This window comes from Moschus berezovskii, chromosome 14, assembly GCF_049115385.1.
Source record: "Moschus berezovskii isolate FMDL1 chromosome 14, NW_MosBer_1.0, whole genome shotgun sequence".
In the NCBI taxonomy this organism is placed as follows: domain Eukaryota; kingdom Metazoa; phylum Chordata; class Mammalia; order Artiodactyla; family Moschidae; genus Moschus; species Moschus berezovskii.
Window position 1 is genome coordinate 19670183 of NC_142473.1, and position 144179 is coordinate 19814361.

Sequence of the window (144179 nt, forward strand, 5' to 3'; positions counted from 1 at the left end):
CTTACTCCTTGGAAGGAAAGTTATGACCAACCTTGATAGCATATTAAAAAGCAGAGACATTACTTTGCCAACAAAGGTCCGTCTAGTCAAGGCTATGGTTTTTCCCGTGGTCATGTATGGATGTGAGAGTTGGACTGTGAAGAAAGCTGATTGCCGAAGAATTGATGCTTTTGAACTGTGGTGTTGGAGAAGACTCTTGAGAGTCCCTTATACTGCAAGGAGATCCAACCAGTCCATTCTAAAGGAGATCAATCCTGAGTGTTCATTGGAAGACTTATGCTAAAGCTGAAACTGCAATACTTTGGCCACCTCATGCGAGGAGTTGACTCACTGGAAAAGGCTCTGATGCTGGGAAAGGTTTGGGGTGGGAGGAGAAGGGGACGACAGAGAATGAGATGGCTGGATGGCATCACTGACTCTGTGGACTTGAGTTTGAGTGAACTCCGGGAATTGGTGATGGACAGGGAGGCCTGGCGTGCTGTGATTCATGGGGTCGCGGAGAGTCGGACGTGACTGAGCGACTGAACTGAACTGAACTGAATGGCCTAGCGGTTTTCCCTACTTTCTTTAAGTCTGAATTTTGCAATAAGGAAGTCATGATCAGAGCCACAGTCAGCTCCTGGTCTTGTTTTTGCTGACTGTTAGAGTTTCTCCATCTTTGGCTGAAATGAATATAATCAGTCTGATTTTTGTATTGATCACCTGGTAATGTCCATGTGTAATGTCTTCTCTTGTGTTGTTGAAAGAGGGTGCTTGCTATGACCAGTGTGTTCTCTTGGCAAAATTCTATAGCTTTTGCCCTGCTTCATTTCATACTCCAAGGCCAAACTTTCTTGTTACTTCAGGTATCACTTGACTTGCTACTTTTGCATCCAGTCCCCTATGATGAAAAGGACATCTTTTTTTTGATGTTAGTTCTAAAAGATCTTGTAAGTCTTCATGGATCCATTCAACTTCAGCTTCTTCAGCATTAGTGAATGGGGGATAGACTTGGATTACTGTGATATTGAATGGTTTGCCTTGGAAATGAACTGAGACCATTCTATCGATTTTGAGATTGTACCCAAGTACTGCATTTTGGACTCTTTTGTTGACTATGATGGCTACTCCATTTCTTCTAAGGGAAGAAGTTTCCCTACCCTAATATCTTTAAAATATTCACTATGTTTTCTTCTGGTTGTTATAATTTTTGTCTTTAATTGTTAGATTTTTAATCTACTTGAAATTTATTTTTGTTTTTCACATGAGATGAAAATCCACTTTTCTTAGTGTCAGAAGCCCATCCACCTGGTTCCTTTGATTGACTCCTTAATCCTTTCCTTTCAGAAGGGTAATGCCAGCTCCATTAAATAAACATGCATATATGTAGTGACTTGTTCTGGAATTTCTCATTTGCACAACTGACCTTTATCTATGACTCAACCAAAGCCATTCTGTTTTACTCATTTAGCTTCAAAATAAACTCCGATACAGGTGGAATAAGCATTCCTTTCTTGTTATTCTTTTTTAGAATTGTATTGGATATATGGGGGTTTTTATTCTGTCACATGAATTTTTAGATAACTTTACAAGTTTTATGGAAAACTACATCAGGATTTTTACTAGAATTCTATTAAAATTTTATATTTATTTGGAAAACAGTTGCCATCTTTATCATACTGAATCTTCTTAATCATGAGTACTGTTTATCTGTCTACTTTTTAAAATCTTTTTATATTTTTTTCAATACTGTTTTTGAAATTTTCTCAGCACAAATTTTTAACAAGTTTTTATTTTTTCTTAGGCATCAACTCACTTCGTTAAACCAGAATTTTTTCAGCTTCTTTGTGTAATGCTAGCCTGTGAAAATGCTATTTGTTTTTGAAAGTAGTTTTATATGACTTATCCTGTTGAATAATTTTATCAGTTCTGTAGAATTTCTTAGGTTTTCTAAATAGACAGTCATACCAAGAACAAATACCAATAGCTTTGTCTCTTTTAGATCCATGTATCTCCATTGCTTTACTGGCTAGAAATTTTAATGCAGTACTGCTAAATGCTATATTATTATTATATATTATATAACATATATATTCTGTTATATATATATGTATCTGTTATATATACATATATTATATGTTGGAAAAGACCCTGATGCTGGGAAAGACTGAGAGTGAGGGGGAGAAGGGGCTGACAGAGGATAAAATGACTGGATGACATTGCTGACTCAATGGACATGAGTTTGAGCAAACTCAGGGAGATCGTGAAGGATACGGAAGCCTGGAGTGCTGCAGTCCATAGGGTCCTAAAAAGTCAGAAATGACTTAGCAACTGAACAACAAGAATGTATATTATATAATAAATGATGATTATTGAGTATTATATACTGTATTTACACATTATATTAGGTGTTATATGTAACACAGTATTGATGTGGTAGTGGATATCTTTGTCTTGTTTTTGACTCTAATAGAAAAGCTTCTAAGCACTTATTTTATATGATAAAATTTATTATGATATGATATATGTTTTTGTTAGATGCCTTTTTCCAAGCCAAAGATATTCAAGTTTTCTTCTGTCTATACTTCATTAAGAATGCCTTTTAAAATCACAAATCAGTTCTAAATTTTCTTAAAAGCTTAGTGTGCACTTTTCAGTGATCACGTGGATTCTTTTTAACTTGCTAACGTAGTAAATGTCATGATAGATTTTCTTAAGTTAAAACTTCTGTACATTCTGGGATAAATTATGCTGGGTTATATTTTTAAAATGTATTCTACTCTGCTAACCTGAATCTGTTAATACTTTACTTAGACATTTTGCACTGATGTTTATAGTGAATTTGGTATGTAGTCTGCTTTTTTATACTGTCTTTGACTCACTTGGGAATGAAATTATATTGGCTCATAAAATAAACTGAATGGCTTCGTCTCTTTGTGTACCCTCTGGAACAGTTTGTATGAGATAGGAATTATCTGTTCTTTGACTATTGTAAAATTCAGCTGTAAATCTTTCTGGCTCTGTTTCCTTTTTAGGGAGGACAGTGTTGGCTATTAATAGTGAGCTCTTGTTATTTTGTCACTACCATATTAGCAGTGACATAATACTTATGCTGGAGAAGGAAATGACAGCCCACTCCATCATTCTTGCCTGGGAAATCCCATGGACAGAGGAGCCTGGCAGGCTACAGTCCATGGGGTTGCAAAGAGTAGGATATGACTTAGCTACTAAACAACAACAAATACTTACGTGGTGCCAGGCCCTTGTTCTAATCTAAGCATTTCAATAACAAATTTAATTGACACAACAGTCTTATGACCTAAGTACAGTCTTTGGGCTTTGGCAGGGAAGAGGCGGAGGGAAGGGGTTGGCTGTGTCCCTTGGCTTGTGGGATCTTAGTTCCCTGACTAGGGAACTCAGGCCCTCAGCAGTGAGAGGTCCTCCCTATCTCTGGTCCTAACTCTCTATCTCTGGAGTCCTAACCACTGGACCACCAAGGAAGTCCTGACCTTGTGTAGTTATTATTCCCATTTACATGTGAGGAAACTTAGACAAAAATAAGATTAGGTTATCTTGCTGAAGCTTACACAGTAACGGCAGAGCCAAAATCAAGCCCAAGCAATCTGGCTGCAAGATCTATGCTGTTAACCACCATACTATATTAAATTTTTCTATTTCTTTTGGAGTAAATTGTCTTACTTTTCATAGTTCTAGAAAATTATGCCTTTCTTTCAAATTTTCCAAAGTATTGGCATAAAGGTATTCAAATATTCATGATATTTAAAAAATCTATTGTGATTTTTATCCCTGCTGCTGCTAAGTTGCTTCAGTCGTGTCTGACTCTGTGCGATCCCAGAGACAGCTGCCCACCAAGCTCCCCCGTCCCTGGGATTCTCCAGGCAAGAACACTGTAGTGGGTTGCTATTTCCTTCTCCAATGCATGAAAGTGAAAAGTGAACGTGAAGTCGCTCGGTTGTGTCTGACTCTTAGCAACCCCATGGACGGCAGCCTACCAGGCTCCTCCATCCATGGGATTTTCCAGGCAAGAGTACTGGAGTGGGGTGCCATTGCCTTCTCCTTTTTATCCCTAATATTGCTTTATTTCTGTCTTCTCTTTTTGTCTATGAATCTAAAACTTTTGTTTATGACTAAAACTTCTTTCTACCAGTTTTTCCAGGCAAAGAGCCAGATTTTAATTGTAAGATGTCTTGATTTGCTTTAAAATATACAGTAAGTCGTGTAAGAGTGACTCAGTATTTTTGAAACAAGATTGAGAGTAGCATGATAATTGTAAAGTTTGAGCAATGAAGGCTCTTTATACCATTCTCTACTTTTATCCATTTCTGGAAATTTCTACAATAAAAAATAAAATAAGTTAAAGAATTAGATTTTGTTTTTCTCTAAAGAATTAGATTTAGTTTTTCTCATAATCCATTGAACTTTTAAATTTGTGCTATTTTTCATTAATACGTACTTGTATCTTTATTTCCTAATTCACTCTTTGGGTTTTCTCTGTTCTTTAGCTTTCTCCAGTTATATGCTTACTTAAGTAATTTTTAGTCTTGTTTTCTAGTATGCACGTTTAACCATACATTTCCTTATAAACATCAGTTTGACTTTGTCCTTCAGGTCTTTTATTATGTAGTACTCTTTTCTAATTAAAAATATTTTTCCAGTGTGATTTCCTTTAAACTCCAAACTGTTTAGAACAGTGTCCATAAATGATATCAGCCGTTTGAAATTTGTCCACATTTGCTTTGTGCCTATTGTTAAATCATATGTGTCAATTTTTTCAGTTAACCTATATAATTTCTAATGATTTTGTCTTTTTGATCAGTTTTTGAGAGACACAAGTTAGAGTCTCTTCATTTAGCTGAATAAAGAAATTGGTAAATTTCTTTCTGTAATTCTTTTAGTTTTATTTTTATATTTCAAAGTTACAGTAATCCATAGCTACTCATTCATGATAATATCTCCTTGGATATTTTATTTTGCTACTTTTATAAATATGTAACATCCCTACCTTTAACTTCAAATTCTGCTTTGTTTGATACCAATAGCTTTATTTTGGCTATTTAAACTAAAGTCATCTTTATTTTTTCACTTTCAAACTTTCTATGTTGATTCATTTTAGATCTACCTCTTATATATAATATATTGCTGGACTTTTTAGATCCAATCTCACATTCCCCAGTGATAAATAGTTTTAAGATATAGTATATTACATTTATTTTTGAGTGCTGCCGTCTGTGGGGTCGCACAAGAGTCGGACATGACTGAAGCGACTTAGCAGCAGCAGCAGCAGCACCATATTTAGTGCTTCTGTACCGTGTTCTTTTTTCTTTACTCTTCCTCTTTTCTCATCCTCTAGTGAACTGAAGTGTCCTCTTTTCTTCCCTTCTACTGATTCAAAGTAATGAACAGTATTTCTTTTCCCCTTCGGCCATGCCACACGGGATGGGACTATGGGATCCCCACCCCATAGTGTCACACAGCAGCCATATGTGTTTGGCTGCACCGGATCTTAGTTTCTGCAAGGACCTTAGTTTCTGCGACACATGGAACCTTTAGTTGCTGCCTTCAGTATCCACTTCCCTGCCAGAGATGACACTTGGGCCTCCTTCACGGGAGCATGGAGTCTCAACCACTGGACCACCAGGGAAGTTCCTTTGGATAGTATTTTTATTCTTTTAGAAGAAATCTACATGCATTTTAATGTTATTTTCTAATCATGTGTAAAGCTGTTGTCCCCCATCTCCTTCCTAATAAGATAAGGACTTGAGTAAAGCCTAACTTCCTTCTAAATATTTTCATCTCACTTGGGTTCTTGTTGCCTATAATGGATTCCAACTTTTATTAACAGGAAATAAAAAATGTGTTTTCATAGACAGCCAATATTAACTTAAATTTACAGCATGTTTTGCTAATATTCTTTACTCATCTTTGCTTTGCTCAATGGGTTTATTTTCTGTCATGCTGAGGTACATTCTTTAGTAGTTTTTCCAGCAAGGGTCTGTGGATCTATGAATTTTTTAATTCATCACCCATTCTTCAATGATCATTTAGCTGCACATAGAGTTCTAGCTTCATTAATCTTTTCTCTCAAGACTTTAAAGACACTATTCAGTTTTTTCTCATATATTCTTTCTTTTAATTAATTAATTTATTTTAACTGGAGGATAACTGCTTTACAATATTGTTATGATTTTCACCGTGCTCATCTATTCTTAAAATGTGAAGTCTACAGGAGGTGTCAGTCCTTCCTTGCAGGCAATTTGCAAGTGCATACCTCTTTTCAGGAATGGTTTAAGATCTTCCCTTTATATTTATAGTTGATGTTCTACAATTTCATACCACTGTATAAAGTAGGAACCTTTCTGATTATTTTTTTCTTTTACTCTAAGAATGTATATTTCAATTTTCGAACATCTGAAGGCATTATCTCTTGAAAATTGCCTCCACCTTCTACCTCCTACTTTGTATTTCCTGTCTCTGGAACTTCTACCAAATGTATGGTGAAGTATCTCATTTTACATTCCACAGCTGTCTGTCTGTACTGCATTTGAAGTGATTTCTCAAAGTCTGCTTTCCAATTGCTTCATCCTCTGTTCATCTATGTTTAGTCTACTGCTTAACAAATCTACCGATATTTTTGTTTCAATGCTTCTATTTTTCATTTTTAGGACTTCTATTTGGTTCTCTTTTAATCCATCAGTTCCTTTCCAGGTTTGGGCAAAAACAGTTTAGATCCTCACTTTACACTAAAATATAATCTAGATGGCTTTACAGCATTACAGAAAAAGAAATTAAAACAAAAATAGTCATATCCATCAAATCTCTAGATAGAGACAGATTTTCTAGGTTTCAAATCCCATTGTGCTTTCATAATCTTAAAAGAAAACAGTGGTAATTTGAATACATAAACCTTAAATCTCTGAAGCTAAAAAAAATGCATAAACAAAATTTAAAAGCACATAATAAATTAGGGGCATAGCTACAAAAGTATGACAAAGTATTGATATCTTTAAAATATAAAGCCTTATAGACATTAAGAAAAATATAAATGGAAAATATAAAAGGCTAATAATAAACATTTTCAAATTGCTTCAGTTCAGTTCAGTTGCTCAGTCGTGTCCGACTCTCCGCGACCCCATGAATCACAGCACGCCAGGCCTCCCTGTCCATCACCAACTCCCGGAGTACACTCAAACTCATGTCCACAGAGTCGGTGATGCCATCCAGCCATCTCATTCTCCGTCGTCCCCTTCTCCTCCCGCCCCCAACCTTTCCCAACATCAGAGTCTTTTCCAGTGAGTCAACTCGTCGCATGAGGTGGCCAAAGTATTGCAGTTTCAGCTTTAGCATCAGTCCTTCCAATGAACACCCAGGATTGATCTCCCTTAGAATGGACTGGTTGGATCTCCTTGCAGTCCAAGGGACTCTCAAGAGTCTTCTCCAACACCACAGTTCAAAAGCATCAATTCTTCGGCAATCAGCTTTCTTCACAGTCCAACTCTCACATCCATACATGACCATGGGAAAAACCATAGCCTTGACTAGACGGACCTTTGTTGGCAAAGTAATGTCTCTGCTTTTTAATATATTATCAAGGTTGGTCATAACTTTCCTTCCAAGGAGTAAGCTCAGACATTAAAAAGAATGCATTTGAATCAGTTTTAATGAGGTGGATGAAACTGGAGTCTATTATACAGAGTGAAGTAAGCCAGAAAAAAACCACCAATACAGTATACTAAGGCAATGGCAAGCCACTCCAGTACTCTTGCCTGGAAAATCCCATGGATGGTGGAGCCGGGTAGGCTGCAGTCCATGGGGTCGCTAGGAGTCAGACATGACTGAGCGACTTCACTTTCACTTTTCACTTTCACACATTGGAGAAGGAAATGGCAACCACTCCAGTCTTCTTGCCTGGAGAATCCCAGGGATGGGGGAGCCTGGTGGGCTGCCGTCTATGGGGTCACACAGAGTTGGACATGATTGAAGTGACTTAGCAGCAGCAGCAGCAGCAGCAACGCATACATATGGAATTTAGAAAGATGCAAATGATAACCCTGTATACGAGACAGCAAAAGAGACACAGATGTATAGAACAGTCTTTGGGACTCTGTGGGAGAGGGTGAGGGTGGGATGATTTGGGAGAATGGCATTGAAACATGTATATTATCATATGTGAAACGAATTGCCAGTTCAGGGTCAATGCATGATACAGGATGCTTGGTGCTGGTGTGCGGGGATGACCCAGAGGGAGGATAAGGAGAGGAGGGAGGTGGGAGTGGGGTTCAGGAAGGGGAACTCATGTACACCCGGGGCGGATTCATGTCAATGTATGGCAAAACCAACCAGTATAATATTGTAAAATAATTAGCCTCCAATAAAAAAATAAATAAATAAAAAAAACCATATCTCCGAAAAAAAAAAATATATTTTTTTAAAAAAGTAAAATAAGCCATATCTCCAAAAAAAAAGATTAGATGAAAAGCATATATCAAAGCGTTGACAGAATATACTTCTGAGTGGTAGCTGTATTGAAGATTTTTTCCACAACATTGTATTTTTTCCAACACAAATATTCCATAATGAACATTTATTATTTTTTATAATTTTAAAATTAATTAAGGATTTTTTTTAAAAAGCTTTTTCAAGGAACTTGATCTCATCTTTTGTTCTTCAGTCATCCTCACTCTCTCCTTCAAAAGGAGTCCTTTCCTCATCATTCTTGTCGGGACTGTAGAATTATCTTGGCTGGAGACAGTGGGTCAAACTGAAGTGAAAAGTACATTTTAATCCAAGGAACAAAACTCAGGCCTTTGACAGCACTTCTCAAAAGCAGTTTCTATTTCATGTCTGAGATGCTGAAGTTTTAACAGTAAACTGTGCCATGGAAAATCACTAACTTGAAATCCAATAATTTTAAAATATGACATCTCAAGGTACATAGTTTTCTTTTAAATTCCATGTTGTAGCCAGTGGATTCCTAACATTAAGAATCAACTTATTTTTATTAAAAACTTAAAAACAACATAATGTTCATGGAAGTTGTGTCAGTTTGTATCCTTCAAGAGACAGACACCAGGGCAGAGTTAGACTTCAGAGATTCATTGTGAGAAATCTGGAAAGGAGCACGTCAACGCTGCATACTGTCACTCTGCTTATTTAACTTATATGCAGAGTGCATCATGCGAAACGCCGGGCTGGATAAAGCACAAGCTGGAATCAAGATTGCCGGGAGAAATATCAATAACCTCAGACATGCAGATGACACCACCCTTATGGCAGAAAGCAAAGTGAAACAGAAGAGCCCTTTGATGAAAGTGAGAGAGGAGAGTGAAAAAGCTGGCTTAAAACCCAGCATTCAAAAAACGAAGATCATGGCATCTGGTCCCATCACCTCATGGCAAATAGATGGGGAAACAATGGAAACAGTGACAGACATTATTTTCTTGGGCTCCAAAATCAGGAGGATGGTGATTTTGTGGATGGTGGATGTGGACTGTGGATGGTGACTGCAGCCATGAAATTAAGCAACGCTTGCACCTTGGGAGAAAAGCTATGACCAACCTAGACAGCATATTAAAAAGAGTTATCACTTTGCTGACAAAGGTCTGAGTAGTAAAAGCTATGTTTTTTTCCAGTGGTCATGTATGGATGTGAGAGTTGGACCATAAAGAAGGCTGAGCACTGAAGAATTGATGCTTTTGAACTGTGGTGTTGGAAAAGACTCTTGAGAGTCCCTTGGACTGCAAGGACATCAAACCAGTCAATCCTAAAGGAAATCAACCATGAATATTCATTGGGAGGACTGATAGAAGCTGAATCTCCAATACTTTGGTCACCTGATGGAAAGATCATTGGAAAAGATCCTGATGCTGGGAAAGATTGAGGGCAAGAGAAGAAGGGGATGAGATGGTTGGATGGTTGGATGTCATCACCGCCTTGATGGACATGAGTTTGAGCAAGCTCCAGGAGACAGTGAAGGGCAGGGAAACCTGGTGTGCTGCAGTCCGTGGAGTCAGAGAGTTGGACACAACTTGTGAATAAACAGCAACAATTGTGAGAAAAGCCCATGAAGGACAAAGGTGAGAGGAGGTGGGACAAGTAGGGAGAGCATACAGACCAAGATGCCAATCGGGGTCCATGACAGGAGACAGGGAGGAGTAGGGGATGGGCAGGAAGAGCTCCAGACTACAGGGCGGTTCTGAGAAAGTCTTGGCCAAAAATTTCCATTGTTTGCCCATCTATTTGCTGAGAAGTGATATGACTGGATGCCATGATCTTCGTTTTCTGAATGTTGAGTTTTATGCCAGCTTTTTCACTCTCCTCTTTCACCTTCATTAAGAGTCTGTTAAGTTACTCTCCACTTTCTGTCATTAGGGTGGTATCGACTGCTCTGAGAGCAGTCAAAGAGGACTGCTTAGTAATAGAGTCCCATGTTGGGCAGAAAAGACCCAAATCTAGCACCTCCGTTGTTACAGTCAGTGGCAAGAAGCAGGCTGGGGAGAGCCGGCTCTCAAAGTCAGCACCGCGGTGGACCCTGAGTGTCGCAGCCGGAGGTCATCAGTCAGTTGTGGTTCGTGAAATTCATGGCTGTCGTAGAAATGTATTTCAAGTGTGCTTTCTTCCAGAGTCTCCTTTCCACTCCCCAAATAAAAGCGAAACCAGAACGCTTCTCCCTAAAACAGCAACTCATAGATTGATTGTGTCTAGAGAAAACATTAAGATTTCCTTAAGCAAGATTTCAGAAGAATTCAGAACTATAGCGTCTGGCACATTACACAGACCTTTGAGTACTTGTTGCCTAAATTATGTCCCTTGATCCCTTTCTCCTCATGAACTGTAATAACATGGCATTCTTGATTAAACCCAGATGCCCTAGATTGGACATTTCTAATCCTTACCACAACCTGACAACATGGACACTGTTAGATGTCTTTACAGGTAGACAAGTTGAGGCTTAGAGAGGTTAAGTAACTTGCCCAAAGTTGTAGAGCTAGTAAATGGTGTTTCTGGAATTCAGACCCAGTGCCCTAGACCCGGTCTTCTTCAACTCTGGGTAATCATCAGGATCCCACCTGATGAAGATCAGGCTTCACCTCAAACCAGTAAAATCACTATGTCTAGAGGTGGGCCCAGGTGTTTGCTTTTTTTCTTTTTTAATAAAGTCTTTAAATATAGGAAGTTCTGATGTTTCCGAGGTTTAGCACCCCTGGTTTAATCCAACATCTTCTCATATTGCAGATTGGGTAACTGAGTCTTAAAGAGGCAAAGTTATTATATCCCTCAGCTGAAAGAGTTGGAACCAAAGTTTCCTAATCCATGTTGCCCTCTGGGAGTTCACTTGAGGCTGGCTATTCTCAGAAAGCTGAGCACTGAAGAACTGATGCTTTCAAACTGTGGCACTAGAGAAGACTTTTGAGAGTCCCTTGGACAACAAGAAGATCAAACCAGTCAATCCTAAGGGAAATCAACCCTGAATATACATTGGAAGGACTGAAGCTGAAGCGGAAGCTCCATTACTTTGGCCACCTGATGTGAGGGGCCGACACATTGGAAAAGGCCCTGATGCTGGGAAAGACTGAGGGCAGGAGGAGAAGGGGATGACAGAGGATGAGGTGGTTGGATGGCATCACTGACTCAATGGACATGAGTCTGAGCAAACTCTGGAAGATGATAAAGGACAGGGAAGCCTGGCATGCTGCATTTCATGGAGTTGCAGAGTCAGACACTACTGAGCAACAGGGCAAAGTCAAAGGACTCAGCTCATCCAACAGTCCTTGTGTGCCCCCTGGTGGGTTAAAATGGTAAAGAGCCACCACCTTGGCCACTATTTAAGTGGGTAAAAGAATGAGGAGTTCTATAAACCTTAGCATTGCCTCATCAACATGCTACATGTAGGTTCATACATGTTGGCCGTTAGTTAGTGGCACTTTACATCATCATTGTACTTAGAAGGAAGAAAACCATGTTATCAACACAAAAACACAACCACTCTGGATTTGTGCAGTGCTTTCCCTCTGAAGTCTTGCTACATACAGTGCCAGCTTTAAAGTGTATAAGGTACTCCCTCATCTAAGAACTCTGGGAGAAGTTTTTTAGTCTTTTAGTACCTATTATTAAGGTGGTAGAGTCTTATGGTTCATCTCTCAGGCTTTGGAGTCAAACACACCTGAGGAAAATTCTCCCTTCACAATTAATTTTATAAATTTTGGTGAGCCAAATGGCATCTTTCATCTTCAGGTTTACCATCCGTAGAATGGTCATTATAATGCTTAATTTGTACAGTTGTCATGGAAGATTAATATGTATGTAAAGTCTCGGTACTGTGCCTGTAATGCATTAACCACCCCCTACCCCTTACACTCCAGCAAAGGTTTTCGTTACTAGAAAGGATCCCATGTTGGGTGCATTTGTGCCCAGCCTGGACAAATGCTCTCAATTAGGAAAAGCCTGTGCTTGGCGCCCTCTGATATGATCTGCATTAGTGTCTGCTCTCCCCTCCCTGCTTCTGCAGCCTTCTACACACTCTCTCCCCTGGGAGAAGAATTTGGACTCCAGTCTTCCCTGAATCAAACTATTTTTGCATGCCACCATATTTGCACCCCTGGGGCATTCACACACGAAAAGGATAGAAGATGAGGGAAAACCAGCAAAGGAAACGGAATGAGTGCTGGACGCAGCAGGAGAGAAACCAGGAGAGTGTAACTCTAGAGGCCACGTGGAGTGACGCAAGACGGAAGAAATGACCAACTGGGTCAAATACGGTGACAGGTCAGCGAAGACGAGGACGGAAAGCTGACCATCAGATTTAATTAACAGAAGTCACTGCCTCTTTGACCAAAGTGATTTTTGCTGTAATGGTTGTGGTGAAATTCTGAGTGGCATATGAAATTGGATACATCGGTCACGGATGACTCTTGAGAAGCTGAGAACTGGAATATTTCCTGTCATATCAATAAACAAGGATGCTACAGTCATCCAGATTCCAGCCCTCCAGGGCACTCAGGAAGGAGAAGAGTCCCTGCCATCAGAAGCAATCAGACCGCAGCCACTCCGTACAGGGAGGCCTGAGGAACTCAGTGTGAAAAACACAGGATACTGGCCCCAGAGAGCTGAGATGCCTATGAAAGGAATGACTTCAGTGAGTCCGACTCTTGCATCTTCTCATACATAGAAAAGCACCAAATACCTTGAGATATCTTATTTCTTGAAATCTTAAAAAATATTTTTGATGTTCAGACTACCTGCCCTTTGTTGCAAACCTATACAACCTGACTCCTCCACCCCTCTCCTCAGAGCAATTCTTTCGGGGTCACTTGAGATGCCGTCTCCCAGGTGTGAAGTCCTAAAAATTCCCAATGGATAAAACATACCTCCCAACTTTAGGATTGTGACTATTTTTTAAGTTGATATAGTTTTTCTGTAGTGAGGAGCAAAGAAACAAGGTAGGAGCTTGAGGACAAACGTTTCTTTTTTAATATGGAAGAAATAAGAATATATTTATAAAGCTGATGAGTGGGAAGAATCCAGTGTGAGAGGGAAATTGATGACACAGAAGGGAGAGGGATAAACAGTTAGAGCAGCATCCTGGATAGACCAGAGGGAACAGGAGTTAGTACACAGGTGGAGGGATTCCACAGGAGCACAGTTTGTTTACAGTAACAAGGGGAGGGCCAGGGTCTATGCGCACACATGCCCTCAGGTGGGCAGATGGATGGGAGCCTGTGCAAGTTCCCTTCTGATGGCACCTATTGTTTAGGAAGAAATAGGAGACAAGATCACGACGAGAGAAGCTACTACCAAGTGAAATAAAGTTCCATGAGAGAATAAGAAAATCTGAAAGAGAATACATATATTTGTGTGTATATATGGGCTTCCCAGGTGGTGCTAGTGGTAAAGAAACCTCCCGCCAATGCAGGAGACTAAGAGATGGGTTCGATCCCTGTATTGGGAAGATCCCCTGGAGGAGGGCATGGCAACCCACTCCACTGTTCTTGCCTGGAGAATCCCATGGAGAGAGGAGCCTGGCAGGCTACAGTCCACAGGATCGCAAAGAGTCAGGCATGACTGAAGTGGCTTAGCATGCATGCATGCATTTATGTGTAAATATACATGTACAACTGAATCACTTTGCTGTACACCTGAAACTAATACAACATTGTAAATTAACAGTATTTCAATTTTAAAAAAGAATAAGTGAAATGTTCACTTTTGGAAATATAACTCAAACAGTGATGTCGGGCTAAGAGTTTTTGCTGAAAACCCTTAAATAATGAAGTTCACATGAAATGTCAACTAAAATTCAAATAACAATAAACACGTATGTGATGCTCTCAATTTTCTTTATTTTCTAACAACTACTTAAACCACTCAACAAAACACTCTACAACATAATTTAAGAAAACTTCTGCAAATTTTAGGGTGGAAATTAGACCCTACCATTAAAACATCACGCAAGCACTTATTTTCTGAGAGGGTATTTAACTTTGTGGTATTCCTTACAGGTGATGGTACATTTTAATTCTATACACCACAATGAGAATTTACCCTGAGTACAAAGCTCTTTAAAATAAAACAACACATGTGTATACCATATGGCTGATTCATGTTGATGAAAGGCAGAGATAAGCATAATATTGTGGAGCAATCATCCTTCAATAAAAAAAATCAAAAACATAAAATAAAACATTTCTTCTGAACCATTTCAGATTCAGTTGCTGTGGCTTTTTTTTTTTTTCCCTCAGAAGTTAAAACTACACTCAATCTGCTTCCCGGAGGCACAGCCTCACTTGAGCTTATAGCAGATTTGTCCAGAGTACACCAAGGGCTCCTCAGAATCCTCCACCAGCGATGCCTCCCATTCATTTATCACAGGTAGAAGAGAGAATTGGCTAATTCCAAACTTGGTTCTTTATGAAGGCTTTGTGCCACCAGGAAGGTCAGTTTGCGTGCATACTGACAGGGAGCCGGAATACTGATTAGGCCCTAAGGAGGAAAATGTATTGATAGTAATTAAGAGGAAAACTTACTCTTCAAAGTGGTATTTTTTCCTGAGTTTTTTTTTCATCCACTAGTTACACATACGTTAGAATGTGTGTAAATCAGTAAGAACTCACAAACAAAGGGCCACCTTGCTCACTGAGAACTTAAATTCACTGGGCAGGATGCGGGAACCGCACACCGAGGCCTGACCTACATTTCCTACAAGTTGACGTTCTGAGGGGCTGCGAGCAAATCTTGGCTTTGGACCTTGACAGCAGCTCTGGAATGGAGTCATGCCTATTGCTTTCCCACCGGACACAATATCTGAGTTTCCTTCAACTGTCTCATCTGTAACTTGGAAATAGCAATACCCTGATTTCCTCTCAGACCGGTACAAAATAATATATATAGGAAAGTCTTTGAGAAATTATCAATGCTAACGCATTCTAATAGTTACTCGTATTTTATGTCTATGACAGAGTGGGTTTCATCCAGTGTGGACTAAGAAATCATCCATCCATCCATCCATTCATTCATCCCTCCTTTGTAGAAATTCAGGCATTGTGCCGAAGGTGAATTGGGTGACCACTGCCAGGTGGGCACCCCAAGTTCTACTCTGCAACTAAGTACAGAGCTGTCACTCACCATCCAGTTGTAGTACAGGTGACACAGTTTGAATGTGAGTCTCTGCATGTGGTCGGGCTTCAGGCCATTGGCATCATAGATGACGTTGTAGTGGGTGGGGTTAACGGTTCCCCGACAGGCCACCTGGCTGACCAAGTAAAAGTCATACCTGAGGGGAAAAGAAGGATTGTGAGAGAGAAGGCATGCGGAACAGGGCCAAACCTGACCACACAGGGTCAAAGCTTTTTTAAAAATAGATTTTCTAACAGACTTGCCATTCCGGCCGTGTTGCTTCGGAATCCACGACAGTGCCAAGTGGTGGGTTCTGCAGAGTTCGGCCAGTTTCCGCCAAAAATCGTGGCATGCCCTTCTTCCTGACCACAATCACTGACAGTTTGGGGCTTAAAACCAGAGAGGCAAAATAAAAAAAATAATAGTAATAATAAGAAGAAGACGGAGAGAACTAAAAGCAAGCCATGCAGCCTTTTTAATTTATTTATATATTTTTGGTAATTTTAAAATGAAATAAATTCATTCACAAAATGCTGCAAAACAAAATTAAAATTACCCCTAATCTCCCCTCCTCGCTGAAATATAAACAATCTTTAAATTAAGGATCGTCTTCATTTGTTGCAAAAGTGTGGTATGTCCAATCACTTGACCAATTTCCATCACTGAAAGGGGATGGGGAAGAAATTACAATTAGCACTTCTAAAGAAAGCATTTATAGAATTATACACAGAGACAAGATTCTTTTTTCTATTTGCAATCATCTCCCTGTTTTACCTTCACTCTTCTTCTCAATTTCTGAATAAAAAATGGAAAACTAGACGCTCTCCGTATCCTCCAGTCATTGCTTCTGAATCCTGCAAAACACATGCCTGGGAGGGTGGATGGACAGACCACATACACCTTGGGGCCAAATGCTGAATGACCAGGTGTTAAGTGTTAATAGATAAAATCCAAATATTTGCCCCTGGTAGCTCAGTGGTAAAGAATCCACCAGCAATGCAGGAAACTTAGATTCAATCCCTGCATCGGGAAGATTTCCTGGAGAAGGAAATGGCAACCGACTGCAGTATTTTTGCCTGCGAAATCCCAGAGACAGAGAAGCCTGGTGAGCTACAGCCCATGGAGTCTCAAAAGAGTCAGACATGACTGGGCGACTAAACAACAACAAATATTTGCCATTACGGGAGAAAGCTCCAGATCACTGAAAATTCACTTTAAGCACTTTATCTTATAAATATTTTATTAATGTTTTCAATCTCAAAACTTTTTAAAAGTTGATGTCATGGTTCAGGAGAACTAACTCTTTAACATTGTCAGCTGCTAAAATGTATCCTGCGATTCCCAAATTGCATGCTGGTGACTCTTGGGTCAGTTGGATTGACCCAACACAAACCACTTCGGTATTCTTGCCTTGAGAACCCCATGAACAGAACGGAAAGGCAAAAAGATAGGCACTGAAAGATGAACTCCCCAGGTTGGTAGGTGCCCAATATGCTACTGGAGAAGAGTGGAGAAATAACTCCAGAAAGAATGAAGAGACAGAGCCAAAGTAAAAACAATACCCAGTTGTGGATGTGACTGGTGGTGAAGGTAAAGTCCAGTACTGTAAAGAACAATATTGCATAGGAACCTGGAATGCTAGGTCCATGAATCAAGGTAAATTAGAAGTGGTCAAAGAGGAGATGGCAAGAGTGGACATTCACATTTTAGGAATCAGTGAACTAAAATGGACTGGGATGGTTGAATTTAATTCAGATGACCATTATATCTACTACTGTGGGCAAGAATCCCTTAGAAGAAATGGAGTAGCCTTCAGGGTCAACGAAAGAGTCCAAAATGCAGTACTTGGATGCAATCTCAAAAACGACAGAATGATCTCTGTTTCCAAGGTAAACCATTCAATATCACAGTAATCCAAATCTATGCCCCAAACACTAATGCCAAAGAAGCTGAAGCTGAATGGTTCTATGAAGACCTATAGGACCTTCTAGAACTAACCAAAAAAGCAACCAAAAAAAGATGTTCTTTTCATCATAGGGGACTGGAATGCAAACATAGGAAGTGAAGTAACAGGCAAGTTTGGCCTTGGAGTACAAAAACGAAGCACGGCAAAGGTTAACAGAGTTTTGCCAAGAGAACACACTGGTCATAGCAAATACCCTCTTCCAACAATACAAGAGAAGACTCTACACGTGGACATTACCAGATGGTCAATACTGAGATCAGATTGATTATATTCTTTGCAGCCGAAGATGGAGAAGCACTATATAATCAGCAAAAACATGGCCAGGAGCTGACTGTTGCTCATATCATGAACTTCCTATTGCCAAATTCAGACTTAACTTGCAGAAAGGTAGGGAAAACCACTAGACCATTCAGGCATGGCTAAAACCAACTCCCTTACAATGATATGGTGGAAGAGACAAATAGATTCAAGGGATTAGATCTCATGGAGTGGCTGAAGAACTATGGACAGAGGTTTGCAATGTTGTACAAGAGGCAGTGATCAAGACCATCCCCAAGAAAAAGAAACACAAAAAGGCAAAATGGTTGTCTGAAGAGGCCTTACAAATAGCTGAGAAAAGAAGAAATGCTGAAGTCAAGGAAGAAAAGGAAAGATATACCAATCTGAATGCAGAATTCCAAAGAATAGCTACTTGAGATAAGAAAGCCTTCCTCAGTGATAAAGGCAAAGAAATAGAGGAAAACAGTAGAATGAGAAAGACTAGAGATCTCTTCAAGAAAATTAGAGATACCAAGGGAACATTTCATGCAAAGATGGGCTCAATAAAGGACAAGAATGGTATGGACCTCACAGAAACAGAAGATATTAAAATGTGGCAAGAATACCCAAAGTGAAGTGAAGTTGCTCAGTCATGTCCAACTCTTTGTGACCCCATGGACTGTAGCCCACCAGGCTCTTCTGTCCATGGGATTCTCCAGGCAAGAATACTGGAGTGGGTTGTCATTTCCTTCTCCAGGGGATCTTCCCGACCCAGGGATCGAACCCAGGTCTTGTGCATTGCAAGCAGACACTTTAACCTCTGAGCCACCAAGGAAGCCCCAGTTGAGCTATTTCAAATCCTAAAAGACGATGCTGTGAAAGTGCTGCTACTCAACATGCCAGCAAATTTGGAAAACTCAGCAGTGGCCACAGGACTGGAAAAGGTCAGTTTTCATTCCAATCCCAAAGAAAAGCAATGCCAAAGAATGTTCAAACTACCACACAACTGCACTCATTTCACATACCAGGAAAGTAATGTTCAAAATTCTCCAAGCCAAGTTTCAACAGTACGTGAACCAAGAAATTCCAGATGTTTAAACTGGATTTAGAAAAGGCAGAGGAACCACAGATCAAATTGTCAACATCTGTTGGATCATAGAAAAGCAAGAGAGTTCCAGGAAAACATCTACTTCTGCTTCACTGACTTTGTTAAAACCTTTGAATGTGTGGGTCACAACAAACTGCAGAAAATTCTTCAAGAGATAGGAATGCTAGACCAGCTGACCTGCCTCCTGAGAAATGTGTATGCAGGTTAAGAAGCAACTGTTAGAACCAGACATGGACCAATGGACTGGTTCCAAATTGGGAAAGGAGTATGTCAAGGCTATGTATTGTCACCCTGCTTATCTAATTTATATGCAGAGTACATCATATGAAATGCTGGGCTGGATGAAGCACAAGCTCGAATCAAGATTGCTAGGAGAAATATCAACAACCTCTGATATGCAGATGACACCACCCTTATGGCAGAAAGTGAAGTGGAACTGAAGAGCCTCTTGATGAAAGTGAAAGAGGAGAGTGAAAACCTGGCTTAAAACTCAACATTCAAAAAATGAAGAGCATGGCATCTGGTCCCATCACTTCATAGCAAACGGATGGGGAAACAATGGAAACAGTGAGAGTCTTTATTTTCTTGAGCTCCAAAATCACTGCAGATGGTGACTGCAGCCATGATATTAAAATGCTTGCTCCTTGGAAGAAAAGCTATGATCAACCTAGACAGCATATTAAAAAGCAGAGGTTTCACTTTGCTGACAAAGGTCTATCTAGTCAAAGCCATGGTTTTTCCAGTAGTCACGTATGGATGTGAGAGTTGTACCACAGGAAGGCTGAGCGCTGAAGAACTGATGCTTTTGAACTGTGGTGTTGGAGAAGACTCTTGAGAGTCCCTTGGACTGCAAGGAGATCCAACCAGTCAATCCTATAAGGAAATCACTCCTGAATATTCATCGGAAGGACTGACGCTGAAGCTGAAGCTCCAATACTTAGGCCACCTGATGTGAAGAACTGATTCATTGGAAAAGACTCTGATGCTGGGAGGGATTGGGGGCGGGAGGAGAAGGGGACAACAGAGAATGACATGGCTGGATGGCATCACCGACTCGATGGACATGAGTTTGGGCAAGCTCCAGGAGTTGGTGATGGACAGGAAGGCCTGGCGTGCTCCAGACCATGGGATCACAAAGAGTTGCATGCAACTGAGTAACTGAACTGAACTGAAGTGACCCAAGGTCAGTGGGGAATGAGAAAGTTTGGCTCCGATAGTTTGAATGCAGCTAAAGGTGGTTTTGCCACTGAGCCATGATGCTCTCCCTCCTCTCTGATGGTCACTGATGAGGTCAAGGTTTGGCTCCTTTGAATCTCAACGGTAGTGCTGATGGTATAACTCTACAGAGGAGAGGGAGTGCTATGCACAACTTGGAATATAAGGCTTTCTGAGGATTTTAAGAAGCCATCTTAAGATCATAATCCTCCTCCATTTTTTCCAGTTCTAACATTTTCCTTGCACTTACCACTGGATATAATCATGGAGGAAAATGGACCGAGACACCGAATCCAGAAATCTGACAGTAGAGGAAGGTTCCTGGTGTTTAGCATGGTCTGATTTCCAAATGCAGCCTTGATTTCACAGCACTCACACTGCTCTCAGCATATTTCACACACCTGAGCTGCAGATCAGTGCCTGCATGTCAGAGCCTTCCACCCTGTGTGTTGCTGGGCCTCAAATTTGAAACCAGAGCTTGTTTATTTTCCCCAGCATGTTAATATGTACAAAGCATCTTTTGCTGCCAGCAGCCCTGCAGGCTTCCTGCTGAATCTCAGTGTCAGCTGCTCTGGAGATTCCTGCCTTCTCCTGGTACCCCTACCCACGGCCACCAAAAGCTCACAGCACCCAGACGATTTACATAAGACCATCCCAACCACCCTCCAATCTAAGGGTGGTTGTACTCGCATAAAGCAGAAATGGAGCAAAACTTAACTGCATGAAAAATAAAAGAGACAGATGCACATAATAATTTCAATAGTGACGATGCATGTGCTAGAATTGGAAGTGGGAAAAGAATACTCATTTGATACCTGGTATTTGAACTTGCTTCGGTCACACTGCTCAGCAGCTGTGGGACTTCATAGTCAACAAGTGTCTTGAGCTGACCATCACCGACACCGTCACGGTACACAATTATCCGTGCTGGCAAACCGTTGTTATGCCTGTACCACCTGTTCAGTGCCCCTGCAGGATTTGATGTTAGTAAGAAAAGGAGGACTTGTCTGATGCCAACAAAGAATAGCATTCCCATATATTTCAATGTTTAAATAGCTTGCTATTTCAGACCACAGTGAGATAGGGTAATTCCTAATTTGGGTTGTATTTGCAATAATATAAAATTGGATAACTTTCTGGAACATTGCTGCATTTCTGCTATTTAAAGAATCATAATGGCTTCTGTGGCATAATATATACTCAAACTCAGCATATCTCTTTAGGAAAATTTTAATATCTAAGCAATAAATTAAAATTTAATTCATGCCATAGACATACAAATTCCCCCAAACCAAATTAACATTAATTAATCTTTAAATCTTTAAATCCTCTCAATAAGGAAACACTGGATAATATTATGTAATTTTCTTCTCTAATGAGCATAAATATGAAAACATAAGGAAAAGACTTGGCTGCTCCTGTAAAAAAACATCTCTTCCCACTGACTCACCCATAAGTCTTGCTGACAACATGAATTCTGAAAAATGTCCACTCACTTTAAGAAACTGCCTAAAGAGCAGACTCCTACCCAACAGAAACTTTTCATAACTACTGCTAAAAAAATGACCAGGTTATGAAGTGAAGGGAAAGTAATATGATAAAATATTTCTTTTCCTGCACATATGGCACCATTGTATTAGGAGAGTTTATGGTCACAGAGATTCATTTTAGTTTGATAGATGACCATAAGTACAAGTCCACTACCAGTACATATCACCAAATGCACCTTTTTGGGAAACAAATATTTACAACCCCTTGAAGTTTATAGTTGTGATGGTGCAGGTTGGGGGCGGTGGGAGTTGTACAGGTCACATTGCTAGGCAGGGACCGAGCCAGCCTCGGACCTGGGTTGGAAAAGATATGGGCACCCCAGACCCCTCTTCCCACTGCATCCCTCTGTGAGGAGGGCACCCTCCCCATCTGCTGTCTTCCCCGTTTTCTCCTCCGATGCCATACCTGACCTGCCAGCAACCCCCACCCCAGTCCCCCAGGCTTCTCTCCTGTTTCTAGACCTGGTCTGTCATAATCCTTGTTCCTCCAGGCTAAGTTGTTTTTTGGCCTTCAAACTGCTGGCCAGAGTCACCAGCAGCTACAAACTTTCTTTCCTCCTGGCTTTCAGTTTTTCACACAGAGACACAAAGGTAAATTCCACAGAGCCTATCTGTCATCCTGAGTCAAGCTGCAGCTTTGGAGTCTCCAACTAGGTGCCAATTGGCTCAGGGAGACTTAAGGAGTCTGTTTCCACCTGTCTGATCTGCTAGAAGCTTATGGACTTTGGGTCTGAAGGAGCAGTCCTTGGAGCCCACCCCCATTGCTACGAGTTTAGTACCGCTCATGAACACTTTTAAGCAGTCTGCAACATGAGCTGTTGTTCTCTGAAGGATACAGCGGGAAAACCACCTAAAGGAAGCAAAGAACCAAAGTAAAGTTCACCTTTTAAAGTTCTGCTATAAACATGCATAAGTATTAAATTAAGAAGTAGACATTATAACTAAATCAATGTTCATAACTTTGTATACACTATATGATCACTATTATATTACAATGCTCTCCCTCACCCCCCTCCCACTCAATAGAATTTACTGATACTAGAAACTAAAGCACAGTGCTAGCATCAGATGTCTCTGGGTTCCAGTCCTGGCTGGTAAATTCACCAAGTGTGTGACTTTATTATATGAACCTAAGCCTCAGTTTCATCATTTGTGCCAAGGAAATTTACAAAATGGTAATGTAGTTAGTGGGCTCCCCAGGTAGCTCAGTGGTAAAGAATCTGCCTGCCAATGCTGGAGCCACAGAAGACTTGGGTTCAATCCCTGGATCAGAAGATACCCTGGAGGAAGAAATGGCAACCCACTCCAGTACTCCTATCTGGACAATCCCATGAGCAGAGGAGCTTGGCGGTCTATAGTCCACAGGGTTGCAAAGAGTCAGACGCGACTGAAGTGACTTAGTGTGCAAAGTAGTTAGTATCTCATAGGGTTGTTGTAAAAATTAGATAAAATATACAAAGTACTTGGTTCAGCACTTGGTGCATAATAAGCACTGATAAATACAGGCCACTACATTATTATAAGGAAATGTATTAGTTTAGCAGTAGACCTTCTACTTTCAAATTATTCAAAGATTTCTCAAGGATAAACTTCATTTCTATAGGTAAGCTTTGGGGAATTGAAATCTTAACATGATTAACTTAATCTAGACTTCAGAAGCAAGTTCGCTTGCTAAAATTATTAATTAAAAGCACTTGTAAAATGAAGATCATGACTTAGTGATACATAATATCTCCATTTCTCTAGTTCTCTAAAAATGTGCAATAATCATGATGTAATTAGAAATGTTGCTAAGAAGCCAGAAGTCCCTTGCTGCTGCTGCTGCTAAGTCGCTTCAGTTGTGTCCGACTCTGTGCGACCCCATAGACAGAAGCCCACAAGGCTCCCCCGTCCCTGGGATTCTCAAGGCAAGAACACTGGAGTGGGTTGCCATTTCCTTCTCCAATGCGTGAAAGTGAAAAGTGAAAGTGAGTTGCTCAGTCGTGTCCGACTCTTCGCGACCCCACGGACTGCAGCCTACCAGGCTCCTCCGTCCATGGGATTTTCCAGGCAAGAGTACTGGAGTGGGCTGCCATTGCCTTCTCCAAGAAGTCCCCTAGGTGTTTGATTAAGGAAGTGACACACAGAACAGGGATCTCATACAACCTGGAATGAAGCTGAAGGCGTGCAAACTGTTGCTTTGTCTGTTTCCCACAATCCCAAATATATACCTGATCACAAATTTAATGGAGTAAATCAAAGAGCTTAATTCCAGGAAGAAAACCTGTTGCAAACAGCCTCAAAACACATTGTTTAGTTATAAATATTGAAACAATTCTAAGAACTACAATTTAATATGTACTTGTGAAGAAAGCTGAGTGCCGAAGAATTGATGCTTTTGAACTGTGGTGCTGGAGAAGACTCTTGAGAGTCCCTTGGACTGCAAGGAGACCCAACCAGTCCATTCTAAAGGAGATCAGTCCTGGGTGTTCATTGGAAGGACTGATGCTACAGCTGAAACTCCAATACTTTGGCCACCTCATATGAAGAGCTGACTCACCGGAAAAGATTCTGATGCTGGGAGGGATTGTGGGCAGGAGGAGAAGGGGAAGACAGAGAATGAGATGGCTGGATGGCAACACTGACTCGATGGACATGAGTTTGAGTGAACTCCGGGAATTGGTGATGGATAGGGAGGCCTGGCGTGCTGTGATTCATGGGGTCTCAAAGAGTCGGACATGACTGAGTGACTCAACTGAACTGAACTGAACTGATGAGTCAATGTTCAGTGTGTTATCCCTCATTCTGCCTATGTTTGCTTTTTTTTAAAGATGATGTATTTTATTTCTTATTTATTTATTTATTTCTGGCTGTGTGTCTCAGCATATGGGACCTTAGTCCCCCAACAAGGGATCAAACCCGTGTCCCCTGCAGTGAAAGAGCAGAGTCTCAACTACTGGACCACCAGGGAAGTCCCCTGCCTATGTTTTTAAAAGCTGTGTAAATAAACAACCACCACATCAAGTTTCTCTATTAAAAATATTAACAAGCATGTCTTGAACATTTACACAGAATAGGTAAGTTGTAGATCAGGATATAAATCCAGGCAACCTGATTCTCAAATGCTTGACATCATGAACGCAAACTTTCTAGTACAGAGTATATAAGAAATATCCTGTCCTAATGTACATATAAAAATAATTTTTTATTGAAGCTAAATTTTAATCCAATATTACCCATCACATTTATATATGTGAATATAATTTGTGACCACAAGTGTTCATATTTTAAAAATGAGTAAAGAATATAAACTATACTGTATAGTATACTATACTGTATAGAATACAAACTTGCTGTATAGTCTAGTTAAATCAGAAGGAAAAGTCCAAACAGTTGAAGACTATGTTAGGGTAATTTTAAAAGTACCTGGTGATTCTGGGGTTAATATTGGCCACAAATCCAACCACCACCGTTCCCTGGCTGAATGCATCTTTACAGACATTGATACCAACCACCATCAGGGACTTTAACTGTAAAATTAGATTTTTCATGATTTAATGGAACAAGGTATTATTTTCCCAAGCAATGACTTAATATGCAGTTTTTAAAAGACTCTCCGTGGTTGTGAAATTATTTAAATTAAACTCTGCCAGGGAGATCAAGGTCCAGATGAGGCAGATTATTAAACCAGACACCAGAGAAAGACAGAGGGAAGAATATAGTACATACTTTGATTAAGAGACACACTGTAATCCAAAATGGCCACCAACCACTGTTGGGGTAGGCGAGGGCCATCAACGGCTTAAGAGTTCCAGTAAAGCGGTAGGTCCATCATTTATCCCTTGCCTCAGGGCTGAAGGAATCTGAAGGGAAATTCCATTCCCCATTCTTTAGCTCTCCAAGGAATCCTCACTTGTCTGCATGCCTCCAGGAGGATCAGCTGAGGCTAACCTCCTATATCCTGATTAAGGGAACAGGCAATGGGCTCTCATTCCTCAGGCTCCTCACTTCCTTCCATGGTGCCCATAGTTCAGGAAAGAGAATAGGATTTATTCAGTTCCCAACACAAACTGGAGGTTTACATCACAGGCTCTGCTGTTTCCTTAAGCGCTCGGGAGTGTGGGTGGAGGCGTTCCATCCAGGGTGCAAGGGTCCTCTGCAAGGAAGTGCCCTGCTAAAAGCAGGGCAAGGCAGGGGCCGTAGAACCCAGATGTTAAATGATGGCTCCAAATCAAGTCCCTCCAAGTCGATGCCAGACTAGATTCTCTTTCGTGAAATATTCTGTTACCAGCTTGACTAAAGCGCCACGAGAACAGGGGCCACAACCCACCCTCCAGACCTTCCCAGTGGCTGGTGTATAATGGAACTCAGAGCAGACAAACAGATAAACAACAAACCGACCCAATAAACAAACAGTGCAAATGTTTCTAGAAACACATGAAAATATCTCCTACTTTGATTCACTTTTTAAAATTCAAAACTGATTGGTGACTAAAAGGAAAAGAGAGGCAGTTCCTCACCGGAATCTCCACCGCCCAGAGCTCACCCCCGAGTTTACAGATCATCTGCATGGCAATCTTGGTGGTGACACTCAGCATCATCCCCTGCTTATTCAAAGTCTGAGCAAGCACACACTGGCTGGGGACTGGGCAGTCGGAGCTCAAATATTTTTTAATAGAATCATAATAGCTCGTCTGAATAGAAGGCAGAATACACATCACCTAAAAACAAAACAGACAGCAGCAACAACAAAAAGAAGAAAGTCAATTTACTTGTGTTGAGAGGATGCTTTAAAAAGCAATGAATATCCAAAACATCTTTCGCCCTTACCCTCCCAAGAAGCAAACAGCACACCTACGATTCTTCCCTTAAATGGTCTTTAAAGAGAAGACAATGAATCTAAGCCTTTTGAAATGCCTTCTCATCAGCCATCTGCTCTGCAAAGCCCCCTTCCAGTCCTACCACCTCCTTGGGCTCTTCCTTCCTCTCTGCTTCTCTCCTGATTTGGTTCTGTCAGTTTCCTCAAATTCACTTCCAACCTAGCTTTCTTTCCAGTTACCTTTCTTCTTTGCAGTGACCCTTCCCTGTGGCTCTCCAGCTTCTCACTCCCCACTCCCCAACTGCATCCACAGACAAGCAAAGTGGAGAATTAGCTTAAATTGTAGTCTTTTTCCCATTAGGCACTGGACACCCAAAATTAAAGAGAAGACAACACTTTTTTTTGTTTGTTTACTTGGACTTGCGTGTAGGGTATGACGGGAGGGAAAATAAGGAGAAAGAAGCTTCAGGTGCCCTGGTAAATTCCAGTCTTCGCTGTTACTGCCTACACTTGCTGCTGCTGCTAAGTCACTTCAGTCGTGTCCGACTCTGTGTGACCCCATAGACGGAAGCCCACCAGGCTCCCCCGTCCCTGGGGTTCTCCAGGCAAGAACACTGGAGTGGGTTGCCATTTCCTTCTCCAATGTATGAAAGTGAAGTCGCTCAGTCGTGTCCGACCCTTAGCGACCCCACGGACTGCAGCCTACCAGGCTCCTCCGTCCATGGGATTTTCTCCATCAGGTATTTCCCTCACAGAAGGACCTCTCCTGGCCTAACTCCATCTTCCATCTCCTTCCTATCTTTTTTTCTCTACTTTCAACCACCCCCCAATTATAGAAAAAATAGGTACTGTCATAATCAACAGAAAACAAATCTGGTGACTTTTTTCACCTATAGAATTGTTCCAAATCATAACATCAAAAGCTAAAATTATTTACACTTAATCATACAAAACAGAAGAAAATATTTTTAAAGTATCAGAAAAATTATCTCAGGGGCCTTCCTGCCTTGCATCCCGTGCATTTGGGGCTAAGCAAGGAGTGGCCCGGTAGGAACCAGAACCACAAGAAGGTGAGAGCCAAGTGAGACTGTTTACACACCAGGCATGAAGAAGTCAGCAAGCATGTGGAGAACAGTAAGGGCCATGTTTCTCACTCTCAGAGATAAGGGGCACAGATATGGAAAGGGACAGCCATCTCCTGTGGCCCTGGGCTGCAACTGGGGACCTGAACAATGTTTCATATTTAAAATTTTGATAAAATATTTCAATATATACATAGATACATACAGCAATAAGATAGATGCAAGTGTGTATATATATATATATATATATATATGCACACCCATGTGGTGGTGGTGGTTGAGTCGCTAAGTCATGTCCAACTCTTGTGACCCCACAGAGGAGCCCACCAGGTTCCTTTGTCCATTGGATTTCCCAGGCAAGAATACTGGAGTGGACTGCCATTTCCTTCTCCAGGGGATCTTCTCCACTCAGGGAGCGAACCCACATTTCCTGAACTGCAGGCAAACTTTTCGCCACTGAGCCAGCAGGGAAGCCCATGCACACACACACATATACATATTTCCTAGCTTTGCCCATTGGGAAAGCCTAGGGGCCATGACATCCCAGTAGCAAATAAGCACACCCAGTGCCCAGATCTTGGTTTGTGATACTGATCTCTTCCAAAAGGAGTCAGGGCTCGTTGGAGAAATATACAATTCCAGAGTTGGGCAGAAAAACTTAAATTAACCTGGAATATCTTACTGTGCCAGACAGCAAGGAAGTGTTCCAAGAAAGATACGAAAACATCAAAAAGACAGAAGCCATATTGAATGGAGTTCCCACTGGCAAAACCAAGGACAGTTTGGACACAGGGCCTCAAAGACTCAGACACGACTGAGCGACTGACCACATGCATATAGCCTGTAAGGAATGGACTCAGACAAGAATTACCAATGGATTCTAACACTAGTGGGTGCAGTTTGGTGGGGAACAGGGTATTTACACAGTCTCAAAGTATCTCCCTACCAAAAGAATCCTAATTACCAAAAAGTGTAACTTTATGAAGAAGAAGCTTGACAGAAACCACCCTTGTAATGGAGTACTCCCTGGTAAGAACACAGAATCGTTCCTGTGATATTGCTGCCCAAAGTGCATAAACTGAATTTAATGACAAAGAAACATTAGACAAACCCAAATTGAGAGACACTGTATAAAATAACTGGTCTATTATACTCTTAAAAACTGGAAGGTCATCCAAGTCAATGGAAACTATGGAACTGTTACAAACTGAAGGAGAGATTAACGAGACAAGGCAACCAAATACAATATATCAGATCTGTTCATTAGAGAAAACATTCTGGGGACAAATGGAGAAATGTGAATGGAGTTGGTAGGTTAGCTGGTTACACTGCTCCCTGATTTTGATGGTTGTTCTGTGGTTCCGCAGGAGAGTGACCCTGTTTGTAGGAAATGTGCAGAACTGTATTAAAGGGTAATGTGCATCATGCCTGTAACTTACTCTCAAATGTTCAGGAAAAATAAATAAGTAAGATAGGAAGGGAAGAAGGGACAGAGGGAGGGAGAAAGGGAGGAGAGGAAATGACAGAAAATGATAGTAAACATGATCAAAGGTCAACAATGGGGCAATCTGAGCGAATGGCATATTAGAGTTCTTTGTACTATTCTTGCAACTTTTCTGTAAGTTCAATGTTACATTTTAAAGTGAAAAATAAATGCTCTTAGAGTGAGAATTTCCTCGGTTTATTATAACATCCTTCTGGGCAAATTTTTGTGGAAAGAAAGAGATAGCTAACTAAACTGCTTTGTGTGAGATATGAATAGCAAGGTTGGGAGCTGGGATGAACCAGCCAGGGGAATAAGACAGGAGCTGGGGCAGAGAAGCACTGCAGTGCAGTGAGGGGCTGGGCGAACATTTCCAAGACACAGGAAGGGCTGAGAGGTCCTTCACGAAAATGTAAGTCAGTTCTAACTTGTCTGGAATGGTGGTAAGTGATGCAATCATGCCTCGGCCCCAAACCCTCAGCAAAGTCAGCTACATAACACACACACATACACACACTCACCATACACACACACCACACCACATACACACATACACACATTCACCACACACACACCACACCACACACACACTCACTACACACACACACCACACCACATACACACATACACACACTCACCACACAGACACATCCCCTACACACACACCCCACACACATACACTCACGACACCACATCACTATACACACACCACACAAACACACACTACACACACACCACACCACATACACACATACACACATTCACCACACACACACCACACCACACACATACACACATTCACCACACACACACCACACCACACACATACACACATTCACCACACACACACCACACCACACACACTCACTACACACACACACCACACCACATACACACATACACACACTCACCACACAGACACAACCCCTACACACACACCACACCACATACACACACACACTCACTACACACAGCCCCCACACACATATACACACTCACGACACCACATCACTATACACACACCACACAAACACACACTACACGCACACCACACCACACCACACACACACTCACCACACACACAATCTCTACACACACACACACCACACCCACATATACACACACTCACCACACACACCACACACACACCCACTACACATACACACCACACACACTCACCACACATACACACACACACACCACATGCACACACCACACACACACTCACCATACACACATACATTCACCACACACACACTCACCACACACACACTCACTACACACACACACCACACCACATACACACATACACACACTAACCACACAGACACATCCACTATACACACACCACACCACATACACACACACACTCACTACACACACACACCCCCACACACACATACACTCACGACACCACATCAGTATACACACACCACACAAACACACATACTACACACATACCACACCACACCCACACATACACACACACACAGTCACCACACACACTCTCTACACACACACACCACACCCACATATACACACACTCACCACACACACACCCACTACCCACACACCACACCACACACACACACTCACCACACACACACACACACACTCACCACATACACACCACACACATACATTCACCACACACACACACACACTCACACCACACACATACAGACATTCACCACACACACACACACCACACACCCACTATACAGACACACCACATCATACCCACACATACACACACTCACCACACACACACACACTCACCACACACACACCACACACATACATTCACCACACACACACACACACTCACACCACACACATACATTCACCACACACACACACACACACAAAACACACACCCACTATACAGACACACCACATCATACCCACACATACACACACTCACCACACACACACACACACTCACCACACACACACCACACACATACATTCACCACACACACACACACACTCACACCACACACATACAGACATTCACGACACACCACACACACCACACACCCACTATACAGACACTCCACATCATACCCACACACACACACACTTACCACACACACACACACCACACACACATAGCCACTACACACACACCACATACACCACACACACACACCACACACACTCACTACACACACCCACTGCACACACACACCACACCCACACACACACAAACTCACACCACACACACACATACACACACCACACACACTCACTACACACACATCACACCACACACACATTTACACACACTCACCACACACACACACTCTCTACACACACTACACACACACATCACACCACACACACATGCACACACTACACACACACCACACCACACACACACACACATTCACTACACACACACATTCACTACACATACACACCACACCACACACACACACACACACTCACCACACACACATTCACTACACACACACACAACACCACACACACACACACACACTCACCACACACAACATGCAATCTCACACACACGATACTTTGGGAAATGAAGCAATTGTGGGTATCCCTCACGGTGTCATAAAGCAGAAGGAAAGGGCACCCATGAAGGGGAACAAGAATTCAGAGGAAGAGGCACATGGGACCATAGATGACATGGAAAACTTACACCTTCCAAGAACCCCCGAAACACTGAGAAGGGTGCCCCAATACTTACGGGATAAGATGAGAGTCAATTTATCTTAAACTTTAAGTAAAAGATGACCCCCACCAACATGTTGAAAAATATGCAGATATCCAATAAGCTGATAAAGGGGTGGGTGCTCAGCCGTGTCCAAATCTTTTTGGTTCCCATGGACTGTAGCCCAACAGGCTCCTCTGTCCATGGGTTTCTCCAGGCAAGAATACTGGAGTGGGTTGCCATTCCCTTCTCCAGGGGATCTTCCCAACCCAGGGATCGAACCCACAACTCTTGTGTCTCCTGCATTCGCAGGCAGATTCTTTACCACTAGCGCCACCTGGGTTAAAAATTAATATTCGAAATATGAAAGGAAAATAAAATATCTTATTAAAATACCAAGATTAACACTTTATTGGGTGTTTGGGGAAATGCACAGCAATTTGAAAACATGTGGGAGAATATGTTCAAATTCCTTCTTTCAAAACTGTTATATATGAAGAAAAATAAAAATTATACCTCAAAACACAAAAAACTATCCTATACTTACCAACTGAACCTCATATTTAACATGTTTCTGTATAGCGTGAATAAATGCAGCTGGATTTTCTTGTACTTTTATGCTACATAAAAAGATTAATTTTGAAAATGTATAAATTTTAGTAGCACATAATCATATAACATTAAAAATAATAGCAGCCAATTTTTATAACAGACTATAATTTGAGTGGAAAAAAATCATTAAACTGAAACTTTTTGCGTCTAAAATTGCTTCTCCCAAACAAGATATGCCAGAAACATTTAATTACTATTTTTATTAACATAAAAAACAGATTAGTGAAAAGTAAAATTTTCTCCATTGTATAGAGTCCCCACAGATTCTATCTAAACAACAATTCTGTTGTTCAAAATGGAATTGAAAGCGTACTTTTGAAACCACAAGTCTCACTATCAAACGTTTGAAACAGAGTTCACGTTAAATTGGGACTAAAAATTCTGTAATCTGAATCTCCATGGGAACTCTAATGATTTTTTCATTAGATTACTGAGATCAAGATATCCAGTTAATCTGTATGATTCAAACTAAAAGATATTTTTTCCTTAGTGGCACCTTGCATGGAGCCTGGAATATCTAGCCTTAATTAATCAATCAATCAGTGGACAAGTACTTACCAATTATCTGTTCTGTGGCTACAGTATATTAGGGGCCAGAGGTTACAGAAAGTAATTCCACTCAGAGGAATTTATAGAGCTATTTTCTTGACATGGATTCAACCTCTCATATGTACACATGGTTGGAATGGTCCCAATGCCCACCAGGTGGCAGGACCACTATGTGCCTTGCGCTGGTTACAACAGGAGTGACCAGCAGTGCTGTTTCAGAGGGAGAAACTACGCATATACATCTAATAAGTAAATAGATACGTCATAGGACAGAAAAAGGATGGAATAAAATATGAGCTTTCAAATAAAACAGTCCAAGAACAGAACAAGAGCACAGACTTGTTGGAACTTGGGTGAAAAAGAGCCTGTGATGCCAGTCCAGGTCTGAGACTGTAGCTTCTTTCACTAATCTTTGCCTGTCTTCTTACCTCATGGGTTGAGAGAAATTAGAGCAGGTGAAACTCAAACCAAGCGATTTGTTAACAGATTTGATAAGAAGAGAATTCTAGAAGACAGTGTAAAATGAGACTTCGGGAACAGTTATGGTTTACAACAATTCTTGCGCTGATGATGTAATTAATTAGCAACCATGTATTTAAAGGATAACTCCCCACCCTGGCAATTAGGACATTTGCACCTCCACTTCAACAAAGAGAAAGAAGTATCTGTTGTTCTTTTTTTAAGCAATGAAGTAAGGCATGACAAACTTTGTGGCTTTTCTAAATTAAAACAGTATTCAGCTTTGAGTGTGACTGTATATGAATGGATCCCTTACTAAATTGAAAGCTTCAGATTTATCTCATCCCATGCAAACAGCATAGCATTTACTATGTAGCAGTAGATACTCAGTAAATGTTCAAAGGCTAAATGAATGACCTGGTTCTATCAGAAAACTATCTAGATGACACAGGAACAGAGAAAGAAAACTTGTTTCAGATCTATTTTTACATTAAATTTTAAATCATAAAATCTATCAAATAAGTCAGGAAATGCAACTTTTGTTAATATCCTGACTGCTGTTAAGTTTTATAAACAAGTGATATGGAGGAATTAAGAAAAAAGCTGAGAAGGCAATATATGGATTTCTTAAGAATTCATATCTCAACTAGTACTGGAAAGACATTGAGATAATGAGACTACTGACTAGGAAGAATTACGAAAATAGAGTTTTACAAAGACCAACATAAAATACATCTTAACTGGATAAAATTGTAATCATTGCCAACTCTACTTATAACTATTTTCTTGGCACTCTATAGTAGGAAATTTTACTGACATAAAGAAACAGTTGTAGCTCTTTCAGCCATTAACTCCTATTATCTTTCTAATCAAACCATATTAACATATGAAAAAAATGAGGAGGATTTTCAGCATCTCACATTTTGGGGCGATCCACATTAAATCCCATGGGACTTGCAACTCTTCTCAAGCAGTTCAGAAAGTTCTCTGTCACACTTTCAGCTCTGTTACTACATATAATCAACCATTTATTCAAAGACTGTGCACTTAAAACCTTGCAGGTTCGTATATCCTTGGACCAGTCAGCTGCAGATGCAGGTTGACACTGAGAAAAATAACAGCGAATAATTAAATAAAAAAGACCATGTGCAGATATTTCATATTTGTCATAACAGAACAATTCAGTACAGTTTGCTACTCGCAGACTTAAAACACAGACATAAGCACTTTACATCTGAACACAACACACACTTCTTGGGAGTGGAGGCAACTGAATCCCAGGTCAACCCTTCCTTGCCTGTAGATCATTGGCAAGTCCATTTACCTCACAGGGCTCTGCCATGGCAAAGGCAAGTGTCTGGTTCAAATCTCTAGGTTCCCAGGAATTCCCTAGTGGTCCAGTGGTTAGGACTCCAAGCTTTCACTGCTGAGGACACAGGTTCAATCCCTGGTGGGGGAACTAAGACCCCACAAGCTGCACAGTGTGACCAAGAGAAAAAAAAAACAACCCAAAAAGCAAACCCCACAAATCTCTAGGTTCCCTTCCAGCTCTAAAAGCATAAGGTCTTTACTACAAAGGCTCAAGTGAGTGACTGTCCAGTCTGGTCTCTCTGCTTTAGGCATCTAGAAGTTGTAAGTGGGAAATGCTGATGACTGACCTTCCAGGTCACCATACTGAAATGAACAAACCCTACAATTAAGACTACACATTATACTAGGAGTAGCTATATCCAGAAGCAAAGATGAAGCCAAGACACAGCCTCCTATCTTATTCTTGGACAGTTCCCCAGGTGACCAGGAAAAAAGCTCCCGACATTGAAGAGGGTAGACTTTAGACTAGTACCCAGCCTTCTGAAATCAAATCAAAAGTCCCTGGTGTGTGAGCCAGGAAGAACCACTGGTAGAATTTAAAAGGACACTATAAGCTAATCCCTTGCTACTCAGAGTGTCGTCTTGTAGCAGCGCTGTCTCCTGAGAGCTCGTTAGAAATGCAGTCCTGGGCCCCATCCCAGACCCACTGAACCAGACTCTGCATGTTAATGAGTTCCCCAGTGATTCATCTGCACAGTACTGTTTAAGAAGCATTGCAATCCCCTTGTTTCACAGACTGAAAAGCGATGGCTGGAAGCAGTTATGGAGCCAGCCGGTGGCAGTGGACTTGACTTTGCAGTCAGGGCATTTCCACCAAGCACTCTGACTACCAGGCCCCAGACATCCACCCAGTGCCACATCACAGGAGGCTGGGCAGGGGCTCAGCCTCAGGGGCTGGTTCACCTGAGAACCAAGGGGCAGGGTTCGGCCTCCAGAAGGGCTCTGTCTGGAGCCAGGATTCATTCTTTCCCGTTACAGCCAGTGTGAGGAGAACCACAGCCCTCTCACCTACACTCCCACCTTTACCGGCTGGCAGGTGACCCAGGACACACACCCAAGGCCACTCTGAGGCCTGTGAACCTTTTCTGTACTCAGTGTCTCAAAGTGAAAGTCTCTCAGTCATGTCCGACTTTTTGCAACCATCATAGTCAACAAAAGAGTCCAAAATGCAGTACTTGGATGCAATGTCAAAAACGAAAGAATGATCTCTGTTCATTTCCAAGGCAAACCATTCACTATCACAGTAATCCAACTCTATGCCCCAATCAGTAATGCTGAAGAAACTAAAGTCGAATGGTTCTATGAAGACCTACAAAACCTTCTAGAACTAACAGCAAAAAAAAGATGTCCTCGTCATTATAGGGGACTGGAATGCAAAAGTACGGAGTGAAGAGCTACCTGGGGTAACAGGCAAATTTGGCCTTGTAGTACAAAACAAAGCAGGGCAAAGGCGAATAGTTTTGCCAAGAGAATGCACTGGTCATAGCAAACACCCTCTTCCAACAACATAAGACTCTACACATGGACATCACCTGATGGTCAATACCGAAATCAGATTGATTATGTTCTTTGCAGCCAAAGATGAAGAGGCTCTATACAGTCAGCAAAAACAAGACCGGGAGCTGAGTCTGGCTCAGATCATCAACTCCTTATTGACAAATTCAGACTTAAATTGAAGAAAGTAGGGAAAACCACTAGACCATTCAGGTATGACCTAAATCAAATCCCTTACGATTATAAAGTGGAAGTGAGAAACAGATTCAAGGGATTAGATCTGATAGACAGAGAGATTGAAGAACTATGGATGGCAGTGATCAAGACAATCTCCAAGAAAAATACATGTAAAATGGCAAATGGTTGTCTGACGAGGGCTTACAAATAGCTGAGGAAAGGAAAGATATATCCATTTGAATGCAGAGTTCCAAAGAACAGCAAGGAGAGATAAGAAAGCCTTCCTCAGTGATCAGTGCAAAGAAATAGAGGAAAACAATAGAATGGGAAACACTAGAAATCTCTTCAAGAAAATCAGAGATACCAGGGGAACATTTCATGTAAAGATGGGCTCGATAAAGGACAGAAATCGTATGGATCTAACCACAGCAGAAGATATTAAGAAGAGCTGGCAAGAATACACAGAAGAACTATACAAAACAGATCTTTATGACCCAGATAACTGCGATGGTGTGATCACTCACCTAGAGCCAGACATCCTGAAATGTGAAGTCAAGTGGGCCTTAGAAAGCATCACTACAAACAAAGCTAGTGGAGGTGATGGAATCCCAGTTGAGCTATTTCAAATCCTGAAAGATGATGCTATGAAAGTGCTGCACTCAATATGGAAAACTCAGCAGTGGCCACAGGACTGGAAAAGGTTAGTTTTCATTCCAATTCCAAAAAAAGGCAATGCCAAAGAATGCTCAAACTACTACATGACTGCACTCATCTCACATGCTAGCAAAGTAATGCTCAAGATTCTCCAAGCCAGGCTTCAACAGTATGTGAACCATGAACTTCCAGATGTTCAAGCTGGATTTAGAAAAAGCAGAGGAACCAGAGATCAAATTGCGAACATCTGCTGGATCATGGAAAAAGCAAGAGAGTTCCAGAAAAACATCTACTTCTGCTGTATTGACTATGCCAAAGCCTTTGACTTTGTGGATCACAACAAACCATGGAAAAAATTCTGAAAGAGATGGGAATACCAGACCACCTTACCTGCCTCCTGAGAAACCTGTATGCAGGTCAGGAAGCAACAGTTAGAACTGGACATAGAACAAGGGACTGGTTCCAAATTGGGAAATGAGAATGTCAAGGCTGTATATTGTCACCCTGCTTATTTAACTTATAGGCAGAGTACATCATGAGAAATGCCAGGCTGAAGGAAGCACAAGCTGGAATCAAGATTACCAGGAGAAATATCAATAACCTTAGTAATGCGGATAATACCACTCTTATGGAAGAAAGTGAAATGGAACTGAAGAGCCTCTTGATGAAAGTGAAAGAGGAGAGTGAAAACCCAGCTTAAAACTCAACATTCAGAAAATTAAGATCATGGCATCTGGTCCCATCACTTCATGGGAAATAGATGGGGAAACAACGAAAACAGTGACAGACTTTATTTTGGGGGGCTCCGAAATCACTGCAGATGGTGACTGCAGCCATGATATTAAAAGACACTTGCTCCTTGGAAGAAAAGCTATGACCAACCTAGATAGCATATTAAAAAGCAGAGACATTACTTTGCCAACAAAGGTCTGTCTAGTCAAAGCTATGGTTTTTCCAATAGTCATGTATGGATGTGAGAGTTGGACTCTAAAGAAAGCTGAGCACCCAAGAATTGATGCTTTTGAACTGTGGTGTTGGAAAAGACTCTTGAGAGTCCCTTGGACTGCAAGGAGATCCAATCAGTCCACCCTAAAGGAGATCAGTCCTGAATCTTCATTGGAAGGACTGATGCTGAAGCTGAAACTCCAGTACTTTGGCCACCGGATGTGAAGAACTGACTCAGTATAAAAGACCCTGATGCTGGGAATGATGGAAGGCAGGAGGAGAAGGGGATGACAGAGGATGAGATGGTTGGATGGCATCACCGACTCAATGGACATGAGTCTGAACAAGCTCCGGGAGTTGGTGATGGACAGGGAAGACTGGCGTGCTGTAGTCCATGAGGTCACAAAGAGTCAGACAAGACTGAGTGACTGAACTGAACTGAACTGAACTATACTGTTTATGGAATTCTCCAGGCCAGAATACTGGAGTGGGTAGCCTTTCCCTTCTCCAGGGGTCTTCCCAACCCAGGGATCGAACCCAGGTCTCCTGCATTGCAGGCAGATTCTTTACCAACTGTGCTATCAGGGAAGCCCCAGTTCCTCAAATCCAATTTTAAAAAAGCAGGATCAGCTGAGAAGTCGCTGACACAGCCAGTTCTAACCTACCCAATACCAGCTCTAGGGGGCAGGTTCTCCACTTTAGTGTCCCCTCCGTGAAGGGGGGATTCTCAGGTGATGCTAGTGGTAAAGAATTCACCTGCCAATGCAAGAGATGGAGGAGATGTGGGTTTGATCCCTGGAGTAGGAGGATCCTCCTGAGTAGGAAATGGTAACTGACTCCAGTATTGTTGCCTGGGAAATCCCAGGGACAGAGGAGCCAGAGAAGCTAAAGTCCATGGGGCTGCAAAGAGTTGGACATGACTGAGCACACAGTACTCCTATGGAGATCTGATTCCGGGCCAAAATATGCAAACAAAACTCTAACAAGTATGATTACCTAGAGATGATGAAACAGACCATTCAAAATATTTCACATCTCACTTCACGTGTAGAACTAAAACTGAGCTTCTTTTTACTGACTCCTGACCAAGATCTTAATGGGGGTGTACATTTTAGGACTTGACAATGTGTGTTTAAAGTAGTTTTTCCTTAGCTTCTCCAACAAGGATTTTAGTTATTTGAATAGATTATCAAAAAGCAATAATGAAAAAAAAAAAGAATCCCCATCCTGCCAAAAAAAACATTTGCTGCTCAATCATTAATTTCAACATGCTGACTTACCCGCATCAAATAAGGGCAAGAAGAACACCTTTTAAAATGAAATGAAATGTAACTCACTTTAAAAACAGGCAAAGCAGAGGGGCAAAGTAGAGAATGTACACTTTTTGCATAAAATTGGTTCTTCTTTTTTTCAGTGGAAACCTCAGAGAGGCGATGATTTGTCTCCCCGGGTTTCTGAATGCCTCTCTGCCTAACTGCGATGGCTAGGTGAACGCTGGGAGAATTTCTTCATGTTTATGCCAACTGAGCAGCACTCTATTTTGGGGAAGAGAAAGAACTCTGGTATCAGGAAACACAGTCTACTGGAATTAACCTCCACCAGTTAAAACAATGTTTTCAGGTACCACAAAATTTTTAAGCGATACAAGAGTACACCACCACCCAAAATAGGTTACATGTTTGTTTGTTTTTTTTCTGGTTTAAAAGAGAATTTATTGATGTGGAAAAAGCATTTTTTTTTTCCAAATTATTTTACAATATTATATTGGTTGGTTTTGCCATACATTGACATGAATTCGCCCCGGGTTTACATAAGTTCCCCCTCCTGAATCCCCCTCCCACCTCTCTCCTCCCTTTATCCTCCCTCTGGGTCATCCCAGCATGCCAGCCCCGAGCATCCTATAACATGCATTGACCCTGAACTAGTGATTCGTTTCACATATGACAACATACGTGTTTCAATGCCATTCTCCCAAATCATCCCACCCTCACCCTCTCCCACAAAGTCCCAAAGACTGTTCTATACATCTGTGTCTCTTTTGCTGTCTCGTATACAGGGTTATCATTACCATCTTTCTAAATTCCATATATATGCGTTAGTATACTGTATTGGTGTTTTTCTTTCTGGCTTACTTCACTCTGTATAATAGGCTCCAGTTTCATCCACCTCATTAGAACTGATTCAAATGTATTCTTTTTAATGGCTGAGTAATACTCCATTGTGTATATGTACCACAGCTTTCTTATCCATTCGTCTGCAGATGGACATCTAGGTTGCTTCCATGTCCTGGCTATTATAAACAGTGCTGCAATGAACATTGGAGTACATGTGTCTCTTTCAATTCTGGTTTCCTCGGTGTGTATGCCCAGGAGTGCGATTGCTGGATCATATGGCAGTTCTATTTCCAGTTTTTTGAGGAATCTCCACACTGTTCTCCATAGTGGCTGTACTAGTTTGCATTCCCACCAACAGTGTAAGAGGGTTCCTTTCTCTCCACATCCTCTCCAGCATTTATTGCATGTAGACTTTTGGATAGCAGCCATTCTGACTGGTGTGAAATGGTATCTCATTGTGGTTTTGATTTGCATTTCTCTGATTATGAGGGATGTTGAGCATTTTTTCATGTGTTTGTTAGCCATTTTTATGTCTTCTCTGGAGAAATGTCTGTTTAGTTCTTTGGCCCATTTTTTGATTGGGTCATTTATTTTTCTGGAATTGAGCTGCAGGAGCTGCTTGTATATTTTGGAGATTAATCCTTTATCCGTTGCTTCATTTGCTATTATTTTCTCCCATTCTGAAGGCTGTCTTTTCACCTTACTTATAGTTTCCTTTGCTGTGCAGAACCTTTTGATTTTAATTAGGTCCCATTTGTTTATTTTTGGTTTTATTTCCAATATTCTGGGAGGTGGGTCATGGAGGATCCTGCTGTGATTTATGTCGGAGAGTGTTTTGCCTACGTTCTCCTCTAGGAGTTTTATAGTTTCTGGTCTTACATTTAGCTCTCTAATCCATTTTTAGTTTATTTTGGTGTATGGTGTTAGGAAGTGTTCTAGTTTCATTCTTTTACAGGTGGCTGACCAGTTTTCCCAGCACCACTTGTTAAAGAGACTGTCTTTTCTCCATTTTATATTCTTGCCTCCTTTGTCAAAGATGAGGTGTCCATAGGTGCGTGGATTTATCTCTGGGCTTTCTATTTTGTTCCATTGATCTATATTTCTGTCTGTATGCCAGTACCATACTGTCTTGATGACTGTGGCTTTGTAGTAGAGCCTGAAGTCCAGCAGGTTAATTCCCCCAGTTCCATTTTTCTTCCTCAAGATTGCTTTGGCTATTCGAGGTTACATGATCCTCTACACAGAAAACCCTAGAGACTCTACCAGAAAACTACTAGAGCTAATCAATGATTACAGTAACGTTGCAGGATATAAAATCAACACACAGAAATCCCTTGCATTCCTATTCACTAATAATGAGAAAATAGAAAGAGAAATTAAGGAAACTATTCCATTCACTGTTGCAACGAAAAGAATTAAATACTTAGGAATATATCTACCTAAGGAAACAAAAGACTTGTACATTGAAAACTATAAAACACTACTGAAAGCAATCAAAGAGGACACTAATAGATGGAGAAATATACCATGTTCATGGATTGGAAGAATAAATATTGTAAAAATGAGTATACTACCCAAAGTAATTTATACATTCAATGCAATCCCTATCAAGCTACCAACGATATTTTTCACAGAACTAGAACAAATAATCTCACAATTTATAAGGTTACATGTTTTGACTGCAATGGCATGAAGTACCATTTTCGAATGTGTCTTTTATTTATTTATTTTTGGCTGCACTGGGTCTTTGTTGCTGTGTGTGGATTTTCTCTCGTGGTGGCAAGTGGGGTCTACTCTTCATTGCAGTGTGGGGACTTCTCATTGAGGCAGCTTCTCTTGTTGCAGAGAACTGGCTCTACAGTGTGTGGGCTTCAGCAATTGCAGTATGTGGGCTTAGCTGCTTCATGGCATATGGAATCTCCCCGAACCAGTGATCAAACCTGTGTCCCCTGCCTTGGGAGGTGGATTCTTAACCAAAGGACAACCAGGGAAGTCTTCTAATGCATCTGTAAATGTGACACCATATCACACTAACCTAAATCTGCTGGGTCCCACTAAATCCTTGTGCACTCAGATTAAAAAGGAAAACAGATGGTCCTTGGGGTTTAGGACAAAGGGAGGGTGGGGAAATATACTGTGCTAAGTCAGTTCAGTCATGTCCAATGCTTTGCGACCCTATGGACTGTAGCCCGCCAGGCTCTTCTGTCCATGGGATTCTCCAGGCAAGAATACTGGGGGGGGTTTCCATGCCCTCCTCCAGGGGATCTTCCCAACCTAGGGATGGAACCCACATCTCTTAACGTCTCCTGCATTGGCAGGCGGGTTCTTTACTACCAGTACCACCTGGGAAGAGGCCGTGGAGAAACCAAATGAACATTATATTATAATCCCATTGTGACAAACTGACATACATTCAAGAAAGTACTTTTAAATGAAAATAAAATCACAGAACTTACTATGTGGTCTTGCATTATTATTTTTTCTGCAGGCGCAACGCGGCCAGTCAGAGACATCTGGCATCCAAAATGCAGCCCCCAGGTCTCCAGCTCAAAACGAGCATCCCTGTTTCTGTTGATAGAGTTGAGTCTTAAATCATTAAAAATGCTTACTATCTAAAAATTGTAATCATTAGAGATAAAATTATAATGTTAATTATTCAGAGGCTGATTTTTTAGGGTTCCTGACTTCTATTTCTACTCACCATTTTTTTCTCTGCTCCAAGGAATTACAGGAGGACTGTACCCATGCGGGGCTCAAAGGGATGGAAAGGCTCCCAGTGTGGCCTCTGGTAAACGAAACGGGCCATTGAGCCAAACAGTGTCTGCATGAGTACTCAGTCACTTCAGTCATGTCCGACTCTTTGTGACCCTATTGGCTATAGCCTGCCAGGCTCTCCAGGCAAGAATACTGGGTTGCCATGCCCTCCTCCAGGGGATCTTCCAGACCCAGGGATTGAACCTGAGTCTCCTGCATCTCCTGCATTGCAGGTGGATTCTTTACTACTGAGTCACTGAAGAAGCCCCTGAGCCAAATAGGTCAGGCTTCAAATACAAATTCTGACACTGAATAACATGGACCTTGAGCAAAGTCTGAAATCTTTTAAAGCCATGTTTTCCTGATTGACAAATGTAGGACTAACCTAGCTATTTCATAGGGGTGATGTAAAGGTTAAATATGACAATCCACAGCCAGTGCCACCACACTGCCCGGCACATGCTAGGTGCTCAGGATAGGTGAGATATTATTATTCCTGATAACAAACAACAATAAAGAGATTTTGTGGAGCATCTGGATGTGGAGATGTCCCCATACCTCTGGAAGTCATCCGCAAGCCTGGCCAGGTGCTGCTGCCTTACCAAAGGATCGAGACGAGTTTCTTCAGCCACAGCCTTCATCAGCTGGAAATCAGAGGTCGCCTGGCTAGGCATCCCTATACATTGTGAATGAAAACAAAGTGAAAAATGAACAGTCCTCAATGTAATCCAGCCCATCTTAGGCACAGAGTAATAAAACTCTGAACTTAACCTGAATCAGATTCACCATCTGACAGCAATGCAAGCCACCTTTTCATTTAAAATGTTTTCTAAGTAGTCACATTTAAAAAGAGCCAGAAAGAAACAGTTGCAATTATTCAAACAGTATATATTATTTAACTCAGTATATTCAAAATATTATAATTTCAACACGTAACCAATATAAAAAGTGAGTTAATGAGACAGTTTCTCTTTTTCTTCACACTGCATCTTAGATGTCTAATCTGTATTTTTACACTCACAGCACTGCTCCATCCAATCCCTCAGTCGCACTAATCATGCATCAAGTGCTCAGTGGCCACATGTGGCTAGAGGCCACCAAGAGAACTATGCAGATGCAAAATGCCAGAGTATCACTAAGAACGTTCATCCCACTCTGCAAGGATAGTATCCTTATTAACTTCTCTATTGCAGAATAAACACATGCACATCAAACTCATTCGAGCATCATAATGTAAAATGCAGAAAGTCCTCCTGTCTTAGTCTCACCCTGGTAATCAGATGAACGTGATTAAAAGAATCTTAGATAGTTTTTTTTTTTTTTGATTCTAGTATAGAGTGAAGATTACCTTCTGGAGCTCACGCAAAAAGAAAATAAACAGCATTTTGGTACCTCTCAAAGAATACACCTGAAGAAAATTAAATCACACGATTTCCTAGCCCGCATGCGTGCTAAGTCGCTTTAGTCATGTTCAACTCTTTGCGACCCCAGGGACCGAAGCCCTCCAGGCTCCTCTGTCCGTGGGACCCTATAAGCATGAATACTGGAGTGGGCCGCCATGCCCTCCTCCAGGAGAGCTTCCCAATCCAGGGACTGAACTTGTGTGTCTTACGTCTGCACTGGCAACACCTAGCCCAGTGAAGTTCAAAAACAGGGGGAAAATAGCTTGGTTTTAGGAAAACATCTGGCAACCAATTTAACGTCAAAGTAACAAATGGAATACACGAGATAAAGGAAATAGGTAACCTTCATGATGCCGACCAATTTCCAAAGGGCACTCTACCCTCCCACTTCCTCTGTGATCAAATAGATTACCTAAGAGTCATCCTCCCTGGGTTAAATTAGAGCTCTGGCACTCATCTAACTTAAAGAGGTTTTGCCCACTGCAAAGTGTCATGAGTCTGTGATCAAGAACTTGAGAGAGAATAAAATACAAACATTACCCGTTAGAAAGCAGAGCTCGGGAATCAGGTGGGCCATCCGAGCCTCAGAGTTGTAATTTTTCTTGTTTTTCAACAGACTAACAAGAACTGGCTGGTTCAGGTCAGATAAGGTAATATCATATTGCTACAGAATGCAAGATTAATGAGAGAAAAGTTAATATGGAAACACTATACAATGAGCATCCTTGCTTATAAGCAACAAATGAATAGATAAGAAAATCTTTTCAATAGAAGGGAAAAAAAGTCCCTACTAACCCCCACGGTAACCTACTCATTTCTACTTCCTTCCTGGGACCTATCTCTTACATCTCAGGGCCAGCTTCATGATTTTAATTATTACCTCTTATAATTCAATACCATTTTTTTTCTCAATCATTTTCTTGCTCTCTTCTGAGTTTCATCCAGAGTCGTAAGCTGGATGAAATAAATCCATAGGACCATGACCCCAGGTGCAGCACTGCCACTGGAGACTGAGGCCAACTGCCCCAGGTGCAGCTGGCTCTGAGCACCTGTGTTCATTATGAAAATATCATACACAAGTTGGAGGCAACGGTCATACTGAGTCAACCTCAGATTTCCCCAAAGAGCACAACTGTCCTTACTTTCTAAGACAGTATGATGTTACAGGGAAGTAGCTTTGACCTCTGACAAATGTAAATCTGGTCCACAGATATTCTATCTACTTGGACCGTGACACTGGGGAAGGGGCTTACCTTTCCTCCTCTATGAAATGAGGAGAACAGGAGCCCAGAGATGTCCCACGTAAACCACTAGCGCGGTGTCTGGTTTATAATAAGTCCTTGGCGATCGATAGTTCCTTCCCCACCCCCTTTCCCTTCATAAACTTGAATTTCAACCTTCTCACCTTGCCATGAGTTCATTCACCTTTCAAAGGCAAAGTTTCCATTAACACCAGTATAGCTTACTCAACACTGATGACAGAACAATTGGAATTATAATTTACAAAATGCCTGGGGACCATGTGACGCTGACATCAATAATTATAATGCAGAAAGCCAGCAGTGAGGGCTTCTCTCTTCAATAAAGACTTTAAGTCATTGAAATAAAAAACAATGCAGGAAACAGCAATTTAAAGTGGTGATTACAACAACGCTATGGCTGAAAAGCTTGGAGAAGCATTGGTAGAAAGAGTTTTTAAACATGATTTCATTAATTCACGTCTTGTACTTGCTATATTCCATGGACTGAAGGGAATACAAATAAAAAAGAGGCACAGTCCCTGCCTTTACACATAACTACATTATCTACAAAGCAAGGTATACCAGAAGCACAAATAATACATCTATGCCAAGCACTTATATTTTTCCTCAGTTTTTTTTTAATGGATGAGTACTGTGTTTTTTTTTTAAATTAAACTATAGTTGATTTACAAGGTCATGTTGTTGTAGAGCAAAGTGATGGAGTTTTAGATAGATATTCTTTCCAGATTCTTTTCCCATATCAGTTATTTAGTATAGCTTTTTAATACTAAATATAAAAAATATTTAGTATAGCCCCATGTGCTATACAGGAGGTCCTTGTTTGATATCTACTACATATATATTAATAGTGGTAGCATATATGCTAATCCCAAACTCCGGTTTTATCCCCTACTTCTCCTTTCATAACCATAAGTTTGTTTTCTATGTTTGTGAGTCTCTTTCTCTTTGGTAAATAAGACCCTTTCCTCACCTACTCTTAACAACAGAGTGTGACTGTTGTGTGCTCTGTCATGTCTGACTCTGCAACTCTATGGACTTCAGCCTGCCAGGCTCCTCTGTCCATGGGATTATCCAGGCAAGAATACCGGAGTGGGTTGTCATGCCCTCTCCAGAGGATCTTCCTGACCCAGGGATTGAACCTCCGACTCCTGCATTGGCAGGTGGACTTTTTTTTATCAGTTAGCCACCTGGGAAGCTCTTAACAATGGGACTGTGAGTCAAATACTATTATCGTCTTCTTCATTGATGAGGAAACATCATTAGAAATTAAATAACTTCCCAAGGCCCTGTAACTGAAAATTAGCACAATCAGGATTTATCACTTAAAGACTTGGGAGCCTCTTGCTTGTTACACCACTCGGGGCTGGGTCCCTCACAAGGAATAGGGAGCAAGGTAATGAAAACAATTTATGGCTGGTAAATCAGGGAAGGCTTCATGAAGGAGGCAGAATCCAAGATAGCACCTTGAAGAAACTGCAGGAGGATTATAAGTTCTGGGAACAGCTCAAGCAAAACTGGGACATAGTCCAAGAAGAGGGTATTCTATTTACCTGGAGCATGGTTAAGAATTCTACCCACTATGCTGTGCAATCAGGTGAATTTTACTGTCTCCCATGCCCCAATTTTCTTAGCTTTTGGCAATAGTTTTCATGATAAGATAAAATAGAGAAGTATAAAGGTCAATATCAAGATGTCTTCCAGTAAAATTACAGGCTATAAAATCAACACACAGACATCACTTGCATGCCTATACACTGACAATGAAAAACCAGAAAGAGACATTAAGGAAACAATCCCATTCACCACTGCAACAACAACCACGACAAAAGTACCCATGAACAAACCGACCTAAGGAGACAAAAAACCTGTCTGCAGAAAACTATAAGACACTGACGAAAGAAAACAAAGACAACACAAAGATGGAGAGATATACCATGCTCCTGGACTGGAAGAATTAATATCGTGCAAATGACCATACAACCCAAAGCAATCTACAGGGTCAGTGCAATCCCTATGAAACTACCAATGGCATTTTTCACAGAACTAGAACAAAAAATTGCACAGTTTGTATGGAAACACAAAAGACCCCAAACAGCCAAAGTAATCTAGAGAAAGAAAAATGGAACTGGAGGAATCAGTCTTCCAGACTTAAGACTATATGCAAAGCTACAGTCATCAAGACAGTATGGTACTGGCACAGAAACAGAAATACAGACCAATGAAACAAGGTAGAAAGCCCAGAGATAAACCTATGCACCTATGGGCACCTTATCTTTGACAAAGGAGGCAAGAATATACCATGGAGAAAAGACAGTGAGTGGTGCTGGGAAAGCTGGAAAGCTACATGTAAAAGAATGAAACTAACTTCCTAACACCATATACAAAAATAAACTCAAAATGGATTAAAGACTTAACTGTAAAGCCAGAAAACTCTTGGAGGAAAATATAGGCAGTATACTCTTTGACATACATCACAGCAAGATCCTCTTTGACCCACCTCCTAGAGCAATGGAAATAAAACAAATAGGACCTAATTAAACTTAAAAACCTTTGAACACCAAAGAAAACAATAAACAAGATTAAAAGACAACCCTCAGAATGGGAGAAATAATTTCAAATGATACAACTGACAAAGGAGTAATCTCCAAAATATATAAGCAGCCCATACAGCTCTATATCAAGAAAACAAACAGCCCAATCAAAAATGAGCAGAAGACCTAAACAGACATTTCTCCAAAGAATACATACAGATGGCAAATAAACACATAAAATGATGCTCAACATCACTAATTATTAGAGAAATGCAAATCAAAACTACAATGAGGTTATCACCTTATGCCAATCAGAATGGTCATCAAAAAATCTACAAATAAATGCTGGCAAAAAAAAAATTAAAACACAAAAGATAATAGAAAAAAAGAAAAAATTAAAACATTATGGCTGAAGTGAAAAAAAGGATGTCTTCCACTTTGAGAGTAGACTATATAGTAATTTATCATTCCTTTCCTGGGACAAAGAGGAAAGCATTCTAGAAACCGGTGCCATTTTCTTTCTTTTTCTCCCTAATTACAATAAATATTCAAGGAATCACAACTCATTATAAAGAAAGTGAGTGGGATTTTTATCATGATTCCCTTTTCAGAATGTCACAGGTTCTCAAACACATCAAAGAGAAATGAATTTAAACATGCAGGAAAAATCCCAAATGTTTAACAAACTCTGTGTTTAATAAACCCTAATTGAGAACATTTTTTGCACAAAATGCTTTGCCAAATGCCCAAAGCTATATGTGTTCTGTAAGGACAACTGAATAAGGCTGAGAGGGCGAAGAAGGATACAAAAGGATTTCTTGAGACGCAGAATTCCCAAGCAGAGACAGGCATGGGAAAGACAATGAATTCGGTTTGAATTTTGTTGGTTTGAGATGCCTGCAGGATATCCACACAAATGCAGCCTGAAAACGGAGAGGAGGATGTAATTTAGGAATGAGGGCAAGACAAAAACACTACTGGAAGCGATCTCAGAATATGAAGAAAAGATCTGCAAAGGGGCCATGGTGAGTCATAGAATTTCATGTTTGGGGGAAGTGAAGGGGGGAAATGTTGAAGGAGGCTGAGAAAGAACCATCTGAAACCCAGTGGGGAACCACCAGGCATGTGCTGTGGGGCCAAGGAAGAAGAGTTCAGCCCACCAGGAGCCGTCACTAGCGTCCAAAGCCACCAAAAGCCCCTTAGAATAAGGTCAGTAGCTGACTTTGTCCTTGGAGAGCTACTTCCGTAGAAGCAGAACTGGATACCAGATTGCTGAGGCTTCCTGAAGGAAGAATGTAAGAGGTGCTTGGAGCTAGTTTAGAGGACCTTCTAAAGAATAGCTAAGGAGGGAAAGGAGATCATTTTTCTTGAACGTGTAGAAAGGTCAACACATTTGCTTTCTCTTTTTGTTTGTAAAACAGTGGTGAGATTTTGGAGACAGAAATATGAAATAAAGAGAAGGTGCCTCTGAAAGGAACTGAAGTTGGACAGTGGGGATGGGGAAATTCTCATCACTATGAACCCAGCTCCCAGAGTCAGCAGGAGATTTCATCAATACGTGTTTGAGCATCTACTAGATGCTAGCCCTGGGTGTCCAGAAATCAAGAGCTCAAAGTTGAAGAGGGCGAGTCAGACCATTCATATCCTGCCTGTGAAAACTGCAAGAAGTTAAGTACAGAGAGGGGACCCGGGGGGGAAAGTCCTAGGGCTCCCTTGACTGCTAGGGGAATTTCCCCGGCATTCCAGTGGTTAAGACTTCGCCTGCCAAAGCAGGGAGTGCAGGTTGGATTCCTGGTCAGGGAGGTAAGATCCCACATGCTTCAGAGCCAAAAACTCAAAACATAGAACAGAAGCGATAGTGTAACGAATTCAATAAAGACTTTAACAATGGTCCACATTAAAAAAAAAATCTTATTAAAAAAAAGAGTTGACTGCTGAGCTGAGTCCTGAAGGGCGTTCAGTAACTGGCCGACTATGAATGGTGTCAGGGACAAGGAAGCGGGGTGTGAGAAAATGCGCAGGGGAGTGATGGACTTGAGGAACTAAGAACCATGAGCACAGTAGAACCTTCCAAGGAAACGGGATGGTATGCGGCTCAAGAGGCAGGGAGGAGTCAGACCACAGCCCTTCCCTCGAGCTGGGCAGGAGGGAGATGAGGCTGAAAGAAGAAACAAGAGCTACCTGCTTGTAGTAATCCACGTAGGTGGTCTCAGTGCCGTCACGCTTCCGGAAGGTGTGTGTGGGCTTCACCGACCAGTCGATGTCATCAATGCGATAGGTTTTATTATTGTATCTGGGAAATGCAAGAAATCTTTTAAGCTCCTCTCTGAAACCCTACAAGGTAAGTGGCTAGTTCACTACACTTTAATTCAAAGTATTATCCCGCAGAATTTCAGATATTAAGAAAGATAATAACTCAAGAACAGTCACTTAAAAAATGAAAAAGATAGCTCTTATCTCTTATCTGAGAAGCGCGTTGATGAACTCTTCTGTTCATGAAAGGACCCCTATATTCCAACAAAACCAAAGGAATAATCGCTGGCCCACCATCTGCTTTTCTCACTGAGAGACACTGTGTGTGTGAGTGTGTGTGTGAGTGTGTGCGTGTGTGAGTGAGTGTGTGTGTGAGTGTGTGCGTGTGTGTGAGTGTATGTGTGTGTGTGTGAGAGTGTGTGTGTGTGTGTGAGTGTGTGTGTGTGAGTGTGTGTGTGTGAGTGTGTGTGTGTGTGAGTGTGTGTGAGTGTGTGTGTGTGTGTGTGTGAGAGTGTGTGAGTGTGTGTGTGTGTGCATGTGCACTCAGTCCTGACTCTTTGTGACACCATAAACTGCAGCCCGCCAGGCTCCTCTGTCCATGGGATTTTCCAGGCAAGAATACTGGAGTGGGTTGCCATTTCCTTCTCCAGGGGATCTTCTCGACCCAGGGACCGAACTGGCATTTCCTATATCTCTTACATTGGCAGGCAGATTATTTTACCAGCTGAGCCACTAAGGCATGCCCAGGAGACACTGTAGCTTCAGGTAAATCATGCTTAAATATTCAAAGGCTGAAGTGTGGCTCCAAACCTTCCTGTCAGCTTCTGTTTTCACTCAGAATTTTTGAACTCCCAGCTAGTTTTTCTCATAAAAAAAACATCCTAAGGAGGCTGATGAACCATGCCATTCTGGCAGCCTGCCTCAACTTCCATCTAAGGCTGGCCCGGGCAAAACTGCAAAGCAGGTCAGCTAAGATCTTTCTAAGCTCTTTCTCCCCTTCATCAGGTACCATGTGGCCTGGAACACCCTCTCATGCCAACCCAGCCATGGGACAGAAACCTCATTGTCACTTTTCTCTTGGGCTCTCGGTACCTTGCAAGCTGACTTGGAAATAGTGTGGTAAGCTAATTCACAGAGCTCACAAGAGGATAAAGGGGCAGTGTGGAATCCAACCAGTGCCACCTCTCTGCTCTACAACCCAGAAAAACAACTTCAAGTGGAAATTCCAACCTAGACTAGGAGAAGGCGAGCGGGTCTTCTGTAAAAAGTGTCCATGGACTGGCAGCAGCGTGGAGTGGGCTTTTGTTCCTCAGGAAGTCACCTAACTGTCCATGTTCAATATGCACTGAGGGCAAATTATACATAGACACAGTGAGAGGCTTGAAAGTCCTCAGCCATAAGGACCTCATAACTTTATAGTGAAGATGAGACGCGGGCCTGATGCTCTGTCTTGTTGCTGCTGAACCAAAGTTGGGTTGGCTTGCCCAGCACATTAAAGCCAACCTCCCGACAGCAGGTTGTGGTGAAGGAAAGTGCATCAGACACTGCAATGTGGGTACTTCAGAGAGGAGCTAAAGCAGAGGATATGGGACAGGTGTCTGCCCGGGAAGGCCCCACAGGGTCCTGCTCAGTTACACCGTGATGTAATAAAATGAAATAAAAGGGCCCTAAAGAGGTGACGATAAGCACTGGGCTTCCAGAGCAGCATAGAGCAGAGAAATTAATAATTCTGACTGAGTGGACCTTCAAGTGGACCTTGTGGGAGCAGAAATCTAAAAGGCAGAAATAGAGGCGGGGGACCCAGGCAGAGGGGCTGGAGCCGCAAAGTGCAGACCACTGGGGTTGGGGGGAGGGTATGGGAGGAGGTAAGGAAGGAGCAGGAGAGACGGTGGGCGCCCAGCATACCCCTCCAGGGAGCCTCAGCTCTAGACAACTGACAGCAGGGAGCAGGCTCATCAGATCTGGGCTCCAGCCAGTGCCCGGAGCTCTTCCTCTTTCTACGTGGCATACATAATGCACTCTCTAGAGGAAAGTCTATTTAAAGGCAGGCTTTTACCTTGTTAGGACAATGAGCCCAATCAGCTGTTTCTCACACGTCTGGGTAAAGCAGGACATGCTAGTTTTGCGGCAGAGATCCGTCATGAACTCCAGAACTGTCTCGGTCCGGAGCATTTTGTAACTCACATCAGCACTCAACAGGAGTTTGCTTTCAAAATGTGATACAGAAATGGCGAACCCAGGCCAAAGGGACAATCTTCAAAAAAACAAAAATTTTTTAATAAATAAAAATTTTTAAATAAATATTTTAAATGTTATATCAGGATAACAATCAACATTTTAAAATGGTGACTTTATATTCTAATTATCTCAATTTTATGAAACAGTTTTTCTTTAAATCTGATTTCTTTCAGCGGCTGACTTAACACTTTAGCTATTTCCAGCTGGAGTGTCTTTGAACATATGAAGTGAAGTGAATGAAGTGGAAGTCACTCAGTCGTGTCTGACTCTTTGCAACCCCATGTGGAATTCTCCAGGCCAGAATACTGGAGTGAGTAGCTTATCCCTTCTCCAAGGGATCTTCCCAACCCAGGGATCAAACCCAGACCTCCTGCGCTGCAGGCAGATTCTCTACCAGCCGAGACACAAGGGAAGCAAATAAAGGGGAAGTTTAAACATATATTTAGGATAAAATACATTTCTTTAGAGCTTCGTTTTTTAACCTTGGCACTACTGACATTTGGACTGGATAATTCTTTGCTAGGGGCTGTTCTGTGCACTGCAGTGTGTGTGTGTGCGTGTGTGTGTGTGTTCTTTGCTAGGGGCTGTTCTGTGCACTGCAGTGTGTGTGTGTGTGTGTGTGTGTGTGTTCTTTGCTAGGGGCTGTTCTGTGCACTGCAGTGTGTGTCTGTGTGTGTGTGTGTGTGTGTGTGTGTGTGGTGTGCTCAGTCACGTCCGACTCTGTGACTCCAGGCTCCTCTGTCCATGGGATTCTCCAGGCAAGAATACTAGAGTGGGTTGCCATTTCCTCCCCTAGAGGATTTTCCTGACCTAGGATCCCTGGGTTTGATCCAAACCTGCATCTCTTTCATCTCCTACTTCACAGGCAGATTCTTTACCGCTGAGCCACCGGGGAAGCCTGGGCATTGCAGAATGTGTAGCATACCCCTGGCCTCTACCCAGTAGAGGCCAGCAGCAACTCCCATGCTGTGACAACCAAAAATATCTCCAAACATTTTCAAATGTCCCCTGGGGAGCAAAATCGCCCCTGGCTGAGAGCATAGCTGTTAAGACTGAAGTGTTTATGGAGGGATCTGTCCCAGCATGCAAACATCTAGGCTCAGAGAAGCACACTGACTCACTGGTGAACACAGTGACGAGACTTCACAATGAGACAGAAATAATCTAGATGATGTCACATATGGACGCACAAGAGAAACTGCAGCAGTGGCTACATCTCCTTTCCACATTTATGAGTATCATAGTCTGAAGTCTTGAATAAGAAAAAGGTACAGAAGCTGGCAAGAAAGAACAATTTTTACAAAAAAATCATTTCAGTTGATATTTTTGTGGACTTCATTGACTGTGCTATTAATGCTAGAGTACTGCAGTGAGTGACCATTCCTGTCTCCAGGGTATCTTCCCAACCCAGGGCTCAAACCCCAGTCTCCTGCGTTGCAGGCAGATTCTTTACCGCCTGAGCCACCAGGGAAGCCCCAAATACCAGCTTCAGGACCAGCACATGCACTAGCACTGAGAAAGGCTGGGATCTGGGGCCTTTTGACCAATAATGGCACCTGGACAAACATCTGCTGGAGCAACAAAATGCAGAGAAACTGTCAAGGACTAAAAGTAACTGGATGAGCGCACAGTTGAGGCAAATTATGGACAATAAGATATAAAAATAGACCAAAAAGCCAACTGCCTCCTCTGAAGAGCTGGGAGCAAAAGCAGGGTACTGTGCATGCCCACTACACTCAACACCACCGAAGGGATGGGCAAACCACCTAAGCCAACCCTCTGGCCTGACCTCTGGACATATCTCTGCCTTCACCCCACATAAGCAATCAGCTGCTCCCCTCAGTGAGTAAGTGAGCAAGGGAACCTATTACTTGTTCTTGTTCCCCCTGTTGCAACAGGGTCCCTGATAAAACCTTGCCTGAATTTCCTGTCTGGTCTCTGATCAATTTCTATTGATTAAGGAGATGAAGAATCCTGGTTGGTAACAGCACCAACGCCAGCTCGTCACAACACCGGACCCACGAGAATTTCTAATCCAGGTGGAGATATAAGTGACAGGGTGAATGATTAGGTGCTTTATACAGAACAGTCTGACCCACTGAACCAGCACACAGACACCCTGCCCTTTTCCTCCACTTGGCAGAAGCCAAACACCCTCATTCATTTTCTATCTTTGATCTACAGAGCTTCCTCAACTTACAATGGGTTTTTATTTTCACAAACCCATCATAAGTTGAAATATCCTCAGTCGAAAATGAATTTACTATACCCAACCTTTTCTTCAGTAACCTACTGAACATCAGAGTATCGCCAACTTCGTGTGCTCAGAACACTTACATTAGCCAACAGTTGGACAAAATTATCTAACACAAGGCCTATTTTACAATCAGGTGCTGAATATCTTGCATCATTTACTGAATACTGTGCTAAAAGTGAAGAACAGATGGCTGTGTGGGTTCAGAAGGGTTATGAGTGTATCCATCGTTTACCCTCGTGATGGGCTGGCTGGCTGGGTGCTGTTGCTGTAGCAGCTAACCATCATCATCAGACAGTACCATACTCTGTATTGCTAGCCCAGGAAAAGGTCAACATCCACAATTCATTGTGTGGTTTCTGTTGATGGTGTATCACTTTCACATCATCGTAAAGTCAAAATGTCATTAAGTCGAAACATCCTAAGTCAGGGAGCATCTGTATTTCTCCCTTTGGGTCACTGGTTGCCTCTGTTTTTGGCTCAACCACATGTTCTGGAAAGCTGAGGAACAACCAGCTCAAGACCACCTTCGCTGCAGTCTCTACTTCCTAGTTTAGGATGAAGATTCTGCAAGTGTTCCAATGGTTCTATCATTCACTAGGGCAGCTTAGTTGGCTTGGGTATCTGACATCTTTTTACCCAATAATTTCCTACCTCCCACCCTGGCTGTGTTAACGGTCTGTCAGCCAGAAAACAGAGCCCCACTTATGAGGTATAACATAGCCGAGTTTATTCTGCTCTAATGATTACTTGTCACACACAGAAACACACTCAGTTTCTGAATTCTAGGACTTATGATAATGATCTAGCACACTAAGATAAGAAAACAGACTGCTACCTTTTGACATTCACCATTCTATTAAAAACTTGAAAATTAAAAAAATCCATGACTTTTCTTACCACGGAGTCTCTCAGAAGAGGCATAATGGTACAATATTGCATCATAAATGATATTGCTCACATTATAACAACTTCAGAGTAACAAAACATAAATAAACCTACTTGTGCTGGGGAATTTCCACTGGCTCAGAAGGCTTATAGAAGTTCCGTCCAATTTGGTACATGGACAACTTTTGTAAGATCCTGAAAGTATATATATTTTAAATCTGTGTTAAACATCTGTCTATAACAGTATACTTCTAAGTCTGTACCCATGCTGAAATACAAACTAGTAGAAAAGTCCAGAACTCTTATTGTTATAATGCTGAAAGTTTAGCTACTGTATATACCTATGAGGGTATATACAAGAACAATCACTATATATTTGGGAATGACACGATTGAAAATAGTTCTACTCTTCTGGGTTTAACTGCAAAAGGAAGTGGTCCCTTAGCAGATATGACTGTGACGGTAAGATTCTGGTTGCTGTGGCTGAGGTGAGAAAAGCCATGTCCACAGGGTCTTCTGGCCCCGTTCTTATTTCGAAATGAGGAGGCCGTTTCCTTTCTTTTTTCTTTCTTTCTTTTTGTATAGGTAATTTACAATGTTGTATTGGTTTTAGTGTACAACAAAGTGATTCAGTTATATATGTATATTCTTTTTTGGATACTTTCCCCTTATAGGTTATTACAAGATATTGAATATAGTTCCCTGTGATATTCAGTAGGTCCCAGTTGCTTATTTTATATATGGTATTGTGTATATGTTAATCCCAAATCCCTAATTTACCTCTAACTCCCCATCCCCTTGGGTAACTATAAGTTTGTTTTCTGTCTGTGAGTCTATTTCTGTTTTGTAAATAAGTTCATTGATATCATTTTTTAAATTTCGCATACAAGTGATATCATATGATATTTGTCTTTCTCTGGTTTACTTCAATGAATATGATCATCTCTGCTGCTGTTGCTGCTAAGTCACTTCAGTCGTGTCTGACTCTGTGCAATCCCATAGATGGCAGCCCCCCAAGCTCCCCCGTCCCTGCGATTCTCCAGGCAAGAATACTGGAGAGGGTTGCCATTTCCTTGGTCCATCCATATTGCTGCAAATGGCATTATTTCATTCTTTTTAAGGCTGAATAGTATTCCATTGCATATATGTACCACATCTTCTTTATCCATTCATCTGTCGATGGACATTTACGCTGCTTCCATGTCCTGGCTATTGTACATAGTGCTGCTGTGAACACTGAGGTGAGGATTTTTTTGAATTAGAGTTCTTACTAGGTATATACCAGAAGAGGGGTTGCCGGATCATACAGGAGTTCTATTTTTAGTTTTTTAAGGAAGCTCCATACTGTTCTCCACAGTAACTGCGCCAATTTACATTCCCGAGGAGTTTGTTTCTAATGAGTCTATTCAGGCTCCTCTTTGCTAACAAATGACAAGGTTGCCTCTTCAGCAACTAACTGGCTGCTTTTGGAACATGACACATTACTGATCTGAAGCTGCCCTGTGCATTGGGGAAATGGAAGTTTCAAGTCTGAAAACAGAGGTTCCAATTGTGTGCTTCCTGGCTACCCAAAGTCATCGGAGCCTCAGTTTCCTTATTTGTAAAATGGGGCGTTTAATCATACCTGCCTCAGGGCAATTGTGTAAAGATCAAGGAAACTCTAGCACCAGAGAAAGAGCTCTGTCACTGTAAAGCACCTTCCAAATGTCAGCTGACTTAAAATAATCAGTGGGGTACATGCAAAAATGGATTCTGAAGAGCATTTTTTACAGTGCTGAGCTGAGGCCCATATAAGATCGGAAGACACTTGCCTAGACTTCTGACTAGAATTAGGAATCAATGTATCTGTGTGATGGAAATCCCTCTATGTGTCCTACTCAGTAAACCCAAACTCCTCTCATCCTGTCCAGAGCAAAGGGTTAAAATCTTAGGTTTTTAACACATCATCCTAGAGATCCACACCAACAGCATGGAAAACGGGTTCTCAAGCTTCTGAGCTCCCATCTGGGAGCTTGCCAAAAATATGGATTTTTCAGGCCCAACTCACAAAATTCTGTTCACTAGGTCCAGTGAGGGGCTAGGGAACCTGGATTTTGTCAAGCTGCACCTAATAGCCACGCTGATGCTGAAGCAAGTAATCCTTAGATCAGTCTGAAGAACACAGAAAAGCCTAGTGACAACCTTCCTCTGTCCCCGGGGACAAATGGGGAAAGGAAGGGATCTGAAAGCATTGAAAGCAGATGGTGACGACCTTTCACACCTAAAACAAATCAGCCAGGAGAAAAGCCACTCCTTCAGTTTACTGACCCAATTTTTAAGTCTGGGGATGGAGGCTGGGAGTGCATACAGGAAAAAGGCAAAGGCACCTGCCCTGGTCCCTGAGACATCACAACCCTCGAGGCCCTTGTCTCAACACAGATAATACTGAATAGTGACCGAGGTGCCAGTTAAAGGCGGTGATGGCTACGGTGCGTATTACTGCACGAGTACACGAAAATACACAGAAAATTGCCCTAAAGATGACATTGCTGCCAGCATGCTGCCTATAAAACTGTTAATACTTTTGATACCCAGGCTCTACGCTGAAAGGCATCGTTGGCCTAAATTAAATTCACATTTAAGGCACTTTACTTTTTGAAGATGATATTGAAGACCTGGATGCACACAGGAGAACTTGCCGGCAGCTCCCTCGTCAGAGTGATAGTCATTTTTACAGAGTTGCCTCTTTGGGTTTCACTTGACAGTTCCGTGACCTGGAAAAAGAAGCACTTAAAATGGACTCAATAGATTATCCTCCAGTGCACAGCGTGTGGCTCTGCTAAAGCTGTCAAAATTTCACAGGCTCTACCAAAAACAAAGCTGCAGCTGTTAGTGATGTGAGTGATTAATCTAATCATCGGGTTACGTTTGGAAGCTTTCATTCCTCTGTATTTTGCTAATCCCAGAAAAGCAACACATCTCTCCACTCCCAAATTTCTTAATTGAGATTCAAAACCAGACTCAGGGTTCAAAGATTCAATCCAAAGAGAATTCAGGCAGGGTTCTTGATGTTTTGGAGGAAAGGGGAGGTATAGGAAAACAGGTCACAACCTACTGTGAGAGTCTGATGAAAGTTACAGATATTCTCCCAAGAAAATGTCATGTATTTGAATACCACAACAAGGCATATAATGTACCCATTTACAGGAGTTCATGGATGCCCAAAAGCCTATTAAAAAAGTGTCCTGCCCATCTTGGGGATTCCCCCATGACTCAGCAGTAAGGAATCTGCCTGCAATGCAGGAGAGGCAGGAGACGTGGGTTCAATCCCTGGGTCAGGAAGATCCCCTGGAGTAGGAAATGGCAACCTGCTCCAGTATTCTTACCTGGAGAACACCATGGACAAAAGAGCCTGGAAGGCTATGGTCCATGTGGTCACAAAGAGTCAGACATGACTGGATTTCAGAAAGAAGCCTCTCAAAAATTCATTAAAAAAAAAGGAGCAGAGGAGAAGAAGAAAGCAAAGGATAGCAAACAGACGATAGGGAAAGTAAATGTGGAAAGAAGAGAGGAAAACGGTGACAGTTTAGACAGGAAAACTGATTTCATATTTGAAAGGCCTAGAGAAAGCCCTCAGTATAGTTCAGTTTAGTCCCTCAGTCGTGTCTGACTCTTTAGACCCCATGAACAGCAGCACGCCAGGCCTCCCCGTCCATCACCAACTCCCAGAGTTCACTCAAACTCATGTCCATCGAGTCGGTGATGCCATCCAGCCATCTCATCCTCTGTCGTCCCCTTCTCCTCCTGCTCCCAATCCCTCCCAACGTCAGAGTCTTTTCTAATGAGTCAACTCTTCGCATGAGGTGGCCAAAGTATTGGAGTTTCAGCTTCAACATCAGTCCTTCCAATGAACACCCAGGATTGATCTCCTTTGGAATGGACTGGTTGGATCTCCTTGCAGTCCAAGGGGCTCTCAAGAGTCTTCTCCAACACCACAGTTCAAAAGCATCAATTCTTCGGCGATCAGCTTTCTTCACAGTCCAACTCTCACATCCATACATGACCACGGGAAAAACCATAGCCTTGACTAGACGGACCTTGGTTGGCAAAGTAATGTCTCTGCTTTTTAATATGCTATCTAGGTTGGTCATAACTTTCCTTCCAAGGAGTAAGCGTCTTTTAATTTCATGGCTGCAATCAGCATCTGCAGTGATTTTGGAGCCCAAAAAAATAAAGTCTGACACTGTTTCCCCATCTATTTCCCATGAAGTGATGGGACCAGATGCTATGATCTTACTTTTCTGAATGTTGAGCTTCAAATCAACTTTTTCACTCTCCTGTTTCATTTTCATCAGGAGGATTTTTTAATTCCTCTTCACTTTCTGCCATAAGGGTGGTGTCATCTGCATATCTGAGGTTATTGATATTTCTCCCGGCAATCTTGATTCCAGCTTCTGCCTCTTCCAGCCCAGCATTTGTCATGATGTACTCTGCATATAAGTTAAATAAGAAGGGTGACAATATACAACCTTGACGTACTCCTTTTCCTATTTGGAACCAGTCTGTTGTTTCATGTCCAGTTCTAACTGTTGCTTCCTGACCTGCATACAGGTTTCTCAAGAGGCAGGTCAGGTGGTCTGCTATTCCCATCTCTTTCAGAATTTTCCACAGTTTATTGTGATCCATACAGTCAAAGGCTTTGGCATAGTCAATGAAGCAGAAATAGATGTTTTTCTGGAACTCTTGCTTTCTCCATGATCCAGCGGATGTTGGCAATTTGATCTCTGGTGCCTCTGCCTTTTCTAAAACCTGCTTGAACATCTGGGAGTTCATGGTTCACATATTGCTGAAGCCTGGTTTGGAGAATTTTGAGCATGACTTTACTAGCGTGTGAGATGAGTGCAATTGTGTGGTAGTTTGAGCATTCTTTGGTATTGCCTTTCTTTGGGATTGGAATGAAGACTGACCTTTTCCAGTCCTGTGGCCACCGCTGAGTTTTCCAAATTTGCTGGCATATTGAGTTCAGCACTTTCACAGCATCATCTTTCAGGATTTGAAATAGCTCAACTGGAATTCCATCCCCTCCACTAGCTTTGTTTGGAGTGATGATTCCTAAGGCCCACTTGACTTCACATTCCAAGATGTCTGGCTCCAGGTAAGTGGTCACACCATCGTGATTATCTTGGTTGTGAAGATCTTTTTTGCACAGTTCTTCTGTGTATTCTTGTGACCTCTGCTTAATATCTTCTGCTTCTGTTAGGTCCACACCATTTCTGTCCTTTATCGAGCCCATCTTTGCATGAAATGTTCCCTTGGTATCTCTAATTTTCTTGAAGAGATCTCTAGTCTTTCCTATTCTGTTGTTTTCCTCTATTTCTTTGCATTGATCGCTGAAGAAGGCTTTCTTATCTTTCCTTGCTATTCTTTGGAATTCTGCATTCAGATGCTTATATCTTTCCTTTTCTCCTTTGCTTTTCACTTCTCTTCCTTTCACAGCTATTTGTAAGGCCTCCTCAGACAGCCATTTTGCTTTTTTGCATTTCTTTTCCATGGGGATTGTCTTGGTCCCTGTCTCCTGTACAATGTCACGAACTACCGTCCACAGTTCATCAGGCACTCTATCTATCAGAGCTAGTCCTTTAAATCTATTTCTCACTTCCACTGTATAATCATAAGGGATTTGATTTAGGTCATATCTGAATTGTTTAGTGGTTTTCCCTACTTTCTTCAATTTAAGTCTGAATTTGGCAATAAGGAGTTCATGATCTGAGCCACAATCAGCTCCCGGTCTTGTTTTTGATGACTGTATAGAGCTTCTCCATCTTTGGCTGCAAAGAATATAATCAATCTGATTTTGGTGTTGACCATCTGGTGATGTCCATGTGTAGTGTCTTCTCTTGTGTTGTTGAAAGAGGGTGTTTGCTATGACCAGTGCGTTCTCTTGGCAAAACTCTATTAGCCTTTGCCCTGCTTCATTCCGTATTCCAAGGCCACATTTGCCTGTTACCCCAGGTGTTTCTTGACTTCCTACTTTTGCATTCCAGTCCCCTATAATGAAAAGGACAACTTTTTTGGGTGTTAGTTCTAAAAGGTCTTGTAGGTCTTCACAGAACCATTCAACTTTGGCTTCTTCAGCATTACTGGTTGGGGCATAGGGCTTGGATTACTATGATATTGAATGGTTTGCCTTGGAAACGAACAGAGATCACTCTGTCGTTTTTGAGATTGCATCCAAGTACTGCATTTCGGACTCTTTTGTTGACCATGATGGCTACTCCATTTCTTCTAAGGGATTCCTGCCCACAGTAGTAGATATAATGGTCATCTGAGTTAAATTCACCCATTCCAATCCATTTTAGTTCACTGATTCCTAGAATGTCTATGTTCACTCTTGCCATCTCCTGTTTGACCACTTCCAATTTGCCTTGATTCATGGACCTGACATCCCAGGTTCCTATGCAATGTTGCTTTTTACAGCATCGGACCTTGCTTCTATCACCAATCACATCCACAACTGGCTATTGTTTTTGCTTTGGCTCCATCCCTTCATTCTTTCTGGAGTTATTTCTCCACTGATCTCCAGTAGCATGTTGGGCACCTACTGACCTGGGGAGTTCCTCTTTCTGTATCCTATCATTTTGCCTTTTCATACTGTTCATGGGGTTCTCAAGGCAAGAATACTGAAGTGGTTTGCCATTCCGTTCTCCAGTGGACCACATTCTGTCAGACCTCTCCACCATGACCCGCCCGTCTTGGGTGACCCCACATGGCATGGCTTAGTTTCATTGAGTTAGACAACGCTGTGGTCCGTGTGATCAGATGGACTAGTTTTCTGTGATTATGATTTCAGTGTGTCTAGACTCTGTGGACATGAGTTTGAGTGAACTCCGGGAGTTGGTGATGGACAGGGAGGCCTGGCGTGCTGTGATTCATGGGGTCGCGGAGAGTCGGACACGACTTAGCGACTGAACTGAACTGAACTGAACTGAGGGTTCTTATAATCTGGAACCACATGCTAACAGTATAGTGAATGCATGAATAGGTCTTTATGCCAGGTGCCTAACTAAATGTAAGGCTCCTTAGACCAAGCAAGGCTCAGTACAGATTTTTTGGAGTAAAAGAATGAATAGATCAGCCGGTAGAATCAATGGTGAAGGATTTTTCAGAAGGGTGAGTAATTAGAAGAAGTCAGTTCTTTAGCAGGCATTTATGTGTTTTCTACAGTGAAAGTGTAGTTTTAACGGCTTTCAGGCTGAACCAAGAATGTAGGGCAGGGATGGAAACAAAGAGAAATGCATCCTCTCACAAGCGATGAGATATTTCACTGAAGTGTTCCTTGCCTCAGGTAAAACTGTGCAAAAGTCTGGGACTTCCCTGGTGGTCCAGGGATTAAGAATCTGCCTGTACGCAGAAGACAAGATGATCTTTAATGATAGCAATACCCTTGAAATATGTCATTTAAGTATGAGAGACTGTACCAGCATGCTATCAATATCTGGTCATGGGACAAAATATTGAGGGACCAATAAGGACTTAGGATGAATCAAAATGTTTCTAAATTTACAGATCCAGATTTTACATGTTCTTAAACCTAGTCATATGGTATAATTTTAAAATTCCATATTCAGATGAAATAAACACTCAGGTAGCTCCTATAAATCTTAAAATTTCATAAAAGGATAAAGGCTCCAAGAGTGTTCAGAAAAGCACTTCTTGAGGAAATTCACAAAGGTTCACAGGGAATCTAGAAATTTACATTCATGCTCTTGCTGTCATCCTGTTCAACATGAGGAACTAAAATGATTACACTTTCCAAGGGACAGAAGCATCGAGTTTTAATTCAATACTCTGCTTTAGAACAGAAACTGGTTCTTTTTCTTTGTAATAATCTTAATATTGCCTTAGAACAAAGCATATGATAAAAACCTGAATGTTGGTATTTTGATTTTAGGACTAAAAATGGGAAGGTGTAAAAAATAGATTTGAATCATGCAGTTGCCATATCCAAAGGTCATAACCATTCAAAAATATACTTAAGATTGATATGTGCATGCATCCTCAGTTGCTTCAGCCATGTCCAACCCATTTCGACCCTATGGACTATAGCCTGTCAGGCTCCTCTGTCCATGGGGTTCTCTAGGCAAGAATACTGGAGTGGGTTGCCATTCCCTTCTCCAGGGGATCTTCCTGACCCAGGGATGGAACCTACATCTCCTGCACTGTAGGCAGATTCTTTTCTGCTGACCCACCAGGGAAGCCCTAAGCTTGATATCAGTTCAGTTCAGTCACTCAGTCTTGTCTCACTCTTTGGAATCCCACGGACTGCAGCACGCCAGGCTTCCCTGTCCATCACCAACTCCCAGAGTTTACTCAAACTCATGTTCATTGAGCTGGTAATGCCATCCAACCATCTCATTCTCTGTCACCCCCCTCTCCTCCTGCCTTCAATCTATCCCAGCATCAGGGTCTTTTCCAATGAGTCAGTTCTTTGGATCAGGTAGCCAAAGTATTGCAGTTTCAGCTTCAGCACCAATCTTTCCAATTAATATTCAGGACTGATTTCCTTTAGGATTGTGTGGTTGGATCTCCTTGCAGTCCAAGGGACTCTCAAGAGTCTTATCCAACACCACAGTTCAAAAGCATTAATTTTTCTGTGCTCAGCTTTCTTTATAGTCCAACTCTCACATCCATACATGACTACTGGAAAAACCATAGTTTTGACTAGATGGACCTTTGTTGGCAAAGTAATATCTCTGCTTTTTAATATGCTGTCTAAGTTGGTGATAGCTTTTCTTCCAAGGAGCAAGATTGATATAAGTAACTCCTATTTCATATGATGGAACAAGTCATGAAAAATGATAGTTTTAGTATCAAGATTGATGTAAAGTTCTTTGGACAGATGGACAGAAGGCACAGGAGCAAAAAAAAAAGAAGAGTAAATTTAAAGGTCTGAGGCCACAGGTTAAATGCTGTTTCTTAAACTCTTGCCTATTTTGGGAAAAGTTTAAAAAGGATTCTTCTCTCAAGGACACTGTGCCTTGAAAAAAAATTTTCAAAAAAGCAGTATTTGTATTACAGCTCTTCTTTCTGAAATGCCTGACCAGCAGCTTCTTAATTAGGAAATAAATTACTGATGAGGTCTTAATTAAGAAGTCTTTTGCTCTCGGGCATGGGAATAGGAAAGAGAAAAGGAGTGAGTGACGCACTTATTCCAGCTGTCATGAAAATCAGCTAACCTCTAAAATCTATATAGGGGAGTACAAATATAAGCACATCTGTGTGCTTAAAAATTAACCATACTATACCTTTTCTTCTAGCTTTTGTGAGAGAAAAAGGATGACACCATCGAATGCTTTTGCTTTGTTGGAGAGTTCCCTGTGACTATAAAGCAGAGCAATTCTCAGCCTTCTGGATTCTATATCCGGACTATACGTCACATGATACTGGTATAGCTGCCAGTCCTGGGGCAAGTCTAAATTAAAGAGATTTGTGACCAGTTTCACAGGTATTCCACTGGAACCTGAAGAAAACAAATAAATATTTTTTAATGAAAAAAATACACCATGTTTATATTAATCACAGCATTCAAAAATGTACGTGCATATGCATAATTGTTGCTGGAAGGCAAGGACTTTTGTTCAGTGACACGAAGTAAGCTGAGTAACCGGCAGCCTGATAACCTTACGTGCATGCGTGCATGCTAAGTCACATCAGTCATGTCTGACTCTTTGGGATCCTATGGACTGTAGCCCACCAGGCTCCTCTGTCCATGGGATTCTCCAGGCAAGAATACTGGAGTGGGTTGCCATGCCCTCCTCCAGGGGATCTTCCCAACCCAGGGATTGAATCCATGTCTCATGTCTTCTGCATCACCAGGCAGATTCTTTACCACTAGTGCCGTCTGGGAAGCTGAGTCTTGCAAACAAAAGGATCACACTGGCAAAGCAGGCCTCATAAGAACTTAAGAGCAGGAACTGACCTTTTTTGGGTATCTGAATTCAACTACCCTAGAACTCCTTCCAAAGACTGCCTTCCGGCTGATTCTGTGCAACTGAAATCATTCAAGTGGAAATTTTGTAACTGAGCAAGACCCCATGGGGCCTTCCTGGGACAGACCCCTCTTCCATATCGTCTGCTTTCGCTCCTCTCTAAGTACCTAGATAATAGTATTTAGGGCACATTTCCTGAATTGTTTTACAGATGCTAAAACCCCCACCCAATGGAAGAAGTTAAATACTTGACAACCATGATCACGTAGCTTCTAGACCTACTGGCACCTAAGGATTAATAGGGCTTCCCAGGTGGCTCAGTGGTAAAGAATCTGCCTGCCAACGCAGGGGACATGAGTTCAATCCCTGGGTCACAAAGATCCCCTGGAGAAAGAAATGTCAACCTGCTCCAGAATTCTTGCCTGGGAAAGCCCATGGACAGAGGAGCCTGGCTGGCTATAGTCCATGGGGTTGCAAAGAGTCAGACACGACTGAACATCTGAGCATACAGAAGTTTGGGCTTTTTGAGCACCAGCTGTCCTAGACTCCTTGTACAGTGCTTCATGATAAACACTGCACTTTCCCTAACCACAAGCTGGTGTGTCAGTAGATTGACTACTGCGCGTGGGTGAGAGGACCCATTTGGTTTGATAAGTTTCAGATGCTGCTCTGAAATTATAGGGCTTCCCTGATAGCTAAGTTGGTAAAGAGTCTGGCTGCGATGTAGGAGACCTGGGTTCAATCCCTGGTTTGGGAAGATCCCCTGGCGAAGGGAGAGGCTACCCATTCCAGTATTCTGGCCTGGAGAATTCCATGGACTGTATAGTAAACGGATCCTTGTACAGTGCCTCACAATAAACACTGCAATTTCCTTCACCACAACACAGTGTGTCAGCAGATTGACTTTACTGCATGTGGGTGAGGGGACCTGTTTGGTTTGATAACAGCTTCAGATGCTGCTCTGAAATTATGGTGCTCTCAGATTAGAAAGAAACTCTCCAGTTTTTACCATGAATATAGACTCCCCATTCTCTTGGCAATTCAGATAATAAAAAGTTCACCATATTTCAGAAAATACTGAAACACTACAGTCAGTGGTTCGATGGCTCTGTAAGCCCCAGAGAAGGAGCAGAAGAAGAAATTTCACAACTTCCCTATATGAGAACAGATAGGACTCTGGGCTTCTGTCTTTTGTAGGCACAGGAAGGTCATGTGAGCTTCCCGGAACTCCAGGCCCTAGAGAACTTTTATTCACTTCTTCAAAATCTACAGGACAGAGACTTCTCTGCTGCTGCTGCTGCTGCTAAGTCGCTTCAGTCGTGTCCGACTCTGTGCGACCCCATAGACGGCAGCCCACCAGGCTCCGCCATCCCTGGGATTCTCCAGGCAAGAACACTGGAGTGGGTTGCCATTTCCTTCTCCAATGTGTGAAAGTGAAGTCGCTCAGTCTTGTCCGACTAGTAGCGACCCCACGGACTGCAGCCCACCAGGCTCCTCTGTCCATGGGATTTTCTAGGCAAGAGTACTGGAGTGGCTTGCCATTGCCTTCTCCGGAAACTTCTCTGGGTCAGTGGCAATGATTCCAGGCTCCCAATGCAGGATACCTGGGCTCCATCCCCGGTCAGGGAACCAGATCCCACACACGGCAACCAAGAGTTTGCAGACCACAGCCAAAGATCCTGAATGCAGCAATGAAGACACCCGGCACAGCCGAATGAATAAATACATATTTAAAAAAAAACAACTCTACAGGACCAATTCAGAGATGGCCGTGACACAGTTGGTCAGTGCCCAGGATGCTGTAAACTCCACCAGGACAGACTCTAGGAGGGCACAAAGGAAGTACTCTCACCTCTCCTCCGAAGGAATTATCCAGTGTTTGTCTTACAGGACAGAATTATCAAACAGTCACTGTTTCACATTTCTCATGGAGGAAGTGGAAACATGAGCCCTGACGTCATGAGGATGAAAGAGTATCCTGTGTACCTTAGGAAATATCCCCTCAGTTTTGACATGGGTATTGACTGAAAAATAACGCACAGCTTAAAAGATGAGAATCATGTTTTATTCAGTGGACAAAACTGAGGGCTTAAGCTTGGAACACAGCATCTCAGACAACTCTGAGAGTCTGCCCCCAAAGAGGCAAGGCAAGAGCAGGATAGACAGGAGTTTTTGCAACAAAGACCAGGGAGTCGGAACCTCTAAAGATGATTGAATTAAAGAAAGCCAGACATCCTGTGTTGATGACTTTAGCACTTTTCTATGTATGAAAATGACAGTGTTGGTCACTCAGTCATGTCTAGCTCTTTGCGAACCCCATGGACTATAAGCCACCCCAGCTCCTCTGTGCATGGAATTCTCCAGGTAAGAATACTGGAGTGGTTTGTTGCCATTCCCTTCTCCAGGGTATCTTCCTGACCCAGGGATCAAACCTGGGTTGCTTGCATTGCAGATAGATTCTTTACTACCTGGGAAGATGCAAAAGTCAGGGTTCACTGGAATCATTCCTTTGCCATGCACCTCAGCTACAGGGGCCATTATCCTATTCTTTCCCACCCCGAGTCTCCCTTAGGGTACCTTGTTGGAGAGTGGCTGCAGTAACTGAGGGCCTGGCAGTGGCCAGCCATCATCCTTAATTTACTGATACGGTAAATTAATAACATCCTTAATTTACTGATAATACTTTTTTCCATTGACATGTGTACATACCCAGTAGGAACAAGGAATCATTGTGCTATTTTATCTAAAGGAAAGCATTTTTGTTGCTGTCCTCCCAAAGGACATACCAACATATTTTAGCTGCTCCTATTAATGGACAAAGAGAAGTCATCTAGAATGTCCGAGCAGGCAGGCAACCCTTTGAGCTCACTTAACCAAGTGTGTTCAAACTAATCCTGTCTCATTAGTGCTCCAGTTATGAAAATAAGTGAGGCGAATCATCACGTTTCATAGAAAGACTAGAATATAATAGAATGGATCCAAGACCCTTGCCACTGGAAGGGCAACACTGCCTCATGAAACTTTGTTTCAATTGTGTTTGTGTAGTGTGTATATGATGGACAAGGATTAATCTACTTATTTTTGTTGCGTGGTTTGAAAGAGTTTGAAAAAGACTGATCTGCGGGCTTTCTGTATCACACAGTCTTAACTTTTGAAGGGAATTACAAAGCCTTTTGAGGATCCGAGTAGGCCTACTTTTCCAAAAATACACATAAAATTTTAGGTTGCAATTTCAAGGGTAAGCCTAGAATCATCGTAAAGAATTCCCCAAACAGGCTACATGTTTTTTTTAGAGCTTAAGCCCAGAAAGTTTATTTTTTCCCATAGAAGAAAAAGTTGAGAAAGGGACAAAGCATCTTTGCAGACCCCTACCTCAGAGGTAAGGAGAAAATGTTTTCAATGAATGAAATGTAGTTTTACAGAAAATGTTATTCTTCCTATTAATAAAAGAGAGAATTAAGGCTAAAACAATGAGTGTCTAGATAATGTTTTTGTTTGTTTGGTTTGGGTTTTTTGTCTTTCTTTTTCTATATTTATTTTTAATTGATTGATGACTGCTTTCCAATATTGGTTTGATTTCTGTCATACATCAACATGAATTAACCGTAGGTGTACATATGTCCCCTCCCTCCTAAACCTCCCTGCCACCCTTAGATAATGTTTTAAATATAGCAGATGTTCAATACATATCTTTGAAGTCAAGATATGAACTTATTTTAGATCTGGAAATGAAAATTCCTTAGGCAAGATTTGGAAATATTTTTAAAAAATGAAAGGTAAGTAACATGAAGAGTGGGTACCTGTTTTGCAGTCTCTCACATGGGCCAGTTTCTCTCTGGTACAGACAGCCAAATCCATGATGTCTCGTCTGACATTCCCACCTCTTTCCTTGAAGGTACATCCAGAATCACTCGAAGATACACCACCTGCATCTAAAATATGAAGAAAACACCATAATATCTCATATTTCATGTAGTGATATTGCTTACAACTATTACCTAAAAAATGCATCTGGAACCAAAACTCAGATTTTTGTGGCTTTTAATAAAATTGACCCACATTGCTGAAAACAATGGGGAAAGTACAGAAGTCTGCAGCCTGAAAATTGATATTCGTGAAGGAAGCATGGTATGTTTTCTTAAAAATAACAGATTCTGAGTTAGTCCCACCTCATACAACATTTGGGGCTACTCTGACTCTCCTCTTGACTAAGGAGGAGGCTCTCTCTCCCTACATGCTGCTCCACACCCACTGATGGAGGGTTGGTCTCCCTCCTGTAGCTCTTGCGTAACACCTGAAGAATTACAAATTAAGATTGTCCACATCAACTTCTGCAGAGATTGAGGCTGAAAATCTCCCAACTTTACCAACCACAGGAAGAGAAATGCCCAGAGGCTGTATCAGTTTTTATGCTAGATCATTTCTCTGAGGATGAAAGTCAGCACTTCACCTTGGGGCATGTCAGTGTTTTAGGATCTAGAAAACATGAAATTAAAATATATTTCCAGATAACTATTTTCTTTTTTAAATGAGTATAGAGATGCTGATTTTGGATATAACTTTGACACTTTGAAGATAATGTCAATTTTACATTACAAAATTATTACCACAAACTAACATGACTCATTGGAGAAGGCAATGGCAAGCCACTCCAGTACTCTTGCCTAGAAAATCGCATGGACAGAGGAGCCTGGTGGGCTGCAGTCCATGAGGTCGCTACTAGTCGGACACAACTGAGCGACTTAACTTTCACTTTCACACATTGGAGAAGGAAATGGCAACCCACTCCAGTGTTCTTGCCTGGAGAATCCCAGGGACGGAGGAGCCTGGTCAGCTGTCATCTATGGGGTCGCACAGAGTTGGACACGACTGAAGCGACTTAGCAGCAGCAGCAGCAGCAACATGACTAATAGGATACAAATCTCTTTCCTTTGATATAGTCATGATATGCAACTACCCCAATGGCATTACCCACTCACCCAAAACTGCTATCCATACCCTTTTCAGTGGAGTCGGAGTCTTTCAGGAAAATAACAAAATTTATTTCATTTTAAAAAATTTGATTATTTCTGCTAATTATCCGTATAATTTACTGCTCAAGTGGTGTCTGGTGGTTTCTAAAAATTCAGTCTACCATAGATGCTGGGAAAGATTGAGGGCAGGAGAAGGGGATGACAGAGGATGAGATGGTTGGATGGCATTACCGACTCGATGGACATGAGTCTGAGCAAGCTCCGGGAGTTGGTGATGGACAGGGAAACCTGGTGGGCTGCAGTCCATGGGGTCGCAAAGAGATGGACATGACTGAGCGACTGAACTGATAGAGTGGTAGTCGCCAGAGTCTGGTGAAAATCGCTCAGTTGTGTCCGACTCTTTGCGACCCCGTGAACTATACAGTCCATGGAATTCTCCAGGCCAGAATACTGGAATGGGTAGCCTTTCCCTGCTCCAGGGAATCTTCCCAACCCAGGGATTGAACCCAGGTCTCCTGCATTGCAGGCAGATTCTTTACCAACTGAGCTATCAGGGAAGCCCGGCAGAGTTTGAGGGGAGGGGCAAATCAAGAGGTATTGTTAAATGCACACAAAGTTTCAATTTTGCAAGAGGAGAAACATCCAAGAGATGGATAATGGCAATGGTTGCACAACATTGTGAATATTGTTAATGCCACTGGACTGTGCACTTCAACATTGTTAAAATGGTCAATTTTTCATAACACATATTTTACCACAATTTTTAAAAGTAAAAATATTCAGTCTACCCTCAACGGATGAAGGGTTTCCATCACTTGCTAGTCACAAGGACATGCCGCAGATGTGGAAAGAAATTCTCAAAGAAAAGCTGGAATGATGGCAATAGGGCTGGCATTATGAGACAGCAGTATTCTATCACAGCAGCCCCCGGAAACTAGCACATTGGGCAGCCAACTAGCACTGTGTGCTATGGGCTATTTTCAGCAGCATGTCGACAAGTATCGTGAGGTCAAATCTGGATTTGCAGGGAAGAGTACCATGAGCTACCATCAAATGGTGATGTCTGCCACAGGTGGGAAAGGAAGACAGAATGGGAAACAAGCACGCCAGGTTCTACCATCTCTGCAAGGCAACAGTATTGACATTTGTATGTCATAAGGTCCGTCTAGTCAAGGCTATGGTTTTCCCAGTGGTCATGTATGGATGTGAGAGTTGGACTGTGAAGAAAGCTGAGCGCCGAAGAATTGATGCTTTTGAACTGTGGTGTTGGAGAAGACTCTTGAAAGTCCCTTGGACTGCAAGGAGAGCCAACCAGTCCATTCTAAAGGAGATCAATCCTGGGTGTTCATTGGAGGGACTGATGCTAAAGCTGAAACTCCAATACTTTGGCCACCTCATGCGACGAGTTGACTCACTGGAAAAGTCTCTGATGCTGGGAGGGATTGGGGGTGGGAGGAGACGGGGACGACAGAGAATGAGATGGCTGGATGGCATCACCGACTCCATGGACATGAGTTTGAGTGAACTCCGGGAGTTGGTGATGGACAGGGAGGCCTGGCGTGCTGAGATTCATGGGGTCGCAAAGAGTGGGACACGACTGAGCGACTGAACTGAACTGAAAGAATTTTAAAATATTTTTTTCCAAATTTATTCAGTAAAAAACAGAAGGAAATCAGAAAAATTGGCTTCCTAATGTCTGGGGGTTCCCAGCTGCCGAACACCATCAGGAAATTCAGTGGCAGACTCTGTGTTTGGAAGTCTCAAAGAAATACAACCAACACAGAGGGATGCTTCAAGGAAAGGAAGACAGGATGCTCAAGAAGTGAGTCTGCTGCTCAAAGGCCTGGTTGAGTCACTCCTATTTCATTCAGATGGGATGGAACTGAATGGAACAGATGGAGCTGCACTTACATTTCTGTGAAATACTGCTTGTTCTCTCATGGTCACTGCTAGAGGATGCTTCGTTATCAATAAGCGCGATAGATGGAGGCTGAAAGGAGTAAAGATATTTGGTCAGAGTTAAGATATTAAGTCATAAACTAAAACCTTATCATGAGATGAGAATGAGAATGGCATCATGTCCTATGTCAATAGAATACCATGAGCCAGGAAAAGAAAATGTTAGCAGGTAAGATGCTTGAGAGAGGAGAAAAGATTGCCCATTTTGGAAAAGAAGATAAGGCCGAGCTACAGTTTTCCCCATTCATCAATCTTTGATTTCAATGCTAACTGTGAGCCCGATACAGCCTTTAGCCACCACAGGCAAAGGTGTGAGCCTTGCAACCAAAAGTGAAGTCGCTCAGTCATGTCTGACTCTTTGTGACTCCATGGACTGTAGCCTACCAGGCTCCTCTGTCCGTGGGATTTTCCAGGCAAGAATACTGGAGTGGGTTGCCATTTCCTTCTCCAAGAAGGTCATCAAATGGAAGGTGGTACAGGCGGTCATTAGCTTCCTGTTGACAGACGATAAAGAATTTGCCTGCAATGCAGGAGACACAGGTTCAATCCTTGGAGAAGGAACTGGCAACCCACTCCAGTGTTCTTGCCTGGAGAAATCCATGGACAGAGGAGCCTGTGGGCTATAGTCCACGAGATCAAACAGGGTTGGACACGACTGAAGCAACTAACACACACACAGATGATCACAGGACTCATGCTTCTGTAGCCCTTAGACATAGGGGCTCTGATGTGAACAAGTTTGTAGCAACAAAGTAAACTGAGCCCAGAGGATCTGGGCCACCACTCAGATGATGATGCTCCTGAAAAAACTGGTCCAAAATTAGTTCACAAAACAAATGAAAAGAACCATTAACATTTTCTCTTCACAATAATTCCCTTTTGAAGAAGGTATAAATCTTAGCCTGCTTAAAAAAAAATGGGAAAAATCAAGAGATCTCTTTATGAGAGTAAAGGCATAATGAGGACACACTACTCACGTAACACTTCTGGTCTAAGATGTTACTCCAAATACTAAGTTTTTGTTAAATATTGCTCAAAATACTAAGTGCAACATCACACAGAAATTGCACATATGCTTCTCAATTCAACCAAGCTGCCTCAGTTTAATAAGGAGCCCTATGCACGGTGGTTGATTCTAAATTTCATTTGTGTTTGAAATTATTTCTTTTTATATAAATTAGCGAGATGGATCATATTGAGTTACACACCAAATAATAGTGCCTTTAAAGGTACAGTCCTTTCACCAGGAGACTGACAAAGGAATGAAGTAATTCAAACTCAGAAAACAGAAAAAGAGTGATCCGCTCGCCTCCCACTTTCAGTCCTTTTCAGCGGCCAAAACATCTACGTTAATATCTTACTCAGATAAGCTTCCCAACGGGATATATATATATGTATATATATACGTATGTATGTGTATCAGAAACCCTGGAAAGACTCAGAGTTGAAAGAGAAGAGAGAAGCCGCTGCTTTCTAGCAGAGGGAGAGAGATGTACAGAGAAAGGCAGTCTCCACGAAGGAGCGGCCGGAGGGAGGCAGCTAGGCGGCGAAGCGGCCTACACACCGACGCAGGCCCTCGGGCGCGCCCCTCCTCCGCGGCGCCGGGGCTGCGGGCCACGCCGCGCGCCCTCACGCGGGCGCGGCCACTCATGTCCCCGCGGAGCCCAGCGGCAGCCAAGTCTCAGTGAGGGCGCTTCTTCACCGCCGACAGGGCTGGAGGAGGCGGATCTCCGCAGGCTCGCGGCCGCGGCTCCCGCGTGGGTGGAGCCGGGCGCGCAGCACGCCGGGCTCCGGCGGCGGGGGCGGGGGAGCGCCTGGGCCGGAGCGGGTGTGAGTTTGCAGCCGGATTTTTCTTTGCATCCGCGCCCCCCTCCCCGCCTCAAATTTATCCAGCTTTCTAGTTTTTGCCCATCAGATGTGTATATAAGGTTGCCTCACACTTTGTGTTATCTGCTCACTTCTGCTCAGGCTTCTGGGTGTTTTTGAATATGTCATGTCAGTATTGTTTCTGAGAAGTATCTGATTCACCTACTGGGATATTAGGAGGATTCATTTAACATTAAATTAATATAAAAACGTGCAGGAATGCTTTTTAAAAAGGGGGAGCCATCTCTTCATCTATGTGATAGATGTGAGGGTTTTTCTGTTATTGTTCTGTGAATTGTCTGTTTATATCCTTGGCTGTTTTAAATTGTACTTCTCATGTTTTTCTTGTCATTTGAATGATTTTTTTTTCATAGCATAGCAAATACCTCCTCTTGATTTATCACTTGTTAATTTTAACTATGAAGTTCTTTATCTAATCACGTCTTAATTTCGATGTAGTCAAATCTACTGTTTTATTTTATTGTTTATGCTTTTGAGGTTTTCTTGAAAGAAAATTTTCCCTGCCCTGAATTTACAAGGACTTCATAGGACATTGTGTTTCCCTAGTAACTCAGATGGTACAGGATCTGCCTGCAATGCGAGAGACCTGGGTTGGGAATATACCCTGGAGAAGGGAATGGCAACCCACTCCACTGTTCTTGCATGGAAAAGTCCATGGACAGTCCATGGGGTCACAAAGAGTCGGACATGACTGAGGGACTAACACTTTCACTTCTTTCACTTTCATATGACATTTAATAATTTTATGTTTTCTATTACATAAGCTACCTTGTATCCTTTAAGAGTTTATTTATATTTATACATATGAATATATATTTATATGATATGTATGATGTGTAGAGATCTAACTTTATCTCACTATGGCAAGCTGTTTACCCCTAACATCATCTATTAAACTGGCGTAATGGTTTCTGGAGGCACCGTCAAGAAATAGCAAATTCCCATATGTATCTGGATCTGATTTTGTGTCTTCCGTTTCTATTTTACTTATTTATATCTGCTCAGAATCAATACTTTACCCCTTTAAAAGAATTTTAATACTTTAGCATTTACTTATTTTTTATTTTTTGGCCACACTACATGGCATGTGGGATCTTAGTACCCCAAGGAGGGATCAACCTGCAGCCCCTGTGGTGGAAGCACAGAATCTTAACCACCAGACGGCCAGGGAAGTCCCAGTGCTTTACATCTTTTAATCATTGTTTCTTTACATTACTCCTAAAATCTGGTGGGGTAAGTCTTTATTCTTTGATTTTTTGATTGATTTATTTTTTGCAAACTGTAGTCTTCCATATAAGTTTTAAAATAAGTTTGTCAAGCTTCTTTAAAATTCCTGATTAAATTATAATGGGCACTGTATGGAATATAGAAATTAGTTTGAGAAGAACTATCACTCTTACAGTGTTATATTTCTTCATTTTTCAAGTGTCTCTTTATATCCTTTAATAGAATTTAACTTTTTTCATAAAATCTTTGTATATTATTTAATTTATGGAAACAGTTTTATTAGTAGTTTGAAGCATATCTTTTTTCTTATGTTTTCTAATTGGTTTTTATTAATATAGATACAGAATATTGACTTTTGTAAGTTGATATTGTGTATCAGATTTGCTGAACTCCTTAGTTCATAAAGCTTGTCCTTTGATTTCACTGAGTTTGCATTTAAATGATCATGTCATCTACAAGTAATAGTAATTTTCTTTTATCCCTTCTTAATCTTACTTTTACTTGTCTTATCATGTTGGTCAAGTTTTTCTGTATAGTTTTGAAAGTGACTGTGATAGCTGATACTGTTTTCTTCCTGACTTTAAGGAGACTATCTCTGAAATGTTTCCATTCTGAGTTTGCCATAAATATCAGGTTTATAGTCTTTCACATTTTAAGGAAGCTCCTTTCTTAATCCTAATTTTCGAAGATTACTTTAATCATGAAATGTGTAGAACTTATTAAATACATCTGATGTATTGGAAGCTTGTGCAGAGGTTATAGACTGCTTAGTGTATAGACTGTTTATTGAAGTTATTTCACATCCGAATATTCTTTTATTAAGTTGTCTTGGGAAACCATTAGCCCTGAGGGCTGGCAGTGCAAGAGGTATAGCAGCCTTGTACAGAGATGACAAATCTTGGACTTGGCTCAGTGAAGCCACTCTAATGAATATGTTTCTTTGAAAATGAATGAGTCTGAAAGTTGTGAATGATCATAAACTGCATGTTAAAAAGCAGGGCAGGTGGAGAACAGAATCTGTACAAGGAATCTAGTTTTGAAAAATCTGAGCTTTGTTTCTGAATATAAAAATAATTTTTATCTCATGTTTTCCAAATTGACCACTTCAGGTAAATTTGACTTGTATTTATGTGAGAATACTAACAGTGATGAGAAACGCTGAGAACACCACAGACAACTTCAGTCAAATCCTTTCAATTTTCCAAATACTAACTCATTATGAAATCAGAAATATCAATTATTTCCAATCATTGTCACATTTTCAACTCTCTACTATAATTATTGTAATAACTGACATACAAATTCACACTGTGACCTCCACATATGATTTTTAAAGGCATTTGCATATTCCCTGTAATAGGGAATTCACAGCCTGGTTACAAGCACATATGGGGTTTAGAATCCTAAAGATTAGGATTTATATCTTAACTCCACCAACCTACTAGCTTTCTGTCTCAAGAAAATGTACTTAATCTCATTTAGCCTCAGTTTCTTCAGCTGTAAAATGAAGATAAAGGTATGCCAGGATTTTTCAACCTTGGCACTATTCACATTTTGGCCCAGATAATGCATTATTTGGGGGGAGGGGGATCTGTCCTCTACATTATAGGATGTTTAGCAGTAACGTTGGCCCCTACTCACTAGACACCAGTATCTCTTGTCATTGTGAGAACCAAAAATATCCGTAGACACTGACAAATATCTTCTGCAGGGTAAATTGCCCTAGAGGTTAAAGCGTCTGCCTGCAATGCGGGAGACCTGGGTTCAATCCATAGGTCAGGAAGATTCCCTGGAGAAGGAAATGGCAACCTACTCCAGTATTCTTGCCTGGAGAATCCCATGGACGGATGAGCCTGGTGGGCTACAGTCCACAGGGTTGCAAAGAGTCGGACACGACTGAGCTACTTCACTCACTTTTCATTAAGAACCACTGAGGGACTTCCCTGGTGGCACAGTGGTTGAGTCAACTTGCCAATGCAGGAGACATGGATTTGATTCCTAGTCCAGGAAGATCCCACATGCCACGGGGCAACTTAGCCCATGTGCCACAACTACTGAACCACCTCTCTAGAGCTAATGCTCTAGAACAAGAGAAGCCACCTCAGTAAGAATGCCGAGCACTGCAACTAGAGAGTAGCGCCCACTCATCACAACTAGAGAAAAGCCCATGCAAAGCAATGAAGCCCCAGAGCAACCAAAAAAAAAAAAGTCTTTGCCTTCCAGTGCACAGGGTGTGGGTTCAATCCCTGGTCAGAGAGGTAAGATCTCACATACCTCGCAGCTGAAAAATGAAAACCTAAAACAGAAGCATTACTGTAAAAAATTCAATAAAGACTTTAAAAATGGTCCGCATAAAAAAAAAAAAAACCAACATGAAGACCCACCAAGATATGGCTACCTCTCAAGGTTGTTTTGACTGTTTTGAGGATTATATGAAATAATAATAATGACACAGTGTAGTGTGTGGCATGGAGTAAAAACTGAAGTTCTAGTACTTTGGCCACTAGATGCAGCGTCAACTCATTGGAAAAGACCCTGATGCTAGGAAAGATTGAGGGCAGGAGGAGAAGGGGATGACAGGATGAGATTGTTGGATGGCACCACTGACTGAATGGACATGAGTTTGAGCAAGCTCCGGGAGATGGTGAAGGACAGGGAAGTCTGGCGTGCTGCAGTCCATGGGGTCGCAAAGAATCGGACACAACTGAGCAGCTGAACAAAAATAACAAATTGTATAACTAGTTATTATTGATGCCAGAGGGCAGGTTCTTGTCTCATGGCATAAAGAATTCAAAGATAAGAGAAGGAGGTCAAGAAAGCAAAATGAGGGTTTATATAGGTGATATGCTCTTAGGAGAAAGCAGGCAGACTCAGGTGAGTAGCTGTCCTGAGCTTCTTCTCAGGTTGGTTATGTGGAATGTAGAAATGAAGAGGTAGAATATTCACTGGGGAGGGAAGGTTTTGGGAGTCATATTCCCTGATTCTCATCCCAGCTCCACCTTCCTGAGAGGTGGAGGAATTTCTGCTCTTATTTAGTCTTGATTGGAATTGTCTGTATAAGAGTATAAGAGACTGCAAAAGAGACATAGGCATTTAGAACAGTCTTTGGGACTCTGTGGGAGAGGGTGAAGGTGGAATGATTGGAGAGAATGGAATTGTAGCATGTATATTATCATGAAAAAAAATAAAAAAATAAATAGTTTGCTCTGATGAGGAGCCTAAGGAAAAAAAAAAAAAAAAGAATTGTCATGGTGTAGGTGCATGATGGGTACTTCTTATCTGCAAGTCTAATTCCACTGTAATGAGAATATAGTGAACAGAAGGTTACATTTGAAAGCTGGAGATTCCCACCTTTCTTTCCCTCCAGGATATTTGTCGACCCAAAATATGTCTAGAGATTCCGGCTCTTCCTTGTCCTCCCACGGATCCCTGTTGACCCCATTGTTTGCAAGGCATGTGGGTTCCTGCCATTTGGCCCATGTCCCCTTTCTCTGCTCATGTCTAGCTAACTGCCTGCTTTGACATGGTTATCATAAGAATGTGTGATGAACACACTTTACAAAAGTTTACTTAATATAATTTTTGCCATGTTTCATATTTGTGTCAAGTCTGTTCATGTGCACATACTGGCTCATAATGTTCCTAGTGCTGGACAACTCTTATCTTGTGCCACTCTTCACATTGCCCTCTGCCCACCTTTTAGCTCCAGCCCTTGCTGTGGTGATCAGTTGCACACAGCGTAACCTCAGCTGCACTGTACCTCTCTCTCTCCCTAGCTTCCATCCTGCAACTTCTCTGCTATTGCAGGACACCCACAGGAACTCACTCAGCCATTCCAACGGAAGAGGAAACCTGGAAATGTGAAGATGTTAACATCTCATGCCATACTTGGCCAGTGTGTCATGGGAAATGATGGGTAAATACTCCCTTTTCTGTCCATTGGGCAGACTGTTTTGTGGTGCATTCTATGGCTTCACAGAGGGGTCGAGTGGGGTCAAGGATCAAATGTCACAGTGGTGGCCGCCTGGTAATGCACTCTTATGTGGACTCCATCCTCCCTTGTTTCACTCTTCCTTCTCCCTCTCTACTGTGTCTTGCAATCACTTCCCAAAATAAACTACTTGCCTGCAAACCCTTATCTCAGGCTGTATTTTGGAGGGAACCTAGTGTCGACAGAAACAAAAAAAGTACAATTTAACAGCTGAGAATTTGTTTTATATAGCGGTCTTTCTGTGGACTTCACGCCTGGGAGGCAGTCTCTCAGCTCAGAGGGACTGCTCCTAAGAGAAGAGGTATCAAGAGTCTGTTCAGTTCAGTTCAGTCGCTCAGTCGTCTCTGACTCTTTGTGACCCGATGGACTGCAGCACGCCAGTCTTCCCTGTCCATCACTAACTCTCAGAGCTTACTCAAACTCATGTCTGGGTCAGTGATGCCATCCAACCAACTCATTCTCTGTTGTCCCCTTCTCCTTCTCCTTCCGTCTTTCCCAGCATCAGGGTCTTTTCCAATGAGTCAGCTCTTCACATCAGGTGGCCAAAGTATTGGAGTTTCAGCTTCAGTATCAGTCCTTCCAATGAACACCCAGGACTGATTTCCTTTAGGATTGACTGGTTGGATCTCTTTGCAGTCCAAGGGACTCTCAAGAGTCTTCTCCAATACAACAGCTCAGAAGCATCAATTCTTTGGCGCTCAGCTTTCTTTATGGTCCAACTCTCACATCCATACATGACTACTGGAAAAACCATAGCTTTGACTAGATGGACCTTTGTCGGCAAAGTAATGTCCCTGCTTTTTAATGTGCTGTCTGTGTTCATAGCTTTTCTTCCAAGTAGCAAATGTCTTTTAATTTCATGGCTGCAGTCACCATCTGCAGTGATTTTGAAGCCCAAAACAATAAAGTTTCTCACTGTTTCCATTGTTTCTCCATCCATTTGCCATGAAGTGATGGGACCAGATGCCATGATCTTAGTCTTTTGAATGTTGAGTTTTAAGCCAGCTTTTTCACTCTCCTTTTTCACTTTCATCAAGAGTCTCTTCAGTTCCACTTTGCTTTCTCCCATAAGGGTTGTGTCATCTACATATCTGAGATTATTGGTATTTCTCCCAGCAATCTTGATTCCAGCTTGTGCTTCATCCAGCCCAGCATTTCTCATGATGTACTCCACATATAAGTTAAATAAGCAGGTTGACAATATAAGACTTGACGTACTCCTTTCCCAGTTTGGAACCAGTCTGTTGTTCCATGTCCAGTTCTAACTGCTGCTTCTTGATCTGCATACAGAATTCTCAGGAGGCAGGTCAGGTGATTTGGTATTCTCATCTCTTGAAGAATTTTCCAGTTGGTTGTGATCCGCATAGACAAAGGCATTGGCATAGTCAATAAAGCAGAAGTAGATATTTTTCTGGAACCCTCTTGCTTTATCTTTGAGCTTTTTCAAGAGTCTGGGTTCATTGAAACTATTCTTTTGATATGCACCTTAACTATTTAGGGCCACTATCCTGTTCTTTGGGCCTCACTGGTGGCTCAGACAGTAAAGAATCCACTTGGGATGCAGGAGACCCAGATACCATCCCTAGGTTGAGAAGATCCCCTGAAGAAGGGAATGGCTATGCACTCCAGTATCCTTGACTAGAAAATCCCTTGGACAGAGGAGCCTGGTGGACTCCATGGGATTGCAGAGTTGGACACGACTGAGCAAGGAACATACATAGAGACTTCATGGCTGTAACATTCTTTGTTTACTGATGTATCAGGCAACATTTTTCTCTCTTTCTCTTTTTTTAGGCAACATTTTTCATTCAAACTAGGCTGCTGCTGCTGCTAAGTCACGTCAGTCATGTCCAACTCTGTGCGACCCCATAGACAGCAGCCCACCAGGCTCCTCCATCCCTGGGATTCTCCAGGCAAGAACACTGGAGTGGGTTGCCATTTCCTTCTCCATGAAAGTGAAAAGTGAAGTCGCTCAGTCGTGTCCGACTCTTAGTGACCCCATGGACTGCAGCCCACCAGGCTCCTCCGTCCATGGGAGTTTCCAGGTGAGAGTACTAGCCTCGTTCAGAAAGCAAATGTAGTATTTACTCATTTAAAACATGTTTCATGCGCACTCTGGACGCCAAGCACTGGTATCTGAATTTTCTCCTGCAAGTTAGTTGTAAAGTTTTTCAGTTATTTTTCAGTTTTTCAGTTATTCATTCCAGTGGTTGTAGCTTAAATTTGTAGAATGATTTTTATTAGGAAAACTGTGCAAACAATGACAACCAACTAGTGCAGATATGTGGTTGAATGCCTGTAAAATTAGTGTATTAGTGGTGGTGTCTTCTTTGGACCTTATTTCAACACTTTAAAATTAACACCGGACTAATTTTAAACAGTCTCATTTTTTAACTTTTTATTTTTAAATGGATTACATTTACAGAAAAGTTGCAAGACTAGCCCAAAGAACATTTCACCAAGATTCACCAGTTAACATTTTGACATATTTGTTTTATTCTTTTCTTTTCATGTTGAAGCTAAATCTGGCCTCCGTGTCCCAGGGTCGAATTAAATCTCAGAGGCAGAGTTTTAGGGATAGTTCAAAACTGAAAGAATAGCTTTAGTGCTTGGCCAGGCAGAGGGGGTCGCAGTGAGCTAATGCCCTCAAAACTGTGAGTCCTCTCAACTTGGAGGGGATAGTGAGAGGTTTCACAGTAAAGGTTCAAAGAGAGCATGGTAAGTTGGTGGACGTTCTTCTGATCGATTGGTAGTGAGCCAAGTGGGAATCAGCATCATTAACCTTCTGATTCCAACCAGTCTGGGGTCTACAGCGTACCATCCTCAGCCATTAACTTTTTCCTCCTAGTAGGGGTTTCAGTATCTGCAAGACAGCTCAAAAGATCTTGTTGTGTGAATCCCTTGATGAGGACCCAGGACCTTGTCCCAAGGCTGCAATATTGTTTCTCCTGACTTTGTTTCTCCTTTGTCTCACATCCCTTCATCTTCCCTAATTTACAACTGCTTCTGTCTACCCATTGGAACTCAGGAAAGGTCATGCTGAATGGACACTGTTTCCTGTAATCAAAGAAATGGGGGAACACAGAAAAGCTTTGTGCCCAGGAGCCTGGTAGGGCCCTGCTCATTATCAGTGTGTGTGTGCGTGTGTGTGTGTGTATTGCTGACCCATTTACAAAGTAGCTGTAGACAGTATACCCTTTGACCCCCTAATATTAGTGTGCGTTTGTTAAGAATAACAATATCTTCCAATTTTCTTGTATAACCACCAGTCCAATCCCAAAATGTAACATGGATAAAATACTGTTGTCCAAGTATCATCAAGACTTAATTTAGACAATGTTCCCCAAATGTCCTTTAAAACATTTTTTTTTTTCCTTCTCCAGAGTACAGTTAGGTCAGGGTAACGTGATGCATTTGGTTGTTATGCCTCAGTCTTTTCCTTTTATTGTCGTTTTTTCACCACCCCATATGGCGTGTGGGATCTTCGTTCCTCAACCAGGGTTGAACCCACGCTTGTCTCTTGTATTGGAAACATGGAGTCTGAGCCACAGGACCACCAGGGAGGTCCGTGTCTCAGTCTTTTATTTGTGACGTGAACCGCCTCTCTCTCTCCCTCTCTCAGCAAACTGTAAAAAAACACTATTGTCATTACTAAAATATCCAGAGAAAGAAAAATTCCCACTGTGTATGTTAACTGCTTAGCCATTGTGATGGGAATCTTTCCAATACATTGCATCTGCCTCTTGGTCTGCAGTGAATGCTCTAAGGTCAATTAACTCCTTCTGGAGATGCAAACTGACGAGCACTGTTTGTTCCATCCCACAGAGGTGTTTTTATCTCTGTGTGCCCCGCTGTGCTTCAGGAAGGATTTAGGATTACTTGTACCTGTACAAGATTAAAAAAAGGAAAATGTTTACAGTGGGGAGCTTCTCTCTTTCCTAGTTCCTACCCTAGTTCTCTAGCCACAAGCTTTACAGACTTCCTTCACCCAAGGCACTCTTTGGTTGAGAACATCTGTCCAACAAGAAACTGCACTCCAGTGATTTCAGAGCCTCATTTTGACTTTCCTTGGAAAAAACCACCTTCACCTTGGTGGGCTCCTTTTTCACTTGAAAGATATTTAAAATTATATCTTAAAACTTAGATGATATAAAGATGAATATATCAACATTATATATTAGAACATTTTCTTGGAACTCAAATTTTTCCTTTTCCAATTTAAAAGAAATGAAACCTTTACAAGCGCTCCCCCCACCAAAGTATTGTGGGCCTTAGACACTATGCTTCCTGCATCTATTGCATGAGGCAGCCCCAACTCTCAAATCCATATGCATTTGCCAAATTGAGTGACTTCATGTGGAGGCATACTCAGGTCCTACATCAGGAGGGTTAGGGATGGCCCCTGACTCACATTTCCCACCAGTTCACAGAAGGTGGGTGAGAAGGGATCCCAGGCCAAAGATTAATAGTCAAGGGCAGATGTGGGTCCTCCAGGTCAGATCTCCTTTACAGCAGTCCCCTCTGTGTGAGCTGTATGTCTGCTTCTTTTCTTTAATTAGGGCAACTCTTTAGTTTTGTTGATTTTCTCTGTTGATTTCTGGCTTTTGATTTCATTGATTTCTGCTCTAATTTCTTCTGCTTCTTTTGAATATAATTTGCTATTTGTTTTCTAGTTTCCTAAGGGGGAAATTTAAGTGACTGATTTAAGATCTTTTTTCCTTTCTAATATATGTGTTCAATGCCGTAAATTTCTCTCCAGCACTGTTTTCACTGCATCTTACGTATTTTGATAAGTTATATTTTCATTTTTATTTAGTTCAAAACATTTTTCAATTTCTCTTGAGATTTGTTCCTTTACCCATGTATTATTTAGAAATGTGTTGTTTAATCTACATGTATTTGGAGATTTTCCAGTTATCTTTCTGCTACTGATTTCTTCTTTATTCTCATTGTAGTTGGAGAGCAGACATGGTATGACTTCTATTGTTTTTAATGTGTTAAGTGTGTTTCATTGGCAAAGAACACGGTCCATCTTGGCGAACGTTCCGTGTGAGCTTGAGAAGAAATGTGTATTTTTCTGTTAATGGATGAAGTACTCTATAGGTGTCAATTATGTCCAGTTGATTGATAATGCTGTTAAATTCAGCTATAGCCTTATAATTTTCTCCCTACAGTCTGTCCATTTCTGAGAAATGCATGTTGACGTCTCCCACCATGAAAATGGATTCATTTATTTCTCTTTGCAGTTCTGTCAGTTTCTGCCTCATGTAATTTAGTGATCTGTTGTTAGGTGCACACACATTAAGTATTGTTGTGTCTTATAGAATTGACCCTTTTATCATTATGTAATGTGCTTCTTTATTACTGATAACTCTCCTTGCTTTAAATTCTGTTCTGTGTGAAGGAAAAGTCTACCCACTCCAGTAGACTGGCCTGGAGAATTCCATGGACAGTATAGTCCATGGGGTCGCAAAGAGTCAGACATGACTGAGTGACTTTCACTTCACTTCAGTGTCTGAAATTAATACAGTTACTCTTGCTTTTTGAAATTAATGTTCAGTTCAGTTCAGTTCAGTCGCTCAGTCGTGTCCGACTCTCCGCGACCCCATGAATCACAGCACGCCAGGCCTCCCTGTCCATCACCAACTCCCGGAGTTCACTCAAACTCATGTCCACAGAATCGGTGATGCCATCCAGCCATCTCATTCTCCGTCGTCCCCTTCTCCTCCCGCCCCCAACCTTTCCCAGCATCAGAGTCTTTTCCAGTGAGTCAACTCGTCTCATGAGGTGGCCAAAGTATTGGAGTTTCAGCTTTAGCATCAGTCCCTCCAATGAACATCCAGGATTGATCTCCTTTAGAATGGACTGGTTGGATCTCCTTGCAGTATAAGGGACTCTCAAGAGTCTTCTCCAACACCACAGTTCAAAAGCATCGATTCTTCGGCGATCAGCTTTCTTCACAGTCCAACTCTCACATCCATACATGACCACGGGAAAAACCATTGCCTTGACTAGACGGACCTTGGTCGGCAAAGTAATGTCTCTGCTTTTTAATATACTATCAAGGTTGGTCATAACTTTCCTTCCAAGGAGCAAGCGTCTTTTAATTTCATGGCTGCAATCAGCATCTGCAGTGATTTTGGAGCCCAAAAAAACAAAGTCTGACACTGTTTCCACTGTTTTTCCATCTATTTCCCATGAAGTGATGTTAGCAAGGTACAATTTCCTCCATCCATTTAACATTTGATCTATATGTGTCTTTATAATTTTTATTTTTTAAAAATATATACAAAGGTTTTTATTACTAAAAATACATTAAGTATTTAACTAGAAAATAACCAAGAAAAGCAGATGGCAAGAATTAACATAAAAGCTAAAACTACCAAACAGAGGTGGTAGAAATGATAACACCAAAAACTGATTCTTTCAAAACAGCAATAATACCCTCTAGGCAAACATGATTAGAAAACACAAGTATTCAACATCAGAAATAAGAAGATATAATACAGAAGAGGTTAACTAGTATCCTGTACCTCTATAGCTATAATTAAGAAAATCTAGAATGGATGATTTTCTTTTAAAGTGGTAGTGGTAGAGGCGAATTCATAAAAAATACCAAACCACCATGGAAAGCTACCACTATAAGCACAGGCCAGGTGACTTTACATATTGATTTAGCTAGTTTTCAACAAATGAATAAAGATTTCAAATTATAACACTTGAATGTGAAAACCTCTTTAATCCAGCTTAAAGCTGGTAAATGAGACAAAAATCAGAAAATGGTAACAAAAACTGAGCCAATTACTCACAAAATGCAAAACTTCCTAAATGAAATACTAGCAGATTAAATCTGTATACCGTAAGCAAGAATTCATTAACCTCAAATTAGTGTGGTAATATTTTTAAAAGTTATCAAAAGCTGAAAGAGTAAATAAAATTCCACAGCCTTTCTCAACAGTAAGAGAAAAATACCTAAAATATAAAGATCACTTACAGACTAACAGCAAAAATATTAGATGGTAAAAATACTGAGGACATGTCCAATCCAGGAATAAGACAGCGATATACCAATTCACAATGTTATTTTGGAGATTCTAAAACAATAACCTAAAAACCATATAATTGAAAAAATAAATTTGGGGGATTTATAACCTAGAAAACCACTAAAATGAAGTTCAACTGGGTAAGAAAAATACAAAAAGCAATAAAAAATAGGGGTGGGTAACAGAGCCTAAACCCAGCAATTAACTTGACAAGAAAAGTGTAGCAATTACATAATTAAATTCTGACATTGCAGTGAAGGGCATGCAACAAGCCTTACTGGAGAAAATTTGCTGAATGGAAGACAATGTCAGTCTATCCAGAGCTAATACATATGCATGTATACAACAGTCAAAATCTAAAGGCGCTTTACAGTAACTGGAAAAGGTTTTTAAAGTTCCTCTTTGAAATTATCCCCCCAAATATTTGAAAAATAGTGGTAGCCTCATGTTTCCAGATAAACTATATTAATCACAGGGAAAAAGTAGATCAGGGAACAATAAACTAGAGTTTCAATTGTACAAGGTGGGGTTTAAACATATGGTACTGGCTCAAATGGGTATCCATCTGCAAGTTAAGAATCCTACCTCATACCACATACAAAAAGTTTAACTGAGGGCTTATATACCTAACAGGAAAATTTCAGAAATTTAAGAGATGTTCATGGTTTGGGGATGGAGTTGACCTTAACACTGAAAAGCTAAAAGCAACTACTATATATATATATATGATAATACCAAAGTTTAAAACTGTCTGCAAGGAAAAAGACAGCATAATCAGATTTAGGGCAAATGACAAAGTAGGAAACCTTTTACAAATTGTTAACTGGACAACAAAAATTGATTCAACTCGTCATGAGAAGTATAAATTAAGACAGTAAACTAAAATAGGATATTTTTTGCCATAAAAAAAGTCAGAGAAACTAAAGCCAATGGTTAGCTTCAGTTCAGGCACAGATGGTGAGAAAATCAGAACTTTTCTACATTTATTGCTGATGACATTGAGAATGTCAGCTGGCTCTACCTGCCAGAACTTAGAACGCACATTCTTTGGAGAACTCAGTCAATGTACATAAAGAAAAGTATGGGATACAATGACATTTAAACAGCATTGTCTATGGGAACAAAGAGAAAAAGCAATCTGAATGTAAACAGAGGAACGGTTAAATACATTATAATATATCCATATGATGGACTGTAATGCCCAAATACAGGTAAGGCCTGTCCATGTTGAAATGAATTGCTAAGTACACAAAATGACCCCATTTTTAATACGTCCCATGATAGTCCATACACAGGTCTACACACATCTATATTCGTGGATCGACACACTCCAAACTCCTTATATCCTCAGACGGGACTGAGACAGGACAGTGGGGAGTGGATAAATAAAGTTTTTAAGATACTTTTATATTTAAGGACTGTTTTATTTTCTTAACTAATAAACAAATGCTGGACTTTGAATATAAATTAAAATTCTTATTTTTCCAAGTGAAAATGCTGATACTAGCTAAAGTTGCTAATTTAAGAAAGAGGTACCAGTAGATCACTTAGAATTATGGCAGCAGCCAGCAGAGTAGGCAGGAATCAGGAGGATGAGGGACGAGGTGGCAGGCTCTTCCTTGTGCAGAAGGAGGCAGCAGCGCCTCTTAAGGTGACTTGGGCTTAGTGTGACATATAAAGTACATCTAATGCTAAATGCCTTCAAGAGCTTAGTAAGTCATCTTCAGTAAAGCCAGGCATATAGAACAAAAACCAAGAAGAACCAATTGTATGTATTAGTGGGGTCCCCAGATAATTGAAAACTGTTTTTAAGCAATCCCCACCATACCTTTAAAACAACTTTTATCCTCAAGTGGAAAGTAGCCACATATAGGTCTTTTGTTTCTTTAGGTAGATATATTCCTAAGTATTTTATTCTTTTTGTTGCAACGGTGAATGGAATTGTTTCCTTAATTTCTCTTTCTATTTTCTCATTATTAGTGTATAGGAATGCAAGGGATTTCTGTGTGTTGATTTTATATCCTGAAACTTTACTATATTCATTGATTAGCTCTAGTAATTTTCTGGTAGCGTCTTTAGGGTTTTCTGTGTAGAAGATCATGTCATCCGCAAACAGTGAGAGTCATCTGCAAATAGTGAGAGAAAACTATAGAACTATAGTTCTATAGTTCATAGAAAACTATAAAACATTGGTGAAAGAAATCAGAGAGGAACTAATAGATGGAGAAACATACCATGTTCATGGATTGGAAGAATAAATATTGTGAAAATGAATATATTACCTAAAGTAATTTATAAGTTCAATGCAATCCCTATCAAGCTACCAACGGTGTTTTTCACAGAGCTAGAACAAATAATTTCACAATTTGTATGGAAATACAAAAAGCCTCTCATAGCCAAAGCAATCTTGAGAAAGAAGAATGGAACTGGAGGAATCAACCTGCCGGACTTCAGGCTCTACTACAAAGGCACAGTCATCAAGACAGTATGGTACTGGCATAAAGACAGAAATATAGATCAATAGAACAAAATAGAAAGCCCAGAGATAAATCCATGCACCTATGGGCATCTTATTTTTGACAAGGGAGGCAAGAATATTCAATGGAGAAAAGACAATCTCTTTAACAAGTGGTGCTGGGAAAACTGGTCAGCCACTTGTAAAAGAATGAAACTAGAACACTCCCTAACACCATACACCAAAATAAACTCAAAATGTATTAAAGATCTAAATGTAAGACCAGAAACTATAAAACTCCTAGAGGAGAACATAGGCAAAACACTCTCCGACATAAGTCACAGCAGGATCCTCCATGACCCACCTCCCAGAATATTGGAAATAAAAGCAAAAAAAAAAAAAAAAGAAAGTAGCCACATTCAAATGAGTTAAAGGATAAGTAAAAAGAACTACAACTTTATTAAAAGTAAATAAATGTAACATATAATATGTACAGATGGCACATGGTGCCAATTTTATTTGCAGATAGTATTCCAAAGTTCACAAGTTACACCTTTGCCACAGCCTTGGCTAAATCTTGAACTAGTGCAGAATTCAGCTGTGCTAGAGTGCTGATCTTAGTGTGCTTAGATGTGGCATACTTGTTCTTGATAGTCAGGTGCTTTGTGAGCCCACGGTTCACCATGAGCACATTCTTTGCCAGGTGTTGCATAACAACAAGAAGGGTGTTGTTGAAGTGTATGACAGGTAATGCTGCAGGGTTGGTGTCCATTCACCATTATCAAGAATTTTCAGTGCTAAGCAAAAAGCTCCCGCTGCAATCTGAGAAGGAGGAAAGTGCACCATATCGTAGTCCAGCATAGTTAATTCCATCAGATATTTGGCCAGAGTATGTAACTCAACATCAACCTCTCCAATCTTAGATGCTCTCCAAAGGAAATGCAGGGGTAAAGGGCGACCCAGACTAAAATTTAAAGCTCTTAGAATCTTCATTTCCATCTGTCTGATTTGAAACTTGGTGTAGGTGTTGTCAGTCACAAAGGCAAAGTCACCGATTTCTGGAGGGTACATTTCCTCATATTTGCTTGCAACAAACATGGCAGTGACTCCAACCAGCTGCAGCATCTTCTTGGGCACACAATTATCCTGCATGAACCTATCAATTATGGAAAGTCATGTACATGGTCTCCTGCAGTAACCTGAATTTCATTTGAACTTGCACTAGCCAGTCAATTAGGATGGCTGTCATATTTCCAGTGACTTCACGACCCATTAGGTATTTTGGTTTGACTGCTTGCTCTTCCTCAAGTTGTCTTAGATAGGCATAGATATCTTTTACATATTCACTACAAAGGTTTGGATCCGCTCCGTCTTCTGCATCCACATCACTCACTGCAAGAATTACATCTGAGAAAGTCTGACACAGATATTCTTCTGCAGGAGCACAGCCAGATGTTTCCATGCGGCTTGGAGAGGGAGTATTGACCAAAATAGGCTCTGGGGAAAGTTTCTCTTCCTTAACAGGTTCGGGTTCCGGCTCTGGCTCCGGCTGGGGTTCCGGCACAGGTACAGGAGTCTTTTCCAGAGGTTTTGGTACTTTTTTAGCAGTAACTTTTCCAGCAGCTGAAGTTTTTGCTTCCTTTTTCAGAGGCAGTTTGGCCTGCGGTTTTTCACTGACTTTGTTACCGATGTCTCCAAGAGCTGTTCGGGGTCTCAGCCCGGGCTTAGAGGTTGCAACAGCGGCCACAGGCACGCGCTTGGCTCCTGCCATACTGATCTTCGCCTTATTTTCAGCATTAATCTTCGTGTTCCTGGTGATCCGGAGCGCCATGGCTTCTTCTGCACCAGGCAGCAGCTCAGTGAGGAGAAGGAGCGCACTGGAGCCCCCGACCAGCAGGGAGCTTGACTCAACCACTGGCCAATAGCCGTTCCTCTGCAGCACGCCGGCTATATGTGTCTTTATATTTAAAGTGGGCTTCCTACAGACAACATATAGATAGTTGGATCTCATTTTTTAAAATCTTTTCAAAGTCTTTTTAATTGATGCATTTAATCTATTGATGTTCAAAGTAATTATTAGCACAGTTGGATTAATATCTACCATGTTATATCTACTGTTTTCTTTCCATTGCACTCATTCTTTGTTCCTATCTTTGTCTTCTGCACTTTCTCTGTTTTTTTTTTTTTGTGGTTTTAACATATTTTTATTGAAATATATTTGACATGCAACACTGTGGATATTTAAGTCTTCCCAGATGGTTCAGTAGTAAAGAATCCACCTGTCAATTCAGGAGATGAAAGAGATGTAGGTTCTATTCCTGGGTTTGGAAGACCCCTGGAGGAGGAAATAGCAATCCACTCCAGTATTCTTGCCTAGAAAATTCCATGGACAGAGGAGCCTGCCAGGCTACAGTCCATGGGGTCTCAAAGAGTCGGACATGACTGAGCAACTAGTACTACTACTATTACACATACACCGCACCTTCTGTATCTATACACTCATTGATTGGCTAGGAGATTGTTTCCATAGCTTAGCTATTGTGAATAATGTTGCAATAAACATAGGAATGCATATACATCTTTGATATCTTGTTTATTTTAAAGTTCCTTTGTGTATATACCCAGAAATGGAATTGTTGAATTATGTGGTAGGTCTATTTTCAATTTTTTTGAGGAACCTCAATATTGCTTTGCATGGTGACTGAACCAATTTACGTTTCCACCAACAACATACAAGCATTCCCTTTTCTCCGTATCTTCACCAGCATTTGTTATCTCTTATCTTCTTGATGCAGAGAAGGCAATGGCAAGCCACTCCAGTACTCTTGCCTGGAAAATCCCATGGGCGGAGGAGCCTGGTAGGCTGTAGTCCATGGGGTCGCTAAGAGTCGGACATGACTGAGCGACTTCACTTTCACTTTTCACTTTCATGCATTGGAGAAGGAAATGGCAACCCACTCCAGTGTTCTTGCCTGGAGAATCCCAGGGACAGGGGAGCCTAGTGGGCTGCCGTCTATGGGGTCGCACAGAGTCGGACACGACTGAAGCGACTTAGCATGCATGCACTTCTTGATGATAGCCATTTTAACAGGTGTGAAGTGATATCTCCTTGTGGTTTTGATTTGCATTTCCCTGATGATTTATGGTGCTGAGCATTTTTTTCAATGTACCCATTGACTATTTGGGTGTCTTGTTTGGAAAAACGTCCTCTGCCCATTTTGAAATCAGATTGTTTGCTTTATATATATATATATATATAATTGTATGATGATTGTATATATATAATTGTATAGTTGGATGTTGATTCCTTATCTGAATATGCTTTGCAAAAAATCTTCTCCCATGGATGCCTTTTAATTTTGTTAATTATTTCTTTTGCTATGCAAAATGTTTTAAGCTTGATGTAGTACCATATGGTTTTGGACCAGTATCATACACTTTTTATTACTATGGCTTAATAATTTTGTTTGAAATCAGAAAGTGTGATACCTCTAGTTTTGTTTCTTTCCACCAGAGTGCTTTGGTTATTCAAGGTATTTTGTAGTTCCATACAAATTTTAGGATTGCTTTTTCTATCTCTCTGATAAATATCATTGGTGTTTTGATGGGGATTGTGTTGAATCTACAGATGTGCTGCTAAGTCACCTCAGTTGGGTCCAACTCTTTGTGACCCTCTAGACTGTAGCCTGCAGGGTCCCCTGTCCATGATATTCTTCAGGCAAGAATATTGGAGTAGGGTGCTATTTCCTACTCCAGACTCTATAGATAGCTCTGAGAAACATGGATATTTTAACAGTTGTAATTCCTCGGATCCATGAACACAGAATGTTTTCCATCTGTGTCTTCTTCAATTTTTTCAGCAAAGTATTATCAGTTCACTTCAGTCACTCAGTCATGTCCAACTCTTTACGACCCCAAGGACTGTAGCACACCAAACTTCCCTGTCCATCACCAAATTGCTCAAACTCATGTCCATCGAGTCAGTGATGCCATCCAACCATCTCATCCTCTGTTGTCTCCTTCTTCAATCTTTCTTAGCATCAGGGTCTTTTCCAGGGAGTCAGTTCTTCACATCAGATGGCCAAATTATAGGAGTTTCAGCTTCAATATCAGTCCTTCCATGAATATTCAGGATTGATTTCCTTTAGGATTGACTGGTTGGATCTCCTTGCAGTCTAAGGGATTCTCAAGAGTCTTCTCCAACACCACAGTTCAAAAACATCAGTTCTTTGGCATTCAGCTTTATTTATAGTCCAACTCTCACATCCATACATGAGTACTGGAAAAACTATAGCATTGACTAGACAAAACTTTGTCAGCAAAGTAATGTCTCTGCTTTTTAATACGCTGTCTAGGTTGGTTATAGTTTTTCTCCCAAGGAGTAAGTGTCTTTTAATTTCATGGCTGCAGTCACCATCTGCAGTAATTTTGGTGCACAAAAAAATAAAGACTGCCACTGTTTCCACTGTTTCCCCATCTATTTGCCATGAAGTGCTGGGACCGGATGCCATGATCTTCATTTTCTGAATGTTGAGCTTTAAGCCAACTTTTCTACTCTCCTCTTTCACTTTCATCAAGAGGCTTTTTAGTTCTTCTTCACTTTCCACCATAAGGATGGTATCATCTGCATATCTGAGGTTGTTGATATTTCTCCTGGCAATCTTGATTCCAGCTTGTCCTTCATCCAGGCCAGCGTTTCTTATGATGTACTCTGCATATAAGTTAAATGAGCAGGGTGACAATATACAGCCTTGACGTACTCCTTTTCCTATTTGAAACCCATCTGTTTTTCCATGTCCAATTCTAACTGTTGCTTTCTGACCTGCATACAGATTTCTCAAGAGGCAGGTCAGGTGGTCTTGTATTTCCATCTCTTAAAGAATTTTCCAGTTTGTTGTGATCCACACAGTCAAAGGCTTTGGCATAGTCAATAAAGCAGAAATAGATGTTTTTCTGGAACTCTCTTGCTTTTTCGATGATCCAGTGGATGTTGGCAATTTGATCTCTGATTCCTCTGCCTTTTCTAAATCCAGTTTGAACATCTGGAAGTTCACCGTTCACATATTGTTGAAGCCTGGCTTGGAGAATTTTGAGCATGACTTTACCAGCATGTGAGATGAGTGCAATTGTGCAATAGTTTGAACATTCTTTGGCATTGCCTTTCTTAGGGATTGGAATGAGAAATGACTTTTTCCAATCCCGCTGGGTCATATGGTAGTTTTATTCCTAGTTTTTTAATGACTCTCCATACTGTCTTCCATAGTGGCTGTATCAATTTACATTTCCACCAACAGTGCAAGACAGTTCCCTTTTCTCCACAGCCTCTCCAGCATTTATTGCTTGTAGACTTTTTGATGAGACCCATTCTGACCAGTGTGAGGTGACATCTCATTGTAGTTTTGATTTGCATTTCTCTAATAACGAGTGATGTTGGTCATCTTTTCTTGTATTTGTTAGCCATCTGTATGTCTTCTTTGGAGAAATGTCTGGTTATGTCTTTTTCCCACTTTTTGGTTGGGTCATTTGTTTTTCTGGTATCAAGTTGTATGAGCTGCTTGTATATTTTGGAAATTAATTCTTTGTCAGTTGTTTAATTTGTTATTATTTTCTCCCATTCTGAGGATTGTCTTTTCACCTTGCTTATAGTTTCCTTTGCTGTGAAAAAGTTTTTAAGTTTCATCAGGTCCCACTTATTTACTTTTGTTTTTATTTCTATTACTCTAGGAAGTAGGTCATAGAGGATCTTGCTTTGATTTATGTCATCGAATGTTCTGCCTTTGTTTTCCTCTAAGAGTTTTATAGTTTCTGGTCTTATATTTATGTCTTTAATCCAAGTTTATCTTTGTGTATAGTGTTATGAAGTGTTCTAATTTCATTCTTTTACATATGGCTGTCCAGTTTTCTCAGCACCATGTATTGAAGAGTCTTCTTTGCCCCATTGTATATTCTTGCCTCCTTTGTCAAAAATAATGTACATGGGTACATGGGTTTATTTCTGGGCTTTCTATCTTGTTCCATTGGTCTATATTTCTTTTTGTTTTTTTCTTTTTCTTTTTTTTGCCAGTACCATACTGTCTTGATGACTGTACCTTTGTAGTATAATCTGAAGTTAGGGAGGTTGATTTCTCCAGCTCTATTCTTCTTTCTTTCTCAAGACTACTTTGGCTATTCAGGGTCTTTTGTGTTTCCATATGAATTGTGAAATTTTTTGTTCTAGTTCTGTGAAAAATGCCATTGGTAATTTGATAGGGATCACATTAAATCTGTAGATTGCATTTGGTAACATGGTCATTTTCACAATGTTGATTCTTTCTACCCAGGGACATGGAATATCTCTCCATCTGCTTATGTTGTCTTTGATTTCTTTCGTTAGTCTCTTATAATTTTCTGTGTACAGTTCTTTTGTCTCCTTCAGTTCAGTTCAGTTAAGTCACTCAGTCGTATCCGACTCTCCGCGACCCCATGAATCACAGCACGCCAGGCCTCCCTGTCCATCACCAACTCCCTTAGGTAGGTTTATTCCTGGATATTTAATTCTTTTTGTTGCAATGGTGAATGGGATTGATTCCTTAATTTCTCTTTCTGATTTTTCATTGTTAGTATATAGAAATGCAAGTGATTTCTGTGTATTGATTTTGTATCCTGAAACTTTGTTAAATACACTGATTACCTCTAGTAATTTTCTGATACTATCTTTAGGGTTTCTGTGTACAGTATCATGTCATCTGCAAACAGTGAGAGCTTTACGGTTTGGCCTTTATGGCCAGTCTCTCTCTGTAGCTCCGCCCATTCAGGCACTTCAGTTCAGTTCAGTTCAGTCACTCAGTCGTGTCCGACTCTTTGCAACCCCGTGATTCACAGAATGCCAGGCCTCCCTGTCCATCACCAACTCCTGGAGTTCACTCAAACTCATGTCTATCGAGTTGGTGATGCCATCCAGCCATCTCATTCTCTGTCGTCCCCTTCTCCTCCTGCCCCCAATCCCTCCCAGCATCAGAGTCTTTTCCAGTGAGTCAACTCTTGGCATGAGGTGGCCAAAGTATTGGAGCTTCAGCTTTAGCATCAGTCCTTAGAGGGCTCTTTTGCCTGGGATCTTTCTCTGTTGTTCAGCACGTCAGGCACATAGAGGGGGCCCCCTAGCTGGGATCCTTCTCTGTAGATCAGCGCATCAGGCACTTGGTGGGCCAGCCTCTCTGTTGTTCAGCTGCTGATGCTGGTGTGTGGGGAGAGAGAGGCTATGGTGATGGCTTCACCCCCTACATGTGACTCAGCAGTATCGCCTTGCTTCCATGGCTGCCTGGAGTTCTTCCACCGACTTTTCCCACCATGATCTCCTCCCTCACATCCCCTCAATCCATCTCTCCACAGTCAACAGCAGCCCTCACCCTGGAATTGTTCCACAGTCCCTAAACTCCAACTCCCAGCTGCTGCACCTTCCAGGGCACCTGCATCCCTGTCCGGGGTGTGTATGGCTGGCTGCAGCAAGGATTGTCTGATTCTCATTCCATTTATGATGCTGCAGATCAGCTGTTTTACTCTCAGCCTTACATGTTTCTCCTGTGACTCAGACAATTGCCCCGATGTGGGGATTGCGCCCTTGCTTCAGTTCCCCCATCCGCTGAGGGCAGGTCCAGTTCTACTAACACTCCTGTTTTTTCCCCTTGCTCCTTTGTCCTACCGATTTTGCATGGTTCTATATATTCTTTTCCACTCACCAAGTATTCCTGTCCACTCTCAGCCAGTGTCCTGCATGCCCTTCTGTGTCTGTAGGTGTATTCCTGATGTATCTGGATGTACTCCACGTCTACCTACTCCTCCACCATCTTGTTCTCCCTTTCTCTCCTTGCTATTTTTTGGAACTGTGCACTTTGATGGTATATCTTTCCTTTCCTCCTTTGCCTTTAGCTTCTCTTCTTTCTCAGCTATTTGTAAGGCCTCTTCAGACAACCATTTTCCTTTCTGCATTTCTTTTTCTTGGGAATGTTCTTGATCACTGTCTGTTGTACACTGTCACAAACCTCCATTCCATAGTTCTTCAGGCACTCTGTCTATCAGACTAATCCCTGGAGTCTCTTTGTCACTTCCACTGTGTAATCATAAAGGATTTGATTTAGGTCATACCTGAATGGTCTAGTGGTTTTTCCTAGTTTATGCAATTTAAATCTAAATTTTGCAATAAAGAGTCATGATCTGAGCAACAGTCAGCTCCCGATCTTGTTTTTGCTGATGGTATAGAGTTTCTCTATCTTTGGCTGGAAAGTATATAATCAATCTGATTTCAGTATTGACCATTTGGTGATGTCCATGTGTAGAGTCTTCTCTTGTGCTGTTGGGAGAGGGTGTTTGCTATGACCAGTGCATTCTCTTGGCAAAACTCTGCTAGCCTTTTCCCTGCTTCACTTTGTGCTTCAAGGCCAAATTTGCCTGTTAAGTCAAGGCTTCTCTTGACTTTCTACTTTTGCATTCCAGTCCCCTATGAGGAAATGGACATCTTTTGGGGGTGTTGGTTTTAGAAGGTCTTGTAGGTCTTCATAGAACCATTCAACTTCAGCTTCTTCAGCATTAGTGGTTGGGGCATAGACTTGGATTACTGTGATATTGAATGGTTTGCCTTGGAATTTTGTTGTATCCATCTTTCACTTCCTTGGTTAAATTTATTTCTAAATATTTTATTGTTTTTGATTGTCATTATAAATGGGATAGATTTTTTTATTTCTTTTTCAGATGTTTCATCATTTGTGTATGGATATGCAACTGACTTCTGTATATTGATTTTGTATTCTCTACCTTTACAGAAATTGTCAATTAGTTCCAATAGTTTTTTGGTTGAGTCTTGGAGATTTTCTCTATAAAAAATTATACTGTCTGCTGCTGCTGCTAAGTCGTTTCAGTCATGTCCGACTCTGTGCGACCCCATAGATGGCAGCCCACCAGGCTCCCCCATCCCTGGGATTCTCCAGGCAAGAATACTGGAGTGGGTTGCCATTTCTTTTTCCAATGCATGAAAGTGAAAAGTGAAAGTGAAGTCTCTCAGTCGTGTCTGACTCTTCGCGACCCCGTGGACTGCAGCCTACTAGGCTCCTCCGTCCATGGGATTTTCCAGGCAAGAGTACTGGAGTTGGGTGCCATTGCCTTCTCCTCCTTTCTAATGAGGATGTCTTTTATTTCTTTGTCTTGCCTATTAGCACTAGTTAGGACTTTGAGTACTTTCCTGAGTAAGAGTGGTGAGAATGGGACTCCTTGTCTTATTCCTGTTCTTGGAGAAAAGGCTTTCAATTTTTCTTCATTGAGCGTAATGTCAGCTGTGCATTTGTCATATATGACAGATATATCTTTATTATATTGATGCATGTTCCTTCTAGGAAAAGGGAATGGCAACCCATACCAGTATTCTTGCCTCGAGAAGTCCATGGATGGACAGAGGAGCCCAGCTGGCTAAGGTCCACGTGGTTGCAAAGAGTTGGACATGACTGAGCTACCAAGCACAGAACAGCATGTGTTCTTTCTATACCCAATTTGTTAAGGCTTTTGTCAAGAAAGGATATTATATTTTGTCCAATACTTTTCTGTGTCTATTGAGATGTGATTTTTATCTTCGTTTTATTAATGTGATGTGTTACTTTATCAACTTGCATATGTTGAACCATTCTAGGGATAAACCATTCCTCTTGGTCATGACATATGACCTTTTAATATGTCTTGAATTTGGTTTGCTAATATTTTGTTGAGAATTTTTGCATTCATATTGATCAGAGATGTTGGTCTATAGATTTCTTTTCTTGTGGTTTCCTTATCTGGCTTTGGTATCAGGGTAGTGCTGACCTCAAAAAATGTTTGGGAGTGTCCCTTTCTTCTCAATTTTATGGAAGACTTTGAGAAGGATTGATGTCAATTCTTCTTTAAATGTTTGGTCAAATTTGCCAGGGAGCCCTCTGGCCCTGGTTTTCTGTGGTGGGACACAGTGATTATTAGATATTATTATATTCAGATTCTCTTTTTGTCCTGATTCAGTCTTGGTAGGCTGTGTGTTTCTAGAACTTTACCCATTTCTTCTAGGTTATGCAATCTGTTGGCTAATATTTGCTATTAGTGGTCCTTTATTTCTGTATTAGTATTTTTATTAGTAGTCTATGTATTTCTGTAGTGTTACTTTAACGTCTCTTCTTTCATTTCTAATTTTATTTGTAGTTTATCTCTTTTTCTTAGTCTAGCTAAAGGTTGGTCAGTTTTGTTTATCTTTTGAGAAACCAGCTCTTACTTTGTTGGTCCTATTGTTTTTCTTTCCTCTATTTTATTTATCTTTACTCTGATATTGATCTTTTCCTTCTTCTGCTAAATTTGAGCTTAATTTGTTCTTTTTTTCTAGTTTCTTGAGATATAAAGTTAGGTTGTTTATTTGAGGTATTTTTAATTTCTTTTTAAATTTATTTGTTTTTAATTGGAGGTTAATTTCTTTACAATATTGTGTTGGTTTCTGCCATACATCAGCATGAATCAGCCATAGGTATACATATGTCCCCTCCCTCCTGAACCTCCCACCCCATCCCACCCATCTAGGTTGTCACAGAGCACCAGGTTTGAGCTCCTTACATCACACCACAAATTCCCATTGGCTGTCTACTTGACATATGGCAAACGATGTATATGCGTCAATGCTACTTTCTCAACTCGCCCCACCCTCTCCTTCCCCCACTGTATTCACAAGTCTCTTTTCTATATCTCTGTCTCCATTGTTGCCCTGCAAATAGGTGCATCAGCACCATCTTTCTAGATCCCACATATACACGTTAGTATATGATAACTTGCTTTTCTCTTTCTGACTTATTTTATTCTGTGTAATATGCTCTAGGCTCATCCACGTAATTAGAACTGAAACAAATGTGTTCCTTTTTATGGGAACACAAATGTATGTTAAGTCACTTTAGTTGTGTCTGTGACTCTGTGGACTGTAACCCACCAGGCTCCTCTGTCCATGGGATTCTCCAGGCAAGCATACTGGATTACCATGCCGTCCTTTAGGAGCTCTTCTTGACCCAGGGATCAAACCTGCATCTCTTATGTCTCCTGCATTGGCAGGCGGATTCTTTACCAATAGCATTACCTGGGAAATCCTTTATATGGCTGAGTAATATAGGCAGTGGCAGCCCACGCCAGTACTCTTGCCTGGAAAATCCCATGGATGGAGGAGCCTGGGAGGCTGCAGTCCATGGGGTCGCTAAGAGTCAGACACGACTGAGGGACTTCACTTTCACTTTTCACTTTCATGCATTGGAGAAGGAAATGGCAACCCACTCCAGTGTTCTTGCCTGGAGAATCCCAGGGACGGGGGAGCCTGATGGGCTGCCATCTATGGGGTCACACAGAGTCAGACACAACTGAAGCGACTTAGCAGCAGCAGCAGTAATATAAAAATATAGAATGCTTCATAAATTTGAAAAGCGTCCCATGTTTACTGATTAGAAGACTTAATGCTAAGCTAAGATGGAATTACCTCCCAAACTGATCAATAGATTGCATGCAATCCCTATCACAATTCACTCGCATCTTTTCATTTCAAACTGAAGAACTCCCTTCAGCAGGTCTAGTGCTGGTGAGCTCCCTCAACCTTTGTTTGTCTTAAAAAAACCTTTGTTTCTTCTTCATGCATAAAGGATAACTATGCCAGATATAGTATTCTTGGCAGGCAACTTTTCTTTTTCAGCACTTTGAATATGTTATTGCACTCTCTCCTGACCTCAGCAGAGTTTCTTCTGAGAAATTCACTGATACTCTAATGTGATCCTTTGTAGGTAATTTTCTTTATCACTACTTTTTGACAATTTCATTGTAATGCATCTTGGAAAAGGTCTTTTCGCATTGAGAAACAGGTGTTTTATTAACTTTATGGATGTCCAATTCTATCCCCAGGTTTGGAAATTTCTCGTCTTTAAATAAACTTTCTGGATCCTTTTCCCTTTCTTTTGGTACACCATCTATAGTTTTATCTATATTTCCAATCAAATTTGATAAATCTTGTAGAGTTTCTTCACTTTTTAGAAATCTAATCCTCTCCCAACTGAATCATCACTTATTCTTTCTTCCATCTGATCTGCCCTGTTACCTGTGCTCTCCAATATATTCTTTATTTCGTTCATTGAATTCCTCAGTTCCAGAATCTTCGTTTGGTTCTTTTTTTATATAATTTCAATTTCTTTGGTAAAGAATTCCTGTTCAATAATTTTATTCTTGAGTTCATTAAATTGCCTGAGTTTTCTTGTAGCTGGTTAAATTTCTTCCTAACAGCTATTTTGAATTCCCTATCACTTAGATACCAATATTCCATGTCATTAGGTTTGGTTGCTGGAGAGTTATCATTTTCTTTTTGTGAAGTCGTATTTCCTTTATTTTTCATAGTGTTTGATAGTATGAGTTTCCGCTTTCATACTGTTTACATTGGTTCTTACATTTCTTTTTTTAATGTAAATTTATTTATTTTAATTGGAAGCTAATTACTTTACAGTATTATAGAGAGTTTTGCCATACATTGACATGAATCAGCCATGGGTGTACATGTGTTCCCCATCCTGAACTCCCCTCCAACTTCCCTCCCCATCCCATCCCTCTGGGTCATCCCAGTGCACCACCCCCAAGCACCCTGTCTCATGCACCGAACCTGGATTGGCGATCCATTTCACATGTGATAATATACATGTTTCAATGCCATTCTCCCAAATCATCCCACCCTCACCCTCTCCCACAGAGTTCAAAAGACTGTTCTATATATCTGTGTCTCTTTTGCTGGTTCTTACATTTCAATGAAAAGGTTGGCTTGAAGCTCAACATTCAGAAAACTAAGATCATGGCATCTGGTCCCATCACTTCATGGGAAATAGATGGAAAAACAGTGGAAACAGTGTCAGACTTTATTTTTGGGGGCTCCAAAATCACTGCAGATGCTGATTGCAGCCATGAAATTAAAAAACATTCCTTGGAAGGAAAGTTATGACCAACCTTGATAGTATATTAAAAAGCAGAGACATTACTTTGCCAACCAAGGTCCGTCTAGTCAAGGCAATGGTTTTTCCCGTGGTCATGTATGGATGTGAGAGTTGGACTGTGAAGAAAGCTGATCACCAAAGAATTGATGCTTTTGAACTGTGGTGCTGGAGAAGACTCTTGAGAGTCCCTTGGACTGCAAGGAGATCCAACTAGTCCATTCTAAAGGAGATCAATCCTGAATGTTCATTGGAAGGACTGATGCTAAAGCTGAAACTGCAATACTTTGGCCACCTCATGCGACGAGTTGACTCACTGGAAAAGACTGATGCTGGGAAAGGTTGGGGGCGGGAGGAGAAGGGGATGACAGAGGATGAGATGGCTGGATGGCATCACCGACTCTGTGGACATGAGTTTGAGTAAACTCCGGGGGTTGGTGATGGACAGGGAGGCCTGGCGTGCTGTGATTCATGGGGTCGCGGAGAGTCGGACACGACTAAGCAACTGAACTGAACTGACATTTCAACAGGCTGACAATTAGAAACCTTCCCTGGTGGCTCAGACTGTAAAGAAACTGCCCGCAATGTGGGAGACCTGGATTTGATCCCTGGGTTGGGAAGATCCCCTGGAGAAGGGAAAGGCTACCCACTCCAGTATTCGTGCCTGGAGAATCCCATGAACAGAGGAGCCTGGTGAGTCCACGGCGTCAGTAAGACAGGACTAAGCAACAGAAAGTTGGAAAGCAACACTTTTCAACTTTCAACCTTTGGATTCCAGAAGGTGGCGCAATTGCTCATTTTAAAAAATTTCTATTGGAGCTGGTTCTAGGAGCTGCACTCAAGGGCACACGCAAGGAACCCTCAGCAGAGTGGGGAGAGGTGTGGGTTTCACATCTGGGACTTTGTGGGTGCCCACAGGCCTCACAGGGGACTTCTGGAATTCAGAGGTGGATATCCTGCTGAAGGCCCCAAGCATACAGCAAGAAATGTATGCTTCCTTCAAGGCCCTTTGATATTCTTATCTGACTCCTTTCCCTTTCTTCTCTCACTCCAGTCACAGACGTCCACCCCTTCTCAGAAATCTGGGTGCTGCTAGAGAGAAATGGGTCCCTTCAGCCAAAAGCAGTGCAGTCAAGCAGTCCATCTCTCACCACTTTTGCTTTCCATCTCCTCTGCTGGAGAGGCAGCTGCTGCAGGGGCTCAGTGCCCAGCGTGCTGCAGTATCACCCTAGGGAAGGGGACTGCCCTTTCCTTCCTCTCCTCTGCCGCCAAACTCATCCCTGTCCTGTGCTGAGGGCATGTCAGATTATCCCAACAGGCAAGCTGGACCTCCACAAAATCTCTCCTGTGGGTGTCTGCCCAGCTTTGCACTCCCTAGGCTTCCACTATCCTAATTGCAGTGAGTAGGGTGGGCAGGCTTATTGAGTCTTTGATTTGCAGCCCCCTCTGAGGTCCTGCTTTTATGCTAAGTCGATTCAGTGATGTCCAGCTCTGTGCGAGTCCATGGACTGTAGCCCTCCAGGCGCCTCTGTCCATGGGGATTCTCCAAGCAAGAATATTGGAGTGGGTTGCCATTCTCACCTTCAGGGGATCTTCCCAACCGAGGGATCAACCTGTGTCTCTTATGTCTCCTACATTGGCAGGAGAGTTCTTTACTACTAGCACCAGCTGGGAGGCCCACGGAGTCCTAATTTACGGCACAGAGACTCCTGTTCAGTTATCAATGTCCAATTAAGTGTAAATCAAAGGGAAGAGAAAAAGGGAACAACTCAAACCACATGATGCTGATGTTGCTATACTTCTTATGCTTTGATAGGATTTTAATAACCAGACAGGTGTCTCTATGTGATCATTTGTTTTCTAATTCTTTTTACTAGAGATATTTTAAAGATAAGCGTGAACTGGACAAGGTTCTATCATTTGCAATACTGAAAAATAAGTTCCAGGCACCCATTGAGATCCTAAACTGAGCTAGCTGTTGTAAAGAAGTTGCTAAAACCCTGGCTAATTGGAACTAGCTGTTTGTCTTCCATTTTCTGACCGTGACAGACCCATCCGTCCACTGCAGAAATACTTACTCAAAACCTTGTGACTAGAAATAAGATTTTAGGTGGCAGTCCAACCCTGGCAGTCCAGTGGTTGAGACTTCGCCTTCCAATTGCAAGGGGGGTTGGGTTCAATCCCTGGTTAGGAAGCTAAGATCCCACATGCCTCATGGCCAAAAAACCAAAACATAGAACAAAAACAGCATTGTAACCAATTCTATAAAGACTTTAAAAATGGTCCACATCAAAAACAGAGGCACATGACTACTCTAGAGGTAGTATTCCTCCTTCCCCTGAGTGAGCTCTCCCTGGCCAACTAAGAACAGGTACAGGAAGCAAAGAGCCAAGAGTTAGGACATATTCATACACAGATCTGCCCACAAGCAACAGCTCAAGGAAGAGGGCCTTGCTCATCTGAGTCACTATGCCTATATTACAGCCTCTTCTAAAACAGTTTCTTCAAAGACTTGTAACTAGTTTCCCCGGCATGGGTTCTTTTCAACAACCACATCCTAGACTTTGTAAGGGTAGTTAGGGCTACTTGACCTGAGTCTCTTTTCCCTGGTTTCCTGGTGTCTAGGGCTGCTGTGTGGCAGTGGATTCCTGAGCCAAGAAATTACAGCTCCAGTAGTAGGCCAGAGGAAACTGGTGTCTTACTGGGCTACTTCTGCATTATTCCATGCGTCATGACAGAAAGATCTAGAACATACTCTTTCAGCATGCCCAACATTCCTGAATTAAATCCCTTCCTAATTTAAATAGATGAACAGAAAGAAATACATACATGCACAAACATACAGAAGATAAATCTTTTCCTAATTAAAACACCTTATTTTTTTAAAACCCAATTCAAATGTCTCTTCCTTTTTGAAAGCTTCTTGCATCTCGAAGAAAACATTTTTCATTCTTTAACTTCTTTAACATTTTGTATCTTTCTTTTAGTGCTGATCACAATAGTTATTGGGCTTCTTAGGTGGCACTAGTGGTAAAGAGTCCACCTGCCGATATGAGAGATGTGAGAGACCACAGTTTTGATCCCTGGGTCTGAAAGATCTCTTGGAAGAGGCCATGGCAACCCACTCAAGCATTCTTGCCTGGAGAATCCCCATCGACAGAGGAGCCTGGCAGGTTACAATCCATGGGGTTGCAAAAGAGTTGGACATGACTGAAGCAACTTAGCATGCCTGCACAATAGTTATTGGTAAGGCTGTCTTTTCAAAGTTACTGAATCATGAGTTCCTTCAGCACAGGAACCAGTCTGGCTTCTAATACCATCCTAAGTTTAGAATAGTTCCTTAAACACAGTAAACGATCAATAAACATTGGTTTAAATACTTGAATTGGAGTTTGGCTTTTAAAAGTGTAAAGATTTGTTACAAAAGAAAGCAGAAACTTAAAGAAGACACAGCCGACAAAAATGGCAATAGGTGAAAACGCTTGATCGCTCAGTCATGTCTGATTTTTTGCGACCCCATGAACTGTAGCCCACCAGGCTTCCCCGTCCATGGAATTCTCCAGGCAAGAATACTGGAGTGGGTTGCCATTTCCTTCTTTGGGCATCGAAACTGCATCTCCTGCATTGCAGGCAGATTCTTTATCATCTGAGCTATAGGGAAGCTCGAAAAAGGGCATAACAGAAAAGGAAACACAGCTTTTCCTCTTTTAGCACAAATAAGGAACACTGACTATCCTTCTGTTCTCATCACCAACAACAAAGAGATTATCAAGACTATAGGTTCTGGTTCAATGACCACATAGGCAGGTCCTTCGCACACCTCTGCCAGTGGACACATAAAACCTATATATGGAGTAACTGACACTGAAAAACAAAACCAGAGACTGAAAGTGGCTGAGTGACTTCTGTGCATTGGGCAAACTGGGAAACACCCGCTTCGAAGTGGTCAGGAGAGCCCGAGACACAGTCCTGCCATAAACCCCACCCCAGGCGCAGTCACCCACAAGCAGGAGGGAACCCTCACAAACCCAGGTTTCTCCCTGAGGAGTGAGGGCTTGAAACCCACAATTGGCGCTGCAGTTTTTAAGAGTTATACCTGAGAGACATGCCCCTAAAATATATAGCTTTGAAAGCCATGAGACCTACAAGGAATGGAGAACTGAGAATCCGCTCTTAAAGGACTTGCCCATGCAGATTGACCCTCCCCAGCACCCAGCACAGAAGAAGCCGACTGAAAAGCGCCCAGACTTTCTGTGAAAGTGCTGGTTTGCTCAGTTTACACCATTAGCCTGAGGGACAGGCATCTACTTTAACCTACCTCTAGGGGCCTACTGAAATAGTCTCTAAAGACAGAGCTTGGTGCGTGCCATTTTAGCACTCTCTTTCTGCTCTGCTCTGTAATAGCTTACTAGTTATTGTTTAATCACTAAGTCATGTCTGATTCTTTTCTGACCCCACGACTGTAGCTCACCAGGCTCTTCTGTCCATGGGATTTTCCAGGCAAGAATACTGGAGCGGATTGCCATTTCCTTCTTTGGGGGATCTCCCTCACCCAGGGATTGAACCTGTATGTCCTGCTTGGTAGGTAGATTCTTTACCACTGAGCCACCAAGTACCACTTAGAAAGGAATTTGTACCCTTGCGTTGTGCCTGGGTTTTTATGGCTGGGGCTCAGTGTGTTTGATTGTTTGGCTCTGGTGACCAGCAAAGCTTCAGATTGTGAGTCCCATGGGGCTGTTACAAACAGAGGGGCAGTTCTCAGCCAGCTACAACCCGCCGGTAGTAACACAGGCAACTTATTGAGACACAGTCTCAGCCTTTCTATGAAAGAAGCCTATTTGCTTATCCTGGAGCTTTGGCCTGAGGGGCAGCCTTCTGGTTTGGCACATATCTAGAGGTTACCGAAGGGCTCTTCAGGGACTGGGGCTGCTGGGTGTTATCTTTGTGCTCTCCCTGGGCTTCCTTGGTGGTTCAGATAGTAAAGAATCTGCCTGCAATGCAGGAGACCTGGGTTTGATCCCTGGGTCAGGAAGATCCCCTGGAGAAGGGAATGGTTACCAACTCCAATATTCTTGCCTGGAGAATTCCATGGACAGAGGAGTCTGGGAGGCTACAGTCCTTGGGGTCACAAAGAGTTGGACAACTGAGCAACTAACTTTTTTTTATTTTAATTTTTGAGTCTCACTTCATACTGCTGATATCTTCCAGAGAGGAGCTTGCACTGTCATCTGGAGTTCCACTTTAGTGGCTGCAGCCCAGCGGACACTTCTAGGTGGCCTGGTTCTGGTGGTGAGTGGGGTGTATGCTCATGGATCCCACAGGACTGTAACCAACAGGGAAAGAGCTCTTCAATGGCTAACACCCACAAGACTCAGCACAGAGTCAACAGACTGAGTGAGGAGCCTAGTGGCCTGTTAGCCTTTCTGTACAGCTGTGGCCTGAGGGCCAGGCTTCTCATGAAACACACACATCTTAGGGCTGACTGTGAATCCATCCAGAGACCTCAAAGGGCACGTCCTATGTCACAGTCTTCCTCTGCTGAGTCCCAGAAGCTGGTACACGTATCTGGTACTCAGTTGTGTGTGTGTGTGTGTGGGGGGGGTGTACTTCTCTGGAAGATGCCCCTTGATTGCCTGGATCAGGTGGCCAGTAGAGCCTGTGTTCATGAACTCAAGGGGATGGTAGCAAAGAAAGGAACAGTCCCTAACTGGCCATCACCCCATCGCTCAGCCCACAAGGAGAACACAGAAATGCCCGACTCCTGTTGCAAATAAATTCATCAAGAAGGAGCACTGGTGAGGAGTGGCCAAGGTGGTGGAGTGGGAGGATTTGAGCTCACCTCCTCCCACAGGCACACCAAAATGACAGCTATTTCCGGAGAAACTATTGATAAGAAAAACCAGAAGACGGACAGAATGGGCAGAAAGGGTCTTTTACAACTAAAAGTACAAAGAAGGAACCCCAACAAGACAGGTAGGTGGGGTAGAGTCATGACACAGTTGTGTCTGACTCTGTGTGACCCCATGGACTGTAACCCGCCAGGTTTCTCTGTCCATGGGATTCTCCAAGCAAGAATCCTGGGATGGGTTGCCATCCCCTTCCCCAGGGATATTCCCCACCCAGGAATCAAACCCAGGACTCCTACATGGCAGGCAGTTTCTTTACCATCTGAGCCACCAGGGTGACCTACAAATGGAGGATAATTACAACTTTAGAGATTCTTCCCAAGTAGCAAGGAGTCCTCATCCAGCTCCCCAGCCTGAGGATCTTGCACCAGGAAGAAGAGACCCCAAAACTTTTGGCTTTTAAGGCCAGCAGGGCTTATTTAGGGTGAACCATAGGGCTGTGGGAAATAGAGGCTCTGCTCTGAAAGAGCACACACCAAATCTCACAGCTCTGGGACCTAGTACAGAGGCAGTAATTTGAAATGAACCTGGGTCAGATCACCATAGGGCTTCCCAGGTGGCGCAGTGATAGAGAATCCACCACTTCTACCAAAGCAGGACAAGCAAGAGACACAGTTTTGATCCCTGGGTCAGGAAGATCTCCTGGAGGAGGAAATGTCAACCCATTTCAGTATTCTTGCCTGGAAAGTCCCATGCTCAGAGGAGCCTGGCAGGCTACAGTCCATGGGGTCGCAAAGAGTCGGACACCACTGAGGGACTGAGTGTGCACACAGCCATGCACATACACACACCTGCTGATCTCAGGAAGCCTCCCAGAGAGGCAGGGAGCAACTGGAACTCATCCTGGGCACACAGACACTGCCAACAGCCATTTTTGTGGTGCTTTTTCTACCACGTGGATACTGGCACTGACAAGTGCCATTTTGGAATCCTCTCCCTAGCTTATTAGCACTGGGATCCACCCCCAACCCTCACCAGCCTGCTGGCACCAGTATTAGGATGCCTCCAGCCAAGCAACTGGAGATATAGCCCTGCCCATCAGCAGACATGCTGCTTAAGAACCCCTGAGCCCACAGCTGCCCCAGACCTGGCCCTTTAAAACAAACCGGTTTGCTTATTGGAACAAGAGGGATTTTAGGGTCAGGTAGAGTCATTTTCATTTTCACTTGGCATCACTGACTCATGAGTGTGAGCAAACTCTGGGAGATAGTGAAGGTCAGGGAAGCCTGGCATACTTCATTCCATGGAACTGCAAAGAGTCAGACATGACTTAGCCACTGAACAACAGAGAGTCATTTTAGAGTTCAGTTACTTAAACCATAGAGCTTCAATTTCCATAACTAAATGATGGAATATTATGATCTATCTTGTACAATTATTGTGAGAATTAGAGATAATACACACAAAACTCCAACAAGATTATTTAACGTACAGTACAAACACAAAAAGTGTTTATCGTTCTTTTATTTCAAAGCGAAAATGGCAAAATGATTTTTAACAACTGATTGTGGATTCCTGGTGCATTATCATGAGAACAGTATGAGTTTGTGATTTGACTCAAGATCCACGACGCAGGGTCAATGAGAAATCTCTGCCATGGGCTCAGTGAGAGAGGCTGCAATGAGTCACATTTAACTGTACTCTTCCAGTTAGAACTCTTATTTGAAAGGAGGGAATGGTAAATAGAGTAGAAGTGAGTACAGTTCCATGGGCTCTCCTGAATCTATGAATCTATCACTGAATAAGTTCAAAGAATTGACAACTGTTCAGCTAAAAAGTAAATGTATTTTACAAAAATCTGGAATAGTGTCTACCACCCACAGGCAAAGTCAGAAGGCAACTAGCTATGGAGAGGAGATGAAAATCTTAAATAGGAGGTTACTGCAAAAAAAAAAAAAGAGAGAGAAATCAGTGTCAAAGTACTAGAGATGAATATTTACTGACAGTTTTATAACTGATTCCCACTATGCTACCTGGGACATGCTTAAAGTAGTAAGAAAAGTATTTGCAAAATACCACTTTTTGGATCAACAGGGCAGCAAATATCAAAGTGGACAGCTGACACCAGAAGCCTAATTGCCACACCTTTGCTTTTCCTTCAGAATATATTTATTGCCAATATTCTCTACTCTTTTTCCCTGGCATTCATAAGAGAAGCATAAACAATAGCTCACCCAAATCATTACAATTACACCATCAGTTATACCCCAAAAGGCAGTTAAGTTAAATGCAATTGTTATTATTATTATTATTGACTGTGCTGAATCCTCGTTGCAGCTCCTAGGCTCTTCATTGCTGCACCCCAGAGTTTCTCTGGCTGTGGCAAACGAGGGCTACTCTAGTTGTGGTACACGGGCATCTTGTTCTGGTGCCTTTTCTTGTTATAAAGCACAGGCTCTAGGGCACCCAGGCTCCAGTAGTTGCAACACACATGCCCAGCTGCCCCATGGCATGTGGAATTTTAGTTCCTGGACCAGAGATCAAACTCATATTCCCTGAATTGGCAGGCAGATTCTTAACCACTGGACCACCAAGGAAGTCCCACAATTTTTTTTTAAATACACCTTTATTTTATTTCATGACTGTGCCTTGCAGCTTGCAGGATCTTAGTTGCCCAACCAAGGATCCAACCCATGTCCTCTGTAATGGAAGCTGGGAGTCTTAACCACTGGACCTCCAGGGAAGTCTCTGAAATTATGTTTTATTACAAATATTGCAATAAAGAATAGATCTCTCAAAAAAAAAGATGTAATGGGTTACTAATACCATTCTAAATAAATTGACAAAATTAAAAAAAAACTGTTTTATTCCTAATATGGTAAATATTGCTTGATAAAACCTACATAAACAAAATTATCCTTAGGGTACGACATATCATCCGGCAATCCCACTCCTGGATATATGGAGAAAACCATAATAGAAAAGGTATATGTAACCGTGTAGCACCCCCACTTAGTTCATGAACTAAGGACCTGGAAACAACCTGAATGTCTATCTATCGACAGAGGAATGGATAAAGATGTACTGGGAATTCCCTGGTTGTCCAGTGGTTAGGGCTCTGCACTTCCACTTTAGGTTTGAACAAGTTGCTACTCGTGACCAAAGAAAGAAAAAAATGGTGTGGTATGTATATACAATGGAATATTATTCAGCCATAAAAAGAATGAAATAATGCCACCTGCTTTAATATGGATGGACCTCGAGATGATCATACCAAGTAAAGTAAGTCAGACAGAGAAAGACAAATATCATGTGATATCACTCAAAGGTGGAATCTAATTTTAAAAAATGTTACAAAGGAACTTACTTACAAAACAGAAACAGACTTACAGATATCAAAAACAAATTTATGGTTTCCAAAGGGGAAACGGGGAGGAGGGGTAAATCAGGAGCTTGGAAAGATAGGTAACCAACAAGGACCTACTCTGTAGCATAGGAAACTCTACTCAATATTCTGTGATAACCTATATGAGAAAAGAATTTAAAAAAGAATGGTATGTGTATGTATATTGGAATCACTTTAATGTACACCTGAAAATCAACTATATTTCAATAAAATTTTTTCAAAAAATTATCCTCACTAATTCTTGGAGAAGGGAACAGAAACCCACTCCAGTATTCTTGCCTGGAAAATCCCATGGACAGAGGATCCTGGAGGGCAGGCTACAGTCTATGGGGTCACAAAGAGTCGGACACAACTGAGTGACTAACACCTTCTCACTAAGATTATATAGATAATATTGAACCAAAATGTTTTGAGAATGATGAGTCAGTTCCTGGGCCAGGACTCAGGGTGACGGCGTGACAAAGAATGTTTCAGACAGGAGTAGAGGGCTCAGGCAAAGCCCCAGGCCCCTCTTGTGTGGGTGTCAGGTCCCAGGCTTCCTGGGCGGTGTTTCCGATGGAGGAAGCTCAGTGCTGCGGTGTCCCCGTCTCCCAAGAGTTTCATTTGTTCCTCTCACAACCTGTGTCAGATCCTCTTGCTAGAGTATTCACCACTTTGCCCCAGGTCTTAACTCCCTGTCCCATTTCTGGGGCTGTCAATCCGGGTCCCCAAAAGTGTTAGTCGCTCAGTCGCGTCTAACTCTTTGGGAGCCTGTGGACTGTGACCCGCCAGGCTGCTCTGTCCATGGAATTCTCCAGACAAGAATATTTCTCCAGGGGAATCTTCCCTTCTCAGGTGTCAAACCTGGGCCTCCTGCGCTGAAGGCGGATTCTTTACCGACTGAGCCACCGGGGAAGCCCAGGGTCACCGAGGGTACTGGTTAAAAGTCCGCACCAGCCAGGACTGATTGTCCCCAGACCCCCCAGGATCCCGATTTAAGGCGCCCCAATCTTTCCAGTTGCTGCCAGGGGTGATGGTCAGCAGACCTGGGCGGGCCCAGGAGAGAAACGAAACTTGTGGGGGGAAAGCTAAGGGACCACTGAGCCAGAGCTGAGGACCCCCGGGAAAGCCTCTTCTCGACCTCCGCCAAAGCCCCGCTCAGACGCTCCTGGACCGCGGCCCTCCCTCGCACCCACCCCTGAAGCTCCGGCCTCTCTCTGGTCCGCTGTCCCTTTCGCGTCTCCCGACCCCGTCACTCTCTCCTCCACTCAGGGGGTCCCGTGGACCTCTGCCGGTCGCGGGGAGCCCTGGTACTTCAGCAGGTGCCTGAACACCCGCGCGGCTCCTACAGCCGGCGGAGGAGGTTATCGCCAGGCTGCAGGTCACGATCCCCGTCCCCGCGGGAGGGGCCCCGGGCGTCTCCCCCTGGGCTTCCTTTTCAGCACCGCGCTCAGTCACGGCCCAGAGGCCGCCCGGGGGCGGGGCTGGCGTCGGGGCGGGGCTGAGAGGGCGGGGCTATGTGGCCGTGGCTGGCCTCTGGGGCGTGGCCAGGGCCTCAGAGCCTGCAGGGGATTGGTGGAGGCGGTTTGACAGACGTCTCCGCCGCGAGGGACGGTGAATGCTTTGCCTGTGACAGCGACGTTCCCTGGCCCCGAAAGAGTGCGCCCTCTGGGGTCGCGTAGGGCAGGGTGGCTCGTGCCGCCTGCGTGAGCGAGACGCAGCTGGTGAGGCGAAGCGCCACAGGAGCTATTCAGAGGAGCCGTGCTGCGGGGAGTGGTACCCCAGACAGCTCGAGAGCCTACTGGAAGGAGACGCTGAAGCGGATCTCCCCGACCTCCCTCCGGGCTGAGGGAAAAGTGAAATCAGCGTCAGAATACAGCCCTCCTTCCGCTCTGTCTAGACTTTTATCTTCTGTACCAGAAAGTGACTGGCTTAGGGGGCCCTCCTTTCTTTCTTCTTTCTATTTTTGTTTTTCTTTTTTCTCATACATTAAAGTGAGAGTCACTCAGTCGTGTTCGACTCTCTGTGATCCTATAGTCCATGGAATTCTCCAGGCCAGAGTACTGGAATGGGTAGCCTTTCCCTCCTCCAGGGGATCTTCCCAACCCAGGTCTCCCACATTGCAGGCGGATTATTTACTAGCTGTGTTACAAGGGAAGCCCAAGAATACTGGAGTTGGTTGCCTATTCCTTCTCCAGCGAATCTTCCCGACCCTGGAATCGAAAGGGGGTCGCCTCCATTGCAGGCGTATTATTTACCAGAGTTAATTTCTCATACATTAAAATCGGCTCTGTCTGATGTACAGTTTCATAAATGTTGACACATGGATAGATTAGTGCAACTATCACCACAATCCAATATGGAGCAGTTCCTTCACCCCAGAAACACTCTCTCAGCTGCCCTTCTGTATTCATATCCTCCCCCACCCAACCCCTAGCAAACGCTGATCTGTTCTCCATCACTATGGTTTTGTCTTTTTGAGAATGTTGTATCAACAAAATAGTTGGGCTTCCCGGGTCGCTCAGGGGTAAAGAATCTACCTGCCAAGCAGGAGACTGTTTGATCCCTGGAAGATCCCCTGGAGGAAGAAATGGCAACCCACTTCAGTGTTCTTGCCAGGGAAATCACATGGACAGAGGAGCTTGGCAGGCTACCATCCATGGGATCGCAAAAGAGTCAGATACGACTTAGCCACTCAACAACAACAAAAATACAATATAATTTTTGACATTGGCTTTCTTTAAAGGACTATTAAGGAATACAGTCTCTCAGGATGGAGGGAGAGATGATCCCTGAAACGACTTATCAGAGGTTCCTTTTAACCCTAGCAGCTGGCTTGGGAACCAGGACTTTCTTTCTTAAGGCCTATTCTCCACCTGAGAATGAGGCCTTTGGAGGCCTCATTCCAGCATTTTTAAGTCATTCACGCTCTACCCAGATCAGGACCAGCAGTCTGTATTCTCTTTCTTAGAGACCTGGGGCCTCCTACCATGGGCTCTCACTTTAATCTGAGAACTTTCCAAGGAGCTGAAGATTAACCCAGATTCCCCAGTCCAGGCTGACATCTGGGTTTTCTGCTTCTTCCTTCTAAGCCAGTTGTCCTGAACATGCTCAGGATAGGCAGGAGTGCCTAGTCAATGCCCAGTGTGTCCTGGGCTTGGGTGTGGTCACTCCTCAGCTGGCTCATCTTCTCTGCTCCTTTGTCCTTGTCCCTTCAGTAGAGCCTTGTCCTACTAGCACCTGTGGTCACAGGGGCTTGAACATCACCTGGGCCCTGTCCTGTTTCCAGGACCGTGGACAGTGAGGGCTTCGTGTAGCTGGGTCAGCCTAGGTTCAGGCCTGGGTCCTGCCCTCTGACTCCCATCTTTTGTGTGTTCATGTTTTTCCTCTGCAGTATGCCTGTTGCATTTCATGTTTGGAGTTCAGGTCTCTTTCTCCTGTGGGTCTGCCATCTCTCTGACAGAAACAGGACTCATTTTGCCTGTCATTGTCCCCACAAGTCTCAGGGCAGTCCCTGCACACAGGCATCTCTGTGGGATTGAAATGAATTCCAGACTAATCCAACTCTTGCCTTTTTTCTATGGGTGTTCCCTGGATTTTTCTTCCCATTCTTTACCAATGTATTTTTTAAGACAAGATTCTGGAGTGGGCAGAGAAGAGAGATCTGATAGTTTCTCATCTTAATTAAATTCCTCTTGGGTTTCTATCTTCTCTGCAACCTGCATCTTCTCTCTGCCTTAGCTCTAGTAATCTGATTTCTGGCTCCGGTGCAAACTCCTAGATTTATTATGTCTGATTTTGACTCACAGTTGGTCAGAAAATGGGACCGACAAGCCTAGGTTTATCTTTTCTGAAAAGAGAAATATAAATGAATATAACTGTGTGCCGTACTGTGAAGGAGGGTTGTTGTGGGAGGGAGGTACTTAGTGGAGGGAGAAGAAGGCAGCACTTGTGAAAAAAGTACAGGTGGCATTGATGTCAGTGTGAGTGGCTGCTGTGCCGTAGAGCTGCCTCACAACAGTATTTGGCCTAAGGCTACATTAATAAAGATATTATCTCTAGAATAGGGAGGTGCTCTACACTAATCATTCATTCAACTGATATCCGTTGGGTGTCAGATATATGACATAGTATTTTTTGCATCTAGGAAACCTCAGTGAACTAAAAACAAAAAAACATTACTGACCTTGTGGGGCATGTTCTATTGGTAAGAAGCAGGCTATACTGTAAGCATAGTAAATGGGACAGGTGTTTATGTTAGAGATTGTATAGTATTTTGAGGAATGTGACTCAGTATGAATGTGTGGGAACAGCGTAGCTGGCTGTTTTGCTGGTGTGGTCAGTGTAGTTCTCATTGAGAAGATGACCACTGAGAAAAGATTTGAAGGACATGAATTGTCCAAGAGGATATCTGGGGGAAGTTCTTTCCAGACAGGAAAAACCTCCAGTGCAAATGCACTAGTGCAGGAGTGAGTCTGTGTGTTCAAGAAAAGCGAGGAGGCTCAAGTGGCCAGAGCAGAGAGGAACTGAGGTGAGGTCTGAGGCCTGGATCATGTAGGCCTCAATGATACTAGAAAGATTTCAACTTTTCTCTGAGTAAGACATGAAGTTACCAGATAGTTTTGAACAGAAGACAAGTCTGGTATGACTTCTCTTTAGAAGCAGTAGTCCAGACACTGCCCAGAATGGACAGGTGAAGGTTGAGTGACCTGCAAAGGAAACTGTAGGATGCAATGTCCAGGCTGGAGATATTGCCTGTCTGGGATGTGAGCAGGGAAAATAACAGACGGTGATTGAACTCTGGATATATTTAAAGATGAACTTTATAGCATCTCCTGATGGATTAAATATGAGAAGGAAGAATCAAGGAGGACACTCAAAGCTTCAGACAGTATGAGCAGAAATATAGGAGGACTTCTGTGGAAATGGTGACATCATAGGCATCTAATTTAGTAAAGTCGAAGCTAAGATGTGATAGTCACTCAATCATCTCTGATTCTATCCGACCCCATAGGCTATAACCCACCAGGCTTCTCTGTCCACCAGAATTCTCCAGGCAAAAATACTGCAGTGGGTTGTCATGCCATGCCCTGCTCCAAGGGGTCTTCCATACCAAGGGATCAAACCTGGGTTTCCTGAATTGCAGGCAGACTCTTTACCGTCTGAGCCACCAGGGAAGCCCTGAAACTAAGGAATCTATTAGAAAATACAAGTGAGGTTAGCAGTTGGATACAAGAGTTTTAGGCAGATATCCTGACTGGAGAAATAAATTTGGGAGGTGATACCATGTAAATGATATTTAAAGCCTTGAGAAGGGAGAGAAAGAAAAGCTGAGAGAGAGAGGCAAACTTGCCAAAATGTTAACATCTGCTATATTCAGATGAAGATACATTGGTAATTATCGTACTATTGCAACTTTTTAAAGGTTTTAACTGTTCACAATAATAAGATGGAGAAAGAAAAGCAAGCTAGGTTTGATTCTAGCTTCATCTTCATATACAGTCTTGGTAGGAAATAAGTAAAATTCCATTGAATTTAATATGCTGAAATAAATTAACCTTGGCTTTGGAAAAAAGGCCTGGAGAACGGATGAGGTTAACCAAGGGAGTAAGGACTGTAGAAGAGAAAGGAACAGGGCTGAACCCTGGAACTCCCCTGCCCTGTGCTGAAGGATCTGATCGGACCCACACCAAAAGCAGACTGCACACTTCTGAAATCACAGCTAAAGGCATGATGACAAGAGAGTCCCAAACGTCACTGCGCACAAGAATTACCTGGACATCTTATTAAGATCTAGATGGTCTAAAGCAGAGCAGAGATTCTGAACTTATAACAAGATGCTGATGCTGCTGGTCTTCAGATCACACATTTAGAAGCAAGAACATAGACCAGAATTCCCACATGGCTGTGCATCAGCCTCCTATGTAGGGCTTGTTAAATTATGTGTTCCTGACTCCATGCCCCACATTCTAAGATAGGGGGTCTGAGGACAGGCCTGAATGTTTTGTAATAAACCACCAGGTAATCCAGCCAGATTGGGATCCAGGGAGCTCAGAGATCAGAGAGCACTCAGGGTAGGGAGGGGTCTTAAATCCACACGGAAATTTTTTTTCTAGAGGAAAAAACAGACAAGATGTATGTTGCTTTCTCTACTGTGGGGTAGGGGCAAGTGGAAGATTTAGGAAATGGTTATCAGCTCAGCATGAAGAAAATCTAATGCTAACTCTTGAGTTGTTAAGAGTCTAGATCTTAAATGTGCTCCCCACAGAAAAATAAATGGTAATAATGTAACACAAGACAGGTTTTAGCTAGTGCTATGGTGGTAGTCATTTTGCAAAATGTAAGTGTATCAAAGCAACAAGTTGTACAAATTACATTCCCACCAACAGTGTAGGAGGCTTTCCCTTTCTCCACATCCTTTCCTGCATTTATTGTTTGTAGATTTTTTTGATGACGGCCATTCTGACTGGGGGGCTTCTGATTAGGGGCTATTCTGATTAGGTGGCACTAGTGGTAAAGAACCTGCCTGCCAATGCAGGAGATGCAAGAGATGCAGTTTCGATCCCTGGGTTGGGAAGATCCTGATGTTTTTATATATTTTTTAATATAAGAATATTTTCATATTTTTATTTATTTTATATTTTTTATATTTTACATTTTATCTATTGTTGCCTGGAGAATCCCATGGACAGAGGAGCCTGGTGGGCTGTGGTCCACAGGGTCGCAAAGAGTCAGACAGGACTGAAGTGACTTAGCACACATGCATTCTGATTGGGGAGAGGTGACACCTCATTGTAGTTTTGATTTGCATTTCCTAATAACAAGAGATGCTGAGCATCTTTTCATGTGTTTAATGGCTCTCTGTATGTCTTCTTTGGTCGGGGGGAGAAAGGCTCAAGAAGGAGATGAGATATATATATATATATAGACATACGTAATTCAGACTGATTGGTGTTGATGTAGAGCAGAGACCACCACCACATTGTAAAGCAATTATCCTCCAAAAAAATATCAAAACAAAAAAAGCAACAGGTTATACATCTTACATTTACACAATGTTATATCTCAGTAAGTCTGGGGGAAATCTCGGAATCCTTGCTCTTTGAGACTATTCCCTACATGAATTTCTCACTTCTTGTGTGAACAATGGATTTCAAATTGTTCTAATTGAAGCATAAGAGAAAATATATGTGTGTATATATATGGTGGTGGTTTAGTTGCTAAGTCATGCCCGACTCTTGTGACCCAATAGACTGTAGCCTGCCAGGCTCCTCTGTCCAAGGGATTCTCCAGGGAAGAACACTGGAGTGTGTTACCATTTCCTTTTTCAGGGATGTGTGTGTGTATATATATATATATATACATATATATATATGTGTGTGTATATATATATATATATACACACACATATGAATTTGGGCCTTATTTTATTTCAGGGAAAGCCATAAAACAGTCTTAAGACTATATAGCTAAGAACCAGATCCAAAATCTCACCCCAGGTCAGGTCCCACAAAGGCGCCACTGCCCGTGCTGTTAGGCCCAGATGCCAGTGATCACACCACTGACTCCCCTGATGCTGGACACTGTGCTCTGGCCCAAGGATGGGTTTCTCTGTTGCTCCTGGCAACTGGATAACACTACTGCCATTCCTGCCAGCTGTGCCAAATGCATTCTGCACTGTCCCAACCTGTCTGTCACCAAGTCTTGAGCCAAAGAACTGACATGTGGTCACCTGCCTGCGAGAGCTTCACGTCCTGCCCATCTGCAAGAATGCTTGGGAAAGTGAGATTTCCTCTCTTATGCAAGGAAGTGGTCTCTGCCTCCTACCAAGAGTCTTTAAGTGTGCAAGTAAGTATAAAATGCTCCAATGTGGGAAGAGGGTACAGGTTCTGGGGATGAGAGGCTTGGTTGGATGAACAAGTGACTAATACATGATATCTTCCAATGTATTTTACTGATAGTCTGTTATGGGGTCTGCCTTTGGTTTCTGCAGTTTATATTCACAAATAAGTGGACAGACACTGTGGAATGATGAAATGATTACTCAGAATCTTCTTTTGCACCTTGTCCCTTGCTAGGATTAAAAAACTAAGATCTATAACACTTCAGATATCAGTCATGTCTGACTCTTTGAGATACCGTGGACAGTATAGCCTGCCAGGCTCCTCTGCCCATGGAATTCTCCAGGCAAGAATACTGGAGTGGGTAACCATTCTCTTCGCTAGGGGATCTCCCTGATCCAGGGATTGAACCCGGGTCTCCTGAATTGCAGGCAGATTCCTTAGTATCTGAGCCACCGGGGAAATCCATATATACATACATATATATATGTATGTATATATATATACAGAGAGAGATATTTCATATTAAATTTTATATTTTACATGCACATGTTTCTGGGAAGAGTATCTGCAACATTTATCAGTTTTTATGTGATTCCAGCAAAAGTCCACAAACTCATCCTAGTTTAGACACCATGCTGCTCAATCTCTGCTCTGTGAAGAGCTAATAAACAATTTTTTAGCAGATTCAATGACATGATACAAATGCTCATCTTTATCTTGGCAATTATCAATCTGGCACAAATAAGGTAGAGGTTTACTAGCTTATACTCACTTTTAGTACTTGTATGTATCTTATTGTAGGCTGATAATAAACAGTTCACAGACCAGCACTGGCTTGCAGAACACACAGAGTAGCGTTGGTTTAGGTTGATTTGTATTTCAGTACTTATCCTAATGCCAGATAAATAGCAGAAGTGAAAAAAAGGTTAATTGGGGTTCCATTTCCAGTTACATGATGGGTTAGGTTTTAAAGCTGTCTCTTCCACTAAAAATGACTAGAAATAAGACAAAATATAAAAACATCCAGAAGAATACAATCAAGAAAACGATCAAGAGAGTAATCATTTAGACCAAAAATATCTTTGTGGTTATAGAAAAGAGAGAAAAGTTGTTTTTGTCCTTAGGGCATTTACCAAATCTGAAAAAAGCTTTTGTTTTCTCAAGCTCATGAGCTATAACAGACAGGAAATGACAGCTAGAGCTCAACCACATGGGGAACATATGAGACATCCTCCAGATGAAAATCTGGGGACCCAAGACTCACATGCTCTGAGTAAGGGTAAAGCAGAACAAAGTCTGCTGCGTCTTCTAATACAAGAGTATTCTAAGAAAATTTGCCTTTTGAGGCAGCAAAAAAAAAAAAGAGCAAACAACTCTTTTTTAAGATTTTCAACCATGGGCTAGCCCTCCTATGATTTGCAGTCCAAATCTGCCTTACTATTTTGGGCCAAAATAACCTCAAGCCCTGACTTTACGTTATAATGGCCCTGGATTTGTGATGACAAAGAAAAAAAAAAAAAGGAAGAAAGAAATAAAATTCTCTACAGAAATCTAGAGAAGGAAATGGTAACCCACTCCAGTATTCTTGCCTGGAGAATCCCATGGATGGAGAAGCCTGGTAGGCTACAGTCCACGGGGTCGCAAAGAGTCGGACACGACTGAGCAACTGAACAGAACAGAACAGAAGTGTCAAAGAATTTGCCAAATTATTTCACCAGGAAAAAGAGCAACTCATAGCAAGAAATGTATGGAGAACAAATGGGAAAAAATACAGTGATTGAAAACCAGTATAATAAAATACAATGTATTTATATTTTAAGGCAGGAAAAGAAATTATTTATTATAAAATTCTCTTTATTTGTTTGTTTGGGCCCTCTCCCTCCCTAATATACACCAGGCATCTCCATTACACATTAACCAGAGCCCAATCCATTACACATTAACCAGAGCCCCTCAAAGATAGGAGTGCCTGCCAGCACTAGCAATGTAACTTCTTAAAGGGAGTGCCTGCCAGCACTAGCAATGTAACTTCTTAAAAGAATACTGTTTTTCCCAGCTCTGAAGGGGGTCATGGTGACTTGTTCGCTTTGTACATGTTTACCTGAACCATGTATCCTTGGTGAACTTTATGTAAAACATCAGTAGTGAATGTGACCCTTTGTCTCAATAATGAATATGATTATGCCTTTGATGTCTAACAAGTGGAATGGTTCTCAGAGCTTTCTGAGAACATGCTTCCCAGGTTATAATACTCAGTGTGGCTCAAATAAAATGCGCTTTTTCTTCTTAACTTGAAAGTTAATAGTTTCCACTGACAAGTAGAAAAAGTAGGTAGTCAAAAGAAGCTCATAAAACTTCAATATTGGAATTAGGAAACATAGAACATAGCATAAGCAGGATTTTATGTTAATATATATTGCAAATATATATTATGTGGTGGTGTTGGTTTAGTCGCTAAGTCATGTCTGATTCTCACAATCCCATGGACTGTAGCCTCCAGGCTCCTCTGTCCATAGGATGTCCCAGGCAAGAATACTGGAGTGGGTTGCCATTTCCTTTTCTAGTGGATCTTCTCCACCCAGGTATTAAACCTGTGTCTCCTGCATTGCAGGCAGATTCTTTAGTGCTGAGCCACCACGTGATATAAAAAGATCACAAAATTGAAGATGCCTGCAGGAGTCGGGCACGACTGAAGCGACTTAGCAGCAGCAGCAGGAAAAAAATGATAAAAGTGAGAGCAACTACTAAGAAACTAACTCAAACATAGTGAAAGATCATTAAATATTTAAAAATTATAGTAGAATATATTTACTTAATTAAAAAAATCAGCAAAAGAAAATTAGAGAGAGGGAATACATGAGAAACACAAAACCAAAAAGTAAAATGGCGTCATAAATTCAATTGTACCAGTAAAAACATTAACTATAAATTATTAACTAAGTCAGTCAAAGTGCAGAAGGTTAACGGAAAGCAATATTCAACTATCTTGTCTACAGTAGACACACTTGATTCCATTAATAATAGATTAAAATAAAAATCTAAAATCTGAGGTATATCTTTTTCTACGGAAAAATATACATCAGGCAAAAGGCAAATATAAGAAAGTTGATGTGGCCACGCTAATATTGGACAAAAGAAACTGTAAAAAAATACTAGTAGGGATAAACAGGAACATTTTATAATGATACAAAGAGAGTGATCAAAAAGATAAAACAGTTATAAACATGTACGTACCTAATAAGTAAGCACAAAATACATGAAAACAAAAGTGAAATAAAATGTTTAAAAATTAGATTCTGCTCCTAAGTAAAAAGGTATGAAAGCCACCTATACAGTCTTCTCCCTACTTTTGGGTAATAAACTACCTAAACAATCCTATACAGAAGATTAAAGATTGAAAATGACAATATCCCATCCACCTGCATTTCAAGGTAGCCTGTAGTGGGAACAAGAGGCCTCAGAGTTCACGGGAGTCAGCCCCAGCTCGGCAGTGATAAACGGTGTGACCTTAAGCAGGCAACTCAGCCTCTTAGGTATCTGTACCAGTTCAGTTCAGTTCAGTCGCTCAGTCATGTCCGACTCTTTGCGACCCCATGAATCACAGCACACCAGGCTTCCCTGTCCATCACCAACTCCCGGAGTTCACTCAAACTCATGTCCATCAAGTAGGTGATGCCATCCAACCATCTCATTCTCTGTCATCCCCTTCTCCTCCCGCCCCCCAATCCTTCCCAGCATCAGAGTCTTTTCCAGTGAGTCAACTCATCGCATGAGGTGGCCAAAGTATTGGAGTTTCAGCTTTAGCATCAGTCCTTCCAATGAACACCCAGGATTGATCTCCTTTAGAATGGACTGGTTGGATCTCCTTGCAGTCCAAGGGACTCTCAAGAGTCTTCTCCAGCACCACAGTTCAAAAGCATCAATTCATCGGCAATCAGCTTTCTTCACAGTCCAACTCTCACATCCATACATGACCACTGTATAATGAGGACCATAAAAGTTAACCCCAGGGCTTCCCTGGTCTTCCAGCAGTTAAGAATCTACTTGCCAGTGCAGGGAACATGTTTGATCCCTGGTCCAGAAAGATCACACAGGCTGTGGAGCAACTAAGCCCATGCCCCCACTACCGAGCCTGCACCCTAGAGCCCGTGAGCAGCAACTGCTGAAGCCTGCTCAGGTAGAGCCCACGCTCCGCAGCAGAGACGCCTCCGAAATGAGAAGCCTGCACACCCAGAGGAAGAGTAGCCCCCGCTCGCCTAAACTAAAGAAAGTCTTCAGGCAACCCCGAAGACCTGGCCCAGCCAAAAATAAACTAAAATAAATAAATAAATCTTAAAAAAAAAAAAAAGTAATATGAACTTGTAGTTTAAAAAAATGTGTAAACCCCCACGGGGTGACAGAGGAAGAGATATTTGGATGGTATCAATGACTCAATGAAAATGCGTTTGAGCAAACTCCTGGAGATAGTGAAGGACAGGGAAACCTGGTGTGTTGCAGTCTATGGGGTTGCAAAGAGTCAGACATGGCTCAGCAACTGAACAACCACCACCCCAGGCAGTGTCGTGATTGTAAAATGGGATAATGTGTGTGGGAGATGTATGTGGACCAGCTTAGTTGGCCATACAGCGGGTTCAATAAAGTTCACTTTCTCTGTGCTCCCCTTCTCATTTAGGACAATGCTATACATGTATTCTTCCTGTGAAAGGAACTTCTTTCTTACCCTATGGTGTACAACTAGCTTTCTCTTACTCTAGTCCCAGCAAAGATTAAAAAAATAAAAAAGCAGGACATCACTCTGAACAATGAGTACTCCCTCATGTATTATGGAAAGTTACTCTGTCTGTTTGGGTACCTGTTTATTTTCTGTTCCCTTCATATGATTCCACCATGAAGAATGAAACTTTGTATGTTGGCATCTTTAACCCCAGCAACTAATCAGGTCCTAGTACTTGGCAGAATTTTTTTTGGATGATTGAAGATGCTTGAAGAGTATGAGAAAACTCCCCTTAGCTTTTTCTTCTCTGGTTTATTTTGTCCCATCAGTTCACAATTTTCCACAAAGCAGTTTTATGCCAGCTCTTTAATTATATTTTCCAAATGGCTCCATGATTTTGGCAGTTATGAAAGCAGAATATTAACATAAGACAAAATCATTTATTCTCACGCATTATAACACATAGAAGTAAACTTAAATCCTGCTTAGTTCAACTGGCTCACTCTCTGGAGTCTAGATCCTAAACTAGTATGCTCAATAAATAAAGCAAGATATTATATCCATAATCCCAAAGGAATGCAAATAGAATTTCAAGCAGAATGGCAGGGTTGCAAAAGCTGATCTCTAAATAATTGTGGTTTATGGTATATGCTACATGCTTACAGACTTACTAGGCAGTAAAAGACTTGTCTTTTCCTTTAGAGAAGGAAAAGACAGAGTATGACTATTTCTGAGTGCTACATAATACTTTCAATTATTTTATTATGAAATAATGAAAAAAGTTTAGAATTTTATTAGTCATTCTGGAGGACTGCTGGCAACTAAGTGCTCTCAGATAGAATAAGGCATATGTAAGGAGTACAGACAATCATTTCTTTTGGCCTCAAGTGTAGCTTATCTGTTCAGACTGGTAGAAAGAATAAATATAGTACAGAAAAGTACTAAAACAAAGGAGCAAATAAATTTGAGTAGGGGACGCTTTCAAAATGCCATCTAAATTAGAATTTTCTGGTCAGTTACGGATGGAGCATGATAAATAGTTGCTCATTTAAAACTGTAACTCAGAAATTCTTACAAAGTGTCTATGCCTGAAAACTCAAAGCGATTCATAGCTAAGTGGAAATAAAAAGGAATCTTTGTGGTGAGTCTTACTTATTTGCTTTACAGACAAAACCAGAAAGCAAAGCTGCAGGTGCTACTATACATTAATCACCATAATATCACATGAATCCTTCTCAATCAATGAATAACAGGACTTGCCTGTTTACTTGTATGGGATGGTTTCATTCGAGGCTTCCTACGTGTTCTGACTCAAACAGCAGTACTGACTTAAAACCAAAGATGGAACCACATCCAGCTGGCACGTTTGCCATTTTAGTCTTCTGGGTAAGAATATCAAATCATTTCCTTTCCAGTACATTATGTAGAATTGCCAGGCCTTTAACCAACAATGAAGAAGAATGCAGTAGTAGCAAGTAAAACAGAAAATAATAATAATATCAATAGTTTCTTCTTATTTCTTAGGACATAAAAACCTGTATTCAGCAATTAAAAGGAAGAAATTACTGACACATACAATAATATTGAAGAGTCTCAAAAGCATATGTTAAGAAAAAGGGAGCCGTATAGAAAGGCTACATACTGCTCAGTTTCATTTATGAAATTTTAGAAAAGCAAACTATAGCAATAGAAAACAGATTAATGGTTGTCAAGAGCTTGGAGTGCAGGAGTTGTGTCTGAAGAAGTATAAGGAAAATCTGGGAAATGATGGACTTGACCACAAGACCTGGCTTTTAGATCCTGGAGCGACCTTGGCAGTGCCATTCCGCCAAAATCACTGGACTGAACGAACTGAATTTCATTAGACTTCAGGCATGCAGATGAACAGGGTGCGCTGAACACCTAAGACTGCTCTCCACTCTGGGACCCGGAAACGTGTGCTGGTATTTCTTGTGCGTTAATAAATCTGATTGACTAACTGTCTGAATTTCTAGTTTTCCCACCATCACTTTGTTTTCAGATACAAAATTTATACAGATTAAGTTAGACTATAATAGTGGGAAAAGACACTACATACCAGGTTGGAGGGGTCATAGTTGAGCATTGATTGGCTACAGATAACCCATATGGCAGCACCATTCAGGAAATTCTAGTGTCACGGCTTACACAATATCAAGATGACAGGCAAATCAATGTTCCTACATAATCTTCCAATTTGATCATGGTTCTATAGGCCCAGATTTAATCTCAAGTATAATAACAAACAACTGGAATATGACTGAAATACTTCCTCTGCTTTGAGGAAAAGAAGTGACAGAGATGGGGAAAGAAGACAATATACTTTGCTTAGATAATTATTGGGGATGGAGCTAGGTTTAGATGAATGAGACCAAAATGAATAAATAAATCAATTAACTATTCACAAGGGAAGAATCTAAAAATTTCAAGGTGATTTTCATATGTAATTTTGGCATAATAATGGTTTCTTTCAAATATCTTTTCAATTTAGTAAGGTGGTTCCAATATAGAATTCAAGTAATATAAATGATAGCTATAAATATGCAACATATTATTTGGCTATTATTGTTAAAACTGGGCTTCCCTGGTGGCTCAGCGGTAAAGAATCTGCCTACCAATGCAGATTTGATCCCTGGGTCAGGAAGACCCTCTGGTCAGAGGAAATGGCAATATACTCCAATATTCTTACCTGGGAAATCCCATGGGGAGAGGGGCCTGGCAGGCTACAGTCCATGGGGTCACGAAAGAACCAGACACAACTTAGCAACTAAACAACAGCAACAGCAATGTATGCAAATTTATCCTTATTTCTAAAGTTTGCATTTAAAAATGGGGAATCATAACTTTGGAGGACAGCCTTCCTGCTCATGGAGATTAAAAGTTTTTGACAGCTGTGGTGGATTCCCCAGTCCAATCTGGATAAATTTGGGGAGGGGAGGGTCGTGCATGGTGGTAGACCAGGGAGATATGCTGAGCTGCGCCCTGGAGTTACCTGATTATTTCTTTGCTTTTAGAGAATCAGAAGTTTCGAGATGGAAAAAGTTTATTCAAAAGATGCTTTCTTGGATTGAAGCTGAAATTTTTAAGTAACACTATAGAAAGACACTTTGCAAAGGAGTTTGGTAGCTATCTAAAACATTTTGATCTAAGTGTTATTGACATAACGTGGATTTGTGGATTTCTCCTATAAGAATTTCTCTAAAACTAGAATTATCTATCCCCTCTTAAATATCAGAAATTTCCCATCTTCCTATAGTGTCATTACTCTGAAATTATGTTCATATCAAAGGAATCTTTGTTCTAGAATTATGTTTCTGTTAGTAATATGTTGGGGTTCTTTAATGGACTGGGACCTGGTGGTCCAGAGGCGACAATAAGAAAGTAAAAGAGAGAAAGAGGTTGATACTCCCTGGTTTATGCAGAGAACCAATAAAGTCCTTGACACAGGATTTGCGTCTGTCATGAAGGCACCAGGCACCCTCTCGAGGGGGTGGGTGGGTGAAAGCACAGGGCGCCTTCTTGGGAGAGTCTTAGAAGACGGGGCAGGAGAGTGAACAAGATGGGTTTCTGCACTCCAGAGAATTAGCCGAGGACAGAGAGAGAAAGAAAGAAAGACGGAAAGAAAGACAGACAGAAAGAAAGAAAGAAAGAAAGAAAAACACAGGGACCCAAGCTCTGACAGAGCAAAGGTGCTTTAATGATTTCTCTGTGAGTATATGTAGGCTGTAGTAAAAGAAATTTCTTTAGTCAATGATAAAGATCAGAAAACCAAACATACAGTAACCGTCACCAAGGGAACAAGGGCTAATAATGGTCACAAGGTCAGGAGACAATCCATATCTCAAGAAAAGGGGGCCGAGACTGAGCAGTTTTGTTGTAAAGAGAATGTTTACTAGAGGAGACCCAAGCCTGTCGGACACAACGACCTCAGTCCTGAGAGCTGCCTGCAGTTCTACTCGCTTCTGGCAGAAGCTGCTAAGGAATAGAGGATTTATGAGAAACAGCACATAGGAATCCTCCCGTTAAACATTCCCTGACACTAATAGACATATATTACTTAAGCTACAGACAAACAGAAATAGCTAGAAGCTATGATAAAATCTGAGCAATACCGTGTGGCATGCAGGATTAGTTCCCCCACCAGGGACTGAACCCTTGCCCCCTGCAATGGAAGCACGGATTCTTAAACCCTGGAACATTAGGAAAGGCCTTCAATAGTTATTTCAGTGACCACAACTCAAAATTATTACACTGACTTTCAAAACTAAATAATTCGTTGTTGTTGTTTAGTTGCTAAGTTGTGGCCGACTCTTTGGCGACCCTATGGACTGTAGTCTGCCAGGGCCCTCTCTCCAAGGGATTTCCTAGGCAAGAAGACTGATTTGGGTTGCCATTTCCTTCTCCAGAGATCTTTCTGACCCAGGGACTGAACCCATGTCTTCTGCATTGGCATGCAAATACTTTACCACTAAGCCACAAGGAAAGTCCCATGCATACATTTCAAAATGCTATAAACTGAGTCATCTAAGAAAATGCAGGGCCATGGCTACAAGAAGTCAAGAGCTGAAACCAATGGCCAGGGCTCCATATTGTTCGAGAGTCAGCACTCTTTCATGTTACCGCATCCCCCGTTGTTCCTTCACTGAGAATGCAAAGAACTAGAAGCTAGTGACGTGATGAGGAACCTGGCACCAGACGGACCAGAAGAGCAGTTAGGTTCTCTAGTCTCCTACCCCAGCTCTGCTCAGAAGACTTGGAATCTTCTCTAGCTCTTGCCAACCTTATCCACTTAATAACTGAACCCCACTTCTGCACTCCCAGCCCATTGTTGTGATCCTGCTTTAAACCACATGGATCAACCACCTGACAGCAAGGTTACCACTACACATCTGGCCACACAGACACTCTTGTATTCAATCCACAAGATCAAAACTGCTATTAACTTGAATCTGCCCCTTACCATGAGGTCTCTGGGCTTTCGTTGATACCATGGTAAGAGCTGCTGGCTGCCACCCAAAGACATTGCCTCTAGTGAATCAATTACCTTCGTCTAAACCTTTCAATGTGGGTTTGATCCCTGGGTCAGAAACAGTCCCTGGAGTAGGAAAGGGCAACCCATTCTAGTATTCTTGCCTGGAGAATCGCATGGACAAGAGGAGACTGGCAAACTACAGTCCATGGGGTTGCAAGGAGTCGGACATGACTGAGCAACTAACTTAAGCCCCTCCCAGTTCCGACACCTGCTTCTTTCCAAATGTCAGACACTGAGGTCCCAGCAAGCTTCCTGGTAAGCCAGTGCGAAACATGTGCCTCCATATTTTACAGATGAGAAAAATCCAAATTTAGAGGAGTTGAGAAGATTGCCTATTTAAGCAGCAAAAGATTAGGGAAACTTATGTAAATTAGGACAGAGGGGCATACCTCACAGTTACTGCAAAACTTAGACTTAATGAAAGACGGGGTACTATAATGAAAGATTTGGAATCAAATGGAGTTATATTAGAATCCTGGCTCAGGTACTATCTGTAGGACTGTACATGCTTAACTTGTTTCTCATTTTTCTTATCTCTAAAATGGGAAAAATACCAGCGTTAGTGATCTATTGTTACATAACGAATACCCCTATACAAACCTTAAAACAAGAGATATATATTATCTTACAGATCCTGTGGGCCAGGAATTGGGCGTGCCTCACCTTGAGGCCTCTGACTCAGGGTCTCTTAAGAGGTTGCAGTTAAGATGTCAGCTGGGCCTGGGTCTCCTCTGGAGGTTCCCGCATCTGGTAGGCAGGACGCAGTTCCTCACTGGGTTGGCCAGATGGCCTGCCCCTGTTTCCTGTCCCAGGGTAGCTCACATCCCATCAGAGCAAGCAAGCTATAAAGCAGGAAAGGCCACCAGAATGGAAAACCAGGCTTTTCATGATCTAATCTATCTCGGAAGTGTCAGCTTTTTACTTCTGCCATATTCTTCTCTTCTTTAGCGATGAGTCACTAAATCCAGACCAAACTCAAAAGGAGATAATTACACAAAGGTGTGGACTGCAGGTCAATGGGGGTTATCTTAAAGACTACCACAATGCCTAAAATGTAGAGTCAAAAAACAGAAAAAGAAATACGTAAAGCATACTGCATATACTAGAAGCTTAATAAATGACACATTATTAGTGAGCTACAATTTCTAGCCAAAAATCTTTGTTTAAAAGTAACAAATATATATGTATCTCCCAAAGAAGGCGGCTTGAGGAATCCTTAGATGTGACTCATTTTTATCTAAACATGCTTTTGTTTGATCAGTGTGATGGTGGTGCCTCATTGTATTTCAGAATAAGTTTCAGGAAGTAGAACAGAAATTTATGAAGTGTTTATCTAATATTATGAGAAGGAGAAAATCACAGGGTATGAGTGGGTGTGCCTAGTTGCTGCTGCTGCTGCTAAGTCGCTTCGGTCCGACTCTGTGAGACCCCATAGACGGCAGCCCACCAGGCTCCCCCGTCCCTGGGATTCTCCAGGCAAGAACACTGGAGTGGGTTGCCATTTCCTTCTCCAGTGCATGAAAGTGAAAAGTGAAAGTGAAGTCGCCCAGTTGTGTCCGACTCTTAGCGACCCCATGAACTGCAGCCCATCAGGCTCCTCCGTCCATGGGATTTTCCAGGCAAGAGTACCAGAGTGGGGTGCCATTGCCTTCTCCAGCCTAGTTGCTAGGAGAGCAACATCCCTATAGAGATTGGACATTTAGGTTCGTTCCCTGTCTTGGCTATTATCAGCAGGGTTGCAATGAACAATGGGGTACACGTTTCTTTTCAGATCTTTTCTCTGGATATATGCCCAGAAGTGGGATTGAAGGGTCATAAGGTAGCTTTATTTGTTTTTTAAGGAACCTCCATACTATTCTCCCTAGTGGCTGTACCAACTTACATTCCCACCAACAGTGTAAGGGGTTCCCTTCTCTCCACACCCTCTACAGTGCTTATTGCTTGTGGATTTTTTGATGATAGTCATTCTAGCCGGTGTGAAGTGATATCTCACTGTAGTTTTGATTTGCAGTAATCTGATAATTAGTGATACTGAACATCTTTTCATGTGCCTATTGGCCATGTGTATGTCCTCTTTGGAGAAATGTCTATTCAGGTCTTCTGCCCATTTTGGAGTGGGTTGTTTTGATGCTGTTAAGCATCATGGGCTGCTTGTGAATTTTGGAGACTAACCCCTTATCAGTCACTTTATTTGTAAATATCTTCTCCCAACCTGTGGGTTGTCTTTTCATTTTGCTGTTTTCTTTGCTGTGCAAAAGTTTTTGAGTTTAAGTAGGTCCTATTTATTTTTGTTATTTCCATTATTCCTGGAGATGGATCAAAAAAAGATGTTGCTGTGATTTATGTCAGAGAGTACACAACATACACTTTTTGAGTGCAGAGTCCTTGCCTTAGTTTCATTTACATCCCCAAATCCTAGCACAGTGTCTGCACAATGCAGACACCCAAGAAATGTTTGTAAAATATTGCTGAAATCCATTTCCCTATAAAATAATTCAGATTAAGATTTGTAATTCTCATGATCTAACAGAGCATTTGTTTTTAGCATATTTAGGGAAGATTCAGTAATTTTCAAAAACATTAAATTGAAGACCTCAGAAATACAATTCTTTACAAGTTATTTGAAATAGTTTTACAATAGGGTTCCCCATCATGACACCAATAATATATGAAATGTTCTTTTTCCCTTCTATGTTTTCCTCTGACTCTTCCTCAGTGGAGTCAGTTGGTGATTATGGCTGTTTTAAAAAACAATAAATTTCTCTAAAAGTAGATACTGAGTACAGTTGAAACATGCTGACTGGAAATAATAATACAAAAATAATCTGTCACAACTGTGATTTCTTTCCAAGATGAGAAAGAAGCATTCACAAGAGTTCAAGAAGCTGTTGTAATCAATTAAGGGGCACTTCTATATTTCTGCTGAAATGTTAGTTTATTCCTTGTTAAGTTCCTGACTCTTTGTCAGTGATTTTAAACTTCATGATTTCGCTCCCCATTTGCCAAAGGATGCTGCATTTCACATGGGAACAAAGGTTTCTCTGGAGGACAGTGGTATTGAATGGCAGATTTTACACTGTCCCTGCCATTGGACAGTTTTAGTTACCCTCCCTTCCGTCGCTCAGTCGTGTCCGACTCTTTGCGACCCCGTGGACTGTAGCCTCCCAGGCTTCTCCGTCCATGGTATTCTCCAGGCAAGAATACTGGAGTGGGTTACCGTTTCCTTCTCCAGGGGATCTTCCCTACCCAGGGGTCGAACCTGGGTCTCCTGCATTGGAGGCAGACGCTTTAACCTCTGAGCCACCAGGGAAGCCCTACACTGTCCCTTCATTCTCCGGACACATGTTCCTCCTTTATCCTACTTTGTCATCTCACCGTATCTTCCCTCTCCTCTTTTTCTACCTTCTCACATTCTCTTCAAGCACTTCATACTCATTTACCCCAACGTCTTTTTCTCTCTTCCCACCTCACATATATTCACCACCAGTTCTGCTTTATAATGCATTTCTTGTAACTTTCATTATTGAGTCCTCTTTTCCTGTCACACCTGCTCCTACCCCGCACTGGCCATCATCATTTTTCAGTACTTAAATGAGCACATCAGTGTGTGTCTATCCGAGAAGGGAAACTAGGGACTTCCCCTTGGACAGGCTGAGTTCCTCTTTTCCCCTTTTAAATAATTTGAGCATCAGCAGTTAAGAAGAGAGATACCTCTGCCCACCATCACATTCCTAGACTTTAGTTCACCTCTTTTAATTTTTTGCCCATGATGCATAGCCTGTGGGGTCTTAGTCCCCTCACCAGGAATCAAACCCAGCCCTTGGCAGTGAATGTGCAAAATCCTAACCACTGGATGGCCAGGGTTAACTGGTGGTGAAGCAGGTGGAATAGCTCCAATTATTCCACCTCTTTTAAAAATGGTATTAATTTACTGCACAGAAGCTAGAGACAGTACAGAGGACATCTGAGCACTTAGCAAAATAAACTGGGGTAAGAGAAGAGAGTATGCTACTTACACCCATGGAGAGGCGTCACTGGGTTAAAGTGAAGAAGCCAGGTAAGAAAGAGCAGAGGGCAAGCTCAATTAGACCTTGTGTGGTTCAGAAAAGGCAAAGTCATCACATTTCAGTTACCTTTCTAGAACCAGTGAGCTTACAGAAACCCCTTGACCAAGAAACACCCAGTGTATCACTGTTGAATTCACTAGTGCCTGGGGAATATACATTATAAAAAAAAGAGTCATTTTTCATCTCATTACTTTAATCATTTTGTCAAAATAATCTGAACTTGGGTACATAAATACTCAATTTGTTATTAGAATGTGCACCTTAAAAGTCCCTGAGAAACATTCAAAAATGACTGAAATCTATTCAATGCAATTATTTACCATACTAATTGCCAAGGACTTGGCTCCCTTCTCTGATACTTAAGGCATGTGATATATCATATACACACAACATCAAAAAACTTAAGGTCATCCATTCCCATCACTTCATGGCAAGTAGAAGGGGAAAAAGTGGACGCAGTAACAGATTTTATTTTCTTGGGCTCCAAAACCACTGTGGACAGTGACTGCAGCCACGGAATTAAAAGATACTTGCTCCTTGGAAGGAAAGACATGAAAAACCTAGACAGCATATTAAAAAGCAGAGACATCACTTTGCTGACAAAGGTCCATCTAGTCAAAGCTATGGTTTCTCCAGCAGTCATATACAGATGTGAGAGTTGGACCATAAAGAAGGCTGAGCGCTGAAGAATTGATGCTTTTGAATTGTACTCCTGGAGAAGATTCTTGAGAGTCCCTTGGACTGCAAGGAGATCAAACCAGTCAATCCTAAAGGAAATCAACCCTGAATATTCTCATTGGGATGACTGGTGCTGAAGCTGAAGCTCCAATACTTTGGCCACCTGATGCAAAGAATCGACTCACTGGAAAAGACCCTGATGCTGAGAAAGACTGAAGGCAAAAGGAGAAGGGGGCGGAGGAGGATGAGATGGTTAGATAGTATCATTGACTCTACAAACATTGAATCTGACAAACTCCAGAAGATATTGGGAGACAGGGGAGCTTGATGAGCTGCAGGCCAAGGGGTTGCAAAGAGTCAGACATGACTTAGCGACTGAACAACAAACAATATGTTCACATATATAATGTACAATATTTATAATTACATATTCTATATAAATATATTTATTTTATATTAATGCCACATCAGTCTCCCTCTCTGGTGCCTGCATTTTTTTGTGTGCCAATTTACTGATGCTGCTTAGTAAGTAATTACCAGACCGTAAGGCACTTAGGGAGGTAAATTAGTTCTTTAAGCCCTAGGGTGCCAGTTAGTAGGGTAAGGGCAATCGAACTAGAAGGTCGTAAGAGATGATGCTGTCCAACCCCCTCATTTTTCAGTTCAAGTGACAAAGGCTCAAAGGGGTTGTGACTTGCACAAGCATGTCTGGTTCTGCCACTATTACTGTAAAGTAAAACTGGAAGTGTTAGTAGCTCCAGTCGTGCCCAACTCTTCGTGACACCATGGACTTTAGCCTGCCAGGCTCCTCTGTCCATGGAATTCTCTCGGCAAGAATACTGGAGTGGGTTGCCATACCCTTCTCCAGGGGATCTTCTCCACCCAGGGATAGAACTCGGGTCTCCTGCATTGCAGGCAGAGTCTTTACCATGTGAGCCACCAGGGAAGCCCCAACTATTACTGGAATCTTAGACAAGTCTTTAACTATGTCTGGACTTCCACTACCTTCTTTAAAAAATGGACAGGTGATCATCACAGCTAATATCTTTCAGGTGCTTCCTGTGTTTCTGACGCTGTCCTGAGTACTTTAAGTGTCTTTTCTAATTCTCCCAACACCTTCATAAATTATTACTTTCAGTTAGAGATGAGACTATCAAAACACAGAAAGCTTAAATAATTTGCCCCCGATAAGACAACTGGGAAATGTTGCAAAGCTGGCCTAGTAATCTAAGAATTACTAGATTCTCAGATTCCAATTCTTAAATCCCTTCTAAGAAAACTCCATCAAGAAGCTTCTCAAATTCCTCTAGCTCTGAAAGTCTAGAGCAGAGTTAACAAACAACGGCAACGCCTTTGTTTACAGATAGGCAGTGGCTGCCTTTGCACTACCAACAGCAGAGATTAGTAGTGGCAGTAGAGATTGTGTGGTCAGTAAAACCTGAAATATTTACTCTCTGGTTCGCTACAGAAAAAATGTGTGCTGACACCTGCTCTCGAGCTCTGAAAATTTAGAGTACACTGAAACTATACAGCATTTTACAATGTACAAAGCTTAAAGAACTCAACATCTTGGCAAACATCATCACATTTAATCCTTGTTTTGCAAGGGGCATTCATGCACTATAAAGGAGGAAGTTGATTTAAGTAACTTGCCTAATCAGGGTCACAGAGGCAGACAGTGGCAGAACCACATAACCAGGTTTGGACTCCAGATTGTGAGCTCTTTCCATGAAGCTACCCTGTCTCCTCTAAATTACTGCTAAGGAGGGGTTTGAAAACTGGAAAAGACCTGTGAATACTGAAGGTGAGTCAGACTGTCTTCCTGTTGTCAATATCATTCCAGCTGCACTGGTAACTAAAGTCATCAAAAACTAAAAATAGTAAATTAAATTTATAATAAATTGGAAAGAAAAGTTTAAGAAAGCCATTTTGGAATATGTGATGTATTTCTATGTATTTTTGTACTAACGTAGATGAAATTTTAAACTACTCAACTTAGAATGACTTGAAAAATGAAATTACATAAAATGAGCAATTGCCCATTTCTCTTGCTCTTTGAGATTAGCCTTAAAATACATTTTTTCCTTACCTAGAATTTTCCCAATAAAACTGCAATTATTTCTTCCTTATGCTTAGCAATAAAAAAGTACATGGTTAGTTTTAAACAGACTTAATACTAAAGAGAGTATTAGTAAAGTAATACTTAATATAACTTAAAACTTAATATAACTTAACAAAAACGTAATATAACTTAACAAAACAAATTTAAAACAAAATTTTTTTCAAAGAAAGCATAGGTGTTTCTTCCTACCCTGCAAATTCAAGCTAAATCTAAATAGCAATGATGCATCTTGAATAGCTAGTATGGCTGGCTTTAGGGATTCATTTGAAATACATTATATGAGGTCACTTGCTTTTTATTTCAGATATATTCTGTAACATATCTTGAGATTTAATTTTATAATCCACATAAGCGGATATGAAGGCACCCTGAAATCACTTCAAGAAGGGAAAAAACCCTATTTTTCTGTCACCAATTGAGTCGCCACTATGTGTTAGGCACCTTTTTATTTGTTCTTTGAACAGCTCATAAGCTGCTGTGAAGCCAACTCCTGCTCCATTTTACAGATGAGAAAACTGAGGCCCAGGGTTATTACTAATTTGCCTGAGGTCACATGGCTGGAATTCAAATCTAAGCCGGATTCCCTTCAAAATCCAAACTATCCCCCAACTGTCCCATGTAGATTTCCAATAACCCCAAGATCATTAGCCAATAAGTCATAGTTATTTAAAAAGTAGAATTTTTCCTTCTTTATTGAATGACTCTACTTTGATATTGTAATTCTGCCCATACTATAATATTTTAATGAGGAAATTTTATCCAGGGATTTCAATTTCTCTTTTTAAGGAAAAGGAAGAACTGAAGCACCTAGATTTTATGAGTTTTTCAAGTCTGCAACAAATGCTTACAGACAAAAGTTACTTCATGAATCAGCTCATTGTACTAATCAAATGCAAAATTACTGTTTACAGCAGAATTCTCTATAAACCTAATTAATGTTGGACCTCACCTGCAATAATTAGTCACTGAGGGTGCTTATTATAATAAATCAAGGAGGAAAAAAAGACCCCATTATTTTAGGCTTTAAATCAACTGGCTTTCTAATAATTGATTTATGGCACTATTAAGAATGTCACTTTACTTCTAATTTATTCCTCCTCTTCAAATTAGGAGTTTGGGATTAACAGATACACACTACTACATGTAAAACAGATAACAAGGACCTACTGTATATCCCAGAGAACTATATTCAACATCTTGTAATAAGCTATAATGGAAAAGAATCTGAAAAAGAGGATATATTACCTATATGTTATAGAGAATGTAGGGCTTCCCAGGTGACGTTAGTGTAAAGAATTGGCCTGCCATTGCAGGAGACATAAGAGACTCGGGTTCAATCTGTGGGTCAGAAGGATCCCCTGGAGAAGGGAATGTTCACTCACTCCAGTATTCTTGTCTGGAGAAACCAATGGACAGAGAAGCCTGTAGGACTACAGTCCATAGGGTCACAAAGAGTTGGACGTGACTGAAACTACTTAGCATGCATAGATAATATATGTATTATACATTATATATATATATACACACACATATATGCAAAACTCACTTTGGTGTATACCTGAAACTAACACAACATTATAATTCAACAATATGTTAATTTTAAAAAAAAAGAATGTTACTTTAACAAATAAGTTCTGCCAATTGCTTTTTGACAAAAGTAGATTTCAAGAGCCTTAATGATAGGGACGTTGTCCTACATATTTTTGTCTTTCTCACGTTCAGGGTTTCACACAGTGCCAGGCACATGGTGACACCTAACATGTTGTTCATTCGACAGTTTTTAGTCAATGGATACATTTTCAAAGTTGGTCCCACAGCACAGTCTCAAGGGCTGTAGAAATGTTTGTATCTAGATGGTAAAGAATCTGTCTGCAATGCAGGAGACCTGGGTTTGATTCCTGGGTCAGAAAGATCCCCTGGAGAAGGGAACAGCAACCCACTCCAGTATTCTGGCCTGGAGAATCTCATGGACAGAAGAGCCTGCAGGCTACAGTCCACAGGGTCACAAAGAGTCAGACATGACTGAGCAACTAAGCACGTACATGAAAGTACTACTGGGCAGACCAGAAGGGGAACCTGGCGGCCCTAGGGAGAATTGCAGATTTTTGTAACAAAAGATAAAGTTTTACTGCAGGCACAGATTTAGTTCTATTCCCTAGCAACAAAACATTTAACTTCAAACTGACAGGAGTCAAAAACTGCCATTAACAGCCGCCGGGAGACTTTTTTCCTTTTACTTGATTCCATAATACGGTGCAATCTCACTCACTGTTCTGCAGAGGCGTAATGCCAGCACGCCTGGAGGACTGACTTTCCGGGTTTAAATTTCAGCTCCAGTAAAGATACAAAAATAAATAAGTCTGTGGAAAATGACATTATGGCTTCCTTTTCTATGTAAACACAGGCTGGATTTCTGGGATGAAGGGAGAAGAAGGTTGCTTCTGCTTTATTTTCACATCTGTAATTATGCTTTTTAAAAAATCCAGGTTATAGAAAAACGGATACAGAAGAAATTAGGAGATGATTATTCACATTGTAAAGGGATTCTCCACAGGGTTCCATTAAACACTGTGCTCTCTTATAACAGTGGATTTGATTTAAAAGCGGCCTTTCAGGAATACATTTCTATAAAGCGAGGTACACCAAATATTCACTCTCTCTTCTCCAAGGACAATCCAGCATCTTGTTTCCATTCATAAAGCAGGGGAACAAGTAACAGTAGTTGCTACTGAAGTCAATGGAGTCTTGGACCGCCCTCCTCACCTTTCTTAGGCGATGAGGCTTTGAGGAATCCAGGTACAAAGAGTAAGACCCACTGGTGGCCACAGTCCCTTCGCTATCCTGCAACAAGGCTCTTCCTAAAACCAGGGTTTTGCAGCATTTGGCCCAGGGACATGTGAGTGGAGGAGTCTGTGAAATTTGGACTCAGCACAGGTCACAAATATAGCCTGTGGCAGATGAGGAAATTCAGAGCCTCGGAACATGGTTTCTTGTAGGTAAGCTGTTTCCTCACTTTACAAGTAGGAGGAAAAGTCCCCTTCTTCACCCTTCTTCATCCCTGAGCTCGGATGCCCTCGGACAACCGCGAGTTATGCAAAAACCATGAGCACCCTGGATCCCTCCCACCCAGTCTTTGTGATGAATGATATTAATTGGTAAATCAACTTGTTCCCATAGATTAAAAACGGGGTATTTAGGAAATGCAGTCCCACGACTCGGCCGTCAAGGAGGCAACGCAGAGATCCAGACATGGCCTCCAGGGTCACACCCGGGGCGGGAGGGGGACAGTGACCTCACTGTTGAAACCAGCCAGCCAAGTTGGGGACGCTCTTGCGTTGGTCCCCAGCCTTCTGCACAGCCTGGCAGGCCAGGCACCAGGGCTCGTCCCAGAAGGAGGTGATGTGCACGGCATGGCTTCGGCGCCACCTGAAGTAGCCGCGATAGACAGCCGGGTTGCGGTCCAGGAACTTCAGGTGGGCGGCCAAGGAGGAGGCGGAAGGGAAGTCGTCCACGTGGATGAAGGCATTGGAGGGCACGAAGCGCTCGTAATTGGTACGGTTGGGGCCCAGCACGACCGGCACGGCCCCGGCCAGGAAGGCGTTGCGCCACAGCTTCTCGGTGATGTAATCCAGGTGCTGTGAGTTCTCGAAGGCCAGGTAGAACTTGTAGCGGGCCACCGTGTGCACGAGCTCCGCGTCGGGCAGCGGCTGCCCTGGCCCGCCCTTGCCGAACACGTCCACGGTCACGTACTGACTCAGCTGGCGGTAGTAGCGCACGCGCGCCTGGCGCTCGTCCCAGTTGCTCACCACCCAGGCCACCAGCCCCTGCTTCCGGGCCAGCGGTGGGACCAGCCCCGGCGGCTGCTCGCTGGGATGGGTCCTGGGGTAGAGGTAGCCGTAAGGCACGAAGATGTCCGAGTCGGCCCTGTAGGTGAGCGTCCAGTTGAAGATGTTACCTGCCAGGCCCTGCAACCCCGGGGAGTGGGAGGGCGACTCGAAGTTCATCCACACCCAGCGCTGGCCCGGGGGCCGGGGGCCCAAGGCGGCCAGGGCTTCGGCCTCCACCTCTTGTCCCTCGTCGTCCATCACCAGCCCTTTCTGCTCCTCCGCCAGGGGCATCTGGACGCCCCAGGGCGGGGGCCAGTCCGGGGGTCCCTTCACCAGGTCTCGGTGGTGGAAGAGCACCGCCTGGGCCTCCCCGTAGGCCGCGCGATCCGTGTGCAGGACGCAGCCGCTGATGTTGAAGCGCCGCTGGCAGTCGGGGGGCGGCCTGCGGGGGCTGTGTCGGCCCCTGAAGGGCTCCCACCACAGCAGCACGTTCACCGGCGGCGGCGGGCCGGGGGAGGCCCAGGGCAGAGGCGGCAGCTGCTTCCAGCAAACGTAGACGGCCAGGGCGGTGGACAGCAGGCTGGCGGCCAGCAGCGCCAAGTGGGTGCCGGGCAGCCCCAGGCCTCCGCGCCGGGCGCCCCGCCGGCCCCAGCGCGCGCGCATGGCGAGCGCGGGCAGAGCCGCCGCCGCCCGCCGCGCGGCCGCGAGCGTGGAGCGCCGGCGCCCGCTTTCATGCTGCCGCTGCGGCTCCAGCCTTCTTAGGCGCTCGCCCCCCGCCCTGGAGCGCGAGAGGGCGGTCCCGGGATCGGAGGACCCGCGGCTCCCGCTCTCCTCCCCGCCGCTCCCCTCCCGGCGAGCTTCCAGGGAGAGGGGGGCGGACCCGACGGCCCAACCTGGCGCCGCTGGGTCCCTCCCCGCCGCCGCGCCCCCGGCCCGACCGGCCGGGCCAGGCCCCGGGCGCCTCCGGCGGCACCTCCGTCCGCTCCTGCGCCCCTCCAGGCTGCCTGGATTTCCCGGCCGCGCCCCGCCCGCGGCTCCGGATGCCTCTCTCCGCACACCCCAAGCCTCGGCCCGGAATATTCCCTCCCAGCTACGCCCCGGCCCTCAATCGCGGCGGCCCAGACGCTTGCCTTCCAGGGCGAGGGCCGGGCTCAGCCCCAGGCGCGGGCAGGCGGCGTGAGACCCTCCCGAAGCCGCGGCGGCGGCGCGAGAGGAGGCGGGCACCGGAGAAAGGCGGCCCGGGGGTGGGACCGGGGAACCGCTTCCTTCCTCTCGTGCTGTCCAGGGCCAGGGACGCCTGCGGGAGGGAGGAAGCCCGCTAGGCCGAATTGCGGAGCGGAGGGCGCCGCAGCCTTGACCTCGTGACCTGCCGCCGACCCCGCAGGTCCTGCACTCGGCCTCCTCGGCGCGGCCCACAGAGGTGGTGCATCTTGTGAAACCAAGTTTTCCAGGAAAGCCTGCTGTCAAAAAGACCCTCGCTTTGCCTATCGCTCCAGCAGCGGAGAGAGAATTGTTTCTGAACAATGAAATTGTTCTGTTTCTTCCCTCCGCCACTGAATGGACGCTTCTGCCTGCTGGCTCAAAGCTTTCTTTGTACCAGGGCTAGGGGAACTCATAAACCGAACGTAAAAATGTGGCCCTTGAGGCCATTGTCCTCAGGGAAATTCTTGCCTATTCAATGAGATGAATGAATGAACACCACCGTTTTTTTTTTTTTTCTTCTTCTAAGCACTTAAGAAACGGCTTAGTATCTGCACTTAGGAATAGGAAGATCATGCAAAACACAGGACTATCAAATGACGATTAAGATAAATATCATAGCATCCAAGTTTAGGATATAAAGGATAAGTATCATAGTGGTACCTTCCAGTTGATCAACGAAGCAACCGAGGTATCTACCTCCACAGTGACTTAAGGAGTTTTTTTTCCCTATGGCTTGATTTTAAATTTCTGGATTTTGACCTTCATTTATGTAACTAAACTTTTCTTCAGCAAATTTCTAAATAGGGCATGGGCGGGCTGCTGACCTGAGAAGAGCAGGAAGTTTTGTGAGAATTTTTAGAGCCCAGCGGTGCATGGGTGGTGTCCCAGCCCACTGCCAGGTAAGTTACAAGGTGTTAGGGAAGAAATAGACTTGCTGGGAAGGGGCCAACCTGACAGGTGTTTTTGATGTTACGCCGTTTGGGTTTATTGTGAAGAACTTTTTCATTGAAAACCAAGTACATATTGTAAAAGCTTCCATAAAAATGGTTTCAGGTGGCACTTCCTGCCTGCCTACACTGACAGTTTGGAAGCTGAATGAACCATCAACCTAGTGATACTTTCTCCTACACCAAAACTTTTTATAATGTTTTTCTGTCCATAGAATCACTTTTCAAGCTATTAATAGTTAAGCAAATAGGCTTTGAAATAAGATATCTCGGTGATTCTCCAGTTTATTTTTATTTCGAAAGAAAAAACGATAAATGAATGAATAACTTCCTTTCAATCAAAGGAAGGAAAGGACTTGGTGGGTTTTCTTTTATCCAATTCAGAAATCTATTCCTTTATGCCCATCCTCTCTCCCCCACTTCAGTAAAACGAGACATCACAGATAGAGCCTAACATTGTGTTTGGCATTTGGTAAATGTTAATCTGCTTGTTTATTTATTCAGTTTTCCCTTGTTGTTGTTCAGTCGCTCAGTTGTGTCCGACTCTTTGCAACCCCATGGACTGCAGCACGCCAGGCTTCCCTGTCCTTCACTATCTCCCTGAGTTTGCTCAAACTCATGTCCATTGGGTTGATGATGCCATCCAATCATCTCATCATCTGTCGCCCCCTTTTCCTCCTGCCCTCAATCTTTCACAGCATCAGGGTCTTTTCCACTGAGTCAACTCTTTGCATCAAGTGGCCAAAGTATTGAAGCTTCAGCTTCAGAATCAGCCCTTTCAGTGAATATTCAGAGTTGATTTCCTTTAGACTGACTGGTTTGAGCTTGCTGTCCAAGGGATTCTCAAGAGTCTCTCCAGCTCACAGTTTGAAAGCATCAGTTCTTCAGAGCTCAGTCTTCTTTATGGTCCAACTCTCACATCCAGACACGACTACTGGAAAAACCATAGCTTTGACTAGACGAACCTTTGGAGGCAAAGTGGTGTCTAGGTTTTTTAAATACGCTGTCTAGGTTTGTCATTGCTTTTCTTCCAAGGAGCAAGTGTTTGACCCCTGGAGAAGGAAATGGCAACCCACTCCAGTATTCTTGCCTGGAAAATCCCTATGGACAGAGAAGCCTGTCGGACTACAGTCCATGGGGTTGCAGAGTTGGACCTCATTTAGCAACTGAAAAACAACAACAGCACAACCAATTAACAATGTTGTGATAGTTTCAGGTGAACAGCAAGGCACTCAACCATACATATACATGTATCCATTCTCCCCAAAACTCCCTTCTCATCCAGGCTGCCACATAACATTGAGCAGAATTCCATGCTCTATACAATAGGACCGTGTTAGTTATCCATTTTAAATATAGCTGTGTGTACATGTCCATCAAGATTAGTATTTTTAAAAGCTCACTTGTGAAAGGAGATGAGTATATACATGAGATAGCTTCTGGTGTGCTGGCCATGTTTATTGATGAGGGCACTGGTTAATGGGTGTATTTGGTTGAGGAAATTCATCAGACTGTTTGCTTACATATGTAATTTTATGTATGTATTGTATGTCAATAAAATGTTGCTAAGAAACAAATCATTCTGTCATCAGTGAAGAATGAACTGGGTATTGTGCTTGGTTGCTCAGTCATGTCTGACTGTTTGGACTGTAGCCCCCCAGGCTCCTCTGTCCATGGGGATTCTCCAGACAAGAACACTGGAGTGGGTTGCCATGCCCTTCTCCAGGGGATCTTCCCAAGGATCAAACCCAGGTCTCCCACATTGCAGGCAGATTCTTTTCCATCTGAGCCACCAGGGAAGTTGGGTATTAGGGACCAGGATAAGAGTAGAAGTATCTAGTCCAGTTAGAAAGCTCTTGCTATAATTCAGATGTGAAACAAGAGAGCCTGCACTAAGATAGTAGCTGTGAGAATGAGACTAAATTAAACTTAAAGGAGAATCAATTCAGAGATATGTAGCAGGCCAGTCTCTTTCTCCAGGAAGCCCTCCTGGACATCCATATGCATACATCTGGGGTAGGTCACATGCCCCGCCTGTGTGTGCCTATACATACATCTTTCAGAACATGATTGGACAGTGATCATGGCTGTTTCTGTCAAACTCCATCCCTAGCACAGAACCAGGCGTCTAGTTGTATTCATCATCTCAATGAATACTTGTTGAATGAATGAATGCTCTTATTGTATTATTAAAATGCTCTGTTAATATCACTGATCCCCAACTAAAAAGTGGGCAAGTATCAGGAGAAGCTGGTTGTTTGAATGACTTGTTGTGACTTTAAAAAGTTTCTTAGGCTTTCAGTGGTAAATGC

At 42.1% G+C, this 144179-nt stretch overlaps 2 protein-coding genes, 1 non-coding gene and 1 pseudogene across 4 annotated transcripts; all 4 read right to left on the reverse strand.

The window, feature by feature from the left end:
• Positions 1 to 14845: 14845 nt before the first annotated feature.
• PIWIL4 (piwi like RNA-mediated gene silencing 4) lies at positions 14846 to 74258 on the reverse strand. Of its 2 annotated transcripts, none has more exons than XM_055422936.2 (20): positions 74172 to 74258; positions 72560 to 72638; positions 69476 to 69607; positions 64992 to 65206; positions 58339 to 58460; positions 55822 to 55902; positions 52384 to 52581; positions 50256 to 50367; positions 44822 to 44945; positions 43437 to 43554; positions 42581 to 42692; positions 34290 to 34474; positions 32297 to 32369; positions 26206 to 26406; positions 25112 to 25215; positions 22486 to 22556; positions 20972 to 21125; positions 15873 to 15998; positions 15619 to 15766; positions 14846 to 14976 (listed from the first exon to the last, which is right to left on the reverse strand). In XM_055422936.2, exons 1-20 carry the CDS (start codon positions 74256 to 74258, stop codon positions 14860 to 14862), a joined length of 2559 nt encoding a protein of 852 aa, XP_055278911.2. In that variant the 3' UTR covers positions 14846 to 14859. The 2 variants fall into 2 exon arrangements, with proteins under 2 accessions (XP_055278911.2, XP_088699566.1); XM_088843440.1 differs by having other exon boundaries at positions 69476 to 69601; positions 72554 to 72638.
• Positions 74259 to 89687: 15429 nt separating this feature from the next.
• LOC129553550 (G2/mitotic-specific cyclin-B1 pseudogene) lies at positions 89688 to 91109 on the reverse strand (annotated as a pseudogene).
• Positions 91110 to 124324: 33215 nt separating this feature from the next.
• Positions 124325 to 140812, reverse strand: FUT4 (fucosyltransferase 4). Its single transcript, XM_055422937.2, has one exon. The coding sequence runs from the start codon at positions 140378 to 140380 to the stop codon at positions 139184 to 139186; it is 1197 nt and encodes a 398-aa protein (XP_055278912.2). The 5' UTR covers positions 140381 to 140812; the 3' UTR covers positions 124325 to 139183.
• On the reverse strand, positions 132262 to 132333 carry TRNAW-CCA (transfer RNA tryptophan (anticodon CCA)). The gene has a single exon. It is a non-coding gene; the product is annotated as a tRNA-Trp (tRNA).
• Positions 140813 to 144179: the final 3367 nt, after the last annotated feature.

What these genes read in the sequence shown, in the direction of transcription:
- PIWIL4 (XM_055422936.2), bottom strand. Translation starts at nt 74,258, where the DNA reads ATGAGTGGCCGCGCCCGCGTGAGGGCGCGCGGCGTGGCCCGCAGCCCC. An exon ending in ACGTGGATTACTACAAGCAG is followed by an intron (nt 44,946 to 50,255) that starts GTAGCTCTTGTT and finishes TGCATTCTGTAG; the next exon opens with CAATATGATATTACCTTATC. An exon ending in TCTGGGCGGTGGAGATTCCG is followed by an intron (nt 25,216 to 26,205) that starts GTGAGGAACTGC and finishes CTAATTTTACAG; the next exon opens with TTAAAGTCCCTGATGGTGGT.
- FUT4 (XM_055422937.2), bottom strand. Translation starts at nt 140,380, where the DNA reads ATGCGCGCGCGCTGGGGCCGGCGGGGCGCCCGGCGCGGAGGCCTGGGG.